At 46.8% G+C, this 106057-nt stretch overlaps 3 protein-coding genes across 3 annotated transcripts; all 3 read right to left on the minus strand.

Moving 5' to 3' along the window:
- Positions 1-17269: 17269 nt before the first annotated feature.
- LOC137427378 (uncharacterized) lies at positions 17270-39903 on the minus strand. The gene is made up of 4 exons (XM_068116837.2): positions 39602-39903; positions 35839-36033; positions 21991-22101; positions 17270-18813 (listed from the first exon to the last, which is right to left on the minus strand). The coding sequence occupies exons 2-4, from the start codon at positions 36020-36022 to the stop codon at positions 17705-17707; spliced, it is 1404 nt and encodes a 467-aa protein (XP_067972938.2). The 5' UTR covers positions 36023-36033; positions 39602-39903; the 3' UTR covers positions 17270-17704.
- Positions 39904-52164: 12261 nt separating this feature from the next.
- Positions 52165-54195, minus strand: LOC137428470 (uncharacterized). The gene is made up of 3 exons (XM_068118389.2): positions 53731-54195; positions 52643-53409; positions 52165-52423 (listed from the first exon to the last, which is right to left on the minus strand). Exons 1-3 carry the CDS (start codon positions 54088-54090, stop codon positions 52165-52167), a joined length of 1386 nt encoding a protein of 461 aa, XP_067974490.2. The 5' UTR covers positions 54091-54195.
- Positions 54196-59487: 5292 nt separating this feature from the next.
- Positions 59488-97349, minus strand: LOC144892331 (uncharacterized). Its single transcript, XM_078778326.1, has 4 exons — positions 97293-97349; positions 93176-93370; positions 72320-72430; positions 59488-61700 (listed from the first exon to the last, which is right to left on the minus strand). The coding sequence occupies exons 2-4, from the start codon at positions 93357-93359 to the stop codon at positions 60844-60846; spliced, it is 1152 nt and encodes a 383-aa protein (XP_078634452.1). The 5' UTR covers positions 93360-93370; positions 97293-97349; the 3' UTR covers positions 59488-60843.
- Between the last annotated feature and the right edge of the window lie 8708 nt (positions 97350-106057).

Genomic DNA, 106057 nt, shown 5'->3' on the forward strand with positions numbered 1-106057 from the left:
ATCAGTTTACGTCACCGAGTGAGCAGGTATTTGCAAGTTGTCCAGGGTGTCCGTAATAACTCACCCACTCTTCGCGAAACACACCATGGTTTGTGCAACATTCACCAACTAATGGTAACAGACAGGACCACCAGCTTAACCTCCATATGAGAGATGGTGCATATATTGATGTATTTCCTACATGTGTTAAACCAGGATGGCATTTTGTAGCTAAACTGAGTCAAACAATGGCGTGATCGCTCAGAGCCCAGTGTAAACACCTCTAGGGTATCCCAGCATCCCAAAAGGCAGCTAATTGGAGGAAAATGCTGATTGCATACATGGAGAACATCAGTGAGACAGAAAATAATGTAGCCTTGTGTTCAGACACAGACCTTCGAGAAACTATAGTAATTCTATGATTATCCAAACATCAATTTCCTCACCATTCTTGGGATAATAGCCCATCCAAGGTAAACAATATAACCAAACTACCAACACGTGAATAAAAGGCCAACTTTTAAAATAAAGGTATCATGGGATATTCAATAACCATAACACTTTCACCTCCATTTCCCCAGATAGTTTTCACGGTTTAGTTTTAAAATGTTTAAATTTCCCCTGAAGTGCTGCATTCTGTCGAATATTACAACACATTTTTCTTCTTCCTCTTTAAAACTGACCCACCTTGGATCCTCCCCACTCCCAAACTCCCCTGCCTTGATCTTTTCTACCCCCACTAATTCACCCCAGACACACTTATTTTTTGAAATTCCAACTTCTTTCCTGGAAGTCCTTGCAGTGTTCATATGTTTTATACCTCTCCCACCTGCCCCCAAAGCCCTCCCCCTCCCACATTTCTCCCGATGTCCCTGCTCTCAAACGTTGCATTTGTGTCCTTCCTCCTCTCTCCCCATCTTGTCTACCACTCCCCTTATTTTTTGTGTTTTATGTGTCGGTTTGACTTTTTTTGCCCCCCGTCGCACCGTGGAGCGAAAGGGGGACTATGGTTTTCCCCTCCGTCCGTGTGTCCGTCCGTCCGTGTGTGCGTGTGTGCGTGCGTGCGTAAGCGAAGGACCGCATTCGAATTTGGTGTGTGGGTGCAACCCACGTCAAAATCCAAGATGGCCACCGCCATGTATGTCTGATGCCATGTATGTCTGAATCTTGTGAGCTGAATATCTTGAAAAATAAGCGAAGTACCAACTTCTAATCTGGTGTTTGGGTGTATCGAGGCACAAGGAAGAAAGCTATTGAAAATTGGGTCGCCACGTCAAAATCCAAGATGGCCACCGCCATGTATGTCTGAATCTTGTGAGATGAATATCTTGAAAAATAAGCGAAGTACCAACTTCTAATTTGGTGTGTGGGTGTACCTCGGCATAAGGAAGAACGCTATTGAAAATTGGGTCGCCATGTCAAAATCAAAGATGGCCACCACCATATACACTGAAACGCAAAATAAACTTACCACCTTTGAAACCTTTAAATATCAACAATAACACTGCGTGTCGTAAATGTGTGAACTTATTTGTGGACAATAGTGTCCTCACTGTCAGACAAAACGGTCACGGATGGTCACTTGAACCTTCAATGGTCACTTCATAGTACAGCTGTTGAACAGCCATTTTGACTGTCAGTGATTAGCCAAGGGGTACGGGATGATTTTAATGAGCTGCACGTGATGTCTTGATATTGGCTTTAAAAAGGCCAGTGCAAAATGGGCATTTCAATCAACATACCACGATTGTCAAGGGATCAACGGCAGCGTGCCCTGGGCATGCTGAAAGGCGGACTGAGCTACCGTGAGGTGGCACGTCGCCTTGGCTGTTCACACCAGACGATATCGGCCCTGGTGGACAGAGACACCCTCCACAACTCTGCAGATGACAGACCTCGATCAGGGAGGCCAAGAGTCACCACTGCAAGGCAGGACAGGCAGATGGTCCGAAGTCACCTGCGGGATCGATTCCGTCCAGCATCCCGCACTGCGGCAGAAACTCCGGGGCGTGCAAATCCACGGATCTCCAATGATACTGCACGAAGACGACTGCATGACTATTGCAGTCATGCAAGAAACTTACCACTTGTTTGAAATGTAATAAAATTGTAACAGTTCAAAATAAAACAAACCAACAATTGCTAATTGAAACATTGGCATTTTATTGATGACATGTCAAGTTTTTGACCAAGATACACCATCTCATCAGTTTGTTCTACAGTACAGAACAGCACAGGGTGCAATGTCGGTCCCCTTTCAATAGCGTGTGTGGCCACCATTGTTTTGGATACAGGCAGTGCATCGTCGGCGTATACTGCCTACCAGTCTTTGGATGGATTGCTGCTGGATTCTGTCCCACTCAGTCCTCAATGTCTGAAGCAGCTCTGCCCGTGTCCTGGCCCTGCCAACTACGCATCTCCCAAGCTCATCCCACAGGTGCTCTATGGGATTCAGGTCAGGGGAGAGCGCAGGCCACTGCATGGTGTTGATGTTCTCGCCTTGGAGAAATGCAGTGGTAAAGCGAGCAGCATGGGGACGAGCATTGTCATGCTGAAAGGTTCTCAGTTCTGGGTGGTCTAGCAGGAATGGCAGCATATGAGGTCGCAGGATGTTATCCACATACCGCTGGGCGTGAAGGTTCCCATCACAACCACCAGTGGCGTCCTGTACCGGCCTGATATGGCGGCCCACACCATCACACTTGGGCCAGCCCACCTGTTGGCTTGCCGCACGCAACAATCGGCATATCGCTCGCCAGTTCTTCTCCAGACACGCTCACGCCCATCAGGACTGTCCACACAGAACCTTGACTCATCGCTGAAAGCGACCTCGTTCCACTGCGCCAAGGTCCACCGCTGATGCTGCTGGCACCATCTCTGTCGGTTGCGGCGATGGGCAGCCGTCATCACGGGGCCTCTGTATGGTCTTCTGGCAGTCAGACCATAGTCATGCAGTCGTCTTCGTGCAGTATCATTGGAGATCCGTGGGTTTGCACGCCCCGGAGTTTCTACCGCAGTGCGGGATGCTGGACGGAATCGATCCCGCAGGTGACTTCTGCCTGTCCTGCCTTGCACTGGTGACTCTTGGCCTCCCTGATCGAGGTCTGTCATCTGCAGAGTTGTGGAGGGTGTCTCTGTCCACCAGGGCCGATATCGTCTGGTGTGAACAGCCAAGGCGACGTGCCACCTCACGGTAGCTCAGTCCGCCTTTCAGCATGCCCAGGGCACGCTGCCGTTGATCCCTTGACAATCGTGGCATGTTGATTGAAATGCCCATTTTGCACTGGCCTTTTTAAAGCCAATATCAAGACATCACGTGCAGCTCATTAAAATCATCCCGTACCCCTTGGCTAATCACTGACAGTCAAAATGGCTGTTCAACAGCTGTGCTATGAAGTGACCATTGAAGGTTCAAGTGACCATCCGTGACCATTTTGTCTGACAGTGAGGACACTATTGGCCACAAATAAGTTCACACATTTACTACACGCAGTGTTATTGTTGATATTTAAAGGTTTCAAAGATGGTAAGTTTCTTTTGCGTTTCAGTATATATGTCTGAACCTTGTGAGCGAAATATCTTGAAAAATAAGCGAAGTACCAACTTATAATCTGGTGTGCGGGTGTATCTAGGCATAAGGAAGAACCCTATTGAAAATTGGGTCGCCATGTCAAAATCCAAGATGGCCGCCGCCATGTATGTCTGAACCTTGTGAGCGGAATATCTTGAAAAATAAGCGAAGTACCAACTTATAATCTGGTGTGCGGGTGTATCTAGGCATCTAGGCATAAGGAAGAACCCTATTGAAAATTGGGTCGCCATGTCAAAATCCAAGATGGCCGCCGCCATGTATGTCTGAACCTTGTGAGCGGAATATCTTGAAAAATATGCGAAGTACCAACTTCTATTCAGGTGTGTGGGTGTATCTACGCATAAGGGAGAACGCTATTGAAAATTGGGTCACCACGTCAAAATCGAAGATGGTCGCCTTGCATTACAACTTTGTCAACTCGCATCACGTCACCGACGGGGGACCTAGGCATAATGCTTGTTGTGATTAATGTTAGCTCTTTCACGAGCCTCGATGTTGTGTACAAAAAAACAAACAAAAAAAATTTGCTTTCGATTTGCCCACCAAATCTCTTCATTTAAAAAAAAAATTCCATCTCTTACAAATCCTCCTTCCAACATTCCCGAAACTCACCTGCATTCCACCCCTCCTCCGTTTTCAAACGGATCTCTGACTCGAAAATTACAAGAAACTCATTTTGCAATAAATGTTCGTTTCCCATTAATCGTACAACACTTTCTAAAATCCAAACTCACCCCTACTCTCCTAATCTTCCCCATCACCCATCCCTTTCAAATCTTCCCCTTGCCCATTCCTTGTTAAACTACCTCATCCCCTCCTAAACTCCCCCTCACCCCTCCACTCCTAAACTTCCCCTCACTCCTCCCCTCCTAAACTCCCCCCTCCCCTCCTAAACTCCATTATCACACATCCCTTTCAAATCTACCTGCTCGCCCCTCCCCTCCTAAACTCCCCCCTCGCTCTCCTCCAAAACTCCCCCTTTCCCTCCCCTCCTAATCTCCACTATCACCCATCCCTTTCAAATCTGCCTCCTCGCCCCTTCCCTCCTAAACTCCCCCCTCACTCCTCCACTCCACTCCTAAACTCCTCCCCACTCCCAAACTCCCCACTCACCCCTCCCCTTCAAATCTCCCCACCCTCCTTTTTTCTCCAATTCTCCCCTCTCACCCCTCCTCCTCAAAGCATCCTCCCCACTTCTTCTCCCTTCCAACTCTCACTTCCATCTCCCCCAACCTTCTTCCTCGCTCTGCCTCCCCCCCTCAAACAACACCTCACTGTTCCTCACCCAATCACCATCAAACCTTTTGTCTGCCTCATCCTTCCCTTTCTCGTAGCTATTCTGAAATCTCTGACACACTATCAACAGCTCTCCCTACCTCTTCCACATCTTACCCTACCTCACACCTCCCCCCCCCCCTCCCCTCCCCTGTTCTGCATCCGATGCTCCCCCTTCCTCTTCATGAACGGTATGGACCTCAAACATCCGGGGCCTTCGCTCAAACTTTACTGATCTCTCCATACAGGTTTCTTCTGACAAACCAAACGTGATCTGATTAACAGAAGTTTTCCTCCTTCATGATGTCTCTGATTCCTTTATATCTCTTCCTGGTTACTCCCTCCTCCGGTATGATAGATCTGAGCCTCGTCCTGGAGGTGGGGTTGCTATCTTTATCAAAAATTCTCTTCCTCACTCTCCTTGCACTGCCCTCTCTCCACCTCACCCCCAAGAGTACCTCTGGCTATGGCTTCCCCTTCGCTCCAACCTTTTGTTCATATGTGTGTTGTACCGTCCACCAAACAGTGATGACTCCATCTACATTTCGCTGTCTGATAACATGGACCAACTTCCATCGACTCATCCCAACTCTCTCTTCGTCATATGTGGCGATTTCAATCGCCATCATGCCAGTTGGCTAGGTGTGGGTACCTCTCTCATCAGCCATGGCACCTCAGCAAAGGACTTCTGCGACTCATTGGGACTGACACAATCTGTCAATTTCCCGACCGGGATCTCATACAATGGAGCATCTTCTCTTAAAGACTTGGTTAAGACTAACTTCCCTGCAAATGTCTGCTGTTCTTCTTCTGCACCAATCGGCTCATCTGATCATGTGCTTGTTAAAGTGGACATCTCTCTGGCCATTCTCAGAGAGCTTCCTCAATATCGACGAGTCTGGCATTTCACTCAGGCCAACTGCCACGGTCTTCAAGGAGCCATCAATCATCTGGACTGGTCTCCCATCTCTTCCGCCTCTGAAATCAACTCATCCTGGGAATTGTTCCAAAGTAAATTGCTCTCTCTCTCTCGTGCACAGATTTATCCCATCTCGTCTTCAGTTGTCATACCCTTCCTCCCATCCATGAGACACGGAATCTTGTGGTGAGGCAGTTGCTCTGAAACAACTTGCCTTCGCCTCCTGGGAGGCCACCTCATTTCCTTTCACAAAGCCCGGAACAAGTGTGTGTCCACCCTCAGGAGAGACAGGAAACAATATCTCTCCACTATCAAGACTGAACTCTCAATCCTGTCTCCCTCTTCCAAATCCTGGTGGCATCTGGTCAAATCTGTTTCTGGTGTTTGTTCCCTCTCCATTACCTCAAACGGCGACATAGCTGACTCCACACGTGAAAAAGCTGACAGCCTCAACTCTGTGTTTGCCTCAAAATCTTGTGTCCCAAACCCATCTCTCTCTGTACCCACCGTACCCAGTCATACCCAGCTGCTCCTGGACTCTGTGTTCTTTCCTCCTAACAAGGTGGAAAGGTTTCTGTCAACCCTCGACTCTGATTCTGCAACTGGACCTGACGGCATCAGCCCACAGGTGCTAAAATCCTGCTCTGCCGCTCTTTCACTCCCTCTCTCTATTCTCTTCACCCTCTCTTATGCTCAAGGTCATTTGCCATCGGCTTGGAAATCAGCCAACATCACCGCTTTACACAAAAAAGGTGGAAAAACAGATCCTTGCAACGACAGACCAATCAGCCTTCTCCCAATTATCAGCCAAGTCATGGAATCCATCATTGCTTCGGATATCAAATCTTTCCACTTCTCCAATGGCTTGATGTCTGATCATCAATTTGGGTTCAGACCAGGTCACCACTCTGGACATGCTGCTTCTGCTCTCTCAATAATGGATGGAGGTCCTCAATGCCAAACAGGAAATTAGAGCTGTCTCCCTTGACATATCACACGCCTTCAATATGGTCTGGCACCCCGCTCTGCTCAGCAAACTCTCCTCCTATCGTATCCATGGAAATCTCCATGAATGGCTTGCAGACTTCCTCTCTAGTCGTAGTCAACGTGTGGCCCTGAATGGGTTTCTCTCATCTCCCCTTCCTATTCAGGCTGGAGTTCCCCAAGGCAGTGTTCTGGGTCCTGTGCTTTTTCTGGTCTTCATCAATGGTCTCTCTGACTCTCTTGAAAATCCTCTCTATCTCTTTGCTGATGACTCCACTCTCTGCCGCTTCATTCCTCATCCTTCAGATCGGCAGAAAGCAGCCTCCTCACAGACTGGTCAAACAAGTGGAACATGTCTTTCAATCCTGACAAATCTCACACTCTTACTATGTCTCTCTGAAAAGACCGACTGGGCAACCCTCCCATCGACTTTCTGAACAATCCTCTGCAAGAAATTCTGTCACTCAAGCTTTTCGGTCTCACTATCTGCCATGATATTTCCTGGGAAAACCACATTTCCAATCTGGCCTCCAAAGCCAGTGGCCGACTGGGCATCCTCCGTCATGCAAAGTCCTTCCTTGGCACACCTGAGCACCTCACCACATTCAAGGCTTTCATCTGCAGCTCAATGGAATACTGTTCTCCCCGTTGGGCTGGTGCTCCTGCCTCACACCTAGCTCGTCTTCTCACTGTTGAAACCAAAGCTTTTAGAATCATTGGAATCTCCCGCGATGAAGCGAACTTTGAGGGCCTTTCACTCACTCACCGCAGGCAGGTAGGTGGTCTTTCTGTCTTCCACCAACTCCTATCTGACCTTGCTCACCCAGCTCTATCTGTGCTCTGTCCCCCAAATATTCCTCCAGGTCACACAAGATCTGCCAGTAACTCTCTTCTGGTGAAATTGCCAAATTCAAGACTCTCTGCTCACCTTCACTCATTCATTCCTCTTTACTCCCACCTCTGGAACAAACTCCCTCACTCTCTTCAATCCCACTCTTCCCTCCAGGTCTTTAAAACAGCTGTTCACCACCATCTGTCTTCCCCGATCCAAAACCTTGATCTCTTCCACCCCCGTTAATTAACCCCAGAGCCACTTTTTTTTTTTGGGAAATACAGACTTCTTTCCTTCCTGGAAGTTCTCGCAGTGTCCATGTGTTTTAAACCTTTTCCACCCCCCACCCCCTCACCTTTCCATGCCTCCTCCCCCCCACAGATCTTCCGTTGTCCCTGTTCTCTGCTGTTGTGCTTGTGTGCTTCCCTCTCTCTCCCCATCTTGTCTCCTGCTCCCTTTATTGTATGTTTTGCGTGTCCCTTTGTCTTTTTTGTGATTGATGTTAGCTCTTTCACGAGCCTTGATCCTGTATACAAAAAAAAAAATACCAATGAAATTACCTAAATTAAAATGTGACAGTATACTCTGAAATGCACCTCTCCTTGCTGACACAGCACATCAGAGTTTTTTTTTTCTTTTTTTCTTGTATACAAGATCGAGGCTCGTGAAAGAGCTAACATTAATCACACAAAAAGTCAAACCGACACACAAAACACAAAATAAGGGGAGCGGTAGACAAGATGGGGAGAGAGGGCACATGTGCGGACACAAACACAACATTTGAGAGCAGGGACATCGGGAGAACTGTGGGAGGGAAAGGGCTTGGGGGGAGGTGGGAGAGGTATAAAACATATGAACACTGCAAGCACTTCCAGGAAAGAAGTTGGAATTTCAAAAAAAGTGTATTTGGGGTGAATTAGCAGGGGTAGAAAAGATCAAGGTTTTGGATGGGAGAAGATAAGAGACGGTGGTGAACAGCTGTTTTAAAGACCAGGAGGGAGGAGTGGGATTGAAGGGAGTGGGGAAGTTTGTTCCAGAGGCGGAAGAAAAGGGGAATGAAAGAGTGAAGGTGAGCAGAGAGCCGAGATTTTGGCAGTTTAACCATAAGAGGGTTGCAGGCAGATGTTGTGCGACCTGAAGGAATATTGGGGGGACAGCGCACAGAGTGAGCTGGGGGAGCAAGGCCGGAGAGGAGTGGGCAGAAGACAAAAAGACCACCAACCTGCCTGCGGTGAGTGAGCGAAAGGCCCTCGGAGTTAACTTCATCGCAGGAGATTCCAATGATTCTGAAAGCTTTGGTTTCAACAGCGTGAAGCCGAGCTAGGTTTGAGGCAGGAGCACCGGCCCAGAGGGGGGAACAGTATTCCATTGAGCTATGGATGAAAGCCGTGAATATGGTGAGGAGCTCAGGTGTGCCAAGGAAGAACTTCGCACGACGGAGGATGCCCAGTCGGCGACTGGCTTTGGAGGCCAGCTTGGAAATGTGGTTTTCCCAAGAAAGATCATGGCAGATAGTGAGACCCAAAAGCTTGAGCGACAGAACTTCTTGGAGAGGATTGTTGAGAAAGTAGATGGGAGGGTTTTCCAGTCGGTCTTTTCGGAGAGACCTAGTAAGAGTGTGAGATTTGTCAGGATTGAAAAACATGTTCCACTTGTTTGACCAGTCTGTGATTTTGTCCAGGTCTGCAGAGAGTGAGGAGGCTGCAGACTGCCGATCTGAGGGATGAGGAATGGAGCGACAGAGTAGAGTCATCAGCAAAGAGAGAGAGTGGATTTTCAAGAGAGTCAGAGAGATCATTGATGACGACCAGAAAAAAGCACAGGGCCCAGAACATTGCCTTGGGGAACTCCAGCCTGAACAGGAAGAGGAGATGAGAGAAACCCATTCAGGGCCACACGTTGATTACGACTATAGAGGAAGTCCGCCAGCCATGCGTGGAGATTTCCATGGATACCATAGGAGGAGAGTTTGGTGAGCAGAGCGGGGTGCCAGACCGTATCGAAGGCACGTGATATGTCAAGTGAGACAGCTCTGATTTCCTGTTTGGCATTGAGGACCTCCATCCATTGTTGAGACAGCAGAAGCAACATGTCCAGAGTAGAATGACCTGGTCTGAATCCAAATTGATGATCGGAGATCAAGCCATTGGAGAAGAGGAAGGATTTGATATCCAATGCAATGATGGATTCCATGACTTTGCTGATAATTGGGAGAAGGCTGATTGGTCTGTAGATGCTAGGATCTGTTTTTGCACATTTTTTGTGCAGGGCGGTGATGTTGGCTGATTTCCAAGATGCTGGCAGATGACCTTGAGCAAAAGAGAGGGTGAATAGAACAGAGAGAGGGTGAGATAGAGCGGCAGAGCAGGATCTTAGGACCCGTGGGCTGATGCCGTCTCGTCCAGATGCAGAATCAGAGTCGAGGTTTGATAAAAACTTCTCCACCTTATCAGGAGAGAAGGACACAGAGTCCAGGAGCAGTTGGGTTCGACTGGGAAAGGTAGTGGGGCGGCTTAGCCCAAATATTCAAAAGAATTGTGCATTTTGTGAAACAAGCACCAAATTTGGCACAAATGTACATTAATATGTTGCGAACATTTTCAGATATTGGGCCACTTGAAATTCCGTAATTTTTTTTTTCAAATTTTTTCAAATTTCGTAATTTCAAATTTTTTGGGTGACACCGTCACAATTTCGGTCTTCGAGGCCGGCCGATAGGCAAAGTGTGACCGGAAGGGACGAGGTTCTCCTGACCACGTGGCCCTCGATCTGGGAAGCGAGAGGCGTTCCATTAGTGGACGCGCCCCTCACGCCCGACTTTTGGGCGGCCCCGGCAGGCCGTTTGTTTTGACGTTCCGTGACAGGCCCCGCACCCCCACCTCCGGGCCGACCGGAAGCTTGTGCTGAGTACATCATACCTGAACAACTCAGTGAGGCAGAACACAGCAGTGCACACCAGGGTGACCCCTTCAGTGCATAAACCAATTAACCTGTCCACTGCAGGGCATATAGAAATGAAGTTATTTTCTGCATATAATAATAATATAAGTTCAGTTCTATATAACAATTTCTGTTATCACCACTACCACTACAACTACCACTACTACAAGCTTTGTCTGGAATTTTGTGGACTAACAGACAAACAGACATACAGACAAGCTGGGATCAAAACATTACCTCCTTCCACCATTGAGTGTAGAGGTAAACATCATGGAAATTATATCATGCCCTAGATTTAATTCATGCTTACCCGTGTATTTGCTTCACTGGTTCACAAGGTCTTTTGCATACATGTAATTCAGACTCTCATATTCATTGCTGACCACACAATGTTCGCAACATATTAATGTACATTTGTGCCAAATTTGGTGCTTGTATCACAAAATGCACAATTCTTTTGAATATTTGGGCTAAGCCGCCCCACTATATCGGCCGGCCTCGAAGACCGAAATTGTGACGGTGTCACCCGAAAAATTTGAAATTACGAAATTTGAAAAAATTTGAAAAAAAAAATTACGGAATTTCAAGTGGCCCAATATCTGAAAATGTTCGCAACATATTAATGTACATTTGTGCCAAATTTGGTGCTTGTATCACAAAATGCACAACAGGTTTGCTATGCTGCTACACTAAGGTGGGAACAGAGAGAGATGGGTTTGGGACAGGATTTTGAGGCAAACACAGAGGTGAGGCATTCGCCCTTGTTACGTGTGGTGTCACCTGTGTAGCCATTTGAGGTAAGGGAGGGGATGGGGGGGGGAAACAAACACCAGAAACGGATTTGACCAGATGCCACCAGGATTTGGAGGAAGGAGACAGGTTTGGGGGTTCAATCTTGAGTGTGGATACATAGTGCTTCCTGGCACTCCTGAGGGTAGACACACACTTGTTTCGAGCTTGGTGGAACGAACTGAGATTGCCTTCAGTTGGATTTGCCTTCCAAGAGGGAAAGGCAAGTTGTTTCAGGGCAACTGCCTCACCACAAGATTAAGTGTACCATGGACGGGAGGAAGGGTAAGACAACTGAAGACGAGATGGGATAAATCTGTGCATGAGAGAGAGAAGTTTGCTTTGGAAGAATTCCCAGGAAGAATTGATATCAGAGGCAGTAGAGATGGGAGACCAGTCCAGATGATTGATGGCTGCTTGCAGACCATGCCAGTCGGCCTGAGTGAAATGCCAGACTCGTCGGCGCTGAGGAGGCTCTCTGAAAATGGCCAGAGAGATGTCCACTTTAACAAGCACATGATCAGAAGAACCGATTGGAGCAGAAGAAGAGCAGCAGACCTTTGCAGGGAAGTTAGTCATAACTCATAACCAAGTCCAGAAGAGAAGATACTCCATCGACTGAGATCCGGGTCGGGAAATTGACAGACTGTGTCAGTCCCAATGAGTCGCAGAAGTCCTTTGCTGAGGTGCAATGGCTGGTGAGAGATGAACCCACACCCAGCCAGCTGGCATGATGACAGTTGAAGTCGCCACATATGAGGAAGAGAGAGTTTGGATGAGTTGATAGAAGTTGGTCCATGTTGTCCGACAGCGAAATGTAAATGGAGTCATCACTGTTTGGAGGATGGTACAGAACACATATGAACAAAAGGTGGGCGCAGAGAGGAAGCCGTAGCCAGAGGTACTCCTGGGAGTGGGGTGGAGAGAAGGCAGTGCAGGGAGAGTGAGGAAGAGAGTTTTTTATAAAGATAGCCACCCCACCACCAGTACGAGGCTCAGGTCTATCATACCGGAGGAGGGAGTAACCAGGAAGAGATATTAAGGAATCAGAGACATCTTGAAGGAGGAAAGTTTCTGTTAAGCAGATCAAGTCTGGATTGTCAGAAGCAACCTGAATGGAGAGATCAATCAGGTTTGAGCGAAGGCCCCGGATGTTTGAGGTCCATACCGTTAATGAGGAGAGAGGGGGAGCATCAGGTGCAGGACAGGGGAGGGGAGGGTTAGGGTCAGATGAAGGGTGAGAGGGGGAGGTAGGAAGAGAGTTGATAGTGTGTCAGAGATTACAGAAGAGTTACAAGAAAGGGAAGGGTGAGGAGGACGAAAGGTTTGATGGTGATGGGATGAGGCACAGTGAGGGGTTGTTTGAGGGGGGGCAGAGGAAAGTAGAAGGTTGGGGGCGGTGGAGGTATGAGATAGAAGGGAGACGAAGTGGGGAGGAGGCAGCTTTGAGAAGGTGGGAGCAGGGAGAATTTGGGAGGGATGGTTGGGGGGGAGATTTGAAGGGGAGGGGTTGGGGGAGAGAGTTGAATGGGAGGGGCAAGTGGGGAGTTTAGGAGGGGAAGGGCAAAGGGGGAGTTTAGGAGGAAAGGGGCAAGGGGGGAGTTTAGGAGGGGAGGGGCAAGGGGGGAGATTTGGGGGGGAGGGGCAAGGGGGGAGATTTGGAGGGGAGGGGCAAGGGGGGAGTTTAGGAGGGGAGGGGCAAGGGGGGAGTTTAGAAGGGGAGGGGCAAGTGGGGAGATTTGGAGGGGAGGGGCAAGGGGGGAGTTTAGGAGGGGAGGGGCAAGGGGGGAGTTTAGGAGGGGAGGGGCAAGTGGGGAGATTTTGAGGGGAGGGGCAAGGGGGGAGTTTAGAAAGTGGATGATTAATGAAAGATGAACATTTATAACAAATTGGGTTTGTTGTGATTTTCAAGTTAGCGATCCGTTTAAGAACGATGGAGGAGTGATGGAATGAATGAGAATTTAGAGCATGGAGTGATTTGGAATCATAAAAGATTGAATATTTTTTTGAAATGGAATGAGTTGAAGAGGAAATTGAAAGGAGCCTTTTAAATTGGAAGAAAAACAGCGTGTTGTAATATACGACTGAATAAAACATTCCAGGGGAAAGTTTGAACATATTTAAACAGAACCGTGAAGAACAATCTTATATTCACAAAAATACCAATGGGGAGAGGGAGCCGAGAGGGACGACCACGAGTCACTTGAACAGGGCAAAAGGTGGAAGGCAAGGGGAAAATGGGGGCAGGGCGAGACAGTGCACGTGGGCAGAGGCAAAAGCACACGATGGCACAAAAGCACACGAGAAGAAAGGGAAATAAAAGTGTTTTTGTTTTTTTTTTTTTTGTTTTGGGGGGGGGGGTGTGGGGGTTACAACGTTAGACAAATAGTAGATGTTCGGTGGAGTTTGGGAGAGAAGGGAAAATTAAAAAAACCGAGCAAAACCAGCGAGGGAAGAAACAAACTTCGACGGAGGAAGCCTGAGGCTGCAAGGCCTCACACGCCGCGCTGCAAACAAACGATTCATTTATGATAAACACCGAGATAAACACCGAGAAACATCCAAGGGACACACTCTAAGTTCACACGCCGAAAGATAAAATACAATTGTGAACAGACTTAACTTTGAAAACGTGGAGACCGTGTGGAGCTTCGAAAATTCGTCAAATTGATGAATTTTTCAAATTCAAATTGGGACGTCTAAATTGAATTGAAAATTCGTCGTATTGATGTATTTCCTGCATGTGAAAAACCAGGATGGCAGTTTGTAGCTGGGAAGAGAGTCAAACAAAGGTGAGATAGCTCAGAGCCCAGTGTAAACACCTTTAGGGTATCCGAGAAGCCCAAAAGGATGGTGATTGGAGGAAAATGCTGATTGCATTCATGGAGAACATCAGTGAGACAGAAAATAATGTAGCCTTGTGTTCAGACACAGACCTTGGAGAAACTATTGCAATTTCATGCTTACCCAAACATCGATTTCCTTACCATTCTTGGGATAATTGCTCATCCCAGGTACACACTACTACCAGACTCCCAACACATTAATGAAAGGCCAACTTTTTAAATAAAGGTATCACGGGATATTCAACAACCATAACCGAAATTAAAATGTGACAGTTTACTCTGAAATGCACCTCTCCTTGCTGACACAGTACATCAGAGTTACAGGTGTTATCAGATTTGTTCCTTCAGTAATCAAACCAAAGACTGGTGCTGAATCGTGAACACGACACCAACTAACATATCCTGCGACTCTTGTACACATTTTACTCTTATTTAAATAAATCAGTGTGGACATGGCTGCAAGTCGTCACTTTATTCAAACAGGTATTTTCATGACAATTCAATATCTTGATGAAAATATTTTTCAATTGAAGGGATCTGTGTCCCTTTTTGCACTTCTTGGTAAGTCTGAGTTCAAAAGGGTGTCCTCCACAGAAGAGGGTTCACCATAATTGGGAAATCTTTGGTTGCAGCCAATCACGTGGCTTTCCCCACAGGAACCTGATTTCTTGGTAGGGGTCATTGATATCACTCAGCGGAGTTGTGGCAATCAACATGATCAAACTATAATGGATATATGGCCTATGTATACATGTATGTCGGTACATATGGGTATGTGTGGGGAAATGGATCTATATTATGGGATTTGTAACTTGAAGTAATTTCTTGTTTACTTGTCGTAACCTCTGCTAACGATAATAGTAACCACAGCTAATTCCTTTATTACACAGCGCTTTGAGTTCGCACGAGTGAATGTAATTAATTATGCGCAAACTCTCTCTGGCTTCACGCGACTTCTGACAATGTCTGGTTTCTGTCAAAACCTTGTGAAAATTACTTTCTGAGGGAAGATCTCTCTCCGAGCAGCAGGAATTCTGCTGGGACGCTGATAACGTGGTACCAACACCGGAACGGGGTCGTAAATATCTCAGTAACAGGCATTATTGCCTTTTTTTTTCTTTTTTGTATACAGAGTCGAGGCTCGTGAAAGAGCTAACATTTATCAAACAAACAAATCAAACAAACAAGCAAACAAAGTATATAAAAAGGGGAGCGGTCGACAAGATGGGGAGACAAGGGGAGGAAGCACACAAACACAACATTTGAGAGCAGGGACATCGGGAGATGTTTTTGGAGGGAGAGGGCCTGGGGGGAGGCAGGATAGGTATAAAACGCAAGGACACCAAGGACTTCCAGGAAAGAAGTCAAAAGTCACCTCAAAAAAGTGGATTTGGGGTGAAATTAGCGGGGGTAGAAAAGATCAAGGTTTTGGATTGGGGAAGATAAGAGATGGTGGTGAACAGCCGTTTTAAAGACTTGGAGGGAGGAGTGGGATTGAAGAGAGTGAGGGAGTTTGTTCCAGAGGCGGGAGAAAAGAGGAATGAAGGAGTGAAGGTGAGCAGAGAGTCTTGATTTTGGCAGTTTAACCATAAGAGGGTTGCAGGCAGATCTTGTGCGACCTGCAGGAATATTTGGGGGACAGAGCCCAGAGAGAGCTGGGGGAGCAAGGCCGGAGAGGAGTCGGTAGAAGACGGAAAGACCACCAACCTGCCTGCGGTGATTAAGTGAAAGGCCCTCAGAGATAGCGTCATCGCGGGAGATTCCAATGATTCTGAACGCTTTGGTTTCAACAGCGTGAAGACGAGCTAGGTGTGAGGCAGGAGCACCAGCCCAGAGGGGAGAGCAGTACTCCATTGAGCTGCGGATGAAAGCCTTGTATGTGGTGAGGAGCTCAGCTGTGCCAAGGAAGGACTTCGCACGACGGAGGATGCCCAGTCGGCGACTGGCTTTGGAGGCCAGCTTGGAAATGTGGTTGTGGTGTGCTTGGAAGTGTGGCCTTTGTCTTGGTTTCTCTCTCGCAGGCCAGATGGTAAATGAAAGACAGATCAAACGTTATTGCTTTGCTCGTATCTGACCGTTGGTTTCATATATCCATGCGCGGCACGTTTTTCATTTACAGTTTTCATGCGAGGCCACGAGCGATTGAGTTATAGCTCGTCGTAATGATTCTCCACGGCTGTGTTGATTGAACAATAAACCTGCTACTTGAGAACTGAATTCGACTGGACTCATCTGGAATCCGTCTCCGGGCGAGCGGGACCGGTCCGATCCCGCATATGTACATCGACAAAACTCATTTCCAAAGCTAAAATTGCACATTTCTTAAGTTAAAATTGCACATTTCCTTTGTTAAAATTGCACATTTCCTAAGTTAAAATGAACACATGACTAGATTTGGGGAACATCCCTGACCTCATGTCTGATGTTGAGGGCATCCATTCATTGTTTGGAGAGTAGAAGCATCATGTCCAAGGTGGAGTGACCTGGTCTGAAACCAAATTGGTGATTTGAGATGAGGTTGTTGTAGGAAAGGAGAAATTTCATATCAACTGTGATGATGGATTCCATGATCTCTGAAGAGCGGAAGCGGCTGTGGTGTCATTTGAAGAGAGCGATAGCGGAGGACTATACTCCTGAGAAAGACCAACAAGGCACCATCAGGTTTTCACGAAGGGAGACAAGTTTGAAAGTTCATTCATGAGGTTGGACAGATGTCATTTTCTGCCTATTCCTGAGAGTGGAACCGAATAAAAAGCATTTCACACAATGTACATTTCCATGGATGTTTTCAATTGTGAATTTTAAAATCTCTTTCGATGTCGCACAAATAAGTGAATGATTTGCTCAAACTGTGCATTTGTATGAATGTTATTGTTGGTTATCATCTCCATAATTTGGGTTTCAGAAGGTCGAACCTTCCCAGCTCTCAAAGTATCCACCTCCGTGTGTGTGTGTGTGTGTGTGTGTGTGTGTGTGTGTGTGTGTGTGTGTGTGTGTGTGTGTGCCCGTATATGCATGTATGTTTGTGTGTAAATTGTTGTTGTTGGTTGGTATCTCCACAGGGTGGGCTTCTTGAGATGGAACAGAGACCAAACAGGTCTCAAAATATCCACCTCCATTGTGTCTGTGTGTGTTTATGTGGTATTTGTGTATCTAATTTGTGAAAAGAAATAAACAAAATACAAACCCCATCCCCTCCTTCAAGGCTTATCCCCCCCTTTCTGCACTCGTGCTGTACCCTGTGGCTAATGCTCCAGTGCCCCAGTCTCTCATTGTGTATTCCCATGTGTATTTTAAGGTTGGATAGATGAATGAGAGACTTTCCACAAATTGTGCGTTTCTCCAGGCGTTCTCCATTTTGAATTGTCATGTGCATTTTATTTAAGGTGAGATGACTCGTTAAAATTTTTTCCAGTAATTGTGCACATACATACATGCATACAGGCGTTCTCTCGTTCGTTGTTATCTCCATTTGCGGGTTTTAAAAGGTGAGGAAGTTCTCTCAGAACTCAAAATGTCCCCCTCCTTTTTCGGTAAAGGATCGTTATTCAGGAACGTCTATTGTGAATCATCATGTGCCTTTTAAGGTGAGATGACTGATTAAAAGATTTTCCACAAATTGAGCATTCGTATGGGCGTTCTCCATTGTGAATTCGCACATGTGCTCTAAGCTGAGATGGCCAATTAAAACATTTTCCACAACTTGTGCATTTATGTGGGTGCTCGACATTGTGAATTGCAATGTGCCTCTTAAGGTGGGATGCCAGATTAAAAGATTTTCCACAACTTGTGCATTTGTATGGGCATTCTCCATTGTGAATCCTCATGTGTGTTTTAAAGGTGGATGGCCGATAAAAAGATTGTCCACAATTTGTGCATTTGTATGGGCGCTCGTCATTGTGAATCATCATGTGTTGTTTAAGGCCGGATGATTGATGAAAAGATTTTCCACAATTTGTGCATTTATGCGGGCGCTCGTCATTGTGAATTGCCATGTGGGTTTTACGGTTAGATGATTGATTGAAAGATTTTCCACAACTTGAGCATTTGTATGGGCATTCTCCATTGTGAATCCTCATGTGTGTTTTAAAGGTGGATGGCCGATAAAAAGATTGTCCACAATTTGTGCATTTGTATGGGCGCTCGTCATTGTGAATCATCATGTGTTGTTTAAGGCCGGATGATTGATGAAAAGATTTTCCACAATTTGTGCATTTATGCGGGCGCTCGTCATTGTGAATTGCCATGTGGGTTTTACGGTTAGATGATTGATTGAAAGATTCTCCACAACTTGAGCATTTGTATGCCCATTCTCCATTGTGAATTATCAAGTGACTTCGAAGGCTCGCCCATGCTCGAAAAGATTTTCCACAAACCTTGCATTTGTATGGGCATTCTCCGCTGTGAATTCTCATGTGCGTTTTCAAGTTGTCTGGGCGACTGAAAGATTTTCCACAATTTGTGCATTTGTGTTGATGTTCAGCTTTCTTTCTTTTGTGAGTCTTGTGAAAATTATTCTGTGCAAACATTTCCATATTCATTTTGTCTTGTTTGTAAAGAGTCCGCTTGTTTGTTTCATTTGCTGAGTCCTGCGGGTGTGCGTCTGCACCGTTCATTAAAGTTGGTGTAGTCGCCTTTGTAGATTCACTGGATTCACCTGTAAATACAACATCACATGATCTGTAAAAAAGTGAGATTCTAATGACCAGACAAATATGCCCAAACATGTACAGAGTATTTGTTCCACTGCAGAAAAGTACATTGTTGTATACATACAGTAATGTGCAAAAGTTTGGGTTATTCAATGATAATCATACTTTAGGTATCAGAGTTTTGAGTATGCACATGATCTTTGACCAATTTGTGTTGAAATATTAAATTTATGACATCATAGGTCACATGGTGTGGCAGCCATATTGGATTGAAGGAAAATATTAAACAATTATTATCCACCATTGATGCAAAATTTTAGAAATATCATCGAAATATCATTTTATGTATATAAATATAGTTACGGATCTCAGAGTACGGCGCTCCCATTACCGAGGGAGGGGGGGGGTTAATCCCCTCGTCTATTAAGCTGGCTGTCTCTCGTCCTGGAGCTATGACGTCACTTCCGGTCAGAGCTGAATAGGGTGGTAGGCCAATTGTTCCTATTACCTAATTACCAGCGCCTTCCGGTAAGCGAGGAAATGAGATCCGCCCGAGCCGCGGCTGTAATGGACACGCCGAATGAAGCGAGCCACGACTCAGGCCGTTAACAAAAGGACTAAACCCGATTTAAAGCGGTTGGCCAAATCGTGCCACAGGTACTCAATGGGGAAAAGACAAAGACGATCGGACGAGAGGAAGCCAAGAATAAGAAGGGTGAAGGAAGAACAAATAGATTTGTTAACTACCTAAAAGAGGAAATGAAAGAAGGGAATATACAAGAAGAGGAAACAAAAGGACATTGGGCAACCTTAGACACTCTTACATAACACGCCCCTGACAATACAAACAGACTCACATGAAAGGTAGCTGGTAGGGGAGGAAGGTCCAGGCAGATGGTTCCAGGCGAGGGGATGGTCCAGGCTCCATGTCCGTGGGTGAAGGACGGCTGGCAGCTTAATGCGCGACTGGACCTTACAAATGCGAGGGGCTGGAATGCGCGTACGTACAGCGTGCCGAATGCTCTCAAAACCACGGCAGTTCGTATTGACAACGATCGTCCCAAACGATCCTCTGCGCAATGTTCTTATGTTCACTGCCTCTGCGCTGTTCTCTCGCATCTGCCGATCTACCCCGCATCTGCTCTCTCGTTCATCTCCCGAATCCGCTCCGGCTACTCTGCATGAAAAGGCTTTGCGCTCGCGCTTTTATTGCAAGCTTCGCATATCAAGCCGCGTCCGCTTTGCTCCGCCTACCCGTGAACACGCCTCGGCCCGGATTGGTCACGAGGGTTCATTGTTACCTCCCCTCGTGACGCGTTGATGGGGCCACACCTAGGTTCCTGGTCGCTCCTCCCTTTTTTCTCCCACTCTGACCACGTGTGTAATGGCAGCTTGGGGCCAGCAAACAAACCAAAAAGGCAGCGAACGCTGCAATACGGCTACTGGCACTTTGGAGAGAGCGAGAGATTGGGGATAATTGAAGGGGCCTATGTTATTTGATTAATACAATGCAGAGTCAAACTATTGGAAACAGATCCTTACCTGAAACACATACTAATGAAATAACTAAAGAAGAATCTATGGTGTCCTACGTGTTGTACATGGCCTAACTCGGGTGCAACCTTTCCAAAGGGGGATATTTACAAGAATTATTATTTTACAAAGTGAAGGTTCTAAAAACCGTAACACAATCAATATCATTTATTAAATATCATTTATTCATTTAGATGAATTAATCATTGAATTTAGATCATTTGAATTTAGATTGAATATATTTAGATGAATGATTAAATAGGAATATTAAATAGGATTAATAGGAATAAATATCATTCAGAAATATCATTTTAGAAATAACACCATTGTTGCATTTAATTTGAAAATGATGACATCGTAGGTGATGTGGTTTGGCAGCCATCTTGGATAGAAAAACAAACCTTATCGAATCAACACAAAAATTCACAAAAACATGATATCCCACTCATACATATGCAGAGTGTACATTTTTAAGGTCATATGTTACATGGTATGGCAGCATTAGCTTGAAAGCTGATATTTAAACAAAATCCCTTCTCCGAAACCGCTTCACCAATCGATGTGAAACCTGTCCTGTCTGGTGAAAATGGGATACTTGTAAACAGCTGATGGGATTTAAATCAAACTTGTTTATTTTTAGGACAGCAAACGAGGGCATCTACCCATGACATGCGGAGACATATTGGCGACAGTCGCATTGCTCTTTTTTTTTTTTTTAACCTGCCTGGAACGAAGTTCATGGGAGCTTATGAGATGGCTCGTCAGTCAGTCCGTCAGTCCATCAGTCAGTCACTCCATCCATAAAAACCTGAAGCTTCTTCTGCGAAACCGCCAATGGGATTGCGACCAAATTTAGCACAAATTCTATTTGTTGTGTTGTGACAAAAGTTTGTTCATGGCATTAAAAAAAAATTGGGGTCTGAGGGAGTTTACCCGGGGTCAAAGTGGATCCAGGTTTGACCCACTAAAATAGGTATTGGCTTTCTTCTCTGAAACGACACAAATAATTTTGATGAAACTTGACCACAACCTTCACCACCCGTGCCGTACCAAAGTTTTTTCACGGCATTAAAAAAAAATCTGCCCCTTTGGGGTCTATGGGGTGGGGGTTTCCCCCAAAAATAGGTATTTGCTTTATTCTCAGAAAATACACATACAATTTCGATGAATCTTCACCACAACCTTAACCAGCCATGATGTACCAATGTTTGCTGAACGTCTGAGGAGGTAGATGGGGTTGGGAGAGGGGTGGTTGCCCCCCCAAAAATAGGTATTTTTTTCTTTATTTGTTTTTAAGTCTCATGATTATGTTAGTATGATTGTACATGCTGCCTTGTCTTCTTGCAACCATTGAAATTGGTTCAAAATACCCTTAGTCGGTGCAGTATACTGTTTATTATATCAGGTGAGCGCCAGGGGTATGTGCATTTTATTTAAGGTGAGGTGACTCGTTAAAATTTTTCCCAAGAAATTGTGCACCTACAAACATGCATACAGGCGTTCTCCCATTCGTTATCTCCATTTGCGGGTTTTAGAAGGTGAGGAGGTTCTCTCAGAACTCAAATTATGGAGATAAACCCCTATGTTTCTTAAAACCCGAGTTAATCATCAAACTCTTCAAATCAAAATGCATAGACATTGACAGAAACCTTCATGGGGATGGTTCTTGAAGAAAGAAGCTTCAGCATCTTTGGGTTCGCATCGATCCAGGTGAACATCAATGTCGTGCTCAGTTTTCACTACCACTTTCACAAATAAATCTGGAAAAGGTAACTTTTATTAAATGCAGGCAGTGTTGTGTTACATGCATAGCTGGTTCCACGGTCTTAAAATAACTAAATAAATATATATTGCATTTAAATCATTGATTTTAGGTCTTACTTACAACAAAACAAACAACAGGCATTTTAAGGCCATTTTCCCTGCAAGAGCGGGGGTTAGCCTTGCGGTCCCCATGACAATCTTCTCCATCTTGCCCTATTTTCTGAATCTCCCCTGGTTAATCCACTTGCCCGCATTTCTTCTTCGACCATCTTTAGCCAAGTCTTTATCTAGTCTTCCCCGTCCTCTACTTCCTTCTACATTCATTTCCATCACTCTTCTGAACCAGTCACTTTCATCCTTCCTCAACACATGACCAAACCATCTCAAACTGTTTCTCTTCACAGAATCCATCACGGGCTCTCTTCCCATAATCTTTCACAATCCATCATTTGTCTTCCTCTCTCTCTCAACGATACCCCACACATCCACCGAACCATTCGCATTTCCACCCTTTCCAGCCTTCATTGCTGCTCTACGTTCATTACCCACAATGAACATGAATGAAATGTAGGGACAATGACAGGGAGATCAGGAGAAGTGGTGGAAGTATTGGTCAGAAGAAGAGTGGACATATGTTGTGTGCAAGAGACGAGATGGAAGGGAAGTGGTGTGAGAATGGTGAAGGGTAGGCAGGTACAGAAATACAAGTTCATGTGGTAAGGGTGCCCGGAGGGCGTGAATGGTGTTGGTGTCCTGTTCTCTGAGGAGTTTGTAGACAGTGTGGTGAGTGTGAATAGAGTGAGTGATAGGTTGATGATGGTGAAAATGATGATTGGAAAGCTCTTGGTGAACGTCATCTCGGCATATGCTCCGCAGGTTGGTCGGAGCGATGAAGAGAAGGACAAGTTCTGGTGTGCGATAGAGAAGCTGATGGAAAACGTGAAAGATGAGGAAGTTGTTGTGGTAGGAGGAGACCTAAATGGACATGTGGGAAGGAGTATGGATGGTTTTGAGGGAGTTCATGGGGGTTACGGATATGGTGTGAGAAATGGAGAAGGTGAAAGGATTTTGGAGTTTGCTGATGGAGCTGATTTGTTGATTTGTAATACTCAGTTCCAGACAGAGGATAATAAGCTTGTTACATACACGTCAGGTGGGTCGACGACAACGGTTGACTACCTGATGGTGCGTAGGCGAGATAGGGGGCACCTCCGGGACACAAAGGTGATCCCGGGGGAGGAGGCTGTTTCACAGCACCACTTGGTTGTCTGCAACATAAGGGTGAATGGTGCGAGGAGAGCTCGGCGGGTGAAGTACCAACCGAGAATGAAGATGTGGAGGTTGAAAGAGGTGACAGTAAGGGAGGCATTAAAAGAGAGGCTGAGTAGGGTAGAGGATGATGTGGTTGAGCTTGAAAGTGGTTGTATGTCAATGAAAGCTAGTCTGTTGGGAGCCGTTGGTGAGGTATGTGGATGGACAAAAGGACCACCGATGCACTCGGAAACATGGTGGTGGGATGATGAAGTTGGAAAGAGGATTGACGAGAAGAGGAAGAAGTTCACGGAGTGGCGAAGGCGAAGGGCACGGGAGCAGAAACAGCAGAGCATGAAAGTTAAAAGGCAGCCAAGAAGGCTGCAAAGAAAGAGGTAGCAAAAGCGCAGGAGGCATGTAGGAAAATGTGCGGAGAACGCTTGGATTCGGAAGAGGGTCAGAGAGCAGTATTCAGGATTGCAAAGCAGATAGCGAAAGAGAGGTGTGATGTGATGGGGGTGAGTTGCTTGAAGGATGAAGTGGGACAAATCGTTGTCGACCCAGATGGAATTAAAGGAAGATGGAAAAGATATATGGAAATGCTGTTGAATAGAGAGAATGAATGGGATGGCAACATAGAGAGTAACCCAGTTTTAGGACCGGCAGAGAAGATAACTGAGAAGGAAGTTGAGGAAGCGATAAAAGCAATGAAGAGTAGAAAAGCGGGAGGGCCGACGGAAGTTGTGGGAGATATGTTGAAGGCAGCAGGAAGTTGGGGTGTGAAGAGAATGACAGAGATCTGTAATCTGGTGGTGAAAGAAGGCCGCATTCCAGCGGATTGGGAACTGAGTACCCTCGTCCCTCTATACAAGGGGAAAGGTGACCCTCTGGAGGGTGGCTCGTACCGAGCGACAAAGTTATTGGAGCATGGAATGAAGGTATTGGAAAGGGTGTTGGAGAGGAGGATAAGGAAGAAAGTGAAGACCGACGAAATGCAGTTTGGATTTATGCCAGGAAGAGGAACGACAGACGCGCTTTTCATTGTGATGCAGTTGCAGGAGAAGTACATGGAGAAGAGGGAAGAAGTTGTTTCTTGGGTTTGTTGATCTGGAGAAAGCATTCGATCGGGTTCCATGCAAAGTATTGACATGGGCATTGAGGAAGTTAGGAGTGGAGGAATGGTTGATCAGAGTAGTGATGGCAATGTACAAAAGAGCGCGCACAGCTGTAAGGAAGAAGGACGGGAACAGTGGTGAGTTTGAGGTGAAGGTGGGAGTGCATCAGGGGTCGGTACTAAGTCCACTACTATTTGTAGCTGTGATGGAGGTGCTGGCTCAGACCGTAAAGGAGGGTTTACCGTGGGAGTTGTTGTATGCAGATGATCTGGTGTTGATTGCGGAAAGTATGGATGGACTGAAGGAAAAGATGAACAAGTGGAAGGAATGTATGGAGACAAAAGGTCTGAAGGTGAATATCGGAAAGACGAAGGTGATGGCAAGTGGTAAAGCATGTGGTGAGGTGGAAAGAACTGGGAAGTGGTCCTGTGCTGTGTGTAGGAAGGGTGTCGGAGTGAACTCAATTCAATGTACAATGTGCGCTGAGTGGGTTCATCAAAAATGCAGTGGTCTGAGAGTGTCATTAACCAGTGTGGCAGCTACATTCAAATGTAAGGTGTGCACAGAGGGAGCTGCAGATGGAGGAAATGTTGAGTTGGATCTTGGAGACGGCGTGAAGCTGGAAGGTGTGAAAACATTTTGCTACCTCGGAGACATGCTGAATGGAGAAGGTGGATCAGACTCGGCAACGGTTGCGAGAGTGAGATGTGCATGGAAGAAGTTTCGGGAACTGAGTGGCATGCTGATGAGGAGGGGAGTGTCGTTGAAGCTGAAGGGAAAGGTGTATGCTGCATGTGTGAGAAGTGTTATGATTTATGGGAGCGAGACATGGGTAATGAACGTAGAGCAGCAACGAACGTTGGAAAGGGTGGAAATGCGAATGGTTCGACGGATGTGCGGAGTATCGTTGAGAGAGAGGAAGACAAATGATGAATTGCGAAAGATGATGGGAATAGAGCCTGTGATTGATGCTGTGAAGAGGAACAGGTTGAGATGGTTTGGTCATGTGTTGAGGAAGGATGAAAGTGACTGGTTGAGAAGAGTGATGGAAATGAATGTAGAAGGAAGTAGAGGACGGGGAAGACCGAGAAAGACTTGGCTGAAGATGGTGGAAGAAGAAATGTGGGCAAGGGGGTTAACAAGGAGAGATGCAGAAAATAGGGCAAAATTGAGAAGATTGTCATGGGGACCGCAAGGCTAACCCCTGCTCTAGCAGGGAAAATGGCCTTTAAAATGCATGTTGTTGTTGTTGTATGTACATATGAAATGTCTAACGACACTGGCATCAGTGTCTGACATTACCAATGATGTGGAAAACAGATTGGGGCCTAATCTGCATATTATGTTCATCTTATCTGCATGAACAATACATCCTCCGAGGGTCAAAGAGACCATTGTTGGGTAATTGACTCCATCATCCACACGTTCTCTTTGCAATGTAACGACATTGTGATGATAATCTAGGTCAACAGATGGGACAATTTAACCCACAAAGGGGGTGGTGATAAGTTGTCCTGCGCTGATACCTCAGGTAATCTCAGGTTCTGTATAAAAGGTGAAAGGTTTTCCACCTCTTCAGAGGTTGGCTTTATGTGATTCCAAGACAATCTCTCTGCACGTGTGATGTGATGAATGATCTTGTATTTTATTGTCTTGTTTTGAGTTGAATAAAAGATTGAATTGCTCCGACAATATCAAAGCATTACGTTCTGTACAAACTGCTTCTTCCCCGACCACAACCTCAGTGGGAATTTCACCACCACCCAAAATCACAACCGAAAAAATAGAGACGGCAAGGAAAATGTAGATAAGGCGGAATAGAGAAGCTTTTCTCCCCAACCTGCTTTTATTGTCAAATCACATACAATTGCGATCCAACTTTTCAAAAGTTGTTTTTTTTTGTCTTGAATGTCAACCCTCATGGAAAACTAAATGACAGAGGGTGGCAGGTTAACAGATTAACAATGATTAAGCCAAAACATGTGACCAAATTGTTACGGTTTTCTGCCGCCCTTCCTACCCTTACCAAGGGGGGGATTAAGCCCCTTGTTCTTTCTGGGCCGGCGTAACCGAGACTTGAGACGCCTCTTCCGGGCAAACACAAGGTAGGGTTTCGGGACCAGGTCTCGCACGTACCTAAATACCTGCGCCGCCACGGAAGCGGGGACCCAAGCCTCGCACGAGCCACGTGTAATTTGAGTACAACGAGCGGATTGCGTACCACATGGTCCGTGCAGTTTCTAGTATTGGACCCCGATTAGAGCGGTTTTACTTGTACCACGCTTAGTCAATGATGGAAAACACAAGACGGTCAAATAAAAGGATTAACACAATTTAATTATTATTTACACAAGTATGTACAATTTGGTAGAAAGCAGACACAGAGCAGAACTTAATCAGTCTTATAATAACCCAGACCCCGATCACACTCACACAGGGGAATTGCAGGTAGAATGGTGTCCACGCGCTGCCTTGGTCGTCCAGGAACGGCGGCACGGCGTGCTCTCCACGGTCCCAGCACGTCCCGCAAAGATGGCCAGCAGGTGGTGGAAAGGATCCTAGCAGCGCGTCTCTCGAACAAAAGGCAGCAGATGAGGCAGGAAGGTGGGAAGGAATGTACGCGTCTCTCGGCGGCTTTCCACAACACGTTGAGTTACCAGCGCGCTATCACTCACGTAACCCAATGCAATAGAGGCTCAGCCTCAAGCTCAACTGAGCGTCACTTTAATAAGAGCGCTTATACTGGGTTCATGCGCGTCTTTCTCCGATCTCGTAACTCTCATCAATACGCGCCTCTCCAAGAGCTCGTAACTCACCGAACTCACCTGTCCTACTGCGCTCCGAACTTCACGTACTCTCGTAGGGGCTTTGCGCAACGGGTTATATTGACACGCCCTGAGCCCCCCCCCCCCCCCCCCCGAACGTTCCAACCACGCCCTGTGACGCAGTGCCGCAGCCACTCCCTGTGAGCCCTGATTGGCGGCTTGCGCTTACCGTCAGCTTCTTCGCCGTCCTCATTCGGTCCCGACCCGACCTGCCAGGCCTGCCTCGTGCTAATTCGCGCCAAAAAGCCAAAGGCAGCACAAGGAGGCGTAAGGCGGCATAAGGCAATGGAAGTATGAAAAGGACCTACTCTCATTATTCTACTCAACGCAAAACAAACACAGGAAGGGGACTATTCTCACACATACAATGAAATAACTGAACTACAGCGAGGCTACGTGTTGTTGTGTGACTAACTATGAGGGGGAAATTTAACCTTTATTGTACAAAACTCAAAACCGCAACAATATGTTAAAGGGAGTGGAAAGGAGCAAAAGACTCAGGAACTGGAGAAACGCTCAGGAGTGGTTTGGAAAAATCATTTGTTGATGATTAATTGTATTGAAGGACTGGAATGCAAAGACACCTTACAAGTATATCTTTGAGCTATCTAGTCCGAGTTCAAATCTCGGCCCACACATAAACTGCCATTCTGGTTTTCCGCGTGTCGTAAATTCATCAATGTGCCATTCATCGGATGAATATTAAACTGAAAGTCTCGTCAGCTAGCATGAGTTCATGGACATTTATGATCCCACGTTGTCTTTCACAAAGCATAGTCAAGATAATGCCGGCACACTGAACAAAATTTTTAAATTCAAACGTCCACCAGCAAACACTGTGAAGAAATTATGGTTGATAACTGTTGCAGTTCCCGCTTCAACCGGTGACAGCTTATAAAAGGAGCTGAGTTGTCGGGAGAGGGATTGTCTGCATTTGTCTGGCTTCACGTTGGTAAGAAAGATAATGTGCCTTACATGTGACTGGCTTTATATAATGCATTGATGAACGCTGGTTTATAGATTATCACTCTTTTAATAGATGGTGTGGAGTCGATCGGAATAAAGCTCACGATCTCTGGAGTTTATGTGGACTTGATTTTCACCATATTTTATTCCGATCCGAGTCCTTCACTTGAGGACCATGGACCAGCTCCTTCAACTCGAGACGTTCTGTGGGGATCCTCAGGCAACGAATGCCGCCAGCCAATGGGGACATTGGTAATGTTCTCCCCAGAACTACATCTCTTTCGTGCCGGATCTCACCGAGCCGCAAAAGCTCTCAGTACTGACCGGCCATGTGAGTGACATTGTCTATGATTACATCTCTCATTGTGACTCGTATGAGACCGCCGTAACGGCCCTGAAAGACATCTACGTAAAACCAAGAAGCGCCATGTATGGTCGCCACATGCTTGCGACTCGACGACAGGATCCATCAGAGAGTCTCAAACAATACCTACAGGAGTTGAGACGACTCGGCAAGGACTGCCTGATGGAACAGGGAAAGGTCGCTTAGTCGACTGATGATCTAATGTGCGACACATTTGTGGCAGGCATCGCTTCGCCGGCCATAAGGTTGAGATTGCTTGAGAAAACTGCGATGTCGCTTCAGGAAGCGTTCGAGCAGGCGCGCATCTTGCAGCTGGCCCATAATCATGCATAGGCGTACGGCCGCCCCTACGTAACCGCGGGGGCTGTGGCCGAGGTTCGCACGGAGCCGGCTCTCACGGCTGAGCGATCTATCACCGGCTCCGCCGCAGCACCAGGATCAGCCGCCAACACTGCCGGCTGTGGACGAGGAGAGGTTGAGCGCTGTCGCCGCCCCCTTCTTCTTCTTCAGAGAATGCAAAATGCTATTTCTGTGGCAATAAAAGGCACGCACGGGCTTTGTGCCCCACCAAAGATGCTTTTTGTCATAATTGTGGCTGGAAAGGTCACTTTGCGAAGGTTTGCCGTGCGGCCAAGACACGGCGCGCGACCCTCGCAGAAACCAGCACATCACGCTTTTCGCGCTCCGGGGACCCGGGAATATCGCGGTCTGCAAAGTGCTGTGCTACCGGTGCTCGTGGAGTGGAAGCTGGCTGATGCGCTGGTGGATACCGGAAGTAGTACAAGCTTCGTCAGTCAAGCTCTGGTGCAACGCCACGGATGGACCGTGGGACAAGTCACAAGGTGAATCTACCTGGCATCTTCGGGGCTGTGGATCCACACGAAGGGCTTGTGTACACTTAATCTGGTTGTCAACGATGTGTCGTTTCCCGACGTAAAACTCACGATAATGCCTGATCTATGTGCGGACGTGCTGCTTGGACACGATTGTCTGCATAGACATGGGCGGTTAGAAATGTAATTTGGTCATGGGGAGAATACACTTTCGGTGTGCGGTCTGGCCGAAATGGCCATCGAACCACCGACTCTGTTCCCTAGTCTGACAACTGATTGTAAACCACAAACTGTAAAGTCCCGATGGTATACTCGTGCCGGCACCCAGTACATTGCGGATAAGACTAAGCGATTTTTACAGGAGGGTATTATAGAGCCGGGTAGGTCTCCATGGAGAGCACAGGTGCTCGTAGTGCACAAGGACAACCACCGAAAGTGCTTGGTCATCGATAATTCCCAGACAATCAATCAATTCACGCAGTGATACGCGTATCCCTTACCAGAAATGGACGATTTAGTGAGGGAGGTGGCGAAGTAACGCGTCTTCAGTACTCTGGACTTGAAAAGTGCATATCATCAGATACCTACACGGACAGGCCATATACAGGGCTCCAGTACGGACAACGGCTATATCAATTCCGTGGCATACCGTTTGGGGGTAACGAAAGGAGTGGATTGCTTTCAACGTGCAATCGATGATATTGTGGCTAAAGAGAGCAATTAAGACATTTTTGTGTACGTGGATAACATGACTGTTTGCGGACATACCCAGGAGGATCACGATGCTAATTTGAAACGATTCTTGGCAGTGGCGCGACAGTACAATCTGACCTTCAATGAGGATAAGTGTCACTACGCTACGAAGACAACAGACCTCCTTGGGTACACAGTGACCGGGGGCGAGATATAGCGTGACGCCGAGCGCCTACAGCCTTTGCTCGAGATGGCGGCTCCATGTGATTGGGCGTCCCTAAGGCGTGCCTTAGGGCTATTTGCTCATTATAACCGGTGGGTACAAGGTTACTCAGAGAAAATAAGGCCTTTGGCGAATTGTAAAGTCTTTCCTTTGATGATGGCTGCCAAAGACGGGTTTCAACATCTGAAGGAAAATATCGCGGGGGTCGTTCCAGAAGGTTCGCGGGGCGTACCTATATAACCCGATGCACAAAGCCCACGACAGGACTAGCGCTGGAGAACCCAAAAGACTTGCAGAGGAGAGAGAAAGATAAGGACTCGCATTGTACTGCCTGTTGAACTTGATCATTGAACTTGTTGAATGTTGTTGAATTGAACTTGTTGAATGTTGAACTTGAATGGGGGTCGCGGGAAGTCGCTGCGTGACTTCCATCGACGACACAACACCATTCCTGGTCGAGCCAGACGCCTTGGATTGTGCTATTGCAGCGACCCTCGCCCAGGGGGGGCGGGGGGGCGGGGTGGGGGGTCGACCAGTGGCACTTTTTCGCGCACTTTGTCCCCGAGTGAACGCAGACACTCCGCCATCGAAAAGGAGGAGTACGGTCGTGGAATCAGTCAGACGGTGGCACCATTTGCTTCTGGGCAAAAAGTTTGATCTCATGACCGATCAGGAGTTTGTCGCATTCATGTACGACCATCGGCACACACAACGCATTAAGAATGAGAAAATATCGAGATGGAGGGTGGAACTGGCTGATTATTGCCAGGATATAGTCTATCGGCCAGGACGCAAAAATGTGGCCGCTGATGCTTTGTCTCGACCGGTTTGTGCGGGCATGCCCTCTGATGATCTGCGGGTCATTCACAAATCTTTGTGTCATCCGGGGGTTTTCCAGGTCACTTGCCCATTTTGTTCGCTGCCATAATCTGCCCTTCTCGGTGGATGTTAGACGATTATGTCAGGCATGCCCGGTGTGCGCTGAGCTAAAGCCTCGGTTTGATAAGCCGTCGCCAGGAACTCTGATTCAAGCCGGCCGACCTTGGGAGAGACAAGGCATTGATTTCAAGGGGCCTTTACCGTCATCGGAGTCACTTCGCAATATGTTGATGGTTGTGGACGAATACTCTCGATTCCCTTTTGCATTCCCGTGTCTGGACATGTCGGCTGCAACGGTAATTCGGTGTCTCCATCAGCTGTCTCTATTGTTCGGGTATCCGGCCTTTATTCACTCGGATCTGGGTGCCGCCTTTATGTCTCAGGAGGTAAAGTCCTTTCTTGTTGAGCGGGGAATCGCCACCAGCCAAACTACTCCATATAATCCACAAGTGAACAGCCAAGTAGCGTGATTTAATGGAGTAGTCTGGAAGGCTGTGGAGTTGCGGACGCCATCATTGGGAATTCATCAATGGCCTCAGGTATTGCCCGAGGCTTTACACGCGATTCGGACTTTACTCTGCACTGGGCCATGTGAAGGAAATGTGGCAGAGCCGAACTCGCCCGACCCACTCATACAACCTGCACCGCTCATGACACCGGCACCTACACTTTCGGACTCAGTGACCAATTTACCATCTTCGGATCCCTTGCTAACCGATGGGTCCGCGATTCCCGAGCCGTCATTGGGATCCGATTTGACGAGACGGGAGTCACCCTGTTCAGCGGTCTCTGAGCCCGGGACCACACGCTACCGTACTCGAGCTGGGTGAGAATGTCGCAGGCCGCAACGCTTCGCATGGTGAGGGGGAGGGGGGGGGGTGTTTTGTCACTTTGATACCGTATATATATATAAAAAATAACCACCTTTAGAGGCCATTTTTCCCCGCAAAGCGGGGGTTGGCCTTTTTCGGGAACCGTGGTTGTTGTTGTTTTTTGGTCCCCTTTTTGAAGCAATGTTTTACGGCCGGATGCCCTTCCTGACGCCAACCCTTTTTGCCGCCTTTAACGACAAACAGGGAATTACCAGTGAACTGGTACTCAATTAGCCGACCTCGGAAGGATGACAGGCTGAGTCAACCCCCCTGGCATTAATTCAGCAATCGACCGGGATTCGAACCCAGGATCCTAGGATCCTAAGCCGGCACCTAGCGCTAGCCCAACACCAGGGTTATACTTCATATAAATACTTTATAATCATGCGGGCTTGCTGGGACTTTAACAGGAGGGTGAATGTGATGAAATTATGGTTGATAACTGTTGCAGTTCCCGCTTCAACCGGTGACAGCTTATAAAAGGGGCTGAGTTGTCGGGAGAGGGATTGCCTGCATTTGTCTAGCTTCAAGTTGGTAAGAAAGATAAGGTGCCTTACATATGACTGGCTTTATATAATGCATTGATGAACGCTGGCTTATAGATTATTACTCTTTTAATAGATGGTGTGGAGTTCCATCGGAATAAAGCTCATGATCTCTGCAGTTTATGTGGACTTGATTTTTCACCACAAACACCTTTTGGTGAAACTCTCAAAATCTAGAATCACTGCTCACGTCAACTCATTCATTACTCTTTTTCACCTGTGGAACTGCACACTCATTCACCTGTGGAAACACGTTCCACATTCTCTTCAATCTCTTTCTTCCCTCCAGGTCTTCAAGACAGCTGCTCCTCACAATCTCACATCATCCCCGGATCCAACCATCATGTTTTCCACCACATATTACTCCATTCCAAAGCACTCCCTTTTTCCAGGTCATTGTCATTTTCCCCCTTTCCCTCATCTCTTTTCATTTGTTCATTGGTTGTTGTTTGGTTTGTTACTTGTCTGTTTCATCTACACTTTCCCCTTCTCCTTCTTGTGTTTCATTCAAATTGTTTGCAGCTTGTTCACCGGAATGTGTCCTCCTCCTTTCTTCCTTCCCTTCCCTTCATTTCACTCTCACATTGACTCTGCTATTGTTTTTTTGTTTTTTTTTCTCTATACTGAATCGAGGCTCGTGAAAGAGCTGACAACCGCGAGGGAAAGACAAAGACAGCACATGGGGACCACGAGGGATAGACAAAGACAGCACATGGGGACCACGAGGGATAGACAAAGACAGCACATGGGGACCACGAGGGAAAGACAAAGACAGCACATGGGGACCGCGAGGGCAAGACAAAGACAGCACATGGGGACCATGAGGGATAGACAAAGACAGCACAGTGGGACCACGAGGGAAAGACAAAGACAGCACATGGGGACCACGAGGGAAAGACAAAGACAGCACATGGGGACCGCGAGGGAAAGACAGCACAGTGGGACCACGAGGGAAAGACAAAGACAGCACATGGTGACCGCGAGGGCAAGACAAAGACAGCACATGGGGACCACGAGGGATAGACAAAGACAGCACAGTGGGACCACGAGGGAAAGACAAAGACAGCACATGGGGACCGCGAGAGCAAGACAAAGACAGCACAGTGGGACCACGAGGGAAAGACAAAGACAGCACATGGGGACCGCGAGGGCAAGACAAAGACAGCACATGGGGACCGTGAGGGCAAGACAGAGACAGCACATGGGGACCACGAGGGATAGACAAAGACAGCACATGGGGACCACGAGGGCAAGACAAAGACAGCACATGGGGACCACGAGGGATAGACAAAGACAGCACATGGGGACCATGAGGGATAGACAAAGACAGCACATGGGGACCACGAGGGCAAGACAAAGACAGCACATGGGGACCACGAGGGATAGACAAAGACAGCACATGGGGACCACGAGGGATAGACAAAGACAGCACAGTGGGACAACGAGGGAAAGACAAAGACAGCACATGGGGACCACAAGGGAAAGACAAAGACAGCACATGGGGACCGCGAGGGAAAGACAAAGACAGCACATGGGGACCGCGAGGGCAAGACAAAGACAGCACAGTGGGACCACGAGGGAAAGACAAAGACAGCACATGGGGACCGCGAGGGCAAGACAAAGACAGCACATGGGGACCGCGAGGGCAAGACAAAGACAGCACATGGGGACCACGAGGGAAAGACAAAGACAGCACATGGGGACCGCGAGGGCAAGACAAAGACAGCACATGGGGACCGCGAGGGCAAGACAAAGACAGCACATGGGGACCACGAGGGATAGACAAAGACAGCACATGGGGACCACGAGGGATAGACAAAGACAGCACATGGGGACCACAAGGGAAAGACAAAGACAGCACATGGGGACCGCGAGGGCAAGACAAAGACAGCACATGGGGACCACGAGGGATAGACAAAGACAGCACATGGGGACCACGAGGGATAGACAAAGACAGCACAGTGGGACCACGAGGGAAAGACAAAGACAGCACATGGGGACCACGAGGGCAAGACAAAGACAGCACATGGGGACCGCGAGGGCAAGACAAAGACAGCACATGGGGACCACGAGGGATAGACAAAGACAGCACAGTGGGACCACGAGGGAAAGACAAAGACAGCACATGGGGACCGCGAGGGCAAGACAAAGACAGCACATGGGGACCGCGAGGGCAAGACAAAGACAACACATGGGGACCACGAGGGATAGACAAAGACAGCACATGGGGACCACGAGGGATAGACAAAGACAGCACATGGGGACCACAAGGGAAAGACAAAGACAGCACATGGGGACCGCGAGGGCAAGACAAAGACAGCACATGGGGACCACGAGGGATAAACAAAGACAGCACATGGGGACCACGAGGGATAGACAAAGACAGCACAGTGGGACCACGAGGGAAAGACAAAGACAGCACATGGGGACCACGAGGGAAAGACAAAGACAGCACATGAGGACCGCGAGGGAAAGACAGCACAGTGGAACCACGAGGGAAAGACAAAGACAGCACATGGGGACCACGAGGGATAGACAAAGACAGCACATGGGGACCACGAGGGATAGACAAAGACAGCACAGTGGGACCACGAGGGAAAGACAAAGACAGCACATGGGGACCGCGAGGGCAAGACAAAGGCAGCACAGTGGGACCACGAGGGAAAGACAAAGACAGCACATGGGGACCACGAGGGAAAGACAAAGACAGCACATGGGGACCGCGAGGGAAAGACAGCACAGTGGGACCACGAGGGAAAGACAAAGACAGCACATGGGGACCGCGAAGGCAAGACAAAGACAGCACATGGGGACCACGAGGGATAGACAAAGACAGCACAGTGGGACCACGAGGGAAAGACAAAGACAGCACATGGGGACCGCGAGGGCAAGACAAAGACAGCACAGTGGGACCACGAGGGAATGACAAAGACAGCACATGGGGACCGCGAGGGCAAGACAAAGACAGCACATGGGGACCGCGAGGGCAAGACAAAGACAGCACATGGGGACCACGAGGGATAGACAAAGACAGTTGTTGTTTTCTCCTCTGCTTTCATTCCCTTCCTTTCTGTTCCATCTCTTCCATGAGCCTCGATCATGTATAAAAAACTTGGCAATAACCAAACACAGATCCCATCAGAAGTCATGTTGATCACACAACTCACCATTCGGCTGGTCGCTTTGCTCCTCTTCCATGCCAAAGGAGTTCACATCCTCTATTTTTATCTGCAGAATCTCAGGAAATCCTTCCAGTTTCTCAACCTTCATTCCACGCCCAAGCAGAGTCTGCTGTTCCGATCCCAGCTGCACACGATAGGAATCCTTCCAACAGCCAACTTGAGCGTACATGGTCGGTGAACCTTGAGAGGGGCAACAAACATACCACTCTTCCTGATGTTTGCTCCACTCTGAGTACCTTGATCTGATAAAGTACGACATGTGAAGTACCTCTGTACTTGAGGTTATCCTCTCCCAAAATGAGTTGCAGCAGTTCCAACACGGCAACATTCACCAAACACAAACACACACCATGTGACACCCCAAAAATAAAGTGTACATGGTGCAGATTCTTAAGTTAATGAACCACCTTTAGAGTACTCTAATTGTTTTACATGTTGATGTCAATGTTGATTTGGCCACATATGAAACAATCAAAAGTTTAGATGTTGATATAAAATCTGAGCCTTTCAGCAATTTTAGGATGAAGACATTCAATGTTGAGAAGGCCTTACACACAATCACAGGGGATGTGTATGAAGGAGTATTCATGCCACAGGTGTGCTGATATGCAGACAGTTTCCCCACATCAATAACTTTCAGGTGATAAATAAGAAACCACTTAAAAGAAAATCGGATGGAACAACAACATTCCTCTGGGACATGTCCGTGGGAATTCAGTTCATGTTCATCACACTGGGAAGTAGGACTGACTCACCTGTATTAAAGTTTTTTAGGAAGAGCATTTGTAAAGTTAGATATTTTGAACCCTGTGGGAAAGCGGTTTCTTTGGAAATTTAATGTATAAACTGCATATAAATATTTATTAAATGCAGTAAATTTGCTCAGGAAACAACAACAACAACAACAACAACAACAACAACATGCATTTTAAGGCCATTTTCCCTGCTAGAGCGGGGGTTAGCCTTGCGGTCCCCATGACAATCTTCTCCATTTTGTCCTATTTTCTGCATCTCTCCTTGTTAACCCCCTTGCCCGCATTTCTTCTTCCACCATCTTTAGCTAAGTCTTTCTCGGTCTTCCCCGTCCTCTACTTCCTTCCACATTCATTTCCATCACTCTTCTCAACCAGTCAATTTCATCCTTCCTCAACTCATGACCAAACCATCTCAACCTGTTCCTCTTCACAGCATCAATCACAGGCTCTATTCACATCATCTTTCGCAATTCATCATTTGTCTTCCTCTCTCTCAACGACACGATACTCCGCACATCCATCGAACCATTCGCATTTCCACCCTTTCCAGCCTTCGTTGCTGCTCTACATTCATGACCCATGTCTCACTCCCATAAATCATAACACTTCTCACACATGCAGCATACACCTTTCCCTTCAGCTTCAACGACACTCCCCTCCTCTTCAGCACGGCACTCAGTCCCCGAAACTTCTTCCATGCACATCTCACTCTAGCAACCGTTGCCTAGTCTGATCCACCTTCTCCATTCAGCATGTCTCCGAGGTAGCAAAATGTATTCACACCTTCCAGCTTCACGCCGTCTCCAAGATCCAACTCAACATTTCCTCCATCTGCAGCTCCTTCTGTGCACACCTTATATTTGAATGTAGCTGCCACACTGGTTAATGACCCTCTCAGACAACTACATTTTTGATGAACCCACTCAGCGCACATTGTACATTGAATGGAGTTCACTCCGACACCCTTCCTGCACACAGCACATGTCCACTTCCCAGTTCTTTCCACCTCACCACATGCTTTACCACTTGCCATCACCTTCGTCTTTCCTATATTCACCTTCAGACCTGTTGTCTCCATACATTCCTTCCACTTGTTCATCTTCTCCTTCAGTCCATCCATACTTTCCGCAAACACCACCGGATCATCTGCATACAATAACGCCCACGGTAAACCCTCCTTTACGGTCTGAGCCAGCACCTCCATCACAGCTACAAATAGCAGTGGACTTAGTACCGACCCCTGATGCACTCCCACCTTCACCTCAAACTCACCACTGTTCCTGTCCTTCGTTCTTACAGCTGTGCACGCTCTTTTGTACATTGCCATCACAACTCTGATCAACCATTCCTCCACTTCTAACTTCCTCAATGCCCATGTCAATACTTCACGTGGAACCCTATCGAATGCTTTCTCCAGATCAACAAACCAAAGAAACAACTTCTTCCTCTTCTCCATGTACTTCTCCTGCAACTGCCTCACAATAAAGAGCGCGTCTGTCGTTCCTCTTCCTGGCATAAATCCAAACTGCATTTTGTCGATCTTCACCTTCTTCCTTATCCTCCTCTCCAACACCCTTTCCAATACCTTCAATCCATGCTCCAATAACTTTATCGCTCGGTACGAGCCACACTCCAGAGGGTCACCTTTCCCCTTGTATAGAGGGACGAGGGTACTCAGTTCCCAATCCACTGGAATGCGGCCTTCTTTCACCACCAGATTACAGATCTCTGTCATTCTCTTCACACCCCAACTTCCTGCTGCCTTCAACATATCTCCCACAACTCCCGTCGGCCCTCCCGCTTTTCTACTCTTCATTGCTTTTATCGCTTCCTCAACTTCCTTCTCAGTTATCTTCTCTGCCGGTCCTAAAACTGGATTACTCTCTATGTTGCCATCCCATTCATTCTCTGTATTCAACAGCATTTCCATATATCTTTTCCATCTTCCTTTAATTCCATCTGGGTCCACAACGATTTGTCCCACTTCATCCTTCAAGCAACTCACCCCCATCACATCACACCTCTCTTTCGCTATCTGCTTTCCAATCCTGAATACCGCTCTCTGACCCTCTTCCGAATCTGCTCTGGAATTTCTGCTCAGGAAAAAGGAAGAATAGTTATTCTCCTCCTGCTCTTCCCGTTATAAGGGGTGAGGTCCAATGGCTCCAAGCTTCTGCCCTACCTTGACCACGATACACCTCCACTTCACTCTGTTCTGTTCTCAGCCCACTCTCTCCACTCCCCAACAACTCACACGTTAGGGGTGGTGGTGGTGGTTCATATTCAGCCTCTGTTGTTGTCCCTTGGTCAGTGCCACCGTTTCTAGAACATGAAGGTAGGCTGGCATGACACACGGCATCAGGACTTTCCCTTTCAATGTCATTGACATTGACATCTTTCTGTCTGCCATTACTCCCTCTACCCTCATAAACACGCCCACACCCACCTGGATCATCCTGTGCACCCATGCTTCCGACGTCGGCAAAATGAGGACCAGCTGAATGGTAACGGGGGCATTGTATCAGCGGCACAGCCACACCCCAGAAAATGATGCAACCAAGGAGGCACAGGCTGCACACGAACCACCACCACCACCACCACCACCACCACCACCACCATCCCCTGGTCACTGTCCCCCAGATAATCAAACCTATTTCCCTCTCTGACCTCCTTCCCCTCTAACCTGATGTTCATTTTTTTTCTCGGCTGGCCAACCCACGTGATCTCAGTCTTCTCCATACTCATCTTCAGCTCATTTTTCTCAAACATCTTCCTTTCGCCCACATTAGTGTTACATGAGACCTCTAAATGACTGAAGCCACCAATGGTCACGTGGTGGTTCGAAAACATGGACATCGCGGACCAAGTCACGAGATTAGCCTTCTCGATCGCTGATATCGAGTGAAGAAACATGTTAAAATCTATCAGAACGGTATCTTTAGCACAACTCACGAATGTGTTTAAAACCCCAAATCTCCACAACATTTCCTCACCTCACAACTCGCTTTGTATAAAATGTTTCTTTCGCTGCTCGTTTCTTGGGAACCACAGCCACGCACGGATCTTCTTCTTCTTTACCATAATACTCATAAATGATACTTCCGTCGAGTCCCGCTCTATCATTATCTCACCCCCAACAGCGTCTATTACGAGCTCATTGTTTCCAGTATTTATGTTGTTAAAATGTATTTCACACAAAAATATCCATCGCTGAAAGAAAAGGAGGAAAGAGAAGGTTCGACAAGACCAAACCAGAATATACACCCCCGGTGGTATTTTCAGATGCGACGTCACTGAAAGGTTGTTGTTGTTGTTGTTGTTACCCTTTGCTCGCGAAGCGAAGAGCGGGGTTAAGCCTTTAGTTATGTGCGTACATGTGCCATGTTTGCATTTAAAAATTCATTTTCTCGACAACCGTTGGTCCGATTGACACGAAATATTACCATATGAGCGCCTCGCCTGCAACAATTTTGTATTCATAATTATGACGTCATAGGTCACGTGGCACGGACGCCATTTTGGAAAAACGTCACACCTCCATCTCCCAAACCGATCAATGGAAAAAATGGAAACATGGCTCATTGTCAAGTACTCCCCATGGGGAATAAGAAATGTTGATGATGATGTCATCGTTGCCTTAATTATGACGTCATAATTCGACAAGTTCAATGCTTGATCTGATCAGTATGAAAAAAAAGAAATTCCTCTGCAACTGTTTCTCCGATTGGCACTAATTTATCAGGATATGAGCAGCTCCTCCTGTGGAATTTTTCAAATGATAATTATGACGTCATAGCTCACGTGGTACAAGCGCCATCTTGGAAAAATCGAAAAAAAGTTGCACCTCTATCTCTGAAACCACTCCATGGAAAAAAAATTAAAACATGGCTCATTGTCAAGTACTCCGCTTGGGGAATAAGATATGTTAATGATGATGTCATCGGCACCTTAATTATGACGTCATAATTCGGCAAGTACAACACGATTCGATCAGTATGAATTTTTTTCTCTGCAATTCTTAGTCCGATTGACACTAAATTTTTACCATACGAGGGCCTCCTCCTGTAGAATATTTCAATGATTATTATGACGTCATAGGTCACGTGGTACAGGTGCCATCTTCGAAAAATCGAACACCTCAATATCTCTAAAACCACCCCATGGAAAAAATTGAGACCTGGCTCATTGTGAACAACTCCCCATGGGGAATAAGATATGTCAATGATGATGTAATCGGGGCCTTCGTTGTGACGTCATAATTCGAGAAATACAACACTGATCAATCTGATCATTATTTTATTATTTTCAGCAACTGTTGGTTTGATGGACACTAAATTTTCACCATCGGAGCGCCTCCTCCTTTAGAATATTTTAATGATAATCATGACGTCATAGGTCGTGTGTTACAGGCGCCATCTTGGAAAAAATGAAAAACGTTGCAACTCTATATCTCCAAAACCGCTCTATGGAAAAAAGTGAAACGTGGCTCATTGTAAACAACTCCATATGGGGAATAGGTGTTGTTAATGATGACGTCATTGGTGCCATAATTGTGACGTCTTAATTCGACAGGTGCAACGCTTAGTCTGATCAGTTTGAAATGTATTGAGCATGATCTATGCAACAATTCTATTAGAGAATATAAATTTATGATGTCATCGCTCACGTGGTCTGGCAGCCATATTGGATCAAAAAAAAAAGAATACGTTAAAATCAGAAGAGTTGGCTCACACAACGTTGACTGTGCAGGGTAAGTATTCGATGAATACCATAAAGGTTATTGGGAGTACCCGGTTAATTCAAGGACCAGATACCTTTCTCTCAACTGTTCCGCATTCCAGGGGTGTGTTCAGTTACCAATCAGCTAGCTATCGCTTGCCAAGCCAGACGTTCCTTATCAACGGTATCAAATGGAGTGCTTTAGCCACTTGGTGAGCGCTCTCCAATAAACCTGGGAACTGAACCCACCTCTGCTAGAGAAAACTGAAGTCCCACAAGCCACGGTAGACATGTGGGGAGAGGAAGAGTTTTTCAGAAAGTAATCGGGTGGGTGAAAAAGAGATAGAAAGGAAGAATGTGAGGGGAAAAAGAGCGAGAATGAAAAGAAGGAGATCGCATTGGCAGATTTGGAGTAGGGAGTCGTGGAGTCCGACAAACACATCACGAGACAGTGGAGTTCCGCACATTAAATAAATACAAAATAATAAAATACAAATACAAGAAGACACGGGTACCATTTGAGAAAACATCACCACAAGTAATAACATTGATAACAGTTGGATGAGACAAATACAAAATGGCTGCCTTAGGTTTGAAAGTTTTTCTCTTGGAGCAAAAAGGAAATCAGAACACAAACAAAACCAGAACCACACGTTCAGGATGAACACGTCACATTTCCAGGATCAAATCATTTTGAAGAGGGAAGGAAGGTGACAATGTGAGAATTTCTTGGATTGAAAGATTTTCTTGGCTCTGGAGCACTCAAACTTCTCATGGGATTGGAGATGAAAGGACACTCATCACCAGGTACCATTCATTCTCTATCTCCACACAGTGTGTCGGGGATTACAATCCTGGGTGGGTCAACACTCCATCAGTTTACGACACCGAGTGAGCAGGTATTTGCAAGTTGTCCAGGGTGTCCGTAATAACTCACCCACACTTCGCGAAACACACCATGGTTTGTGCAACATTCACTAACTAATGGTAACAGACAGGCCCACCAGCTTAACCTCCATATGAGAGATGGTGCATATATTGATGTATTTCCCGCATGTGATAAACCAGGATGGCAGTTTGTAGCTGAACTGAGAGTCAAACAATGGCGTGATCGCTCAGAGCCCAGTGTAAACACCTCTCGGCCTAGGGTATCCCAGCATCCCAAAAGGCAGCTAATTGGAGGAAAATGCTGATTGCATACATGGAGAACATCAGTGAGGCAGAAAATAATGTAGCCTTGTGTTCAGACACAGACCTTCGAGAAACTATAGTAATTCTGTGATTATCCAAACTTCAATTTCCTCACCAATCTTGGGATCATTGCTCATCCCAGGTACACAATATTACCAAACTACCAACACATGAATGAAAGGCCAACTTTTAAAATAAAGGTATCATGGGATATTAAATAACCATAACATTTTCACCTCCATTTCCCCAGATAGTTTTCACGGTTTAGTTTTAAAATGTTTAAATTTCCTCTGAAGTGCTGCATTCTGTCGAATATTACAACACATTTTTGTTCTTCCTCTTTCAAACTGACCCACCTTGGTTCCTCCCCACTCCCAAACTCCCTGCGTTGATCTTTTCTACCCCAGCTAATTCACCCCAGATACACTTTTTTTTTGAAATTCCAACTTCTTTTCTGGAAGTCCTTGCAGTGTTCATATGTTTTATGCCTCTCCCACCTCCCCCCAAGCCCTCCCCCTCCTACATTTCTCCCGATGTCCCTGCTCTCAAATGTTGTGTTTGTGTCCTTCCCCCTCTCTCCCCATCTTGTCGACCGTCCCCTTATTTTTGTGTTTTATATGTCGGTTTGACTTTTTTGTGTTTAATGTTAGCTCTTTCACGAGCCTCGATCTTGTATACAAAAAAAAAAAAAGGTTGCTTTCGATTTGCCCACCAAATCTCTTCATTTAAAAAAAATTTCCCTTTCTTCCAATTCCTCCTTCCAACATTCCCTAAACTCACCTGCATTCCACCCCTCCTCCGTTTTCAAACGGGTCTCTGACTCGAAAATCACAAGAAACTCATTTTGCAATAAATGTTCGTTTCCCATTAATCATACAACACTTTCTAAAATCCAAACTCACCCCTACTCTCCTAATCTTCCCCATCACCCATCCCTTTCAAATCTTCCCCTTGCCCCTTCCATCTTAAACTCCCCCCTCACCCCTCCCCTCCTAAACTCCCCCTCACTCCTCCCCTCCTAAACTTCCCCTCACCCCTCCACTCCTAAACTCCCCCCTCCTAAACTCCCCCCTCCTAAACTCCCCAATCACCCATCCCTTTCAAATCTGCCTCCTCACACCTTTCCTCCTAAAGTCCCCCCTCACTCCTTCACACCCCACCTAAACTCCTCCCCACTCCCAACTCACCCCTCCCTTACAAATCTCCCCACCCTACTTTTTTCTCCAATACTCCCCTCTCACCCCTCCTCCTCAAAGCGTCCTCCCCGCTTCTTCTCCCTTCCAACTCTCCCTTCCATCTCCCCCAACCTTCTTCCTCGCTCTGCCTCCCCCCCCTCAAACAGCACCTCACTGTTCCTAACCCAATCGCCATCAAACCTTTTGTCTGCCTCATCCTTCCCTTTCGCCTAGCCATTCTGAAATCTCCGACACACTATCAACAGCTCTCCCTACCTCTTCATCCTCTTCCACATCTTACCCTACCTCACACCTCCCCCGCCTCCCCTCCCCTGTTCTGTATCCGATGCTCCCCCTTCCTCTTCATTAACGGTATGGACCTCAAACATCCGGGGCCTTCACTCAAACTTGACTGATCTCTCCATGCAGGTTGCTTCTGACAAACCAGACGTGATCTGCTCAACAGAAGCTTTCCTCCTTCATGATGTCTGATTCCTTTATATCTCTTCCTGGTTACTCCCTCCTCCGGTATGATAGATCTGAGCCTCGTCCTGGAGGTGGGGTTGCTATCTTTATCAAAAACTCTCTTCCTCACTCTCCTTGCACTGCCCTCTCTCCACCTCACCCCCAAGAGTACCTCTGGCTATGGCTTCCCCTTCACTCCAAACTTTTGTTCATATGTGTGTTGTACCATCCACCAAACAGTGATGACTCCATCTACATTTCGCTGTCTGATAACATGGAGCAACTTCCATAGACTCATCCCAACTCTCTCTTCCTCATATGTGGTGATTTCAATTGTCATCATGCCAGTTGGCTGGGTGTGGGTACCTCTCTCACCAGTCATGGCACCTCAGCCAAGGACTTTTTTTTTTTTTTTTTTGTATACAAGATCGAGGCTCGTGAAAGAGCGAACATTAATCACACAGAAAGACAAACCGACACATAAAACATATAACATCGGGAGCGGTAGACAAGATGGGAAGAGAGGGGGAAGGACACAAACACAACATTTGAGAGCAGGGACCGAGAGACATGGAGACATCGAGAGATCTGAGAGAGGGCGAGGGCTCGGCGACTCATTGGGACTGACACAATCTGTCAATTTCCCGACCGGGATCTCAATCAATGGAGCATCTTCTCTTCAAGACTTGGTCAAGACTAACTTCCCTGCAAATGTCTGCTGTTCTTCTTCTGCACCAATCCCCTCATATGATCATGTGCTTGTTAAAGTGGACATCTCTCTGGCCATTCTCAGAGAGCCTCCTCAACATCAACGAGTCTGGAATTTCACTCAGGCCAACTGGCACGGTCTTCAAGCAGCCATCAATAATCTGGACTGGTCTCCCATCTCTACTGCTTCTGAAATCAACTCATCCTTGGAATTCTTCCAAAGTAAATTGCTCTCTCTCTCTCGTGCACAGATTTATCCCATCTCGGCTTCAGTTGTCATACCTTTCCTCCCATCCATGGTACACGGAATCCTGTGGTGAGGCAGTTGCTCTGAAACAACTTGCCTTCGCCTCCTGGAAGGCAACCTCATTTCCTTTCACAAAGCCCGAAACAAGTGTGTGTCCACCCTCAGGAGAGACAGGAAACAATATCTCTCCACTGTCAAGACTGAACTCTCAATCCTGTCTCCCTCTTCCAAATCCTGGTGGCATCTGGTCAAATCTATTTCTGGTGTTTGTTCCCCCTCCATTACCTCAAACGGCTACACAGATGACTCCGCACGTGAAAAAGCTGAATGCCTCAACTCTGTGTTTGCCTCAAAATATTGTGTCCCAAACCCATCCCTCTCTGTACCCACCGTACCCAGCTGCTCCTGGACTCTGTGTCCTTCTCTCCTGACAAGGTGGAGAAGTTTCTGTCAATCCTCGACTCTGATTCTGCAAATGGCATCAGCCCACGGGTGCTAAAATCCTGCTCTGCCGCTGTTTCACTCCCTCTCTCTATTCTCTTCACCCTCTCTTCTGCTCAAGGTCATCTGCCATCAGCTTGGAAATCAGCCAACATCACCGCTTTACACAAAAAGGTGCAAAAACAGATCCTTGCAACGACAGACCAATCAGCCTTCTCCCAATTATCAGAAAAGTAATGGAATCCATCATTGCTTCGGATATCAAATCTTTCCTCTTCTCCAATGGCTTGATGTCTGATCATCAATTTGGTTTCAGACCACGTCACTCCACTCTGGACATGCTGCTTCGGCTCTCTCAATAATGGATGGAGGTCCTCAACGCCAAACAGGAAAGTAGAGCTGTCTCCCTTGACATATCACGCACCTTCAATATGGTCTGGCACCCCGCTCTGCTCAGCAAACTCTCCTCCTATTGTATCCATGGAAATCTCCATGAATGGCTTGCGGACGTCCTCTCTGGTCATCGTCAACGTGTGGCCCTGAATGGGTTTCTCTCATCTCCCCTTCCTGTTCAGGCTGGAGTTCCCCAAGGCCCTGTGCTTTTTCTGGTCTTCATCAATGATCTCTCTGACTCTCTTGAAAATCCTCTGTCTCTTTGCTGATGACTCCACTCTCTGCCGCTTCATTCCTCATCCCTCAGATCGGCAGAAAGCAGCCTCCTCACAGACTGGTCAAACAAGTGGAACATGTCTTTCAATCCTGACAAATCTCACACTCTTACTATGTCTCTCTGAAAAGACTGACTGGACAACCCTCCCATCGACTTTCTGAACAATCCTCTCCAAGAAATTCTGTCACTCAAGCTTTTGCGTCTCACTATCTGCCATGATATTTCCTGGGAAAACCACATTTCCAATCTGGCCTCCAAAGCCAGTGGCCGACTGGGCATCCTCCATCATGCGAAGTCCTTCCTTGGCACACCTGAGCACCTCACCACATTCAAGGCTTTCATCTGCAGCTCAATGGAATACTGTTCTCCCCTCTGGGCTGGTGCTCCTGCCTCACACCAAGCTCGTCTTCACGCTGTTGAAACCAAAGCTTTCATAATCATTGGAATCTCCCGCGATGAAGCTAAATCTGAGGGCCTTTCACTCACTCACCGCAGGCAGGTATGTGGTCTTTCTGTCTTCCACCAACTCATATCTGGCCGAGCTCCCCCAGCTCTATCTGTGCTCTGTCCACCAAATATTCCTCCAGGTCGCACAAGATCTGCCAGTAACCCTCTTCTGGTGAAATTGCCAAAATCAAGACTCTCTGCTCACCTTCACTCATTCATTCCTCTTTACTCCCGCCTCTGGAACAAACTCCCTCACTCTCTTCAATCCCACTCTTCCCTCTAGGTCTTTAAAACAGCTGTTCACCACCATCTCTTGTCTTCCCTGATCCAAAACCTTGATCTCTTCTACCCCCGTGAATTCACCCCAGATACACTTTGTTTTTTTTTTGAAATACCGACTTCTTTCTTTCCTGGAAGTTCTCGCAGTGTCCATGTGTTTTAAACCTTTTCCAACCCCCCCCCCCCCCTCACCTTTCCATGCCTCCTCCCTCCCCCCAAGCCCTCTCCCTCCCACGGATCTTCCGTTGTCCCTGTTCTCTGCTGTTGTACTTGTGTGCTTCCCTCTCTCTCCCCATCTTGTCTCCCACTCCCTTTATTGTATGTTTTGCGTGTCCCTTTGTCTTTTTTGTGATTGGTGTTAGCTCTTTCACTAGCCTTGATCTTGTATACAAAAAAAAATACCAATAAAATTACCTAAATTCAAATGTGACAGTATACTCTGAAATGCACCTCTCCTTGCTGACACAGTACACGTTTTTTTTTTGTTGTTTTTTTTCGTATAAAGATCGAGGCTCGTGAAAGAGCTAACATTAATCACACAAAAAGTCAAACTGACACACAAAACACAAAATAAGGGGAGCGTTAGACAAGATGGGGAGAGAGGGGGAAGGACACAAACACAACATTTGAGAGCAGGGACATCGGGAGAACTGTGGGAGGGAGAGGGCTTGGGGGGAGGTGGGAAAGGTATAAAACATATGAACACTGCAAGGACTTCCAGGAAAGAAGTTGGAATTTCAAAAAAAGTGTATCTGGGGTGAATTAGCGGGGGTAGAAAAGATCAAGGTTTTGGATGGGAGATGGGGGATGGGTTTTGGATAAGAGATGGTGGTGAACAGCTGTTTTAAAGACCTGGAGGGAGGAGTGGGATTGAAGGGAGTGGGGGAGTTTGTTCCAGAGGCAGGAGAAAATGGGCATGAAAGAGTGAAGGTGAGCAGAGAGCCGAGATTTTGGCAGTTTAACCATAAGAGGGTTGCAGGCAGATCTTGTGCGACCTGAAGGAATATTGGGGGGGACAGAGCACAGAGAGAGCTGGGGGAGCAAGGCCGGAGAGGAGTCGGTAGAAGACAGAAAGACCACCAACCTGCCTGCGGTGAGTGAGTGAAACGCCCTCGGAGTTAACTTCATCGCAGGAGATTCCAATGATTCTGAAAGCTTTGGCCTCAACAGCGTGAAGCCGAGCTAGGTGTGAGGCAGGAGCACCAGCCCAGAGGGGGGAACAGTATTCCATTGAGCTGCGGATGAAAGCCTTGTATGTGATGAGGAGCTCAGGTGTGCCAAGAAAGGACTTCGCACGACGGAGGATGCCCAGTCGGCGATTGGCTTTGGAGGCCAGCTTGGAAATGTGGTTTTCCCAAGAAAGATCATGGCAGATAGTGAGACCCAAAAGCTTGAGTGACAGAACTTCTTGGAGAGGATTGTTGAGAAAGTAGATGGGAGGGTTTTCCAGTCGGTCCTTTCGGAGAGACATCGTAAGGGTGTGAGATTTGTCAGGATTGAAAGACATGTTCCACTTGTTTGACCAGTCTGTGATTTTGTCCAGGGCTGCAGAGAGTGAGGAGGCTGCAGACTGCCGATCTGAGGGATGAGGAATGGAGCAGCAGATAGTGGAGTCATCAGCAAAGAGATAGAGAGGATTTTCCAGAGAGTCGGAGAGATCATTGATGAAGACCAGAAATAGCACAGGGCCCAGAACACTACTTGGGGAACTCCAGCCAGAACAGGAAGGGGAGATGAGAGAAATCCATTCAGGGCCACACGTTGCCTCCGATCAGAGAGGACGTCCGCAAGCCATGAGTGGAGATTTCCATGGATACCATAGGAGGAGAGTTTGGTGAGAAGAGCTGGGTGCCAGACCGTATCGAACGCACGTGATATGTCAAGTGAAACAGCTCTGATTTCCTGTTTGGCATTGAGGACCTCCATCCATTGTTGAGACAGCAGAAGCAACATGTCCAGAGTAGAATGACCTGGTCTGAATCCAAATTGATGATCGGAGATCAAGCCATTGGAGAAGAGGAAGGATTTGATATCCGAAGCAATGATGGATTCCATGACTTTGCTGATAATTTGAAGCAGGCTGATTGGTCTGTAGTTGCAAGGATCTGTTTTTGCACCTTTTTTGTGTAAAGCAGTAATGTTTGCTGATTTCCAAGATGCTGGCAGATGACCTTGAGCAAAAGAGAGGGTGAAAAGAACAGAGAGAGGGTGAGATAGAGCGGCAGAGCAGGATCTTAGGACCCATGGGCTGATGCCGTCTCGTCCAGTTGCAGAATCAGAGTCGAGGTTTGATTAAAAAAAACTTCTCCACCTTATCAGGAGAGAAGGACACAGAGTCCAGGAGCAGTTGGGCTCGACTGGGAAAGGTGGGAACAGAGAGAGATGGGTTTGGGACAAGATTTTGAGGCAAACACAGAGGTGAGGCATTCGCCCTTGTTCCGTTTGGTGTCAACTGTGTAGCCATTTGAGGTAAGGGAGGGGATGGAGGGGGAACAAACACCAGAAACGGATTTGACCAGACGCCACCAGGATTTGGAGGAAGGAGACAGGTTTGAGAGTTCAATCTTGAGTGTGGATAGATAGTGCTTCCTGGCACTCCTGAGGGTAGACACACACTTGTTTCGAGCTTGGTGGAAGGAACTGAGATTGCCTTCAGTTGGATTTGCCTTCCAAGAGGCAAAGGCAAGTTGTTTCAGGGCAACTGCCTCACCACAAGATTAAGTGTACCATGGACGGGAGGAAGGGTAAGACAACTGAAGACGAGATGGGATAAATCTGTGCATGAGAGAGAGCAGTTTGCTTTGGAAGAATTCCCAGGAAGAATTGATGTCAGAGGCAGTATAGATGGGAGACCAGTCCAGATGATTGATGGCTGCTTGCAGACCATGCCAGGCGGCCTGAGTGAAATGCCAGACTCGTCGGTGCTGAGGAGGCTCTCTGAGAATGGCCAGAGAGATGTCCACTTTAACAAGCACATGATCAGAAAAACCGATTGGAGCAGAAGAAGAGCAGCAGACATTTGCAGGGAAGTTAGTCATAACCAAGTCCAGAAGAGAAGATACTCCATCGACTGAGATCCGGGTCGGGAATTTGACAGATTGTGTCAGTCCCAATGAGTCACAGAAGTCCTTTGGTGAGGTGCCATGGCTGGTGAGAGATGAACCCACACCCAGCCAGCTGGCATGATGACAGTTGAAGTCGCCACATATGAGGAAGAGAGAGTTTGGATGAGTTGATAGAAGTTGGTCCATGTTGTCCGACAGCGAAATGTAAATGGAGTCATCACTGTTTGGAGGATGGTACAGAACACATATTAACAAAAGGTGGGCGCAGAGAGGAAGCCGTAGCCAGAGGTACTCCTGGGAGTGGGGTGGAGAGAAGGCAGTGCAGGGAGAGTGAGGAAGAGAGTATTTTTATAAAGATAGCCACCCCACCACCAGGACGAGGCTCAGGTCTATCATACCGGAGAAGGGAGTAACCAGGAAGAGATATTAAGGAATCAGAGACATCTTGAAGGAGGAAAGTTTCTGTTAAGCAGATCAAGTCTGGATTGTCAGAAGCAACCTGAATGGAGAGATCAATCAGGTTTGAGCGAAGGCCCCGGATGTTTGAGGTCCATACCGTTAATGAGGAGAGAGGGGGAGCATCAGGTGCAGGGGAGGGGTAGGGTCAGATGAAGGGTGAGAGGGGGAGGTAGGAAGAGCAGTTTATAGTGTGTCAGAGATTACAGAAGAGTTTCAAGAAAGGGAAGGATGAGGAGGACGAAAGGTTTGATGGTGATGGGATGAGGCACAGTGAGGGGTTGTTTGAGGGGGGGCAGAGGAAAGTAGGTTGGGGGAGGTGGAGGTATGAGATAGAAGGGAGACGAAGTGGGGAGGAGGCAGCTTTGAGAAGGTGGGAGCAGGGAGAATTTGGGAGGGATGGTTGGGGGGGAGATTTGAAGGGGAGGGGTTGGGGGAGAGAGTTGAATGGGAGGGGAAAGGGGGGAGTTTAGGAGGGGAAGGGCAAGGGGGGAGTTTAGGAGGGAAGGGGCAAGGGGGGAGTTTAGGAGGGGAGGGGCAAGGGGGGAGATTTGGGGGGAGAGGGGCAAGGGGGGAGATTTGGAGGGGAGGGGCAAGGGGGGAGTTTAGGAGGGGAGGAGCAAGGGGGGAGTTTAGGAGGGGAGGGGCAAGTGGGGAGATTTTGAGGGGAGGGGCAAGGGGGGAGTTTAGGAGGGGAGGGGCAAGGGGGGAGTTTAGAAAGTGGATGATTAATGAAAGATGAACATTTATAACAAATTGGGTTTGTTGTGATTTTCAAGTTAGCGATCCGTTTAAGAACGATGGAGGAGGGGTGGAATGAATGAGAATTTAAAGCATGGAGTGATTTGGAATCATAAGAGATTGAATATTTTTTTGAAATGGAATGAGTTGAAGAGGAAATTGAAAGGAGCCTTTTAAATTGGAAGAAAAACAGCGTGTTGTAATATAAAGGTGGGCGCGATTCGGAAAATTTTAAGTCCGCTTACCGCTTATCCGCTCCGCCAGCCCGTGTATTCGCTTATCCGCTTCAGCGGCCGAAAATCTTAGTCCGCTTACCCGCTTCGATTTTTTTAAAGCGCTTCGACGTTTTTAAAGCTATTTTTGACGTTTCTAAAGGGAATTTAATGCTTTTTAAGCCTAAATAGCCATTTCTAACTACTACAAAGACAAACAAAGCTTTTAAGATCAAAAATATACATTTTTATTTGAATAAAATTTATTCAAAATTTATTGAAATAAAGTTTTCCACTCGACTCTACTCTACTCTACAGTTAATTTAAATATAATTTTAATATATGCAAGTTACATTAAAGAAAAATCAATTTGCCCGTCTTTTCTTTGACAAGAGAGTCTACTAGTCAACAGACTAGCAGTCTGTTGACTAGTCCTCGTCTTCCTCCTCCACCTCGTGGGCCTTCTTGAGGATTTGGAGGTTGCCCTTCATGAAGACGAGGGCCTCGAAGTTCGGTGCAGCCAGGGCCGACCTCTTAGGCCTGAGGATGTCCGACCCGTAGCTGAACACGCGCTCGACCGAGGCAGAGCTCGGGCGCGGCGTGTTATGCCTGAGAAATAGAGTTACCCAAGCATCACGGAACTCGAGCGGGAAGAGATTGGGCGAGAGCCCCGGGTTCCCCCTCAGCGGCTTCCTCGACCAGTTGTTGACCTCTTCCCTGATCTTCTCCTCGAGGCTCTCCTACTGCTGCCCCTCCTCCATGGCGAACAGGTAGTCCGTACTGCTCGAGCCGGGCTGGGGTCCCAGCTGGGGGGCAGGGTCCAGGTGCTCGTCAGGCAGGACGAGGGCGAGCAGGTCCCTGATGAGCTTGTCCCTCACCAGGTCGCAGATGGCGTCGTTGTTCTGCCTCCTGCAGATGGCCCTGACCGTGGCGAGCTTGTGCTGGGGGTGCAGCGCCGTGGCCATCAAAAGGTCCATGTCCACGAAGAGGTGGCTGAACCTGAAATAAAAGAAAAGTTATAAAACAAATGTCAAATAATTTCAGATTTGTAAATTGAAAAATTAAATGTCATTCAACTGATTTTAATTCATTTCAAATGAATCATTAGACCGGCAAGGATTTTTTAATCATTTAATAATAATATAATATAAGAAGAAAGAAGCACTTATTAATTTTCAACTCGTTGCGATAAAATATAATAATAATATAAGAACTAACCTGCCGTCAAAGCCCTTTGTTCCCTTCCTGGCGCAGGACGGCTGCTGGAGGAGGCTGGCCACCAGGTTCTGGGCGTGGACGATGCTGCCGTCGATGGACAGCGCCTCCAGGGAGTCCTTGAGCACCTGGAGGTGGGGGAGAAGGCACCCCATGTAGGCCTTCTCCTCGCCCTGGAGTACGTCTAGGCAGGCGGCGAGGGGGGCGGTCACCTTGACGTACTCCGACCAGATCTGCACGTCGTCCTCCGTGATGTGCGGCAGGGGGTGGGGGTGCTGCCGCTGACAGATCTGGTTCAGGTTGTTCCTCTTGTCCATGTCAAGCACCTCGGTCAGCAGGCACTTGTAGGCGTCGTGGCTAGAGTTCCACCTGGTGACGCCGGGGGTCACAAGCTTCTTGCCCAGGGCCGTCTTAATGTCATTGGCGGTCACTGTCTTCCTGTTCTGGGCGTTCCACAGGCCCTGGGCCTTGGCGGCCGGCTTGGTGAAGGCCGGCCTGGGCTGGGCGCTCCAGCCGGGCACCTTCTCGACGTCCCTGGAGGCCAGCAGGTTCACTGTGTGTGCCGCACAGCGGCGATGCTTGGGGACGTGCACCACCTCTTCCTGCTGGTCCACCTCCTCCAGGGCGTCCACCACGAGGATGGTGTTGGTCTGCACCACCTCTGGGTCCACCTCCACCACGTCTAGCTGCTCGTCATCGCGCCCGAGGGCCCCGTAGTGATTCAAGGCGCTGATGTAGTTGGCGCCGTTGTAAGTGGTGGTGCTGACAACCTGAAAAGCAAAATACTGTTTTAAAACAAAGTTTATTTTCATTTTTCACTTACAGTTAATATTAAAAGTTTTAAAACTTAAAATGAATTGTTTTAGCAAAATATAATGTGTATTAGGTGACGTATTACTGTAATACGTCACTTAATACACATTATATTTTGCTAAAACAATTCATTTTAAGTTGCCTGAATAATCTAATTAATCTTGACTATTATATTTAAACACTGTCATAAAAAACGCATACTTTTATTGTTAATTGTAATCTATTGAAAATAAATTTTGTAAACAATTTTAAATTCTAAAACTACAGAGTTTACACACCTTTCTTTTGATGCCGAAGTCATCGTGCAGCTCGGAGATCGCCTCTGCCAGGTACTGGCCCGTCTGGCTGACGGTGATCTCCTTGATCCCGAGGACGGCGGACTGCCTCTCGAAGGTGACCCTCTCCAGCCAGGTCACCGTCATCCCCAGGAAGGCCCTGTTGCTTGCCGACCAGCTGTCGGCCGTGGTGGCAACGAACTCCTGTTTGGCGAGGAGGTCCGTCAGGTCGGCCTTGGCCTGGTCCCCCATCGCCCTGATGTCCCGAGTGAGCTTCCGCCGGGAGGGGACCTTGAACTGTGGGCAGGCGTACGCCCACAGGGCCCTGTTGTGCTCGTTGTCTGTCTCCGAGGCGGGCTTCATGCAGCCAATGAAGGACCTGAATTATATATTATATCAATTTATTATAAATTGATATAATGAATGAAAACTCTTAACAATTTATATGTCTCATATAAATTATTTATATATATATATATATATATATATATAAATAACCACCTTTAGAGGCCATTTTTCCCCGCAAGCGGGGGTTGGCCTTTTTCGGGAACCGTGGTTGTTGTTGTTTTTCGGTCCCCTTTTTGAAGCAATGTTTTACGGCCGGATGCCCTTCCTGACGCCAACCCTTTTTGCCGCCTTTAACGACAAACAGGGAATTACCAGTGAACTGGTCCTCAATTAGCCGACCTCGGAAGGATGACAGGCTGAGTCAACCCCCCTGGCGTTAATTCAGCGATCGACCGGGATTCGAACCCAGGATCCTAGGATCCTAAGCTGACACCCTAGCCGCTAGCCCAACACCAGGGCTTTCATGCATATAAGCTGTCTCATATAAATTATTTATATGAGACATATAAATTGTTGAAAGATATTTTTGAACAGTCCAAAAAACTTTAACATTGAATTTATAATTATTAACGTGCCTCCGATTGAATCCGATAAATTCCGATTAAATCGGAATAGAACGGACCGATTTATTCCGAAGTTATTAATATATTCTTACTTTAAGTTGACAAATGAAAATGAGTTTAATTAAAATATAAAATTACCTACCTATAGTAAAGGTCGAGACACGTCTTCTGGCTGAACTTCTCCTTGAAGGTCTCCTCGATGCTGGTCTGCCTCCTGGCGCCGGCCATGTCCTGGAAGGACTTGTGGCGGCCGCGTCTGCTGCCGCCGTCGAGGGCCGCCTTGAAGTCGTTGTGCTGGGCATCGTGGTACCTCTGGTAGTGCACCTTCAAGTTTGAACTTGATCCGGGCTGGGCTTTGAGTGTCTTTGAGCACTTGGTGCACGTGGCCTTGCTGTCCACGACCTTGAAGAAGGGGGCGATGTGCCTCCACTTCTGGCTGAGGCTGGAATTGTCTGTGTCCATTGTCACGTTGATCTCAGCTGACTCGATTGAGTCCAGCGACATCCTGCTCTCGCTGCGCGCGAGCTGAGGGGTCAGGGCGCAGATCTCCTGACTGTCCTCCACGTCCCCCATCATGTTGACCGCCGGGTTGTGGATGTCGCTGTGCTGGGACTGCTGGTTTGCGTCGCTCGTGTGCCTGTCCCTGGCACTGCCGCTGGGCTGGAGAGTCAGAAATCTCTCCATCTTGACGTTATTGCCGCTCTAGCGTCCAATAAAATATTCAGTTTTCACTTATTATTCACTTAAATAAATATTCACAATTCTAGAGTAACGGCTCAGGCTAACAGCTGATTTGGCGAATCGCGATGCGCTTTAATTTTTCGGTAGTTCGCTTACGCTTATCCGCTTCGGTTTCCGGGGGTTGTTCCGATTCGCTTATCCACTTCGAAAACGTTAGTCCGCTGCAGTGGATAAGCGGATAAGCGGACATTCGAAGCGGACCGCCCACCTTTGTGTAACATACCACTGAATAAAACATTCCAGGGGAAAGTTTGAACATATTTAAACAGAACCGTGAAGAACAATCTTATATTCACAAAAATACCAATGGGGAGAGGGAGCCTAGAGGGATGACCACGAGTCACTTGAACAGGGCAAAAGGTGGAAGGCAAGGGGAAAATGGGGGCAGGGCGAGACAGTGCACGTGGGCAGAGGCAAAAGCACACGATGGCACAAAAGCACACGAGGAGAAAGGGAAATAAAATTTTTTTGTTTTTTTGTTTTGGGGGGGGGGGAGTGGGGTGTGGGGATTACAACGTTAGACAAATAGTAGATGTTCGGTGGAGTTTGGGAGAGAAGGGAAAACTAAAAAACCTAGCAAAACCAGCGAAGAAAGAAACAAACTTCGACGGGGGAAGCCTGAGGCTGCAAGGCCTCACACGCCGCGCTGCAAACAAACGATTAATTCATGATAAACACCGAGATAAACACCGAGAAACATCCAAGGGACACACTCTAAGTTCACACGCCGAAAGATAAAATACAATTGTGAACAGACTTAACTTTGAAAACGTGGAGACTGTGTGGAGCTTCGAAAATTCATCAAATTGATGAATTTTTCAAATTCAAATTGGGACGTCTAAATTGAATTGAAAATTCGTCGTATTGATGTATTTCCTGCATGTGAAAAACCAGGATGGCAGTTTGTAGCTGGGATGAGAGTCAAACAAAGGTGAGATAGCTCAGAGCCCAGTGTAAACACCTTTAGGGTATCCGAGAAGCCCAAAAGGATGGTGATTGGAGGAAAATGCTGATTCTATTCATGGAGAACATCAGTGAGACAGAAAATAATGTAGCCTTGTGTTCAGACACAGACCTTGGAGAAACTATTGCAATTTCATGCTTACCCAAACATCGATTTCCTTACCTTTTTTTTTTTTTTTTTTGTATACAAGATCGAGGCTCGTGAAAGAGCGAACATTAATCACACAGAAAGACAAACCGACACATAAAACATATAACATCGGGAGCGGTAGACAAGATGGGGAGAGAGGGGGAAGGACACAAACACAACATTTGAGAGCAGGGACCGAGAGACATGGAGACATGGAGAGATCTGAGAGAGGGCGAGGGCTTTGGGGGGGGGCATGGGAAGGGGGCGGTGGGAGAGGTATAAAACATATAGACACTGCCAGGACTTCCAGGAAAGAAGTTGGAATTTCAAACAAGGTGGATCTGGGGTGAATTAGCGGGGGTAGAAAAGATCAAGGTTTTGGATGGGGGAAGATAAGAGATGGTGGTGAACAGCTGTTTTAAAGACCTGGAGGGAGGAGTGGGATTGAAGGGAGTGAGGGAGTTTGTTCCAGAGGCGGGAGAAAAGAGGAATGAAAGAGTGAAGGTGAGCAGAGAGCCGAGATTTCGGCAGTTTAACCATCAGAGGGTTGCTGGCAGATCTTGTGCGACCTGTAGGAATATTTGGGGGACAGAGCACAGAGAGAGCTGGGGGTGCAAGGCCGGAGAGGAGTCGGTAGAAGACAGAAAGACCACCTACCTGCCTGCGGTGAGTGAGTGAAAGGCCCTCAGAGATAGCTTCATCGCGGGAGATTCCAATAATTCTGAAAGCTTTGGTTTCAACAGCGTGAAGCCGAGCTAGGTGTGAGGCAGGAGCACCGGCCCATAGGGGAGAACAGTATTCCATTGAGCTGCGGATGAAAGCCTTGTATGTGGTGAGGAGCTCAGGTGTGCCGAGGAAGGACTTCGCACGACGGAGGATGCCCAGTCGGCGACTGGCTTTGGAGGCCAGCTTGGAAATGTGGTTTTCCCACATTCTTGGGATAATTGCTCATCCCAGGTACACACTATTACCAGACTACCAACACATTAATGAAAGGCCAACTTTTAAAATAAAGGTATCATGGGATATTCAACCATAACAACCATAACCGAAATTAAAATGTGACAGTTTACTCTGAAATGCATCTCTCCTTGCTGACACAGTACATCAGAGTTACAGGTGATATCAGATTGGTTCCTTCAGTAATCAAACCAAAGACTGGTGCTGAATCGTGAACATGACACCAATAAACATATCCTGCGACTCTTGTACACATTTTACTCTTATTTAAATAAATCAGTGTGGACATGGCTGCAAGTCGTCACTTTATTCAAACAGGTATTTTCATGACAATTCAATATCTTGATGAAAATATTTTTCAATTGAAGGGATCTGTGTCCCTTTTTGCACTTCTTGGTAAGTCTGAGTTCAAAAGGGTGTCCTCCAAAGAAGAGGGTTCACCATAATTGGGAAATCTTTGGTTGCAGCCAATCACGTGGCTTTCCCCACAGGAACCTGATTTCTTGGTCGGGGGTCATTGATATCACTCAGCGGAGTTGTGGCAATCACCATCATCAAACTATAATGGATATATGGCCTATGTATACATGTATGTAGGTACATATGGGTATGTGTGGGGAAATGGATCTATATTATGGGATTTGTAACTTGTAGTAATTTCTTGTTTACTTGCAGTAACCTCTGCTAACGATAATAGTAACCACAGCTAAATCCTTTATTACACAGCGCTTTGAGTTCGCACGAGTGAATGTAATTAATTATGCGCAAACTCTCTCTGGCTTCACGCGACTTCTGACAATGTCTGGTTTCTGTCAAAACCTTGTGAAAATTACTTTCTGAGGGAAGTTCTCTCTCCGAGCAGCAGGAATTCTGCTGGGACGCTGATAACGTGGTACCAACACCGGAACGGGGTCGTAAATATCTCAGTAACAGGCATTATTGCCTTTTTGTCTTTCTTTTTTGTATACAGAGTAGAGGCTCGTGAAAGAGCTAACATTTATCAAACAAACAAATCAAACAAACAAGCAAACAAAGTGTATATAAAAAGGGGAGCGGTCGACAAGATGGGGAGACAAGGGGAGGAAGCACACAAACACAACATTTGAGAGCAGGGACATCGGGAGATGTTTTTGGAGGGAGAGAGCCTGGGGGGAGGCAGGATAGGTATAAAACGCAAGGACACCAAGGACTTCCAGGAAAGAAGTCAAAAGTCACCTCAAAAAAGTGGATTTGGGGTTAAATTAGCGGGGGTAGAAAAGATCAAGGTTTTGGATTGGGGAAGATAAGAGATGGTGGTGAACAGCCGTTTTAAAGACCTGGAGGGAGGAGTGGGATTGAAGAGAGTGAGGGAGTTTGTTCCACAGGTGGGAGAAAAGAGGAATGAAGGAGTGAAGATGAGCAGAGAGTCTTGATTTTGGCAGTTTAACCATAAGAGGGTTGCAGGCAGATCTTGTGCGACCTGAAGGAATATTTGGGGGACAGAGCCCCGAGAGAGCTGGGGGAGCAAGGCCGGAGAGGAGTCGGTAGAAGACGGAAAGACCACCAACCTGCCTGCAGTGATTAAGTGAAAGGCCCTCAGAGATAGCGTCATCGCGGGAGATTCCAATGATTCTGAACGCTTTGGTTTCAACAGCGTGAAGACGAGCTAGGTGTGAGGCAGGAGCACCAGCCCAGAGGGGAGAGCAGTACTCCATTGAGCTGCGGATGAAAGCCTTGTATGTGGTGAGGAGCTCAGGTGCGCCAAGGAAGGACTTCGCACGACGGAGGATGCCCAGTCGGCGACTGGCTTTGGAGGCCAGCTTGGAAATGTGGTTGTGGTGTGCTTGGAAGTGTGGCCTTTGTCTTGGTTTCTCTCTCGCGGGCCAGATGGTAAATGAAAGACAGATCAAGCATTATTGCTTTGCTCGTATCTGACCGTTGGTTTCATATATCCATGCGCAGCAAGTTTTTCATTTACAGTTTTCATGCGAGGCCACGAGCGATTGAGTTATAGGTCGTCGTAATGATTCACCACAGCTGTGTTGATTGAAAAATAAACCTGCTACTTGAGAACTGAATTCGACTGGACTCGTCTGGAATCCGTCTCCGGGCGAGCGGAACCGGTCCGATCCCGCATATGTGCATCGACAAAACTCATTTCCAAAGCTAAAATTGCACATTTCTTAAGTTAAAATTGCACATTTCCTTTGTTAAATTTGCACATTTCCTAAGTTAAAATTTCACATTTCCTCAGTTAAAATGAACACATGACTAGTCTTGGGGAACATCCCTGATCTCATGTCTGATGTTGAGGGCGTCCATCCATTGTTTGGAGAGTAGAAGCATCTTGTCCAAGGTGGAGTGACCTGGTCTGAAACCAAATTGGTGATTTGAGATGAGGTAGTTGGAGGAAAGGAGAAATTTCATATCAACTGTGATGATGGATTCCATGATCTCTGAAGAGCGGAAGCGGCTGTGGTGTCATTTGAAGAGAGCGATAGCAGAGGACTATACTCCTGAGAAAGACCAACAAGGCACCATCAGGTTTTCACGAAGGGAGACAAGTTTGAAAGTTCATTCATGAGGTTGGACAGATGTCATTTTCTGGCTATTCCTGAGAGTGGAACCGGATAAAAAGTATTTCACACAATGTACATTTCCATGGATGTTTTCAATTGTGAATTTTTAAATCTCTTTCGATGTCGCACAAATAAGTGAATGATTTGCTCAAACTGTGCATTTGTATGAATGTTATTGTTGGTTATCATCTCCATAATTTGGGTTTCAGAAGGTCTAACCTTCCCAGCTCTCAAAGTATCCACCTCCGTGAGTGTGTGTGTGTGTGTGTGTGTGTGTGTGTGTATGTGTGTGTGTGTATATATTTGTGTGCCCGTATATGCATGTATGTTTGTGTGTAAATTGTTGTTGTTGGTTGGTATCTCCACACGGTGGGCTTCGAGAGATGGAACAGAGACCAAACAGGTCTCAAAATATCCACCTCCATTGTGTCTGTGTGTGTTTATGTGGTATTTGTGTATCTAATTTGTTAAAAGAAATAAACAAAATACTAACCCCATCCCCTCCTTCAAGGCTTATCCCCCCTTTCTGCACTCGTGCTGTACCCTGTGGCTAATGCTCCAGTGCCCCAATCTCTCATTGTGTATTCCCATGTGTATTTTAAGGTTGGATAGATGAATGAGAGACTTTCCACAAATTGTGCGTTTCTCCAGGCGTTCTCCATTTTGAATTGTCATGTGCATTTTATTTAAGGTGAGATGACTCGTTAAAATTTTTTCAAGAAATTGTGCACATACATGCATGCATACAGGTGTTCTCTCGTTCGTTTTTATCTCCATTTGCGGGTTTTAGAAGGTGAGGAAGTTCTCACAGAACTCATAATGTCCCCCTCCTTTTTCGGTAAAGGATCGTTATTCAGGAACGTCTATTGTGAATCATCATGTGCCTTTTAAGGTTGGATGAATGATTAAAAGATTTTCCACAACTTGTGCATGTGTTTGGGGATTCTCCACTGTGAATTCTCATGTGTTGTTTCAGGGTAGATGGCTGATTAAAAGATTTTCCACAATTTGTGCATTCGTATGGGCGTTCTCCACTGTGAATTCTCATGTGTGTTTTAAGGATGGATGATTGTTTAAAAGATTTTCCACAATTTGTGCATTTGTATGGGCGTTCTCCACTGTGAATTCTCATGTGTGTTTTAAGGATGGATGATTGATTAAAAGATTTTCCACAATTTGTGCATTTATGCGGGCGCTCGCCATTGTGAATTGCCATGTGCCTCTTAAGGTGGGATGCCAGATTAAAAGATTTTCCACAACTTGTGCATTTATGCGGGCGCTCGTCATTGTGAATTGCCATGTGTGTTTTACGGTTGGATGATTGATTGAAAGATTTTCCACAACTTGAGCATTTGTATGCCCATTCTCCATTGTGAATTATCAAGTGACTTCGAAGGCTCGCCCATGCTCGAAAAGATTTTCCACAAACCTTGCATTTGTATGGGCATTCTCCGCTGTGAATTCTCATGTGCGTTTTCAAGTTGTCTGGGCGACTGAAAGATTTTCCACAATTTGTGCATTTGTGTTGATGTTCAGCTTTCTTTCTTTTGTGAGTCTTGTGAAAATTATTCTGTGCAAACATTTCCATATTCATTTTGTCTTGTTTGTAAAGAGTCCGCTTGTTTGTTTCATTTGCTGAGTCCTGCGGGTGTGCGTCTGCACCGTTCATTAAAGTTGGTGCAGTCGCCCTTGTAGATTCAGTGGATTCACCTGTAAATACAACATCACATGATCTGTAAAAAAGTGAGATTCTAATGACCAGACAAATATGCCCAAACATGTACAGAGTATTTGTTCCACTGCAGAAAAGTACATTGTTGTATACTGTTGCGGATATGAGGATTGTATGTTTTTTGATTGTGTGTATTGTAGTGGTAAATTGTTGTGTAACATTGGTTGGATATGGCCCCTCCTGCCTCCAGAGTAGTGTAAAGGTAAAAAGGGCGTCCCGGTAGTTATTCCATGAAACACCACATTGAAGGACACGATAAAACCCTTGTTCAGTAGCTTATATCTTATTATGTGTTTTAGAGTAAGGCCTTGTCTTCCATTAGAATGACACTCCATTGCACCGAATCAATTAAGAATAGCTCCCCTTCAATAATTCCATTTCCCAGCCAAACTCTCCATCTGTGGGTAAAGCAGTTCACAAGCGTGGGGTGCACGCCCTCTCATTTTGCTGCTATAGTGAATATGTGCTCCGTGCTCTGTTTGAACAGGAGGGGCGGGGTCGCCAGGGAGAAGCAAGCCCAGGGCGCGCCACGAAGGGCGGGGCTGTTCAGCCCCATGCCCAAATAAGGAAACAAGCCCATGGCTCGCCACGAGGGGCGTACCATCGGCGCCATGCCCAAATAAGGAGACAAGCCCGTGGGATTACCATACAAGGTCACGAAACCGAGCACGAGGGGGAGGGCGGTACTGAAACCGATGGGGGCGTGTCAGACCCGCGCTGAAGGTATGAGAGAAGGGTGCGACGATCGCTGGGACAAGCTACACGAGAGATACGGCAGATGAGTCCAGGTGCGTAAGAGAGTTGGCAGTCCACCGGGAGAGAGTTCAGAGTTGCACCGGAGTTGCGTGAGAGATACGAAAAGCCTTTGACAAAGAGCCGCTTCAACCAGCCCCGTTTCAACCCGCCGAGTGACCCTGCCGGCGTGCGCTGTAAAGCCGAATACAAGGAGCTGCCGGCGTGCGCTGTAAAGCCGAATACAAGGAGCTGCCGGCTCCTCGCTTCCCGCCCGGAGTGGACCTGCTCGCTGTGCCCTGTGATTCCACCTGCTCATCCCTCCAAACGATTCCTACCCTTCCATCCATTTGCGTACGTGAGTTTGTTCTGTTCGTGCTGTCCTGGGTAGTAAACTAAGTCAGTATAAGCGAGTAATTTGCACTGTGTTACCTGCTTTTTCATGTCCGCTGTAAATACCCATGACTGCTCTTTTTGCTTATGTGTGTGTAAATAATAATAAACCCCGTTACTCTTCTGTATGTCTTCTTCTTCTTCTTCTTCCTCTTTGCATTCGTCGTCTTAGTCTTTTCCCCATTGAATATCTGTGGCGCGATACGGCCAACGTTTGGGTGAATCGGGTTTAGTCGGGGAACAACTGTTCGGTCGCGGAGCCTCCGCTCGGCAAACATACCATCCTTAACCGCAGACCGTAACAATTGGTGTCAGGAGTTGGGATTCGAACCTGGGACTAAATTTATTTCGCCCAAATTTTGGAACACCAATTGTACTATTGGCGTAACAATTGGTGTCAGGAATGTCGGATTCGGACCTGGAACTAAATTTATTTAGCCCAAATTTTGGAACACCAATTGTACTATTGGCGTAACAATTGGTGTCAGAAGTATGGGATCGGACCCGAAGTGCGCTTAACGCACTCAAAATTACAAGCTGCTGGAAATTGTTTTGTTTTTAAAGAAAAACCCGAATTTTGAAATCGCGCCATGGCTGGTCAAGGCGACGGGATGCCGGTGGGAGAGATACAGATAGACGAGGTAGAATCGACCCAGGACCTCGGGGAAATGTATATGGAGGATGTGGTTGAGGGGGTATCAGGCGCACAAAATGGCGCTCTCGCGCACGTGGTTGAGGGGGCCACGGCCGCGGAACCAATGAGCGCGGCCCAAATGCAAGCCTTCATGGCCCAATTCAGGGTGGAAATGCAGAAAGAAAACGACAGTATGGAACGAATGGAAAACAGAATGAGGGCTGATAGTGAGCGAATGAGGGATGAATTGGATGCTCAGAGTCAGCAAATTGAAGCAACAACGAATGGAATGAGGGCCGATAGGGAGGAAAGGGAGCAGAGGGACAGAGACCGCAAGTTGGGCGAGAGGGTCCCAGGGGTGCACGATGAGGTAACGCGGGTCGAGAAGCGCTGGTTGAACGAAGCGGAGAAAAGCGCGGGTACAATGACGGGGGTAGAAATCGCGACACGGGGTTTGGAAAAGCCGGCGACCGATGAGGTAGAGGGAATTTTATTAAAGCCAACGGTCGTCGAGGTGAGTAAAGAAAAAGTGGAAGTGGGCATTGAAATTGAAGAGACCGGGGACTTAGAAAACCACTCGCGGCAGGAGGAGGTGATGGAATATGTACAAGGTCGGTGCTCAACTCATAATGATGTGCTCACTAACCAAATAAAGAGTTTGCAGGTTTTGGTGCAGGGAGGAAGAAGAACCCCGAAGGTGAGACGTGCTGTGTGTTGTGCGGGGAGATTTTGTAAGAGGATGTTTGGCGACAAAATAATTTTCGCGCGCTTGGGATCGAGGAAGCATCCGGGCGTTGGTGAAGGGTCCCGTGTGAGTGGAAATGGCACGCGTGGGAGGAAAAAGTGTGCCTCGGCGAGTGGGTGTGTTATAAAGTGTGGGAGTGAAACCGAGTGCGAGCGAGAATGCACGTCGGTGTGTACGGAGTGTGACACAGGGAGTGAGAGCAATACGGAGTGTACGTGCGAGGGTGAGTGTGACACGGAGAGTAAGGTGGTGGAGGAACGTGTGCGAGGAAGCACACCTGAGTTGGTGGTTGCGCGAGTGTGGGAGAGCCCATGTGAGCGCGTTAGTGGGTGGATGCCAGAGTGCACGCCCATGGTGAGTGTTACGGAGGACGTAACGGAGGATAAGTGTGGACCGAGGTGTGCGAACGGCGAGTGTGCGCGAGAGGTGTGGTGTGTAACAGGGAGAGCATTGGTGGAATGTACGGATGGCGTTGGAGCACCGAGCTTGGTGAGGGTGAAAGGGGTAGCGTATGCGTGTGAGCATGCAGGTGAAGCATCGACGGTAACCGGGTTAGCGGTTAGGGCGACGGATAGCCGATGCGAGCACTCGGGGCGCGGTGTGCTTTGTTGGATGCGAGGCCTGGCGCGGATCGAAGCTGCGTCGTTTCTCTTCGAAGCGTCGTTGCAGATTCGGGCTTGGCCCCGCCCCGCACGGTCGAGTCCGGGCCTTGGCGGGTGAGGCGACCGGTCCGGTTCAAGGGCGAGTGGGAGGAAGCGGAACGGTGCCCCCTCGTGGGGACGGGGTTCCGACCGGGGGAGATTGAGCCATCGGGCCCGGGACCGCAAGGTACCGCACCGAGATGGTGCGTGGAATCTCGGCCAGACCAAACCACCTCCCTTGAACCGAAAGCCGGACGGATTCAACCTGCAGGCGACCAAACCACCCGAATTCATTGCTCGGCTTTACGAAGCCGAGTTTAATGATGTCATGACGCACCGAGGCTAGGATATAGCGGACTGTGATGATGATAATAGTGATAGTGATTTGATACGAAATTTAGAATAGTGGGTAGAATTGGCAGAGTGATTGGCAAATTTTTGATTGGTTGAAATTGGATGAGCCAAATTGATAGTGGGAGATGCCCCATGTGGTGGGATGGCAACTCTGTCATCCCTCACACCGGGGGGCAAAGGAGCACTAGACTTATGGGGTTTATGGCAGTGAAAACTAGCCCGGGTGGGTTTGGATAACGATAGGGATCTAGCGAAGATGACATTAGGTAACGTTAAGGTTAGTTAGTGACACTGATACCTGTAGTGGGGACGCAGGTAGATTAGAGTGGATAATAATGACGTGGGGGCCCAATAGTTTAAAGGGGCGACTGGGAAGCGCAAGTTTCAGAGGGGAGTAGTTAGATGAGATGATGCCGTGTGTTTGAGGATTGAAAAGTGTGTAAGGAACAGGTGTGATTGCACAGGTGTGCAACTGAACAGGTGTGTGGAGCAGTGTTTGAGTGATGGTGATAGTGAGGTGTGTTGTGTTGACCAAATGGTCCAGGAAGGAAGGAGGGTGCAGGTGGCACCAGGTGTGAGTGCACAGGTGTGCACCAACAGGTGTATGGAATAAATGGTTGTGTGGAAGACATGGAGTGTGGAATAAATGGAGTATTGGAATGGATGGTCGTGGAGTGAGTATGGTGGAAACTATGGAGTGGAGTGGATGGTGCGAAGGTGTGAATGGGGGAAGGATGGACCCCCATCACGAATACCCGGGGAGGGTAGTGTAAGTGTTAGGTAGAGGGTATAGGTAAATTGTGGTTGGATATTGGCATCTGTGGTGCGGGTGGAAGAATGGTGATTGGATGGGTGCATTAGTGTTGTGGAAATGGCTGGGCGTGTAGCCTGTTAGTGTGGGTAGTTGGTTTGGGCACTCCACCACTGTGAGGATGTCGGCCAGGTGAGGCCGCAGGTGGGCTCTGGGAGCCGGTAGTTGTGGATGGGGCCCGAGGATCCGGAGGACGGACCCGGGTAGCCCAGTGCCAGAGGGCACCAAGGGGTGACAGAGCCAGGAGGGGCCTTCCCCAGTTAGTTAGGTTAGGGTGAGGAGCTAGGTAAGCTCGGGTGGCAACTACAGTGGTGGAGGTGTGCAGGTGGGTAGACCTGCTGGGAGAGCTACACGTCTCAGCCCAGAAATTGTGCAAGGGCACCGGGAGATGAATCGGGGGAGTGAGACCCCAAATTGAGAAGCACCACAGTTTGGTCAATGGGAATTGGTTTTTAGAACCCATAGTGTAAGTTGGCCAATGGATTGGCAGGGAAAGACCCTGGGTAGTGTAAAGTGTGTTAAAGTCATTTAGAGGATAGTTAGGATTGAAGTCTCCTCGCACCATCTGCATCCACTCACCTGAGGTGACGTACCTCCACACCATGCCAGGTTGTTTTTATTATTTTTATGATGCAAATGTTTTGGATTGTGAGACGCATCATGACATGGGTGTGACATTGTGCTTTGTTGTTCCATCTCTTCCTCCTTATGAGGATTGATGACGAATTGGGTGATGGCAAATTTTGGTTAGAGGGATTGTGGTGACGAATTTGGTGCAGAAGAAATATGGGGAGACGTGACAACACAACAACAACAACATGCATTTTAAAATTGTAAATTAGCGACGTGACAGTAGCGACGAATTTGTAAATGTGTAGATTTTTGTACATATGGGGTAAGCGCAAGGGTAGTGTAGGTGACAGGGGGGTGACGTACGGTAGGGACGAGCTTTCTCACTTCGCCCTCCATACGCATTTCACCTTGCATTGCCTTATTGATGTGTACCCTTGTGACCTTACCCCTCGCTCATCTGTCTTCCCCCTTTTGTCTCCCACATGACCTGTGCGCCATTGGGCGCCGAGGGGAGCATGCGTGATTCCTCCATTGTGCGCCCAGAACTCCCAGAACCAGCTGTCTGCATCCATGCACCACATTATGGACCACATGTCTGTGGTCGAGCACCACTTATGGACCCCGTGGGTTGGGGCATAGCCCCTCTGCTGGAACCGGCCATGAGGGCCAGAAATCTTGTTGGCGGACCTTGGCCACAGGGCACCGATGCCCCACAGGTGAACCACACGTAGTCGGCCCCCTGTGGGCCATAAATAAAATAAAAAACGGACACGTTAGGTGCATTTCATTGCAAATAGGCCGCCAGCAAAGGAAAAAGACAACAACTGGAAGAAATAATAATAGCCAGCAGAGGGAGCCGAAGAGCAAGAGACCACCTGCAGGGTTAGGGGTTGTTGATTTTATTTTTATTATTGAACATTGATGAACTGTGGTGACTGCACCGATTGGTGCTTGAGGGTGTATTGGTGCGTTTTGGGTGCTTTAATGGTGCGTCGATGCAGAGCAGACTGTCTCCCCCCCCCAGAAAGAACAATCACAGGTCCTGGGTTGCGTTTTGTAAATAAAATAGCATCACTGTAAATAATGCTCCCCACCGTCAGTGTATAGTTTGAAGACCATTCCGCAATTCGGTTAACTGTGGGTGTGAGTCTGTTAGGCAGGGTGCAATGGAGCAGCGGGACACATATATCTATGTTTTAAAACTGTCGCACTCAGGGTCAGGTTAAAAATAGAGGGAACTACACCTACGTGTCATACTAAATAAAAGTTGTAGGCCCGGGCCGTGCCTAAGAGGAGGAGGGTGCAGTGTTGCGGATATGAGGATTGTATTTTTTTGATTGTGTGTATTGTAGTGGTAAATTGTTGTGTAACATTGGTTGGATATGGCCCCTCCTGCCTCCAGAGTTGTGTAAAGGTAAAAAGGGCATCCCGGTAGTTATTCCATGAAACATCACATTGAAGGACACGATAAAACCCTTGTTCAGTAGCTTTTATCTTATTATGTGTTTTAGAGTAAGGCCTTGTCTTCCATTAGAATGACACTCCATTGCACCGAATCAATTAAGAATAGCTCCCCTTCAATAATTCCATTTCCCAGCCAAACTCTCCATCTGTGGGTAAAGCAGTTCACAAGCGTGGGGTGCACGCCCTCTCATTTCGCTGCTATAGTGAATATGTGCTCCGTGCTCTGTTTGAACAGGAGGGGCGGGGTCGCCAGGGAGAGGCAAGCCCAGGGCGCACCACGAAGGGCGGGGCTGTTCAGCCCCATGCCCAAATAAGGAAACAAGCCCGTGGCTCGCCACGAGGGGCGTACCGTCGGTGCCATGCCCAAATAAGGAGACAAGCCCGTGGGATTACCATACAAGGTCAAGAAACAGAGCACGGGGGGGAGGGCGGTACCGAAACCGAGGGGGGCATGTCAGACCCACGCTGAAGGTATGAGAGAAGGGTGCGACGATCGCTGGGACAAGCTACACGAGAGATACGGCAGATGAGTCCAGGTGCGTAAGAGAGTTGGCAGTCCACCGGGAGAGAGTTCAGAGTTGCACCGGAGTTGCGTGAGAGATACGAAAAGCCTTTGACAAAGAGCCGCTTCAACCAGCCCCGTTTCAACCCGCCGAGTGACCCTGCCGGCGTGCGCTGTAAAGCCGAATACAAGGAGCTGCCGGCGTGCGCTGTAAAGCCGAATACAAGGAGCTGCCGGCTCCTCGCTTCCCGCCTGGAGTGGACCTGCTCGCTGTGCCCTGTGATTCCACCTGCTCATCCCTCCAAACGATTCCTACCCTTCCATCCATTTGCGTACGTGAGTTTGTTCTGTTCGTGCTGTCCTGGGTAGTAAACTAAGTCAGTATAAGCTAGTAATTTGCACTGTGTTACCTGCTTTTTCATGTCCGCTGTAAATACCCGTGACTGCTCTTTTTGCTTATGTGTGTGTAAATAATAATAAACCCCGTTACTCTTCTGTACGTCTTCTTCTTCTTCTTCCTCTTTGCATTTGTCGTCTTAGTCTTTTCCCCATTGAATATCTGTGGCGCGATACGGCCAACGTTTGGGTGGATCGGGTTTAGTCGGGGAACAACTGTTCGGTCGCGGAGCCTCCGCTCGGCAAACATACCATCCTTAACCGCGGACCGTAACAATACATACAGTAATGTGCAAAAGTTTGGGTTATTCCATGATAATCATACTATAGGTATCAGAGTTTTGAGTATGCACATGATCTTTGACCAATTTGTGTTGAAATATTAAATTTATGACATCATAGGTCACATGGTGTTGCAGCCATATTGGATTGAAGGAAAATATTAAACAATTATTATACACCATTGATGCAAAATTTTAGAAATATCATCGAAATATCATTTTATGTATATAAATATTGTTACGGATCTCAGAGTACGGCGCTCCCATTACCGAGGGGGGGGGGGGTTAATCCCCTCATCTATTAAGCTGGCCGTCTCTGGTCCTGGAGCTATGACGTCACTTCCGGTCAGCGCTGAATAGGGCGGTAGGCCAATTGTTCCGATTACCGAATTACCAGCGCCTTCCGGTAAGCGAGGAAATGAGACCCGCCCGAGCCGCGGCTGTAATGGACACGCCGAACGAAGCAAGCTACGACTCAGGCCGTTAACAAAAGGACTAAACCCGATTTAAAGCGGTTGGCCAAATTGTGCCACAGGTACTCAATGGGGAAAAGACAAAAACGATCGGACGAGAGGAAGCCAAGAATAAGAAGGGTGAAGGAAGAACAAATAGATTTGTTAACTACGTAAAAGAGGAAACGAAAGAAGGGAATATACAAGAAGAGGAAACAAAAGGACATTGGGCAACCTTAGACACTCTTATATAACACGCCCCTGACAATACAAACAGACTCACACGAAAGGTAGCTGGTAGGGGAGGAACGTCCAGGCAGATGGTTCCAGGCGAGGGGATGGTCCAGGCTCCGTGTCCGTGGGTGAAGGACGGCTGGCAGCTTAACGCGCGACTGGACCTTACAAACGCGTGGGGCTGGAATGCGCGTACGTACAGCGTGCCGAATGCTCTCAAAACCACGGCAGTTCGTATTGACAACGATCGTCCCAAACGATCCTCTGCGCAATGTTCTTATGTTTGCTGCCTCTGCGCTGTTCTCTTGCATCTGCCGATCTCCCCCGCATCTGCTCTCTCGTTCATCTCCCGAATCCTCTCCGTCTACTCTGCATGAAAAGGCTTTGCGCTCGCGCTTTTATTGCAAGCTTCGCGTATCAAGCCGCGTCCGCTTTGCTCCGCCTACCCGTGAACATGCCTCGGCCCGGATTGGTCACGAGGGTTCATTGTTACCTCCCCTGGTGACGCGTTGATGGGGCCACGCCTAGGTTCCTGGTCGCTCCTCCCTTTTTTCTCCCACTATGACCACGTGCGTAATGGTGGCTTGGGGCCAGCAAACAAACCAAAAAGGCAGCGAACGCTGCAATACGGCTACTGGCACTTTGGAGAGAGCGAGAGATTGGGGATAATTGAAGGGGCCTATGTTATTTGATTAATACAATGCAGAGTCAAACTATTGGAAACAGATCCTTACCTGAAACACATACTAATGAAATAACTAAAGAACAATCTATGGTGTCCTACGTGTTGTACATGGCCTAGCTCGGGTGCAACCTTTCCAAAGGGGGATATTTACAAGAATTGTTATTTTACAAAGTGAAGGTTCTAAAAACCGTAACACAATCAATATCATTTATTAAATATCATTTATGCATTTAGATGAATTATTATCATTGAATTTAGATCATTTGAATTTAGATTGAATATATTATGTAGTTGAATGATTAAATAGGAATATTAAATAGGATTAATAGGAATAAATATCATTCAGAAATATCATTTTAGAAATAACACCATTGTTGCATTTAATTTGAAATTGATGACATCGTAGGTGATGTGGTTTGGCAGCCATCTTGGATAGAAAAACAAACCTTATCGGATCAACACAAAAATTCACAAAAACATGATACCCCACCCATACATATGCAGAGTGTGCATTTTTAAGGTCATATGTTACGTGGTATGGCAGCATTAGCTTGAAAGCTGATATTTAAACAAAATCCCTTCTCCGAAACCGCTTCACCAATCGATGTGAAACCTGTCCTGTCTGGTGAAAATGGGATACTTGTAAACAGCTGATGGGATTTAAATCAAACTTGTTTATTTTTAGGACAGCGAACGAGGGCATCTACCCAAGACATGCGGAGACATATTGGTGACACAGTCGCATTGCTCTTTTTTTTTTTTACCTGACCTGGAACGAAGTTCATGGGAGCTTATGAGATGGCTCATCAGTCAGTCCGTCAGTCCATCAGTCAGTCAGTCAGTCACTCCATCCATAAAAACCTGAAGCTTCTTCTGCGAAACCGCGAATGGGATTGCGACCAAATTTAGCACAAATTATATTTGTTGTGTTGTGACTAAAGTTTGTTCATGGCATTAAAAAAAAATTGGGGTCTTAGGGGGTTTACCCGGGGTCAAAGTGGATCCAAGTTTGACCCACTAAAATAGGTATTGGCTTTCTTCTCTAAAATGACACAAATATTTTTGATGAAACTTGACCACAACCTTCACCACCCGTGCTGTACCAAAGTTTTTTCATGGCATTAAAAAAAAAACTGCCCCTTTGGGGGTCTACGGGGTGGGGGTTTCCCCCCAAAATAGGTATTTGCTTTATTCTCAGTAAATACACATACAATTCCGATGAAACTTCACCACAACCTTAACCACCCATGATGTACCAATGTTTGTTGAAGGTCTCAGGAGGTATATGGGGTTGGGAGAGGGGTGGTTGCCCCCCCAAAATAGGTATTTTTTCTTTATTTGTTTAAAGTCTCATGATTATGTTAGTATGATTGGACATGCTGCCTTGTCTTCTTGCAACCATTGAAATTGGTTCAAAATACCCTTAGTCGGTGCAGTATACTGTTTATTATATCAGGTGAGCGCCAGGGGTATGTGCATTTTATTTAAGGTGAGGTGACTCGTTAAAATTTTTCCCCAGAAATTGTGCACCGACAAACATGCATACAGGCGTTCTCCCATTCGTTATCTCCATTTGCGGGTTTTAGAAGGTGAGGAAGTTCTCTCAGAACTCAAATTATGGAGATAACCCCCTATGTTTCTTAAAACCCGAGTTAATCATCAAACTCTTCAAATCAAAATGCATAGACATTGACAGAAACCTTCATGGGGATGGTTCTTGAAGAAAGAAGCTTCAGCATCTTTGGGTTCGCGTCGATCCAGGTGAACATCAATATCGTGCTCAGTTTTCACTTCCACTTTCACAAATAAATCTGGAAAAGGTAACTTTTATTAAATGCAGGTAGTGTTGTGTTACGTGCATAGCTGGTTCCACGGTCTTAAAATAACTAAATAAATATATATATTGCATTTAAATCATTGATTTTAGGTCTTACTTACAACAAAACAAACAACAGGCATTTTAAGACCATTTTCCCTGGAAGAGCGGGGGTTAGCCTTGCGGTCCCCATGACAATCTTCTCCATCTTGCCCTATTTTCTGCATCTCCCCTTGTTAACCCCCTTGCCGGCACTTCTTCATTGACCATCTTTAGCCAAGTCTTTCTCGGTCTTCCCCATCCCCTACTTCCTTCTACATTCATTTCCATCACTCTTCTCAACCAGTCACTTTCATCCTTCCTCAACACATGACCAAACCATCTCAAACTGTTTCTCTTCACAGAATCCATCACAGGCTCTATTCCCATAATCCTTCACAATCCATCATTTGTCTTCCTCTCTCTCAACGATACTCCACACAACCACCGAACCATTCGGATTTCCACCCTTTCCAGCCTTCATTGCTGCTCTACGTTCATTACTCATCTCTCGCTCCCATATATCATTACACTTCTCACACATGCAGCATACACGTTTCCCTTCAGCTTCAACGACACTCCCCTCCTCGTCAGCATGCCACTCAGTTCCCGAAACTTCTTCCATGCACATCTCACTCGAGCAACCGTTGCCGAGTCTGATCCACCTTCTCCATTCAGCATGTCTCCGAGGTAACAAAATGTTTTCACACCTTCCAGCTTCACGCCATCTCCAAGATCCAACTCAACATTTCCTCCATCTGCAGCTCCCTCTGTGCACACCTTACATTTGAATGTAGCTGCCACACTGGTTAATGACCCTCTCAACCAACTACATTTTTGATGAACCCACTCAGCGTACATTGCACTTTGAATGGAATTCACTCCGACACCCTTCCTGCACACAGCACACGGCCACTTTCCAGTTCTTTCCACCTCACCAGATGCTTTACCACTTGCTATCACCTTCGTTTTTCCGATATTCACCCTCAGACCTTTTGTCTCCATACATTCCTTCCACTTTTTTTTTTTTTTTTTTTTTTTTTTTGTATACAAGATCGAGGCTCGTGAAAGAGCGAACATTAATCACACAGAAAGACAAACAGACACATAAAACAAATAACATCGGGAGCGGTAGACAAGATGGGGAGAGAGGGGGAAGGACACAAACACAACATTTGAGAGCAGGGACCGAGAGACATGGAGACATCGAGAGATCTGTGGGAGGGAGAGGGCTTTGGGGGGGAGGCATGTGAAGGGGGGGAGGCATGTGAAGGGGGGGAGGCATGTGAAGGGGGGGGTGGGAGAGGTATAAACATATGGACACTGCCAGGATTTCCAGGAAATAAGTTGGAATTTCAAACAAGGTGGATCTGGGGTGAATTAGTGGGGGTAGAAAAGATCAAGGTTATGGATGGGGGAAGATAAGAGATGGTGGTGAACAGCTGTTTTAAAGACCTGGAGGGAGGAGAGGGATTGAAGGGAGTGTGGGAGTTTGTTCCACAGGCGGGAGAAAAGAGGAATGAAAGAGTGAAGGTGAGCAGAGAGCCGAGATTTCGGCAGTTTAACCAACAGAGGGTTGCTGGCAGATCTTGTGCGACCTGTAGGAATACTTGGGGGACAGAGCACAGAGAGAGCTGGGGGAGCAAGGCCGGAGAGGAGTCGGTAGAAGACAGAAAGACCACCTACCTGCCTGCGGTGAGTGAGTGAAAGGCCCTCAGAGATAGCTTCATCGCGGGAGATTCCAATGATTTTGAAAGCTTTGGATTCAACAGCGTGAAGCCGAGCCAGGTGTGAGGCAGGAGCACCAGCCCATAGGGGAGAACAGTATTCCATTGAGCTGCGGATGAAAGCCTTGTAAGTGGTGAGGAGCTCAGGTGTGCCGAGGAAGGACTTCGCACGACGGAGGATGCCCAGTCGGCATCCTCCGTCGTCAGTTCTTGTTCATCTTGTTCATCTTCTCCTTCAGTCCATCCATACTTTCTGCAATCAACACCAGATCATCTGCATACAACAACTCCCACGGTAAACCGTCCATTACGTTCCGAGCCAGCACCATCATCACAGCTACAAATAGTAGTGGACTTAGTACCAACCCCTGATGCACTCCGACCTTCACCTCAAACTCACCACTTTTCCCGTCCTTCGTCCGTACAGCTGTGCACGCTCTTTTGTACATTGCCATCACTACTCTGATCAACCATTCCTCCACTCCTAACTTCCTCAATGCCCATGTCATCATTTCACGTGGAACCCGATCGAATGCTTTCTCCAGATCAGCAAACCCAAGAAACAACTTCTTCCTCTTCTCCATGTACTTCTCCTGCAACTGCCTCACAATAAAAAGCACGTCTGTCGTTCCTCTTCCTGGCATAAATCCAAACTGCATTTCGTCAATCTTCACTTTCTTCCTTATCCTCCTCTCCAACACCCTTTGCAATACCTTCATTCCATGCTCCAATAACTGTATCGCTCGATACGAGCCACAGTCCAGAGGGTCACCTTTCCCCTTGTATAGAGGGACGAGGGTACTCAGTTCCCAATCCATTTGAATGCGGCCTTCTTTCACCACCAGATTGCAGATCGCTGTCATTCTCTTCACACCCCAATTGCCCGCTGCCTTCAACATATCTCCCACAACTCCCGTCGGCCCTCCCGCTTTTCCACTCTTCATTGCTTTTATCGCTTCCTCAACTTCCTTCTCAGTTATCTTCTCTGCCGGTCCTAAAACTGGGTTACTCTCCATGTTGCCATCCCATTCATTCTCTGCATTCAACAGTATTTCCATATATCTCTTCCATCTTCCTTTAATTCCATCTGGGTCCACAACGATTTGTCCCACTTCATCCTTCAAGCAACACACCCCCATCACATCACACCTCTCTTTCGCTATCTGCTTTCCAAACCTGAATACCGCTCTCTGATCCTCTTCCAAATCCAAGCGTTCTCCGAACATTTTCCTACATGCCTCCTGTGCCTTTGCTCCCTCTTTCTTTGCAGCCTTCTTGGCTGCCTTATAACTTTCATGCTCTGCCTTTTCTGCCCCCATACCTTTCGCCTTCTGCCACTCCTTGAACTTCTTCTTCTTCTCGTCAATCTTCTTTCCAACTTCATCATCCCACCACCATGTTTCCAAATACCTCGGTGGCCCTTTTGTCCATCCACATACCTCACCAACAGCTCCCAAAAGACTATCTTTCATTGACATCCAACCACTTTCAAGCTCAACCACATCATCCTCCACCACACTCAGCCTCTCTTTTAATGCCTCCCTCACTGTCACCTCTTTCAACCTCCACACCTTTATTCTCGGTTGGTACTTCACCGCCGAGCTCTCCTCGCACCTTTCACCCTTAAGTCGCAGACGATCAAGTGGTGCTGTGAAACAGCCTCCTCCCCCAGGATCACTTTTGTGTCCCGGAGGTGCCCCCTATCTCGCCAACGCACCATCAGGCAGTCAACTGTTGTCGTCGACCCACCTGACATCTCTATATAATTCCAGCAATCTCTCTGTGTGTGTGTGTGTGTGTCTGTCTGTATGCGACCGCTGTTTCTCGACAACTACCGGTCCGATATACTTGAAACTTGCCAGGTATATTGCTGGGGACCCGAGGATGTGCCTTTTCAAGGTTTGAAATTAATCGGACAAGTGGTTCCCAAGGTATGGTCACCGTACTCGCAAGCCGTTCGCTTTGGCTTTGCCAATGGACCAAACCATTTCATGTAAATAGAGGGGGGGGGTGGGATTGGCCTATACACAGCCTCTCTGGATGTTAACTTTGCCAAAAACAAGAAAATAAAAACAACCGTTAGTTTAATTGGTCTATTATAGTTCTATTAAAGATGATAGGTTAATAATTTAATATTGAGAATTTGTGCTTCCCAAGTTATGGTCTCTCACATTCGCCTATATTTTCTTGCTCCGTATTCTGTGGTCGTTTCTGACACGTGGTGTCAAAAAAAAAATTTTTTTTGTTGTTGTTGTTGTGGTTGTTGTTCTCTTCTCTTTTCTTTGTTTTCCCTTGCGAAAAGATAAAATACGTTTGCGATAATTGAATAATTGGCCATTACAACTAAATTGTTTTCCCTTGCGAAAAGATAAAATACGTTTGCGATTGGCCATTAAAACTAAATTGCGAATAATCGTAACTGCGATATGCAAACTTCCGGATGAGTTCTTAACTTCCGGACTTACGGAAAGTGACGAATTTCTGTGTTCCTATCATTTATCTTGCGCATAGATAAACACAATGCCCCAATCCAGTCGTCGTTTACGAGAGCGAAGGAACGAAGCTGCGCATCTTGCACGCGCAATGGAATCTGATGTATCACGATCTGCTCGCTTGACACGCAACGCTACGCGCGTGACAAGACGTCGTGCTACTGAGTCAGATGAAGAACGATCTGCTCGCTTGACACGCGACGCTACGCGTGTGACAATACGTCGTGCTGCTGAGTCGGATGAAGATCGAGCTGCACGCTTGGCACGCGACGCTACGCATGTGACAAGACGTCGTGCAGCTGAAACGGATGAAGATCGAGCTGCACGCTTGGCAGACACCACTGAACGCGAGGCAAGGCGTCATGCAGCTGAAACAGATGAAGATCGAGCTGCACGCTTGGCAGACACCACTGAACGCGAGGCAAGGCGTCGTGCAGCTGAAACGGATGAAGAACGAGCTGCACGCTTGGCAGACAACACTGAACGCGAGGCAAGGCGTCGTGCAGAAGAAATCCCTCACCAGCGAGAAGACCGGCAAGTGAGGGATGCCCTGCGCCATCAGGACGTGCACCGTGCGAGACTAGAGCAGGCTCACCGTGAGAATCGCAACCTTGCTCGATACGATAACAACGATTTTTTCCGAGAGGAACTTCACGTTGAGTACAGGCACGCGTTGAGCAGGACCTCAATATTTCAATGCCCTAAATGCTCACATTGTGATGCTTTTGTGTGGAACGAGGAGAGGAGAGGATTTTGCTGCAACTACGGTAAGGTCGACCTTAAGCATGATCCTACGAATCCAAAACCCGGCTCAATTCCATCACAGCCTCCAGATGCTATTAAAAACCTTTTCCTTAACCAGGACTTTGTGAAGCATGTGAAACAGTACAACAACGCGCTGGCAATGGCAAGTATCGGTGTCCGAGAGATAGGTATGCCTGGCTTTAATCCTGGAGTGCGCATACAAGGCAAGGTTTACCATTACATTGGTGCTCCTCTTGCCGATCTGGGTTGTACCCCATGCTTTGCCCAGATCTACTTTCACGATCCAGTCCATGAGCTGGATTATCGTCGTGCCCACACCTCGAACAGTAGCCTGAATGAGCAGTTTTTGCTAAGAGCACAACAGGCCATTCATGAGTGCAACCCATAGGTCCAGCAATTCAAATCAGCCATTGAGTATGTGGTTCATAATGATAGCGCCAATGAACTGAAAATTGTGTTAACAGGTCGCACGCGGCGCCGAGACCTTCATCATGGTACCGTCAACTTTCCCTCACCAGACAGCGATGTGGCTGTCATTGCTCCAGGGGCAACGACAACAGAGCAGTTTGGAAGGCTGGCAGTCGGTGTTCACCTCAGAGGAGGAGGTTTACAGACAATAGACGCCATGCATCCAGCGTATGACCCACTATCATACATACTTCTGCTACCCTGCGGCTCCCAGGGGTACCACACTGAGTTGGCAGGGATAACGCCAACATCTTTCTACCGCTACCATCTCCAAGTACGTGATCCTACTCATCACTTCAATCTACTGCTTCGTGGTGGAAAGTTGACACAGCAGTACGTATGCGACATGATGGCAAAAATTGAGTCACACCGTCTCAATTGGATTCGCTGCAATCAGAAGTCAATTAAGGCAGAAAAGTATAAGATCATCGTTGATGCGTTGAACAATGATGCTGAGGTGCTACCTGGACGCCTCACCATTCTGCCGCCATCAATTTATGGGTCGCCACGTTGGTATGCCAAAGAGTTTCAGGATGCAATGGCTTTGGTCCGAGTCAAGGGAAAACCTGACTTTTTTCTAACATTCACCTGCAACCCAAAGTGGCCAGAAATTAAAGAATCGCTTTTTGAGGGTCAGTCAGCCAACGAAAGACCTGATATCATCGCCCGGGTGTTTCATATGAAGGTGGAAGCACTCCTCGCAGACCTCCTCAAGCATGACATCTTGGGCCATGTGGACGCTTATGTGATGGTGAAGGAAACGCAAAAGCGTCACCTTCCCCATATACACATGCTCCTGACCATGGTACCTCACGACAAGCCCAGAACACCAGCAGATGTCGATCGTGTGGTCTCTGCTGAGATTCCTGACAAACGCTCAAATCCGGAACTACACCGTATCGTGACATCACACATGATTCATGGCCCATGTGGGGAATGGAACATCGCGAGCCCTTGCATGGCAGACCGGAAGTGCACAAAGGACTATCCCAAAGTCCTATGAGAAACGACAAGCTTCTCTGATGACTCCTATCCCCTGTACAGAAGACGTGCAGAAGCAGCACCTGGTGATCCCATCATGAAGACTATACGAGGTGGTGCTAACGTATTAGTTAACAATGCATGGGTTGTGCCTTACAATCCATATATTGTCCTCAGGTACGAAGCTCACATCAACATTGAGATCGTATGTGCTGTCACCAGTGTGAAGTACCTGTACAAATACCTTGAAAAGGGGCCGGACCAGTGCCTGGTCAGACTAGAGCCACATGAGAGGATGCGAGAGGCATTACGACATGATGAAGTGACACGATACGAACTAGGGCGATACATCACCGCATCTGAGGGATACTGGCGCATATACGATTTCCCCATTCAAAGCAAGTACCCGCCAGTCGAGATGCTGGCACTCCATCTACAGGATGAGCAGGTGATCACGTTCAATGGCGAAGGTGCCGTACAGAACGTGGCGGAGTCAGGACCCCCTGCGACAACGCTCACCGCCTTTTTCGAAGCCATGAATCTCCATCCACACATGCGTCATGTTCTATATCCAGATGTGTTCCAACACTTCACCTACTTTAGGAAAAGGTTTAAATTGTGGAAGAGAAGGCTGAGTTTCCAGGATAACCGTAAGGCTGATACGGTTGGGCGGCTCCCCATCATTTCCGTCAACTCACATAATGCCGAGTTGTACTATCTCCGCATGCTACTGTACCGCGTGCCTGGCCCCACATGCTTTCAGGATCTCCGTCGTGTTGGTGATAGGGTCATGTAGACCTATCTGGCAGCCTGCATTGCGTATGGCATCGTTGACAATGACCAGGAGGTGGATTCTGTTATGGAAGAGGCTGCAAATATCGCATTTGGCCCTGCAGTCCGCGAAGTATTTGCCAACATGCTCATATTCGTCCTCAGAGGCAACCACTTGCAGTTCTGGGAAAGGCACAAATATGTGCTGTGCGAGGACTTCATGCGTGCAGCAGGTGTGAACGAGCCAAATGGACGCATTGTGAGTGAAGTGCTACTGGAGCTGAGGGACCAAATTGAGAGGCACGGCTTTTCGCTTAGTAAGACCTTTGGCCTTCCTGAGCCTGAACCAGTTCATATCCAGTCTCGCATTCCCCGCATCATCGAGCACGAAACAGGGCACAATATAGGAGAACTTGAGGCTCACATCGCTCAAACAGAGTGCCTTCTTAATGACGAGCAGCGCGTTGTTGTCGATACAGTGATGAGGAGTGTGGAACACGGTCATGGCTGGATGATCGCAGTTGATGCAAGTGGTGGGACTGGGAAAACATTCACATTGTCTCATATACTCAACAAAGTGCGAGCAAAGGGCAAAGTGGCTCTTGCGACTGCTGCAAGTGGTATTGCAGCTACTCTGCTGCCTAAAGGGGCCACCTTCCATAGTAGGACCAAGTGTCCTCTCATTCTCACTGATGAGTCCACTTGCAACATCAGTGAAAATGACACCACTGCAGCACTCATACGAATGACGGATATAATGGTGGTGGATGAGGTTTCAATGATGGATCGTCGCGCATTGGAGGCAGCAGATCGAACATTCCAGTGGCTTCGGGCCTCAGAGGAACCATTTGGCGGCATCACAATGGTTTTCAGTGGTGACTGGAGGCAGATCCTTACCGTTGTGCCACACGGTAGCCGTATTGACATAGTTGGAAGGTGCTTCAAGAGCTCATACCTGTGGAGAAAAGTGCAGGTACTTCGTCTCACAGTAAACATGAGGATCATGCAGGGTACTGGAGAACAACAGGGCGAATCTGATTTTGCAAAATTCCTGTTGGATCTGGGCGAAGGGAAGATTCCTGTCAATCCAGAAGTGGGTGAATTTGCTATTGAGCTCAGGGAACCGCTCATTCTTCCAGGTGAAAAACTCCAGGATATTGTCACTTGGGTGTACGAAGACTTGCACACCAACATTACCAACCCCAAGTGGCTATGTGAGCGTGTTATACTATGTCCGACCAATTCCGAAGTCGATCAGGTAAATGACTACATGACAACCATATTTCCAGGGGAGGCACATGTTTGCTGTAGCGTAGATACAGCCGAATCTGAGGGTGATCATTTGTATCCGCCTGAGTTCCTGAACACCCTCTGTCCATCTGGTATGCCTCCACATCGGATCACTCTCAAGGTGGGTATGGTAATCATGCTGCTACGAAATTTTGACCAGCAAAGCGGGCACTGCAATGGCTCAAGGTACGTCATCCATCAGATCCTTCCAAATCTGTTGGTTGCAAAATATGTGATGGGTGTCAATTCTGGACGCACATTGCTCATTCCACGCATAACCTTGAATCCATCTGACAACATGTTCCCGTTCACTCTGCGGCGTCGACAGTTTCCGGTACGACCCTGCTTTGCCATGACTGTGAATAAATCCCAAGGGCAGTCGCTACACCGTGTTGGGGTCTTCTGCACAAGAGACTTCTTCAGCCATGGTCAGTTCTACGTGGCGGCCAGTAGGGTTGGCAGCTCCAGCAGCCTCCGCATTCTTTCCTTGGACGAGGAAACAAAGAAGCAGCGCCGTTTCCTCAGCAATGTTGTTTATGAAGAGGTGCTAACGAGATAAAGGTGTGTACATGTAAACAATTTTTATTTTTATTTTTATTTAGTTATTGAAGAAAAATTGTGCAGAAAATAATTTATCAATCAAAGTGCACAACTTTTTTTTTGTTTTCAGGTGTCAAAACGGTGTGGCCTTTGGAACTGGGGGTTGGAAGTGGGGGTTTTTTTGGTTGTTGTTGTTATTGTTGTTGTTGTTCTCTTCTCTTTTCTTTGTTTGTCCTTGCGAAAAGACAAAATACGTTTGCGATAATTGAATAATTGGCCATTAAAACTAAATTGCGAATAATCGTAATTCTGGCACGTGGTTTCAAAACTTTTTTCCTTTTGCACGCACGTACGGGCAAGCACGTACGGGCAAGCATGTACGGGCACGCACGTACGGGCACGCACGTACGGGCATGCCCTAGTGTATATAACAAGCTTATTATCCTCTTTCTGGAACCGAGTATTACAAATCAACAAATCAGCTCCATCAGCAAACTCCAAAATCCTTTCACCTTCTCCATTTCTCACACCATATCCGTAACCCCCATGAACTCCCTCAAAACCGTCCATACTCCTTCCCACATGTCCATTTCGGTCTCCTCCTACCACAACAACTTCCTCATCTTTCACGTTTTCCATCAGCTTCTCTATCGCACACCAGAACCTGTCCTTCTCTTCATCGCTCCGACCAACCTGCGGAGCATATCCAGAGATGACGTTCACAAAGAGCTTTCCAATCATCATTTTCATCATCATCAACCTTTCACTCACTCTAGTCACACTCACCACACTGTCTACAAACTCCTCAGAAAACAGGACACCAACACCATTCACGCCTTCCGGGCACCCTTGCCACACAAACTTGTATTTCTGTCCCTGCCTACCCTTCACCATTCTCACACCACTTCCCTTCCATCTCGTCTCTTGCACACAACATATGTCCACTCTTCTTCTGACCAATACTTCCACCACTTCTCCTGATCTCCCTGTCATTGTCCCTACATTCCATGTCCCAAACCTCAGAAACCGATCTCCACGTCGGACATCAGACGTTTCGTCGTCATAAATGGAGTGATTTCCACCCTTGCTTCGATCGGGTTCCCCACCTTGAGTTTTGACGAGAGGGAGTGGGGTCCCCCACAGGGTACTTCGGGCTGTACCCTGCCCATATGTAGTTGTAATTGTCATGGTTCTCTTTTTGAGGCAATGTTTTTATGGCCGGATGCCCTTCCTGACGCCAACCCTTTTAGTTGCCTCTTTCGACACGCAGGGATACGGTGTACCTATTCTAAACCGGGGTACACACTGGTTTGATGTCTTACTTGGAGAGAGAAAATAAAAACTTTCCCCACAGGAATAATGTCGTGTCAGAGCATTGTGATATTGTTGGAGAAATTATAAGCAGAATAATGATTACCTCCGCCATCAAAGGTGGATGGAGGTTATGTGTTCACCCGTCTGTTTGTTTGCCTGTTCGTTTATGAACAAAATATCTCAAAAAGTTGTGGACGGATTCGGACGAAATTTGGCAGAGATGTAGTGTTTGTGACAGGGACGAATTATTACATTTTGGTGAAGATCCGGATTCGGATACTATAATTTTTAAAGTGGTTCTTCACCAATGGGAGATGGTCAAAAACGATACTAGCAGGATATCTCAAAAATTTATGGATGGATTTGGACGAAACTTATTGGACAGGTTGTGTGTGTGACAAGGAAGGATTGATTCAATTTTGGTGAAGATCCATATCCGGATCCAGCTGGTAGAATTTTTCTCGTGATTCTTCACCATTGAGTGGTATGGCCAACCAGGCGGAGGTTTGCTCTCTACTGAATGCCGTTCTAGTTACTCCTGCCAGGGAGTAAGGCATTCACTCGTGTGTGTGTGTGTGTGTGTGTGTGTGTGTGTGTGTGTGTGTGTGTTCGAGTTTTTGTGAACAAGATATCTGGAAAAGTTCTGAACGGATTTGGATGAAAGTTGGTGGGATGATTGCCCTTGGGATAAGGAAGAATTGATGAGTTTTTGGTGAAGCTCAGGATATTATTCCCGATCCAGGAAATTTTTTGAAGGATTTTTTTACCATTGGAAGATAGGGCTCATTTTTTTTTAACATTATCTTCTATATATTGTATATTTAACATTGTGATATGAAAATAGTTTTCATATTTGTTGTAAATGTAGTTTAAACTCGTGGTTATGCGTTAGAGCGGTGTATTTTCTTTAGCAGCGTCGTTTTCAATGTTCATTTTTTAAATTTCTAATAAAGACATATTCTGTCATTTTAAAACCACCAAAGTGTGTCTTCGGTTTCCCCGTTTCATAAAATGTATCGTTTGATACGTATAATGCTTTAAAACTGTTTTTTATTGTTATTATTTTTTTACCTCAGAAGAGATATCAACATTTAGCTCAGCGAATGTCATTCGCGGTGTCAGTATTTGATGAACTTAAAAAGACTTAGTTCCAGATTTGTCAATGGCTGAGGTATCTATCTATAATTCCAGTAATCTCTGTGTGTATGTATGTATGTATGTCTGTATGTCTGTGACCGCTGTTTCTCGACAACCACGGGTCCGATATACTTGAAACTTGCCAGGTATATTGCTGGGGACCCGAGGATGTGCCTTTTCAAGGTTTCATATTAATCGGAGAAGTAGTTACCGAGCTATGTCCAAAAAACGATTCAACCAATCAGAGAGCAGCGAGCTATCACGTGTGCCGAACGTGGCGAACAGACTCTGCCTCGGACGGCACATTTGAGAGCGTATTCATTTATTTCACGTTGGCAAACTATGTTGCCGCTATGTTGGCGTTAAACGATGTTTTAAAACTAATTAAAACTAATTTGCAATTCTTTCACTTTCCTGCGCGTTTGTGCATGCTATGGCGATTTCTTTACCAAACTCCGCAAGCCGTTCGCTTTGGACCAAACCATTTCATGTAAATAGAGGGGGGGGATTGTCACCGTACTCGCAAGCCGTTCGCTTTGGACCAAACCATTTCATGTAAATAGAGGGGGGGGGGATATAATTTTAGATATAGATATAGTACGGGCATGCCCTAGTATTAACAAACGAATAAAACAGATTTGGCAAAATTCCAACTTTAAAAAAAAAGATCGCATATTCACCCAGGGTTGAGAGAGGCTGAAGAAGAAACCTCGCATGTGCTTCCCAGGCCAAATAAATAATTCTGGTTCTGGCTCTGCGATTTTCAGGTTTATTACTCCCGCCAGGGAGTAACGCATTCGATCGTGTCCGTCCGTCTGTGTGTGTTCGTATGTTCGTGAACAAGATATCTGGAAAAGTTCTGAACGGATTTGGATGAAAGTTGGTGGGATGATTGCCCTTGGGATAAGGAAGAATTGATTAGTTTTTGGTGAAGCTCAGGATATTATTCCGGATCCAGGAATTTTTTTGGGAAATTTCTTTGGGAAAGATTTTTTCTGTTTTACTGCATTAAAGCTTTTATTCTTATTCTTAAATGTTGTTTTTCTCCTCTAATTCCGAGATATATCAAAATTAATTCTCTGACAGTTAGGGTCTACTTTCTTTTTCATTTATTGTTTTGGGAGAGGGGATGTTAAACAAAACGTATTATTCCAACTAAACCCACGGCGGGAGTATGCGCTCTACTGAGTGGCGTTCTAGTTCTACAATGTTTTCCGATTTGAATCATCGCCGGCATCCCAACTGAATTTCGTTGTTCAAATTCATTTCTCATGACAGGGAAAAGTGTAACTCCAACAAAGTGTAACAACCTCTTGTCATGGTTCCTTAATTAAGAACCAAAGCAATGATAAACCATTTGATGTTATCTTTTGTTTTGTGATTATGTAATACTAGCCGAAAGCACCCGTCGTTGCCCGGGTTCTTTTTGAATGAATTTACTGCCGTAATTCAGCTTTTACTCGCGGCCGTAGAAGATTGACTACTATAATTCAGCTCAGCTTTTAATTGTGAAATGGGCCTGGCCCGGTCGAGGTGGGCCTCGACCGGTCTCGCCACCTAGCCTAAAACCTTCCCAGGGCCCGTCCCGACATTTTTTGTATTAGAGGTTTCCTCCTATCTTTCACCGTTCAGGAGATTAGCTTGCGCAGACAAACAAACAAACAAACAAACAAACACTTTCTTTTATATATATGGATAGATGAATGAAAGGAACTGATTGAGTACATGTATGTTATTGTGCTTTGATATTTCAGCATGATGTTTTGGCAAAGTCTTCTCTGTGGTGGGTTTATTCGGGTCCTGTTACAGACATGATGAATTGAATATTGTGACATATTAAACATGTGTATGTACAGATGAAATGTCTAACGACACTGGCGTCAGTGTCTGACATTACCAATGATGTGGAAAACAGATTGGGGCCTAATCTGCATATTATATTCATCTTATCTGCATGAACAATACATCCTCCGAGGGTCAAAGAGACCATTGTTGGGTAATTGACTCCATCATCCACACGTTCTCTTTGGAATGTAAAGACATTGTGATGATAATCTAGGTCAACAGATGGGACAATTTAACCCACAAAGGGGGTGGTGATAAGTTGTCCTGCGCTGATACCTCAGGTAATCTCAGGTTCTGTATAAAAGGTGAAAGGTTTTCCACCTCTTCAGAGGTTGGCTTTATGCGATTCCAAGACAATCTCTCCGCACGTGCGATGTGATGAATGATCTTCTATTTTATTGTCTTGTTTTGAGTTGAATAAAAGATTGAATTGCTCCGACAATATCAAAGCATTACGTTCTGTACAAACTGCTTCTTACCTGACCACAACCTCAGCGGGAATTTCACCACCACCCAAAATCACAACCGAAAAAATAGAGATGGCAAGGAAAATGTAGATAAGGCGGAATAGAGAAGCTTTTCTCCCCAAGCTGCTTTTATTGTCAAATCACATACAATTGCGATCCAACTTTTCAAGAGTTGTTTTTTTTTGTCTTGAATGTCAACCCTCATGGAAAACTAAATGACAGAGGGTGGCAGGTTAACAGATTAACAATGATTAAGCCAAAACATGTGACCAAATTGTTACGGTTTTCTGCCGCCCTTCCTACCCTTACCAAGGGGGGGATTAAGCCCCTTGTTCTTTCTGGGCCGGCATAACCGAGACTTGAGACGCCTCTTCCGGGCAAACACAAGGTAGGGTTTCGGGACCAAGTCTCGCACGTACCTAAATACCTGCGCCGCCACGGAAGCGGGGAACCAAGCCTCGCACGAGCCACGTGTAATTTGAGTACACCGAGCGGATTGCATACCACATGGTCCATGCAGTTTCTAGTATTGGACCCCGATTAGAGTGGTTTTACTTGTACCACGCTTAGTCAATGATGGAAAACACAAGACGGTCGAATAAAAGGAATAACACAATTTAATTATTATTTACACAAGTATGTACAATTTGGTAGAAAGCAGACACAGAGCAGAACTTAATCAGTCTTCTAACAACCCAGACACAGGCCCGATCACACTCACACAGGGGAATTGCAGGAAGAATGGTGTCCACGCGCTGCCTTAGTCGTCCAGGAACGGCGGCCGGGCGTGCTCTCCACGATCCCAGCACGTCCCGCAAAGATGGCCAGCAGGTGGTGGAAAGGATCCTAGCAGCGTGTCTCTCGAACAAAAGGCAGCAGATGAGGCAGGAAGGTGGGAAGGAATGTACGCGTCTCTCGGCGGCTTTCCACAACGCGTTGAGTTACCAGCGCGCTATCACTCACATAACCCAATGCAATAGAGGCTCAGCCTCAAGCTCAACTGAGCGTCACTTTAATAAGAGCGCTTATACTGGGTTCATGCGCGTCTTTCTCCGATCTCGTAACTCTCATCAATACGCGCCTCTCCAAGAGCTCGTAACTCACCGAACTCACCGCACTCAACTGTCCTACTGCGCTCCGAACTTCACTTACTCTCGTGGGGGCTTTGTGCAACAGGTTATATGGACATGCCCTGAGCCCCCCCCCCCCCCCCCCCGAACGTTCCAACCACGCCCTGTGACGCATTGCCGCAGCCACTCCCTGTGAGCCCTGATTGGCGGCTTGCGCTTACCGTCAGCTTCTTCGCCGTCCTCATTCGGTCCCGACCCGACCTGCCAGGCCTGCCTCGTGCTAATTCGCGCCAAAAAGCCAAAGGCAGCACAAGGAGGCGTAAGGCGGCATAAGGCAATGGAAGTATGAAAAGGACCTACTCTCATTATTCTACTCAACGCAAAACTAACACAGGAAGAGGTCTATTCTCACACAAACTATGAAATAACTGAACCACCGCGAGGCTACGTGTTGTTGTGTGACTAACTATGAGGGGGAAATTTAACCTTTAATGTACAAAACTCAAAACCGCAACAATATGTTAAAGGGAGTGGAAAGGAGCAAAAGACTCAGGAACTGGAGAAACGCTCAGGAGTGGTTTGGAAAAATCATTTGTCGATGATTAATTGTATTGAAGGACTGGAATGCAAAGACACCTTACAAGTATATCTTTGAGCTATCTAGTCCGAGTTCAAATCTCGGGCCACACATAAACTGCCATTCTGGTTTTCCGCATGTCGTAAATTCATCAATGTGCCATCCATCGGATGAATATTAAACTGAAAGTCTCATCTGCTAGCATGAGTTCAATGGACATTTATGATCCCACGTTGTCTTTCACAAAGCATAGTCAAGATAATGCCGGCACACTCAACAAATTGTTTAAATTCAAACGTCCACCAGCAAACACTGTGAAGAAATTATGGTTGATAACTGTTGCAGTTCCCGCTTCAACCGGTGACAGCTTATAAAAGGAGCTGAGTTGTCGGGAGAGGGATTGTCTGCATTTGTCTGGCTTCACGTTGGTAAGAAAGATAATGTGCCTTACATGTGACTGGCTTTATATAATGCATTGATGAACGCTGGTTTATAGATTATCACTCTTTTAATAGATGGTGTGGAGTCGATCAGAATAAAGCTCACGATCTCTGGAGTTTATGTGGACTTGATTTTCACCATATTTTATTCCGATCCGAGTCCTTCACTTGAGGACCATGGACCAGCTCCTTCAACTCGAGACGTTCTGTGGGGATCCTCAGGCAACGAATGCCGCCAGCCAATGGGGACATTGGTAATGTTCTCCCCAGAACTACATCTCTTTCGTGCCGGATCTCACCGAGCCGCAAAAGCTCTCAGTACTGACCGGCCATGAGAGTGACATTGTCTATGATTACATCTCTCATTGTGACTCATATGAGACCGCCGTAACTGCCCTGAAAGACATCTACGTAAAACCAAGAAGCGCCATGTATGGTCGCCACATGCTTGCGACTCGACGACAGGATCCATCAGAGAGTCTCAAACAATACCTACAGAAGTTGAGACAACTCGGCAAGGATTGCCTGATGGAACAGGGAAAGGTCGCGGAGTCGACTGATGATCTAATGTGTGACACATTTGTGGCAGGCATCACTTCGCCGGCCATAAGGTTGAGATTGCTTGAGAAAACTGCGATGTCGCTTCAGGAAGCGTTCGAGCAGGCGCGCGTCTTGCAGCTGGCCCATACTCATGCGTAGGCGTATGGCCGCCCCTACGTAACCGCGGGGGCTGTGGCCGAGGTTTGCACGGAGCCGGCTCGGAGCCAGCTCTCACGGCTGAGCGATCTATCACCGGCTCCGCCGCAGCACCAGGATCAGCTGCCAACACTGCCGGCTGTGGACGAGGAGAGTTTGAGCGCTGTCGCCGCCCCCTTCTTCTTCTTCAGAGAATGCAAAATTCTATTTCTGTGGCAATAAAAGGCACGCACGGGCTTTGTGCCCCACCAAATATGCTTTTTGTCATAATTATGGCTGGAAAGGTCACTTTGCGAAGGTTTGCCGTGCGGCTAAGACACGGCGCGCGGCCCTCGCAGGAACCAACACATCACGCTTTTCGCGCTCCGGGGACCCGGGAATATCGCGGTCTGCAAAGCGCTGTGCTACCGGTGCTAGTGGAGTGGAAGCCGGCTGATGCGCTGGTGGATACCGGAAGTAGTACAAGCTTCGTCAGTCAAGCTCTGGTGCAACGCCATGGATGGACCGTGGGACAAGTCACAAGGCGAATCTACCTGGCATCTTCGGGGCTGTGGATCCACACGAAGGGCTTGTGTACACTTAATCTGGTTGTCATCGGTGTGTCGTATCCCGACGTAAAACTCACGATAATGCCTGATCTATGTGCGGACGTGCTGCTTGGACACGATTGTCTGCATAGACATGGGCGGTTAGAAATGCAATTTGGTCATGGGGAGAATACACTTTTGGTGTGCGGTCTGGCCGAAATGGCCATCGAACCACTGGCTCTGTTCCCTAGTCTGACAACCGATTGTAAACCACAAACTGTAAAGTCCCGACGGTATACTCGTGCCGGCACCCAGTACATTGAGGATAAGACTAAGCGATTGTTACAGGAGGGTATTATAGAGCCGGGTAGGTCTCCATGGAGAGCACAGGTGCTCGTAGTGCACACGGACAACCACCGAAAGTGCTTGGTCATCGATAATTCCCAGACAATCAATCAATTCACGCAGTGAGACACGTATCCCTTACCAAAAATGGACGATTTAGTGAGGGAGGTGGCGAAGTAACGCGTCTTCAGTACTCTGGACTTGAAAAGTGTGTATCATCAGATACCTATACGGACAGGCCATATACAGGGCTCCAGTCCGGACAACAGCTATATCAATTCCGTGGCATACCGTTTGGGGGTAACGAAAGGAGTGGATTGCTTTCAACGTGCAATCGATGATATTGTGGCTAGAGAGCAATTAAAAGACATTTTCGTGTACGTGGATAACGTGACCGTTTGCGGACATACCCAGGAGGATCACGATGCTAATTTGAAACGATTCTTGGCAGTGGCGTGACAGTACAATCTGACCTTCAATGAGGATAAGTGTCACTATGCTACTAAGACAATAGACCTCCTTGGGTACACAGTGACCGGGGGCGAGATATAGCATGACGCCGAGCGCCTACAGCCTTTGCTCGAGATGGCGGTTCCCTGTGATTGGGCGTCCCTAAGGCGTGCCTTAGGGCTATTTGCTCATTATAACCGGTGGGTACAAGGTTACTCAGAGAAAATAAGGCCTTTGGCTGATTGTAAAGTCTTTCCTTTGATGATGGCTGCCAAAGACAGGTTTCAACATCTGAAGGAAAATATCGCGGGGGTCGTTCCAGAAGGTTCGCGGGGCGTACCTATATAACCCGATGCACAAAGCACTCGGCAGGACTAGCGCTGGAGAACCCAAAGGACTCGCAGAGGAGAGAGAAAGATAAGGACTCGCGTTGTACTGCCTGTTGAACTCGATCATTGAACTTGTTGAATGTTGTTGAATTGAACTTGTTGAATGTTGAACTTGAACGGGGGTCGTGGGAAGTCGCTGCGTGACTTCCATCGACGACACAATACCATTCCTGGTCGAGCCAGACGCCTTGGATTGTGCGATTGCAGCGACCCTCGCCCGGGGGGGAGGGGGTGTGGGGGGTGGGGGTCGACCAGCGGCACGTTTTTCGCGCACTTTGTCCCCGAGTGAACGCAGACACTCCGCCATTGATAAGGAGGAGTACGTGATCGTGGAATCAGTCAGATGGTGGCGCCATTTGCTTCTGGGCAAAAAGTTTGATCTCATGACCGATCAGCAGTTTATCGCATTCATGTATGACCATCGGCACACACAACGCATTAAGAATGAGAAAATATCGAGATGGAGGGTGGAACTGGCTGATTATTGCCAGGATATAGTCTATCGGCCAGGATGCAAAAATGTGGCCGCTGACGCTTTGTCTAGACCGGTTTGTGCGGGCATGCCCTCCGATGATCTGCGGGTCATTCACAAATCATTGTGTCATCCGGGGGTAACGCGACTTGCCCATTTTGTTCGCTGCCATAATCTGCCATTCTCGGTGGATGACGTTAGACGATTATGTCAGGCATGCCCGGTGTGCGCTGAGCTAAAGCCTCGGTTTGATAAGCCATCGCCGGGAACTCTGATTCAAGCCGGCCGACCTTGGGAGAGACAAGGCATTGATTTCAAGGGGCCTTTACCGTCATCTGAGTCACTTCGCTATATGTTGACGGTTGTGGACGAATACTCTCGATTCCCTTTTGCATTCCCGTGTCTGGACATGTCGGCTGCAACGGTAATTCGGTGTCTCCATCAGCTGTCTCTATTGTTCCGGTATCCGGCCTTTATTCACTCGGATCTGGGTGCCGCCTTTATGTCTCAGGAGGTAAAGTCCTTTCTTGTTGAGCAGGGAATCGCCACCAGCCAAACTACTCCATATAATCCGCAAGTGAACAGCCAAGTAGCGTGATTTAATGGAGTAGTCTGGAAGGCTGTGGAGTTGCGGACGCCATCATTGGGAATTCATCAATGGCCTCAGGTATTGCCCGAGGCTTTACACGCGATTCGGACTTTACTCTGCGCTGGGCCATGTGAAGGAAATGTGGCAGAGCCGAACTCGCCCGACCCACTCATACAACCTGCACCGCTCATGACACCGGCACCTACACTTTCGGACTCGGTGACCAATTTACCATCTTCGGATCCCTTGCTAACCGATGGGTCCGCGATTCCCGAGCCGTCATTGGGATCTGATTTGACGAGACGGGAGTCACCCTGTTCAGCGGTCTCTGAGCCCGGGACCGCACGCTACCGTACTCGAGCTGGGCGAGAATGTCGCAGGCCGCAACGCTTCGGATGGTGAGGGGGTGGGGGGGGGGGTGTTTTGTGACTTTGATACCGTATAAATACTTTATAATCATGCGGGCTTGCTGGGACTTTAACAGGAGGATGAATGTGATGAAATTATGGTTGATAACTGTTGCAGTTCCCGCTTCAACCGGTGACAGCTTATAAAAGGGGCTGAGTTGTCGGGAGAGGGATTGTCTGCATTTGTCTGGCTTCAAGTTCGTAAGAAAGATGAGGTGCCTTACATATGACTGGCTTTATATAATGCATTGATGAACGCTGGCTTATAGATTATTACTCTTTTAATAGATGGTGTGGAGTTCCATCGGAATAAAGCTCATGATCTCTGCAGTTTATGTGGACTTGATTTTTCACCACAAACACCTTCTGGTGAAACTCTCAAAATCTAGATTCACTACTCACGTCAACTCATTCATTCCTCTTTTTCACCTGTGGAACTGCACTCTCATTCACCTGTGGAAACATGTTCCACATTTTCTTCAATCTCTTTCTTCCCTCCAGGTCTTCAAGACAGCTGCTCCTCACAATCTCACATCATCCCCGGATCCAACCATCATGTTTTCCACCACAAATTACTCCATTCCAAAGCACTCCCTTTTTCCAGGTCATTGTCATTTCCCCCCTTTCCCTCATCTCTTTTCATTTGTTCATTGGTTGTTGTTTGGTTTGTTACTTTTCTGTTTCATCTACACTTTCCCCTTCTCCTTCTTGTGTTTCATTCAAATTGTTTGCAGCTTGTTCACCGGAATGTGTCCTCCTCCTTTCTTCCTTCCCTTCCCTTCATTTCACTCTCACATTGACTCTGCTATTGTTGTTTTCTCCTCTCCATTTCATTCCCTTCCTTTCTGTTCCATCTCTTCCATGAGCCTCGATCATGTATAAAAAACTTGGCAATAACCAAACACAGATCCCATCAGAAGTCATGTCGATCACACAACTCACCATTCAGCTGGTCGCCTTGCTCCTCTTCTATGCCAAAGGAGTTCACATCCTCTATTTTTATCTGCACAATCTCAGGAAATCCTTCCAGATTCTCAACCTTCATTCCACGCCCAAGCACAGCCGGCTGTTCCGATCTGAGCTGCACACGATAGGAATCCTTCCAACAGCCAACTTGAGCGTACATGGTCGGTGAACCTTGAGAGGGGCAACAAACATACCACTCTTCCTGATGTTTGCTCCACTCTGAGTACCTTGATCTGATAAAGTACGACATGTGAAGTACCTCTGTACTTGACGTTATCCTCTCCCAAAATCAGTTGCAGCAGTTCCAACACGGCAACATTCACCAAACACAAACACACACCATGTGACACACCCAAAATAAAGTGTACATGGTGCAGATTCTTATGTTAATGAACCACCTTTAAAGTACTCTAATTGTTTTACATGTTGATGTGAATGTTGATTTGGCCACATATGAAACAATCAAAAGTTTAGATGTTGATATAAAATCTGAGCCTTTCAGCAATTTTAGGATGAAGACATTCAATGTTGAGAAGGCCTTACACACAAGCACAGGGGATGTGTATGAAGGAGTATTTGTGCTCAGATGTAATCCATGCCACAGGTGTGCTGATATGCAGACAGTTTCCCCACATCAATAACTTTCAGGTGATAAATAAGAAACCACTTAAAAGAAAATCGGATGGAACAACAACATTCCTCTGGAACATGTCCATGGGAATTCAGTTCATGTTCATCACACTGGGAAGTAGGACTGACTCACCTGTATTAAAGATTTAAAGGAAGACCATTTGTAAAGTTAGATATTTTGAACTGTGGGAAAGTTAAGTTTCTTTGGAAATTTAATGTATAAACTGCATATAAATATTTATTAAATGCATTAAATTTGCTCAGGACACAACAACAACAACAACAACATGCATTTTAAGGCCATTTTCCCTGCTAGAGCGGGGGTTAGCCTTGCGGTCCCCATGACAATCTTCTCCATTTTTCCCTATTTTCTGCATCTCTCCTTGTTAACCCCCTTGCCCGCATTTCTTCTTCCACCATCTTTAGCCAAGTCTTTCTCGGTCTTCCCCGTCCTCTACTTCCTTATACATTCATTTCCATCACTCTTCTCAACCAGTCACTTTCATCCTTCCTCAACACATGACCAAACCATCTCAACCTGTTCCTCTTCACAGCATCAATCACAGGCTCTATTCCCATCATCTTTCACAATTCATCATTTGTCTTCCTCTCTCTCAACGACACGATACTCCGCACATCCACCGAACCATTCGCATTTCCACCCTTTCCAGCCTTCGTTGCTGCTCCACATTCATGACCCATGTCTCGCTCCCATAAATCATAACACTTTCTCACACATACAGCATACACCTTTCCCTCCAGCTTCAGCGACCCTCCCCTCATCATCAGCATGCCACTCAGTTCCCGAAACTTCTTCCATGCACATCTCACTCTAGCAACCGTTGCCGAGTCTGATCCACCTTCTCCATTCAGCATGTCTCCGAGGAAGCAAAATGTATTCACACCTTCCAGCTTCACGCCGTCTCCAAGATCCAACTCAACATTTCCTCCATCTGCAGCTCCCTCTGTGCACACCTTCTATTTGAATGTAGCTGCCACACTGGTTAATGACCCTCTTAGACCACTACATTTTTGATGAACCCACTCAGCGCACATTGTACATTGAATGGAGTTCACTCCGACACCCTTGCTGCACACAGCACAGGGCCACTTCCCAGTTCTTTCCACCTCACCACATGCTTTACCACTTGCCATCACCTTCGTCTTTCCTATATTCACCTTCAGACCTTTTGTCTCCATACATTCATTCCACTTGTTCATCTTTTCCTTCAGTCCATCCATACTTTCCGCAATCAACACCAGATCATCTGCATACAACAACTCCCACGGTAAACCCTCCTTTACGGTCTGAGCCAGCACCTCCATCACAGCTACAAATAGTAGTGGACTTAGTACCGACCGCTGATGCACTCCCACCTTCACCTCAAACTCACCACTGTTCCCGTCCTTCGTCCTTACAGCTGTGCGCGCTCTTTTGTATATTGCCATCACAACTCTGATCAACCATTCCTCCACTTCTAACTTCCTCAATGCCCATGTCAATACTTCACGTGGAACCCTATCGAATGCTTTCTCCAGATCAACAAAGCCAAGAAACAACTTCTTCCTCTTCTCCATGTACTTCTCCTGCAACTCCCTGACAATAAAGAGCGCGTCTGTCGTTCCTCTTCCTGGCATAAATCCAAACTGCATTTTGTCGATCTTCACCTTCTTCCTTATCCTCCTCTCCAACACCCTTTCCAATACCTTCATTCCATGCTCCAATAACTTTATCGCTCGGTACGAGCCACACTCCAGAGGGTCACCTTTCCCCTTGTATGGAGGGACGAGGGTACTCAGTTCCCAATCCACTGGAATGCGGCCTTCTTTCACCACCAGATTACAGATCTCTGCCATTCTCTTCACACCCCCAACTTCCTGCTGCCTTCAACATATCTCCCACAACTCCTGTCAGCCCTCCCACTTTTCTACTCTTCATTGCTTTTATCGCTTCCTCAACTTCCTTCTCAGTTATCTTCTCTGCCGGTCGTAAAACTGGATTACTCTCTATGTTGCCATCCCATTCATACTCTGTACATTCAACAGCATTTCCATATATCTTTTCCATCTTCCTTTAATTCCATCTGGGTCGACAACGATTTGTCCCACTTCATCCTTCAAGCAACTCACACCCATCACATCACACCTCTCTTTCGCTATCTGCTTTGCAATCCTGAATACCACTCTCTGACCCTCTTCCAAATCTGCTCTGGAATTTCTGCTCAGGAAAAAGGAAGAATAGTTATTCTCCTCCTCCTCCTCTTCCCGTTATAAGGTGTGAGGTCCAATGGCTCCAAGGTTCTGCCCTACCTTGACCACGATACACCTCCACTTCACTCTGTTCTGTTCTCAGCCAACTCTCTCCACTCCCCAACAACTCACACGTTAGCGGTGGTGGTGGTGGTTCATATGCAGCCTCTGTTGTTGTCCCTCTGCCAGTGCCACCATTTCCAGAACATGAAGGTCGGCTGGCATGACACACGGCATCAGAACTTTCCCTTTCAAACTCATTGACATCTTTCTGTCTGTCCTTACTCCCTCTACCCTCATAAACACGTTCACACCCACCTGGATCATCCTTTGCACCCATGCTTCCGACGTCGGCAAAATGAGTTCCAAGTGAATGGTAACGGGGGCATTGTATCAGCGGCACACCCACACCCCAGAAAATGATGCAGCTGTAGCGGCTACTGCTGGGTTTTCACAATCGCCTTGCACCTATCAAGGACGCGGAGCGATCACCATGCCGGGCTCGTCCAGGACGCCCGGGCAGGCCCGCGCTCAACTTGCCAGGCCTCGGTCGGGACGCCCAGGCAGGCTCGCCCTCAACTTGCCAGGCCGCAGCCAGGACGCTGGGCCACGCCCCCTCTCGCCTTTCCTGAGCAAACGCTCCGGGATAATATGTATATATATTGCTGCCCGATAAACGGGCTTTTCAGAGTGCCTGAGTGTTTGGTTTGATTAAAGCAACTCGGATGAATTCCAGCTTTTTGTCGCGTCCATTCTTCCGATCGACGTGGGAGCCCCAGCTCCTTCACAGCCAAGGAGCCACAGGCTGCACACGCACCACCACCACCACCACCACCATCCCCTGGTCACTGTCCCCCAGATAATCAAACCTATTTCCCTCTCTGATCTCCTTCCCCTCTAACCTGATGTTCATTTTTTTGTCTCTGCTGCCCAACCCACGTGACCTCAGTCTTCTCCATACTCATCTTCAGCTCATGTTTCTCAAACATCTTCCTTTCGCCCACATTAGTGTTACATGAGACCTCTAAATGACTGAAGCCACCAATGGTCACGTGGTGGTTCGAAAACATGGACATCGCGGACCAAGTCACGAGATTAGCCTTCTCGATCGCTGATATCGAGTGAAGAAACATGTTAAAATCTATCAGAACGGTATCTTTAGCGCAACTCACGAATGTGTTTAAAACCCCAAATCTCCACAACATTTCCTCACCTCACAACTCGCTTTGTATAAAATGTTTCTTTCGCTGCTCGTTTCTTGGGAACCGCACTACCACAGCCACGCACGGATCTTCTTCTTCTTTACCATAATACTCATAAATGATACTTCCGTCGAGTCCCGCTCTATCATTATCTCACCCCCAACAGCGTCTATTACGAGCTCATTGTTTCCAGTATTTAATGTTGTTAAAATGTATTTCACACAAAAATATCCATCGCTGAAAGAAAAGGAGGAAAGAGAAGGTTTGACAAGCCAAACCAGAATATACACCCCCGGTGGTATTTTCAGATGCGACGTCACTGAAAGGTTGTTGTTGTTGTTTCCCTTTGCTCGCGAAGCGAAGAGCGGGGTTAAGCCTTTAGTTATGTGCGTACATGTGCCATGTTTGGATTTTAAAAATTCATTTTCTCGACAACCGTTGGTCCGATTGACACGAAATATTACCATATGAGCGCCTCGCCTGTAACTATTTTTTATTCATAATTATGACGTCATAGGTTACGTGGCACGGACGCCATTTTGGAAAAACGTCACACCTCCATCTCCCAAACCGCTCAATGGAAAAAAATGGAAACATGGCTCATTGTCAAGTACTCCCATGGGGAATAAGATATGTTGATGATGATGTCATCGTTGCCTTAATTATGACGTCATAATTCAACAAGTACAACGCTTGGATCTGATCAGTGTGAAAAAAACAGAAATTCCTCTGCAACTGTTTCTCCGATTGGCACTAATTTTTCAGGATATGAGTGGCTCCTCCTGTGGAATTTTTCAAATGATAATTATGACGTCATAGCTCACGTGGTACAAGCGCCATCTTGGAAAAATCGAAAAAAGTTGCACCTCTATCTCTGAAACCACTCCATGGAAAAAAATTAAGACATGGCTCATTGTCAAGTACTCCGCTTGGGGAATAAGATATGTTAATGATGATGTCATCGGCACCTTAATTATGACGTCATAATTCGGCAAGTACAACACTTGATTTGATCAGTATGAATTTTTTTCTCTGCAATTCTTGGTCCGATTGACACTAAATTTTTACCATACGAGGGCCTCCTCCTGTAGAATATTTCAATGATTATTATGACGTCATAGGTCACGTGGTACAGGTGCCATCTTGGAAAAATCGAACACCTCAATATCTCTGAAACCACCCCATGGAAAAAATTGAGACCTGGCTCATTGTGAACAACTCCCCATGGGGAATAAGATATGTCAATGATGATGTAATCGGGGCCTTCGTTGTGATGTCATAATTCGAGAAATACAACACTGATCCATCTGATCATTATTTTATTTTTCTCAGCAACTGTTGGTTTGATGGACACTAAATTTTCACCATCGGAGCGCCTCCTCCTTTAGAATATTTTAATGATAATCATGACGTCATAGGTCGTGTGTTACAGGCGCCATTTTGGAAAAAACGAAAAACGTTGCAACTCTATATCTCCAAAACCGTTCTATGGAAAAAGGTGAAACGTGGCTCATTGTAAACAACTCCATATGGGGAATAGGTGTTGTTAATGATGACGTCATTGGTGCCATAATTGTGACGTCTTAATTCGACAGGTGCAACGCTTAGTCTGATCAGTTTGAAATGTATTGAGCATGATCTATGCAACAATTCTATTAGAGAAGATAAATTTATGATGTCATCGCTCACGTGGTCTGGCAGCCATATTGGATCAAAAAAAAAAGAATACGTTAAAAATCAGAAGAGTTGGCTCACACCAAGTTGACTGTGCAGGGCAAGTATTCGATGAATACCATAGAGGTTATTGGGGGTACACGGTTATTCGAGGACCAGATACCTTTCTCTCAACTGTCCCGCATTCCAGGGGTGTGTTCAGTTACCAATCAGCTAGCTATCGCTTGCCAAGCCAGACGTTCCTTATCAACGGTATCAAATGGAGTGCTTTAGCCACTTGGTGAGCGCTCTCCAATAAACCTGGGAACTGAACCCACCTCTGCTGGAGAAACCTGAAGTCCCACAAGCCACGGTAGACATGTGGGGAGAGGAAGAGTTTTTCAGAAAGTAATCGGGTGGGTGAAAAAGAGATAGAAAGGAAGAATGTGAGGGGAAAAAGAGCGAGAATGAAAAGAAGGAGATCGCATTGGCAGATTTGGAGTAGGGAGTAGTGGAGTCCAACAAACACGTGACGAGACAGTGGAGTTCCGCACATTAAATAAATACAAAACAAGTGAATCCTCTTGGATTGCGCTGAGGTTCGGGCATGGAATTTCTAGGAGGAAGTATAATTTGTATGCAATGAAAGTACATGTAATATGGGATCGAGTAAGATCGAGTAAGCTTCACCAGTGCGCGTGCGCGAATTTACGTCACGTCGGCAGCGAGAAGAGGTTCCCCAACACGAACCAATCAGGAACTGCCACGTCACACATATGATCTCAGAATTCCTGTGACAGGAATTCGCGTTACACTGGCTGGAAGTCATTCGCTAGAAGCGCTTCCTCAGCGCTAATAATAAAATACAAATACAAGAAGACACGGGTACCATTTGAGAAAACATCACCACAAGTAATAACATTGATAACAGTTGGACGAGACAAATACAAAATGGCTGCCTTAGCATTGAAAGTTTGTCTTTTGGAGCAAAAAGGAAATCATAACACAAACAAAACCAGAACCACAAGTTCAGGATGAACACGTGACATTTCCAGGATCGAATCTGTGCTAGACTCGTCGGCGCTGAGGAGGCTCTCTGAGAATGGCCAGAGAAATGTCCACTTTAACAAGCACATGATCAGAAGAACCGATTGGAGCAGCAGAAGAGCAGCCGACATTTGCAGGGAAGTTTGTTATAACCAAGTCCAGAAGAGAAGATACTCCATTGACTGCGATCCCGGGCGGGAAATTGACAGATTGTGTCAGTCATAAATGAGTCGCAGAAGTCCTTTGCTGAGGTGCCATGGCTGTTGAGAGATGAACCCACACCCAGCCAGCTGGCGTGATGACAGTTGAAGTCGCCACATATGAGGAAGATAGAGTTTGGATGAGTTGATAGAAGTTGGTCCATGTTGTCCGACAGCGAAATGTAAATGGAGTCATCCCTGTTTGGAGGACGGTACAGAACACATATGAACAAGCGTTACGCCTAGGTCCCCCATCGGTGAAGTGATGTGAGTTGACAAATTGGAAGATGCAAGGCGGCCATCTTGGATTTTGACGTGGCGACCCAATTTTCAATAGCGTTCTTCCTTATGCCTAGATACACCCACACACCAGAGTAGAAGTTGGTACTTCGCTTATTTTTCAAGATATTCCGCTCACAAGGTTCAGACATACATGGCGGCGGCCATCCTGGATTTTGAAGTGGTGACCCAATTTTCAATAGCGTTCTTCCTTATGCGTAGATACACCCACACACCAGATTAGAAGTTAGTAGCTCGTTTATTTTTCAAGATATTTTGCTCACAAGGTTCAGACATGTATATGGTGGCGGCCATCTTGGATTTTGACGTGGCGAGCCAATTTTCAATAGCGTTCTTCCTTATGCCAAGATACACACACACCAGATTAGAAGTTGGTACTTCGCTTATTTTTCAAGATATACCGCTCACAAGTTTCAGACATACATGGCGTCAGACATACATGGCGGCGGCCCTCTTGGATTTTGACGTGGGTTGCACCCACACACCAAATTAGAATTCGGTCCTTCGCTTACGCATGCACGTACGCACGCACACCCACCCACAGGAACGGACACACGGACGGAGTGGAAAACCATAGTCCCCCTTTCGCTCCGCGGTGCGACGGGGGACGACAAAAGGTGGGGGCGGGGAGGAAGCCATAGCCAGAGGTACTCCTGTGGGTGGGGTGGAGAGAGGGCAGTGCAAGGAGAGTGAGGAAGAGAGTTTTTGATAAAGACAGCCACCCCACCACCAGGACTAGGCTCAGGTCTATCATACCGGAGGAGGGAGTAACCAGGAAGAGATATTAAGGAATCAGAGACATCTTGAAGGAGGAAAGTCTCTGTTAAGCAGATCAAGTCTGCATTGTCAGAAGCAACCTGAATGGAGAGATCAATCAGGTTTGAGCAAAAGCCCCGGATGTTTGAGGTCCATACCCTCAATGAGGAGAGAGGGGGAGCATCGGGTGGAGGACAGGGGAGGGGGGGGGCAGGGTCAGATGAAGGATGAGAGGGGGAGGTAGGGAGAGCAGTTGATAGTGTGTCAGAGATTGCAGAAGAGTTACAAGAAAGGGAAGGATGAGGAGGACGAAAAGTTTGATGGTGATGGGATGCAGCACAGTGAGGGGGTGTTTGAGGGGGGGGGGGGCAGAGGAAAGTAGAAGGTTGGGGGAGGTGGAGGTATGAGATAGAAGGGAGACGAAGTGGGTAGGAGGCAGCTTTGAGAAGGAGATGGGAGGAGGGAGAATTTGGGAGGGATGGTTGGTGGGGAGATTTGAAGGGGAGGTGTTGGGGGGGGAGTTTTGAATGGGATGGGCAAGGGGGGAGTTTAGGAGGGGAGGGGCAAGGAGGGAGTTTAGAAGGGGAGGGGCAAGGGGGAGATTTGGAGGGGAGGGGCAAGGGGGAAATTTGGAGGGGAGGGGCAAAGGGAGAGTTTAGGAGGGGAGGGGCAAGGGCAGAGTTTAGGAGGGGAGGGGTAAGGGGGGAGATTTGGAGGGGAGGGGCAAGGGGGGAGTTTAGGAGGGGAGAGGCAAGGGGGGAGATTTGGAGGGGAGGGGCAAGGGGGAGTTTAGAAAGTGGATGATTAATGAAAGATGAACATTTATAACAAATTGGGTTTCTTGTGATTTTCAAGTTGGCGATCCGTTTAAGAACGATGGAGGAGGGGTGGAATGAATGAGAATTTAGAGCATGTAGTGAGAAAGAATTATAAGAGATTGAATATTTTTTTGAAATGGAATGAGTTGAAGAAGAAATTGAAAGGAGCCTTTTAAATAGGAAGAAAAACAGCGTGTTGTAATAAACCACTGAATAAAACACTGCAGGGGAAAGTTTCCAACATATTTAACCCGAAATAGCCCGGGCTATTTTGAAACTGCACAGCCCGGGGGGGGGGGGGGGATAATTTGCCCCCCCCCTCAGATTTCGGGCATTTATCGACCGATTGTGACCAAACTTGGCGTGTCTGTGTCCCATCATGTATTTTACAAGAATGCATAGTCAAATTTATGATATCTATTGTTAATTCTTAATTTGTCTAATTAATGATGCAAATATGCAAATTTTTTCAAGGAATTCTCATTTTTTTCAGTTTTCCCCCCATTTATGGAGAAAATGCAATCAAATTTGGCATGTTTGTAGCTTGTCATATATAATCTAAAAGATAGCTTCGTCAAATTAATGACATGTATTGAAATTTCAAATTTATAATTGTAATTAATTATGCAAATATGCTAATTTTTCTTGAAATTCTGAATTTTCACATTTTGATTACCACGTCAGGGCAGAAATCTTTTTTCTAGTTGTAAATTGAAGAAAGGTGATGTTTAGTGTATGTTTTGACAATTTATGATTGAAATGTGGGAAATGATTATGCAAATTAGACAAATGAATATTCATTAGCAACAAGAAAGTTGAATGTTTCACAGTAATTTATTAGATGTGACATGAATCAGCATGCTCAAAAGCAATAAAGAATGGCAGTTATATTTGGGTGTTGAAAGTCTACTGATGATAACATAACATTTATGCAAATCATATGCATAACTGTTCTCAGGTCACATAATAAATCATACAGACAGTGTCATGAATATTAATTAGCACAAAGTATACAAAATTCCACTTTTGCATTGATAACGAGATCTGACTGTTACATGATTGAAAACAGTAATGAATGACAGTTACAAAAAGTTTATATTTGGATGTTCCCAGTCTACTACATGTAATCACATATTCAATTTATGCAAATCATATGCATAACTGTTCTTGGGTCACATCATATATCAAACAGACAGTGTTATGAATACTAATTAGTAAAATTATCACGAAAATTCAACTTTTCCATTGATATGATCTGACTACTAAATGACTGAAAACAATATTGAATGACAGGAACAAACAACTATACCCTTGTATCTTCAAAGTCTAACTCGATCTAATTTATGCAAATCATGGACTGGACTGTACCCTAAAATTGTAGATGGAAAAGATGGCAAACATTTCTTTATCTGGTAATAACTAATAAGTATACATGTATGCAATCTTGACTGGCATACATGTAATCATTTGAACTTGGCGTACTGTAAATTATGTATGAAGAGATGTGCAAATTAGATCAATATCATAATCAAATCGAGATTGTTATTGTTTACAAAATGTAAGAGACACCTGACAATTGACAATCCTGAAAGTCCCTTTTTCAGCATGAAGTCCAATTTTCTTCCTTTTTCTTTCAGTTAGTTTTGTTTTGCATAGCATGCCAGACAGAAGTGAACAGTATGTTCTTTGCAACATGCCTCACCACAAACCTGGCACTGGCTTGGTGTCTTTGGCATGGCGTTTTTCCTCAGTTTATGTCCTTCTCCATGTGACTGATCTAAGCAGGCCCTGCAACGACGAGAATCGCCATGATGGTCCAACAGATCTCCCCCTGGCTCTCGATGTTGCACGCCGGCTGCCTCTGTTCCTAGTGCTCTCTTCATCTTTTGGGCAATGGGTGTCGATAATCCCCGAAGAGGACGCGCCTGTATGAAAGGGGTAGTCAGTTGCTCGGCTAACGTCAGTCCAAAGTCGAACGAATCGAGCTCTCGTGGTTTCTCTCCTTTGTTGAGAGCATAGATCGTCAGTGCGTTGACTCGGCAGGTATCGAGGAGGTATGCCAAGGCCACAATTGTCCACCGGTTGGATTTCGGCTTGCAGGTGAAACTCATTGCCCGTTGATCAATGACGTCCGTCCCCCCCTTTGTGTAGTCGTACAGTTTGTATGCAGCCGGCTTCTGTTTCCCATCGTCTTTTGTGACTCCGAGGATGGGTTTCATGGATGTGACCAACAGTACATTCTTTGTCCCTGATGACTTGGTGTTTACCACGTATGAGTGGAGGCTCACGTTCTTGTTTTCCCTGAACCAAGCAACTTTGTAGGAATGCTCCTCTCGTCCATCAGTCGTCTTCATTTCTTGGGGTAACCCCTTTCTATTTCTTTGTATTGTGCCTGTGACTGTTATTCCTTTTTCGAATAACCATTCTGTGAGTGGGAGTGACGTGTGCAGCCGATCAATGGTGAGATTGCGGCCTCGCAACTGTTGGTGCTCCTCCATTTGATTTATGAGGTACTTGACTACCTCTTCAGTTCCTGTCACATAGTGGTGGGTAGGGTGGTCACCGGTTGGCTTCCCTGCATATGGTAGACTGAAGAACGTGTAAGGATGTCTTGCATCGTTCAGCGAGCGAAACAGTAGGCCATACTTTGCCGGCTTGCTCCTGTTGTATTGCCTGAACGAAATTCCAGATCGCATTGGATACAAGGTTTCATCAATCGTGATGAAATCACTGGGTATCAGGGCCTCTGCACAATTCCTGTTCAGCAAGTCGTGGAGCTCGCGAAACGCTGCGAAACGATCGTTTCTCCATCGCTCTGGTCTTGTGTCCTTATCATCGAATGACAATTTGGTAAGCAGAAACTTGAATCGGTTCTTGCTCATTGTAGCGCCGAAAACCGGATGACCAACTCGATCGCCAAAGAGCCATTCGACGTCTAGCAGATTCTGACCGAGCATTCCTCTGTAGTAGAGCATGCCCAGCAGTGCTCTTATTTCCGTTGCCGATGCTTCACAAAGGTACGAATTCTTGTCCGAGTTGCGTACTTCTGGGGTCAAATTGGAAAGGTACTTGTTGATCTTTTTGTTTGTGTTGGTCAAAACAACAGCAAGCATGTCGTCAGAGAAGAAGCACCCCCAGGCTTTCACAGGAGTATCTGCATGTCTTGCATTCCGATTGACACCAGGAATTCCTGCCAAGACATTGGGAATATTCTGTCGTCCTCTTGCTTGTGGCTGGGCTGTTTCCTAATGTATGCTTTTCCCTGGGTCATTTCGTTTCGGTTTCTTGACTACAACTGTGTATTCTTCTGGAGGATGAGGTAAAGTCCATGGATCATAGTTCTCAGGATCTAGCGAGCTGTCGACGCTGTTCACTGCTCTGAGAGCTCTCTTTGGTTGAAAGGGATTCACCTCCTCCGCTTCAGGATCTTCGGCAGGGGGTTCATCTGCATGTTCTAAGTATTCATCATCTGACTCCTCTGGAGAAAGGCGACCAACCAGCTCGTCGTAGTCATCGTCGTCACTTTCGAACTGTCGAAATTGCTGAAATAGTTGCATCTCCAGGTCAAGTTCATGCTCAGGTTCAGGCACAGGTTCTGGCTGAGGCGGAGGTGGGGGTTCAGGCTCAACATGTTAACGCTGAAATGACAAAGGATATAAACAATACTAATTAGAATAATGTTTGGTTTTATATGTTGACAATGTTTCACTATTTTCAAATGTTATGATTTTTATGAATAGTATATTTACATTCTAAATTATTCTTGCTTTCTTATTTTCCTTTTTTTTACTTTGGATATAAAAATAAATCAATGAAATGAAATAGAATATAAAATATCAATTACTCAATTTACATGCCATAAGAAATGCATTATTGTCATCAAATAACATCAAAAAATATCTGAATGAAGAATCAATATTATACAAGTGGCTCAAAGAAATACTGTAAGTGAAAATCTGTAACTCACCTTTGTTGTTCTTTTCCTGGGAACACCACTTGATG

Source organism: Myxine glutinosa, chromosome 5 (genome assembly GCF_964187855.1).
Source record: "Myxine glutinosa chromosome 5, kmMyxGlut1.1, whole genome shotgun sequence".
Lineage (NCBI taxonomy): Eukaryota > Metazoa > Chordata > Myxini > Myxiniformes > Myxinidae > Myxine > Myxine glutinosa.

Coding starts and splice junctions, on each gene's coding strand:
- LOC137427378 (XM_068116837.2), bottom strand. CDS start 36,022: ATGTACGCTCAAGTTGGCTGTTGGAAGGATTCCTATCGTGTGCAGCTG. Junction 22,102..35,838: donor GCAAAGCGACCAGCCGAATG/GTGAGTTGTGTG, acceptor TACCTTTTCCAG/ATTTATTTGTGAAAGTGGTA. Junction 18,814..21,990: donor CAAGAACCATCCCCATGAAG/GTTTCTGTCAAT, acceptor TTGTATTTACAG/GTGAATCCAGTGAATCTACA.
- LOC137428470 (XM_068118389.2), bottom strand. CDS start 54,090: ATGAAGCCCGCCTCGGAGACAGACAACGAGCACAACAGGGCCCTGTGG. Junction 53,410..53,730: donor ACTTCGGCATCAAAAGAAAG/GTGTGTAAACTC, acceptor TTTGCTTTTCAG/GTTGTCAGCACCACCACTTA. Junction 52,424..52,642: donor ACAAAGGGCTTTGACGGCAG/GTTAGTTCTTAT, acceptor CTTTTATTTCAG/GTTCAGCCACCTCTTCGTGG.
- LOC144892331 (XM_078778326.1), bottom strand. CDS start 93,359: ATGTACGCTCAAGTTGGCTGTTGGAAGGATTCCTATCGTGTGCAGCTC. Junction 72,431..93,175: donor GCAAGGCGACCAGCTGAATG/GTGAGTTGTGTG, acceptor TACCTTTTCCAG/ATTTATTTGTGAAAGTGGAA. Junction 61,701..72,319: donor CAAGAACCATCCCCATGAAG/GTTTCTGTCAAT, acceptor TTGTATTTACAG/GTGAATCCACTGAATCTACA.